Source organism: Hydractinia symbiolongicarpus, chromosome 1 (genome assembly GCF_029227915.1).
Source record: "Hydractinia symbiolongicarpus strain clone_291-10 chromosome 1, HSymV2.1, whole genome shotgun sequence".
Classification (NCBI taxonomy): domain Eukaryota; kingdom Metazoa; phylum Cnidaria; class Hydrozoa; order Anthoathecata; family Hydractiniidae; genus Hydractinia; species Hydractinia symbiolongicarpus.
Window position 1 is genome coordinate 17,267,066 of NC_079875.1, and position 144,179 is coordinate 17,411,244.

A 144,179-nucleotide genomic window follows, 5' to 3' on the forward strand; every position below is an offset into this window, starting at 1 on the left:
AGACCTCTCCCGAATTATCCTAATTATGCCAAACTGAAAGACATTATTGTTAAATGCCTCAAATTCGACCAGAAAGTTACGGTCAAACCCTTTATATAGCTGAGCTTTCTAAGAATAGCCTCGTTTTTAACATAGTTCTTTTATTCAAACCAAAGTAACATCCAGCCAGAAGATTACATTGCTCTACTAACTTCATTTTAGTCGTGATAATTTAATATTCTATCTGAATAGCCTAATTTAAAGAGCACAGAACTATTATAACCATTTACCAACCATATAACCATTATAACCATTTTTTTTTTATTTATATTAATGATCTTCCTGAAAACATTGTATCTGTATCCAAACTGTTTGCTGATGACATATCTATATTTTCTACTGTTTATGGCATTACAAAGTCTAGCATAGAACTAAATAATGATCTTTCTACTGTTAAAAAGTGGGCTTTTCAATGGAAGATGGCTTTCAACCCTGATCCTAGCAAACAAGCTACAGAGGTAATTTTTTCCCACAAAAAGAAGTTCATTAACCATCCTCCTTTATATTTCAATGACTCTACCGTATTATCTTTGCCAACACAGAAGCATCTTGGATTAATTCTTGATAATAAACTTAGTTTTGATCATCATTTGAATAAGAATATATGCAAGGCTAACAAAGGTGTATCGCTTATAAAGAGACTTTATAATTATCTTCCAAGGCAGTCATTATTGTGTATTTATAATTCATTTATTAGACCACATCTTGATTACGCAGATGTAATATATGACCAGCCACACAATGACAGTTTCTGCAATAAGATAGAATCTGTCCAATACAATGCTGCTCTTGCTATCACTAAAGCTATCAGAGGTACTTCTCGCAAGCGTCTCTATGAAGAACTTGGGTATCGCAGACTTGTTTTCTTTTTCAATATTGAATCGGATACCTCACCTGGCTATCTAGGTTCATTGCTTCCCTTGAAGCAAAGTTCTTATGACCAGGCTAGAAGTAATTTGTTTAGGAATTTCAAAACCAATACTAAATATTTTAAGAATTCTTTTTTTCCGTACACATTAAATGAGTGGAATAAACTTGGGCCCGATTTGAAAAATTTACTATCAATCTCGAAATTTAAAACAGGTCTTCTTAATTTTATTAGGCCAAAAATGCGTCTTGTGTATAAAATCCACGATCCTCGTGGACTCTATTAACCCGATTGCGCGTAAACTTTAGTCACCTTAGAGAGCATAAATTCAGACATAATTTTCGCGATACCCTAAATCCTCTTTGCAGTTGTTGTCTTGAAATCGAGTCTACTAATCACTATCTCTTGCGCTGTTCTTTTTACACGCATATAAGAAAAACACTCATTGACAATATTAAAAATACCATAGGTCAAATATCGGACTTCTCGGATGATAAACTAGTCAATTTACTTTTCTATGGCAATGATATTTATAATACAGAACAAAATTATTTATACTAAAAACCACTATTGTTTTTCTAAAGTCATCTGAAAGATTTGATGTTCCATTATTATAAAAAAATCCCCTTAACCTCGTCACCAGTATTTTTCTTTTAATTTTCTCACAGTTTTATTGTCTAATTTATGTGCAGTACCCCACAGATAGGTTTTTCTATCGTGGGGTATGAAGAGTTTTGTATTCGTCCTCTTTTAGTTTTGTAATTTTGTGTTTGAATATATATATATATATATATAAAAAAAATTTATAAAATTCTGGATGACGTCATAATTATTATAATTTATGGGATTCCGAAAAGGTGTATTCCGACACTTTTTGAAGGGTATTCCATTATCAGACAAAAAATGAAGGGTTGATAAATTTTCTGTCCGACGAATTATGTATTAGAATATTTATTTAAAAACTGGAGTTGTTTTTTGACCGAAGAAAGAACAAAAGTGACAAAATTCTCTCGAGGTGACAAATTTATTCTGCTTTGATTTTGTGCACCATTTTTATTTGTCCGACAAAGTATTTACAAAGTTCGGAAAAAGTTAAGAAGGAGGAAAATCAGCGATAGACAAAGACTTGGTAGTTTTTAGCAACAATTTAAATAAATAAATAACGGACTAGCTGTATGCCCGTCGAATTCACTGTATTTTTCATATAACGGATACCAATGTACAATATCTATCAAATATTATTTTATTTGCAAAGAACAAGTTTTTTCTGTAAAGGGATACCAAAGGTGTTGGAGAATAATCTTTTTTGTCGATCTGTATAACTAAAAAATACCATTAAAATTGATGATAGGGGAAGATAAATATATAAGAACACTCCAGACGAAAAAGTTGATTATGTTGCTGCAAATATTGTTGGTGCCATTATCACTAGTCCCAGTACTTCTTCATCCACCATACATGATGTCTCGTTCGATAGAATTCAGTAAGTCCTCTGTATCGTTGAACACGTTAAGACTAAAAGATCTGAGGAGAAAATGCCAAAGTTGAACCAAAAAAAGAAAAAAGTCATGAGAAAGTCAACTCAAAAGTCCAAAATTTAAACTGTTGCAAAAAACGTGAAGCAGCAAAAGCCTGATTCTGCCATAGATACTGAATGTCTATTATGCGGTGAGCTCTGATCGAATTCTAATCCTGGTGAAGAATGGGCTCAGCGCACGGAATGCAAGTTATGATTCCATAATGACTGTTGCACAGTATTCACAAAACCTGGAGTGATAATGTGACTTTTGCCTTGATGATTTATAACTTAGTATATAATTTTTTACACTTTGTGAATCTCTTGAAAGGTTTTGATTTTTTCTTCGATAAAAAGGTTTACCAATCGAATTCTCTACATGTTGTGTTATTCACATAACTTCCTGTATTGCTCCCCTGTAAGTTTTTAGTTTTAGGTATCTATTTCTGCCATGTCTTTTTTCTCTCAGGTTTTCATTGTCTCGGTTTGGCCCAACATGGTGGGGTTAAATGAGATATTGATCAATCGCAGTTTTTTTTAAATGACGTCATTATTTTTGAACACATCAAAAAGAAGTTGTACTAGGATATGCTATAAACATATAAAAAACATTTTAAGCAAAGAAAATGTTTGAGTACAGATGAACCATCAAGTTATTTAGATTCTTTCTCTTAAGCGTCTCGTTTTACCCGCATTACGCTAAGATGCCTTTAACAAGCATCAATTCTTTCAATGAGACACCGATCAATCGCAGCTCTTTTTAAATGCCGTCATTATTTTTGAACACATCAAAAAAAAGTTGTACTAGGATATGCTATAAACATATAAAAAACATTTTAAGTAAAGAAAATGTTTGAGTACAGATGAACCATCAAGTTATTTAGATTCTTCCTCTTAAGCGTCTCGTTTTCCCCCGCATTACGCTAAGATGTCTTTAATGAGCATCAATTCTTTCCAATCCTACAACTTCTTAACACCAACTGCAAATCTGATCATGTTCATCTTCGTTTTCTGTTACATATTCATGAAGAATTTTAAGGAAACAATCAGGGTAGAAGTTTCACCTCTGCAGAATACATATGAGAATAAGTTAAATTCGTACAGGCGTTGTTTAAAACTTTGTAAAAATTAATAATGTAGATGCACACGTCCATGTTTTCCAAATCCCTTTCCATCCCTCCCCTCTCATTAATCAAATTTTACGCATTCTTTACACATCTATTTTTAAGTTTTTCATATTTATTTTTGATTTTCACTTCACTCAGTTTTATTTTTGCACACCTGTACGTAAAAAAGCCCTACGAAAATAATAGCAATTTCCAACATAAAGTAAATCTTGGTGTTGGTATGAAAGAAAAATGAATATTGACACACGAATTTATGATTGCTTTAAAATTGTCGTTCTCTTGAACAAAAACACGTTTTATGTTTTCTTTAAATCATCTTGGGGTCGTTGTTTTACCATTTAACTTATTTTTCGAATAATGCAGCTTTTTAACTCACAATTTTGTGCACAGGAGCACAAAAGGGCAGAAAAAATAAGACAAAAATGAGATTGCAGACAATAGCTGGAAGAGTAATCATATTAAACACAGATCACAGACCGAGAGTTCAGTTGGACGGAAATAGTATATACGAAAATACTCACAATAACCATGCATCAACAAAATGTCTTATCAACTTCCAGAAATATGGCTATCCGCACTTTAGAAGAGAATATTTAGAAAAAGTGCAAAATGGTTCCGGAAAAAGATAGCGGAAAACGAACTTTTAGAAAAAAAAGGAAAGTTATCCAATCTATTGCTTTCATCCAGTCCTGTAAAGAAAAGTTAATTTACTTTAATTGCTGTGATAATTAGTTAATTCGATCTTATAATTATCTCCTCAACTAATCAATAGCAAAAAACGATTTCTATCATTGCCCGTAAAAGACAGCTGCTGCTGTCGAAACGTAGCCTAGAAAATAGTTGTTTGTTGATGATTTTATAATTATAATAAAAAGAAGAAATTCAAATTAATTGAGAACTAAAGGAAATTTAAAGTTTGGTAAAGAAGACTTGAACAGCTGTATAATTAGTTTGGAACTTATATGCAGCTGAACTTATATGCAGCTGACCAGGTGAATTTATTAATTAGTATACTGCATTGGTTACTGCATTGGCATGCCCCTACTAGCTACCTGTATTAATATTGACGTTTAGTCCAGCAAAATAAAAGTTTATGAAGAAAAGGATGCAAAAAAGAAGTAGCTATGTAATAAAATAAGAAAATTTAAAATTTTTTATGCAGTAAAGGAAGAGAAGAAATCAGGAATATATGGTGATTGGAAAAACTATGAGAAGCAAGTAACTAATATAAAAAAAGAAGAATTTAGTTTTAAGTTTAGGACGAGGAAGAAAGGAGAAGAATTTTTAGAACATGAAAAGGTAAAAACGGAAAGTAAAGAAGAAAAATACTGAAAAACGAGAAAAGCAAGAAGAAAAAGGAAATAGATAGGGAGAGAGTGACTTAGAAGGAGAAGAAAGTAGAGCAGTGAAAAGTAAAAAGTAGAAAGTAGAGAAGAAGAAAGAACACAAGTAAAAAACAGCAATGGAAAGAAAAAGTAATAGTAGGAAGAGAAAAGAGGAAGAAGAAGGAGACTTCATTCTGAGTCCTGTCGTAAGAACAACAAAGGAGAGAGCAGAAGACAGGTAGAAAAAACGAAACAAAGAAGTTAGACAAAATTCGAAAGCAGTGAGAGTGTGACGCATGCCATAGTTGGTCTCATTTGCATGAATGATGTGGAGCAGAAATCGAAAAAATATATAAATGGATGACAGAAATAGAAGAAAGTGATAAAGAACACAAATACTACTTCTTAAAAGGAGTATACAGAGAACACAGAGGAAAGAGCGTAGAAATAAGGGAGAAAATACCAAAAAAAAAAAACACAATGAAATGATATGAAAAGACAGATTGAAGAAAATGAAGATGAAAAACGAAATTAAAATATTAAAAAAGATGGAAAACAGATGAAAAAAGGTGAAAAAAAAACAGATGAAGGAGCTGATAGAGAAAAAAGACAAAAAGGCAAAGAAAAACATAGAAAAGGACTGAAGAAAATATTAAAGGAGATAGTGAAATGTTAAGCTACGATAAAAGAAAAAAGAGAGCAGCAGCAGATTAGAACGATATAAAATACAGATGGAAGAGAACTATAAAAAAGCACTTAACATTACGAAAGCACTGAAATGAAAAAGAACTGAAGAATACAAGCTAGGGAACAAAAAACTCAGATTGACAGAAGCACGAACAACAGAGATGGGATTTAAAATCAAAAAGAGTAAAGTCAAAAGTAGAAAGTTTAAAGGAAATAATAGAAGATTGAAGCCAGATATAATCGAAATATCTAAAACACACTTGAACAAGAGAACATCACAATAAAAGGATACACAGTAATAAGAAAAGATAGGGAGGAGGAGGAGTATTAATAACATCGAAAGAGAGGGATGGAAAGACATCCGTAAAAAATGGAAACTGGAGAGACTAAAAATCCTAAAAGTTTGTGGATCCAAATTTAAACAAAAACGAAATAGAAGATTGAAGTTTTATATTCACCGCAAAAAGACAAAGTAAAAACAGAATTAAAGATATATATATATATCGAAAATATTGAAAAAGAAATAAACAATAAATTGGACAATGGAGATTTCAATGTAAAGATAGGAGAAGAATTTATATGTGGAAACAAAGAAGTCAACAGAGGAGGGAAGAAAACTGATTGAAAAGATGAAAAGGAACAGCTTGACAATTGTAAACACACTGGAAGTGGCTGAAGGAGTATAAAAAAAATAAAAAAGATAAGGTATCGACGATTGATTATATACTAATACAAGGAAAAGAAAAAGAAAATGTAAAAGTGTAATACATAAAGGAAAAGAAAGAACATACACCATGACACATAGTAAGAAAAGGAGAACAAACAAGACAGGTTTAAATAAACACAATGTATTTGGCGAAACAATAGAATAAATGAAAAATAAAATAGTCAAAAATAAAGAGAGAAGGAAAAGTAATGTTTGATGGCAAGGAGAGCTACAAGCTACAAAGCTATGTCAGAACAAAATAACTGGAAAAAAAGGAAACTAAATCATCAAGAAAGTAATGAGAAATCTGAAGAAGAAGAAAAAGAAGAAGGAAACACACCGAAAGCAGATTAAAATTGAAAAAAACATCATATCTCAGGCGTGGATTTAGACTTTGTCAACTTTGTCACGCGATGTGGTAAAAAATGAGCCAAATATTACGCAATGGTGCACGAGAAATAATTTCCGAAATAAATCCCAGTGGTTTTAAATTATATCCGGAATTCCGGGGACGAAAATCTACTTCTTTGTTTGCTTTGACTTTTCCACTATATCACACAATGCGAATTCAATCATTCAATTTGTTTTTTATATCCAACGCTCTGACATAGTAAAAAAATGGCTAGATTCGCGCCATTATATATGAAGAGAAGCGAGAAAGAAATACCAGAAAAATTCATAAGGTGGTAGAAAATTTAAAAAGTTGGAACCATAAAGCAAGAACGTTTTTGGGAATTCAGAAGCAAAATTAAATGGGGGAAGGAAAGAAACAATAACAGACATGAAAAAGCTTGACGAAATCAAAGAAGTATATGGAAAATTCTACCAATAATTATTTACAATCCAACAAGACAAACAGCATAAATTAGAAATTGATGAAAAAGAGAAAAAGTAGTTAAGGACATGAAGGACAAGGCGGAAGAACAAAACAAAAACAAAATCAAAAAGGAAACTGTAGAAAAAGTTATCAATGCACCAAAAGCAAAGAAAAGTAGAAGATTGTGAAGGATGGTTTAACAAAATGATAAAATAAGGAGAGCAAAAATGGTAAGATCAACGCAGGTACTAAATAATAAAATTCTGGAACGCTGGAGATACCTCAACAGTGGCACAACATGAGAATAAAGTGCATAACGACAAGGGCCTAAAAAACAGTAGGGAAATTTTGTTGACAACTATCGTAGTATCAGTACTGTCCTAGAAGAAATACAGGACACAATGGAGATTATTAGAATAAAAATGGGGAAAGAAAAGATCCACAAAAGACAACTGGCTATTTAATAATGACAATAATGGACAAAAACAGATCGATTAAAAGTAACACATATTGTTTGCGGATGCAGAAAATGGCTTTGATAAACTTGGACTAGAGGACTGTATCGCAGACCTAACAAAGATGGATTGAGAGAAAGGGAGGCAGCATTAATGTATAAACAAAAAAGCAATGATGAAAGTTATACACCACTTGGAGACGCATGCAAAATAAAAAGTATAAACTTGGTGAAGCAAGAAACAATATTTGGAACACAGCTATGCTGCAGCAGTACCTTAAAAGTAAAAGAAGTAGAAGAAAAGTCACCAAAATCAATCATATAACCGAACATGGAATTGGGAACACTAGTTTTTTGTAGATGATATAGAAGCAGTTAGGACAAGAGAGACAATAAAGGAAGTGGGAAAAACCTTACCTTGTAGAAGTTAAAATAAATAAAAAAATTACTTGCAACATGGAAAAGACAAAATACATGGTAATAAGAACTGGTAGATAAGAAAAAAAAGCAGTAATATAGACATACTGACGAAAAAGGGGTAGACAAAACATAAATACCTGAGGAATTGGATTGGACAGGATGAAACGATCGAGGCACAGACAGATGAATTGGAAAAGCAAATTGAAGCAACTATAAATAAAGCAAGCAAGATTAGAAAAGAAGAACTAGTTGGGAAAATGGCCACAGAAACCAGACTGCTATTGTATAAAAAATTTGTAATAGGCTCCACAATATAGAATGTTAGACGGAAATAAAAAAAAGGCAAAGAAAGAGGCTGAAAGCAATGAAAGAAAAAATTGTGGAAAAAACTACTAAAACTTCCAATAACAAGACCATACACGGAACTAGTGAATGAAATGGGCTTATTAGCCACGGGGAGAAGAATTACCAATCAAAGATTGATGCTGTATCAAAATATGATGAAGTCTGAAGATAAAGGGCTTGAAAAGCAGATAATAGAAGACCAAAAGAAAAGTGGACAAAATGGATGATGTAAGGAGAATTAGAATGTAACTTGGCAATGTTAAAGCTATGACGAAATCAGAATGAAAGAAGCATATCCAGGAAAAGATTGAGGAAGAACTACCAAGGACATGCAAGAAACAATTAGACATAGAAGAAGCCTGGTAAAATGGATATCTTTCTCGATTTTCTAATTTTGTAGAAAATATCTTGGCCAATTCTTGTTGTTAAAAGCCTAGAATACACATTAAGCGATGTCTAAATTCGTTTTTCAAATGATTGGTAATCTGTTTTAAGCTAGCTAATACATTCGTAATTTTGCGTACCTTTGGAATACAGCTTCAAAGCTTTGCACTCACTGCAAGCGGTTTTGTTGATACTTGAGCATATACTATGTGAGACTCCGTTAAATTTCATATGTATTGTTTACGACAGTGTTAATTTACCAGATTTTAGTCAAATAATAATACAAGTAATTTCGTTGTCGAATCTTGCTGTATTGATTTCCCCTTTGGCCACTCTTTAAACCTTTCTTACAGAACAACTAACATGACTTTTAATATGAGGACCGCCATATTGGATTGATTTTGACTCAATAAAAAGTACTGGTCGTAGAAATTCTACACTGTCGAACACCATAATACATAAGTTGTGCAAAACAGTCCTCGCAATATACCTCGTCAATAGGCTGCCGATTAAATCTTGTTTGCCTCAGTAGTTTATGGCAGAGGTAGCAACACTCGTAGGCTTTTAAAACACATTGAACAAAACACAGCAAATCAGCAAAATAATATTTTCTTTTACTAAACATTTCAACATATTTTTAGTTTCATCAGGCGAGAGATATTTACAACGTTATTATAAGAAGCTATTTAACTTTATTCATAATGTGTCACTGACTGTAAATAATTGCACAGGAACATTTATAGTTTCTGTTAATGTAAGACATAACGATACAATTAAATGAAAGAAAAGTGTAACACTGAATCAATCCAACGACGCCGTGAGACACCGATTTCAATGATATATCAGATGATGAATGGACCTCCTTATCAGATCTTTTTGCTCAAAAGCTTGTTCACAATATGTTGGAAATCTTAAAAGGAAAAAAATGTTGTTGTTTTTTTATTTTAATAATGCTCTTAGCATCCTCTCGGCTATCAGAGACGCCTCGTTGACTGTTTTTTAACATAGAATAAACCAGCCAGGATAAAAAAACTACGCAACGACACGCGAAGATATTGTTACAAATAGTTCTGGCATGAAAATATTCCCTCATGATAAAGCCTTTGTTTGACTGGCAACAAAAAGACTAAAAAATAAGTCAGCAAGAAAAACTATTTGACAACAGCTACAGACAATATTGATTTGTGTCAGTATTTGTTTTATTTATTTTTTTGACGATACCCACGACGAAGGTGAATCTAAAATCACACACATTTGGATGTGTTACAAAACTTATTCTTAACATGCCTTAAAGTCTTCCTGGTGATCAAACAGGACGAGATTTTAGATACAATTTGCCTAGATTTTGGCCTTTGATATACAGTAAGTATAAATGTAGTTTACTGAACAATCTCTTCTTTACCATATCACCTAAAGAATTAAAGCACTACTGATTTTTGCACAAAAGCACAGCGGAGAATCCAATCATACGGAAACTAGCTTTCAAGGAAATAACAGCCAAACCGAGCCATTACACAGAAGAAATTAAAAACTTTCTTTGTTGTAGTTAAGGCGTTTTATTATTTACCATACTTTATACATACAAAAAGTTTGAAACATATAAAAAACAGTGAAAAGGTATTAATAACGAAGTGTACCAATCGGAACAGAACTTCTTTGTAACCTACTAACATCCAGTTGGACGTCTACCCGTTGCTTCGGTCTGTATGTATCACTATGGGTGCTTTTAAATTCGCGGATGTTTGAGATTGGTTCACTGATATGCGATTTGATCAACTATAAAGTCAAAATATTTGTGTGCATTAAGTTTGAACCGCTTTCGCTAGCTTTTTCTTCACAAAGAAGTATTTTCGCGAGTTTACTTTTTTCCTATTTCTAACGCCTTTTTTTTAGATCACGTAGCAGCCTTTAAATTTCGTTTTATCAATTTTTGACAATTACTCTTATTAGCCAAAAAAAACAAATTAGTCAATTATCAAAAGCTATAGAACTCGGTTCATAATTTTTATTTTAAAAGTAAAAACACAACAAAAAGAAGCAATGTTTTGTCTCCTTAACACACGTTCTATTCTTAAAAGACGGTCAGTTTACACGTTATGACTTAAAAACACAGTTAGTCCACACGTTTTATCCTTAAAACACGGTCACTTTACAAGCTATCGTATTTTCAGCAAGTTTACACTAGCTTGTAAAGACAGACAGTCTCCACAACCTGTCTTTGCAAAATACAACTGTCAACACTTACATTTTCTAAGCCGGCAGCACTTGGAACAAGTTTCTTTACACCTTTTTTTGGAAGATATTCTAATCTATATGACGAAGATGCAGGTGCATTATCTAAAAAAAAAAGAATAGTTTAAATAAGGTGTGTCAATATAATCATGGTGAACGCACCATCAAGAAATTGATTTTCTGCTTTATACATTCAAAACATTCTTGACTAGTAACACGATGGTGATTTACAAAGTGGCGAACTCGACCTGTCAAGTCAAGATTAGCCTTAGCTACATGTTTGCTTTCTCCACATCAATAACTTGAAGTGTTATTATGCAACAAAAATTGCGATCGTTGTAAAAAGCACTATGGATAATCACAACTGGTCTAGAGCCCATTCACCCATAAACAAATATATCAATTTTTTACATTAATTAAACAAAAGATTTACAGACAAAAGAAAATTTAAGCTTTCAAAGTACTAAAATACTATATATACTAACTGAAAATTACACACCATAAAACTTGAGAGGAATACTGCTATGGCTTCTATCTGCACAAACTTTTTTGTATTTACTAACTTTGAAAGGAAAACTTGTGTCCATAGTTGTTTTGTAAGAAGGTTTTAAAGAGTTGCCAAATGATATATCTGAAATAGTGTGAAGATTCGAGCCATCGACAATATGGCAGCGATAGTCACGAGGAGGCTAAAATATCAAATATTTAATTGCCTACTGACCCGAAATATACTAATACTTTATATGCTTTTAAATAAAATTCTTGTCTAGATAACTTAAGCAAAATGTTTCCCACAGAGTCAGAAATATGATGAACTGGATCAAACACTTAAGGCTGAAAACACTACGGAAAAGATACACAAAAACCATTAAAGGGGCGTTTGGACATCTCAGTAATCCATATGGTAAATAAGTCTAAGTATTTGTTTCAAAGTTATATTGCTTAAAGAATTCAAAACAACACAAAACTAGCTGTCCATATTACTGCCTGATTACTAATTTTTTGATTATTTGACTACTCTTTCTCACTACTTGTGCAGAGTTCAAAGTTTCAAATCAGCAGACAACGCTTTGCAAAGACTGTGTCCAAAGTGAGAATCGAAACAGCCTTTAAACCACATACAACTTTATAAATACCATAAAACACAAAGACTAAAAGCAAATTCTTGAGTAGAAGTGTACTTGTTTGCAAACATTTAGCTCCTTTTGCAGGAAGTGCAATGTTCTAACAAATATAATTGAATACATACTGCGGTATAATCAGTACGGTTAATGCTTGACATAGCTGCAAGCGAATCTGTACATACTTCAGGAACATTACTTTTTGATATAGTCGACTTTCTCATGGTTGAAGCATCACCTCCTTATAAAAAAAATTGAAATATAATGCTCTCGCGCAGTCCACAGTCTCTCTCTCTCTTTCTTTCGCTGTGAGTAGTACCAGGCAAATTCATGTGGATCGTTTTCCTGCCTAGCTAATAACACAAAGGCTTACTACAATAGCGAATTTGAGAAAAACCTTTTAGTTTGTGCACGTATCACTTCAGAAACACTGAAGTCTTAAACAGAATGAAGTACGCACTAAGAGACTTATATCTTATAATTTTGTTACTTACTATAAATGTGACTTAACCCATCTTTGAAGTAGTCATTAAAATATGAATATACAGTAAAATATTAGTAACAAACGTGAAGATGAAGTGCAATAAAGATAGGGGAGGATAAGGAAAGGATCCGTACTACATTTGGGACTGCCATTTATTTTTAGGCTGTCATTAATTTCTAGTCAGAAAACATTTTTTGGAGAAACTCTAAAGCACATTTCATTTTAAAATCTCCAGATTTGCTTGCTGTTGAAAAAATGCAACTTCTGTTATATCAACTTTGGAATTTAATAACTGGAGTTACATACAGTTATATTAAAAAGGGAAGTTACCCCCAAAATATTTTTTTATAATATCAATAGAACAAAAGTAAATAGCTTCAAAATTTTAGTTTTGTTTTATACTTCAAACAAGAAAAATTTTACCTCCTTTTAAAGTAAAATATAAAAAAGCTGAATCAAGTGCGGTTTATGATATAATGTGTTTGAAAAGTTGTTCCTATAAAGAGAACGTTCAGTCAGAATGAACACAAATTCAAAACTTCTTTCTGCAAACTTCTTCTGATGATTCTTCTAGGTGCTTTTTTTACCTTCTCTGTTTTTTTTTTTAATTTAAAAAAAAATACTTTATAAAGTGAGTTAGTTAATTCTTTATGTGTTGTGCATGTTGAATTTTTCCTCCCTGCAATCTTTTTGCGTTTGACTGACATTTTTAATATATGGCCAAATAATCTTCCCTTATTTTGTTTTCCAATGTATATACCACAGCCTGCTTACAAATATTTCTAGGTATGTATTCTGAAAGTGGGCTTCATAGTACGCTGAGACACAATACACAATACACAAACAAGTTTGTCTTGTTGTGGTAATAATACTAATATTTTTTCTCAAAAGTTCTAACAGAAATAATAAACATGACAGCTGAAGGCTTAATTCAGCCCTTAAGCCTTTCACCTATACACAATCTTTAAAATTTTAGCTAGTTTATAATGAGAAGTTAATTTTTTTGGTGATTTCGTGATATGGACTTGCTGAATTATTATAAAAAGAACATTTTTTGGTTAAATTTCCCTTTAAAACAAAAAAAGCTTTTACATTTCTTAAATACAAAACAAAAACAAAAAAAATCACACTGTATTATTTTTAGACATAGTGAATTGTCAATGAGTTGATCATCAACATAAAAAAGTTTAAGGCTATTCTGTAACAGCAGACATAAGATTTTCTATTACAAACAGGCAGTACAACAAACCATTATGTCTTTTTTTAAAGGTGTAACAATCATCTGTAGTTGTTTGAAAACAATCAAGTCTGTTATCACCAATTTTAAAAGTTGTTCTCTGTAGATTAGATAAGGCTTTGTCTCGATCAAAAATTGCTGCAGAGACTTCAAACTTGTCTTTAAATGCTTCTTGGTGTGTAGACACAAGTGGAAGTTTATCACCGCATGGAAGCATAGTCTGAGGATACTAAAGAGAAAGGAAAATGCAGGTTATGGTTTATTATCTATGTAGTGTGAATCCATTTCCTTTTCTCCTCCACCCCCAATTATTTTCTATCTGACACAAATTTGGTACTTGCAACATCGTGATAAACAATGAAAAAATCAGAAGCAGGTAGGTAGGATTTTCTAATAGTAAACAAAAAGAAACACCATGACAAAAATACATATAAATACAACTTGTATAATAATTCAATGACATATCAAAACAATTTTCACATCTATTTAACACTAAGTAAAAAATATTTAATTTGTTAAAAGAACATCATTAACATCAACATTAATATTCTGTAACAGTATCATTTGTTTAACTTTAAAATATCAAAAAATAAACCTTTGTGCTGTTTGGAACAATAATCTTTTCCTTTCTACTATGCACAGGAAAAAACAGCCGACTCGATGTATTAAACATCTCTTCACACCCATGACTTCTAGGATCCCCTTGGATTGGTTTTGCGTCAGCAAATGTGTTGTTGAAGGTCTCTAGTCTTCTTGACAAAGGTTTGCTTTGAAAGTCCTGACAATAACTGCTTTCAGGCCATTTTTCTTTCCATATATCACCTTTAAACAAGGTTAAACAATTATCCATAACAATATTTATGCTCCATATGTACATGTAATGTCAACTTCTCAATTACTGACTTCAACAGAAATGTACCCCTCCTTATAAAACATCTTATTTAAACTCTTGCAGACAAAGCTAACTGTTCTCAGTAATGCCAGAAAGAAAAATACAAACTCCAAAAAATACTTCTTGAGTTTCTTTTTGTTGGCTTACCATGGCATATATGGCTTTCCATCAAATTAAATAGTTCATCATTCTTTGACAGTGGTTTTGCAGGATAATACACACCATGTGTCGTTCGAAAAGCTTCAATTCGATCATCTCTATCCATTTTAAAATTTGTTTTTGTCAATGAATTTTTAAAGTAATTATCATCTGGCACAACTTTTGGAACAAATTGCTGTCGCGTAACAGAGCATTGATCTAATATCCTGTTATCCTTATGCATGATTTCAGATGGTGGAGGAATTTTAACTGGTTCATGCTTACGTATATCTTGAGTAGTGTAGTCATTTTTAAACGTACTTTTATAAGCTAGGGGGTCTTTCTTTAACCATCGATTCTCATTACCAATATGGAAATGAGAAGACGCTAAAAACTCAATTCCAGTTTTAATTGGTGGAATTTTTACAGATGTCATTATCCTTAACTCTAAAAAAGTATATATACAGTAAACATAGGCAGATATCTCCAAGGATTTTAATTTAAAGGGTGGGGAGGAGGCACATTTAAAAACAGAACCTTGAAACCCTAATGATAACATAAGTATATTTATATATTAAGAAAATATATCTCTTTCCACCTGATTCACGTGTTAAGGCTCGTTTCCATTTTTCCCAATTTTTGCTCAATAGCTTTTCTGTTTGCGTGTGCGCATACAGACAATGTCTCTAATTTTGTCAAAGTGAGCAAGCGTTTATCAAAACACGTCATCTTTTTGTGCTGATGAAAACAGTCAAATAACTTTAATATGAGGCTTAAGATTTAATACACAAGGTTAAACAATCAACTACGCAAATATATTCTTAAACAAGAAGTTGTGCTCAAAGCAGCAAACATCAAAGCAATTTTGATGTCATATATTTTCTTGTCGGAAAAGGCAGGAAATTCCATGATAAAAACTCGTTTTTAAAATATGAAGAAAAAAAATTAAAGGCCTCATAACACTCAAAATTTAACATAACTAAATTTAATTTAAAAAAGTTATATATTTCTTTCCATGAGTGAGATAAGCCCCATAAAAATATCTTTGTTTAGTGCATGTTTCTTTATGCATTATCTCGTTTAAAATTAAGTTACTGAAAACATAAATAAGATGTTTAATAGCGTCATAATTAATACTACGTTTACACTGATGCTACTTTCCCGCTTTCAACCAAGAATTCCGCTTTGATACAAAAACGCAAATATTAGAGATCAAAGATTACTGACTTATAGAAAATGTTTCGTTGTATCATGAGAAGCTTTTCCTTAAGAAGGAAGAAAAGTGAAAACATGCCTTAAGAAAAGAAAAAAAAAAGTGGACAAGAAAAAAAAAAACTCTGAAAACCTTGTTTGGACAGACGATGAGGTTCAACTATACTTCTTGAAACCGTGCTAGACTCTAAAAACATAAAAATATATACAATGGAATTGATTGGGAGATAATCAAGGAAAAGTATGACATCATGAAGAACAACTTTGTTTACTCTAATCCAGAGGAAGAAAAAAAAGAGGAGTTACCTCATGACAAAAGCGAATTTACAAAGGACAGAATGAGCATAAAAATAAAAGAATCTGTGTGATATACAGCAAAGCCCTCGATGGAGGCAGAAAAGTGACAAAGGGTGGTTGGGACATTTTTCGATATTATATGTCTTCAGCTACTGAGTCAATGGAGTCAGGGGTAGAAACTGTTGTTTCAAATCAAAGCGAGGAATCAATAGTTTGAGAAAGCTTATCTTTAATCAATTATAGATAGATTTGATGGACACAGGATTTTTGACTGATGAAGGAAGCAATGCTGATGAAAGTGAACCAACATCATCAACACCAGCAGTGGGCGTGGTTGCATCATCTCGTGAAAAAATGGAAGCAATGCTTAATGATAGGAGGAACAAAAAAATTACCAAGAAAATTCCACTCCAACAACAACTAACGATCGATATCTCAGGAAGAGCTTAACATAAAAGTTTGTCACATTCTTAATTTCCCTTTCCAATCAGAAGTTAGAACAGAACCGTTTATGAAATTTTCCCACTAAGCTGCTATTCGCCCTGCGTTTACCCAGCATCTACATTGTTTACTTTTTTTAACCATTGACATGACTCGTTTATTCTCCATCAAAGACAACAATCGTTTATTGGTTTTCATTTGTAGTTGTCTGTTCCTCATAATCAGACTCATTAACATAAATTTCAACAGGGCAGACGCACAAGCAGAAACAAAAATGTAAGAAAAATATTGTAATAATTTTCTAAACGAATTTATATATACTATTCCTAAGTTTTTTTTTACTGATAAATGTTCATTTTTTGCTTATAAACACCATTCATACGTAGTGATTTCTTAAAAATCCAGTTTTCATGTGTTTACACAATGTAAAAATAGTTAAAAATGAGAAACTGAATGCAAACGAAAAAAAAGTTTTCAGATTAGATTGCTTTTGCAAATTTATCTGCTTTCATTAAAATTGTACCTCAAAGCCATTACAATGCATTTAAAATTTAAGACCAGATAACTTGGAAATGAGGTGGTGATGATGTCAGTCATTTTCAAGGTGTGGGTAACACTAGAGGCCACCTTAAATTAGAAGGTGGGGAATGTTAATTCATCAAAGCAGTTTCAACCTGCCGAAAACCTGTAATATAGTTTGGTACTGTTCTCTAGGATTTAGTTTTAAAGAACACTACCGTAGTGTTTCTTAAACATTCTTTGAAGACAGCCATCATATACCATCATATAGTTAGCACTAGCCTAGTTAACTAAGCTTTCGTCTTCGAGTTGATAAAATGAGTTTCTGATTTCCCGGTGGTAAGAAAAATTACGCTGGGTCTCCTGGCTAAGTTGGCACTAGCTTTGTTGTGCTTTACTAAGAGCTAGCTTCGCGCTACTAGCTAAATAGGGCATCAAAAACTTAATTAGCTTACTATTAGAAGAGTTACTTATTCATTAACTTAAATAAATATAAAAAATTAATTGTTTTATGTCGGAAAAGACTGTCTAGAAGGCAACAAGAGGAGAGGAGATAAGCGAAACACAACTTTTCATTATTGAAGATATTATTTCAGTTTGTCTGTTTAGTATTCATATTACTGTGGAAAGTTTATCATTTCTTGAACATGATAGTTTAGTAGACGACGTTTCGACGTTCCTACTAAACTATCATGTTCAAGAAATGATAAACTTTCCACAGTAATGGATGGGAGAAGGATCTCCCGAAACGTCGCCTACTAAACTATCATGTTCAAGAAATGATAAACTTTCCACAGTAACAACTTTTCATAGTTTGCAATTGTTCTGCCATCTTTTCTTACTTCGGCGTTGCCGTGACGACACACGGGGATGTTCCATTCATAGCCGGGCAAAAAACGTATAACAAAGAGCTCATATGCCCCAAGTGAGAAAAAAATACCCAAGGAGAGGCGTCGTGTTTTCAACACGATATAATAATGGTGGCTTCATGGTTTCTTTTCTTGTGATATAACTTAGAAAATATATTAATGTTTCATTCGCGTTACTTCACAATTAAATATAAAACATACTTTTAATAACATAACATCAAATAATAATGTCTTAACTTAGAAATAACGTGGCATAAGAGATCATTGTAAAAAAATATTTTATGTATTTGAAGTAAGTAGCAGATGGAAACCGGGCACTAGAATTTTAACGTGGCTGACTCACTTTATTTCATGAAATAAGAGAACATCAGAGGGCGCCGACTTTCTTTTGCATGTGATTAAATTGTTTTTTCAAAACATAAGCGCTATAGTAGTTGTTGTGTATAATTGAAGAAATAAAAGTTTTAAAAATTAAGTTTAATAAAAAGAATGACTGCTCCTTTAAGTTTAAACGAAGAACAAATGCTGGCCGAGATTGTGAAAATGTATCCCGTCTTGTACGATAAACAAGTAAAAGGATACAAGGAAAAAGATGTTGTTACAAACGTATGGGAAGACGTTGCGAAAGCTTTGAATTTCGTAGAAAATGGTAAACACGTTTCTATGTTTTCTTGTCAGAATGTCTGATATTTTTTAAGGCTAGAGATGGGCTTATTTTGTTGCGGATTTGAGGCTGAATTTCTTCTTGTTCATATTCTTAACGGAGAATTCGCTTTGTAGTTTTTGTTTACCATTTCAATCAGTCAGAATGTCACGTGGTATCACTTTTTTGGTGGAGGGAAAACACAGACGTAGTGAATTTTAAAGTAAAATTAGCAAAAAAAACCTACACACACAATGCGTCCACTTTAAAGTTAGAAAATAAAGAGTTTTTGAAAAATTTACTCCATATTTATAAAGAGCTTTTCATTTAAACGGCGTGTTTATCCACAAACCATAATGGATACCCTAAAAATGCGGAACTTTAATTGGTTAAAAAGTATCACGTGTTATTTGCTGACCTGGAGAATTTTTATAAGGGAATAGTATACAATGCGATTAGCCATAACCCGCCAAAAAACAGTTTTATAAGTTCAATCTGGCATAAGTTTGGCTGTTTTTTATTGTTTTTTAGCGTGTTTTTTTTTTCTTTTTTTTTTTTTAACAAGCCACATAAACACAGATTTTGTGTATGAACCTCACAAAAAATGGAAAACCTGCAGCTAATGTGCGAAAATCTAAGGGTCAGATTTTTAAACTCGGGCCAAGTGTAGAGAAGAAGTGGCGAGAAGGAGTTTTTGAATCATCAAATAGAGAAATTCTTTTTAAAAAATAAGTGACCGATAGGGAGCAGCGTATTTTTCACTTTGTTCATTTTATGCGTTGTGCCCTCGATATAAAGAAAGCAAAAGGGGCCCTGATGACAACAAGGTTGGATAAGTTCCTTATCTCAAAAAACTACGAGCCTGAAATCAACGTCGGATCGTATTTAAGAATGTCTTGGTCAATGTTTACTTTGACTAAGACATCCTTAAAAATGCTTCGTTACGCCCGCAAAGAGATCTGAGGGAATTCGCCTGCCCTATTTGTCGCTTGGCTCACAAAAGTCGGCTACCTATAATCTAGGAGCTATAGTATAGATTTTATCTGTTATTCTTTTAGGTACTAAGGCACAATCACTCTTCATAAATCTGAAAAAAAAGTATCAGAGAAAAAAGCGAGAACTAAAGGAAAGCCAGTCAGGCCCGTCCGAAGCTGTCGCCAGGGCTGAAAAAGCTTTGCGCCCCTACGAATTTTTAAATTGGCTCGACGATTTTTTTCTCACACGGCAAGGTAGAAGAACTATGGATGCTGAAGAAAGTGACGGAGAAAGTTATGCATGCTGGGAGAATTGCAATGCAGCGTATATGCCACGTGAAATACACAAACAGGAACCAGACGATGTTTCATCCAGCGATGATTCTCACAAAATTAGCAAAACCTTTAAAAAAGTTCAAAAGAGAAAAAGAGCAGAAGTATTTCATACAGATGGCAATGAGGTTTTGATAATGAATGACTTTCATAAAAAGCGCGCGAAAAATTTTTTGGAAGAAAACAAGGAAGATTTATTTTGCAGGTCCTTAGCGGCTGATTTAAAAGATCTGCCGCCTTATGAAAGGTGTATTGCAAAGAACGAAATAAGCAATGTCGTTTTCAAATACCAAATGGCATTTATGAGCACACAACACTCGACGCGTAACGCGCGCTTTGAAGTTTCACATTTAAACACTAATCGATCAAGAAGCATGGTCTCATCTCCATTCAATTCCGATTCCGTGAACAATTGATATGTTCAGCCGTTCTTCGTCTTTCGGACAGTTCCATAAACTGTGGTTTACCAGTTCGTATGTTTTTAAAAAGGTATTATTTACAGTAACGCGACATCCTTTTTACCAGTAATTGTCTTTACAGCTAGTCTTCCGAAAGAAGGGTGCTTTAAAACCATATAAAGTTTTGATATTTCACAACTCTTCTGACCGACATAAAAGCGCTAGATTGCAATCACTTCTATTGATCAGATCTCATGCATAACAAGATCCTTGTCCCAGACGATTGCGAAACCCCAGTCCCAGACACTTGCGAGACCCTTGTCCCAAGTCCTGGCGAGAAAAGATGGCGAGAAAAATTTCTGTTACTGATGCACAAGTTTTGCATTCTGTTTGGCTACTACACGCTTAACAGTTTTTTCTCTCAAGGAGTCCGTTGTAAGTTTGAAAATGGCGCCAAAAGAGGTGTGCTAAATGGCACACATTTTTCTAAGAAGTTTAAATTGAAAATTCCTAAAACCTGGTCTCTGTTATTAGCCCTGCCAATTCATATCTAATTTTTGATAGATTTTTAATTTTTTTTTCGAGTTAGCAGTTGAATGAAAGTATCCATAATCACTGCCTCCACTTTCTTAAAAGTGTGTTTTGTATAAAAAAAGACGTGTGTACAACAACGTCCATCTACATATTTTCAGATTGGAACTCTTGATTTTATACAACACTTTTTACAAATTATAGGACAGGATAACAACAAAGTTTAAATTGTTTTGTGGATGACACATTTAATCGTGAATACATTCGAAATGGTATTTTTACAGATGGATTTTTTTACAGATTCCGTAAAAATTAATTATCAATACGGAATTTAAGACAATGAACACATGAAATGTATTGTCCATTTCTACCAGTATGCGACGTTATGCAACCTCTTGTTCAATTTCAGTTGTACTCAAAAACACGTAGAATGTATAAGAAAAGACGCAAAACATTTTACAGAATATGGGTTTTGCATCTTTTATGTTGACTGCGAGTATACTTGGTATATTTTCAACTAAGCGCATAGAGTTATTGTGGGCCATCGTTTTTGTTCCCGGAGAAAATAGACTTTTAATTATTCTAATAGAGGCGATTTTTGTGAAATTTTACATTTTTTTGCCCCGATTAGTTTTGCAAGAACAGACAGTTATTGCTTTTTTAAAAAGATTGGGGTTTTGTAACTTTCACGCATTTTTAAATTAATTGCTGCGTGACTGTATTACATGGACAGGGTAACGACAGGCTATTGTTGCCTGTGCATTTTATTTGAAACAAAACTGCGAAAATATATCTTTTATAAAGGACATTGCGCAGTCAAGAGAGTGCTCTTGTAAGCGCAAAACAGGATTTGCGACATGGTTCACCAATACTAACCGCTCCATCTGGTGTCGTTCACGGTAAATTTTTAGATTTTTACTCGAACTTATTGCGCGAAATAAAAAACGCCTTGCGAATGTGTGGTATGACGGGGTAATGACAGGATGTGGATAATATATTCATTATGAAAGAAATTCCGAAATTTCAAATCGTTATAGATGCTGCAATGAATGTTTGTCACGTCATACACCAGTACTAAAACAATTCGTTGTAGTTCGACGCAGGTTACCTGTAATTAGCGCTTAACACACCGTACGAATTTCCTTATCTCAGCTGGTCTGTTTATATTCTTCAATACGTATTTCAATACTAAAAAACTATGGATATTAAACATTTTATTTCCGAAGAGCACGATACCGTTTAATTAAAATCATGCCTTTTGTTTACGACCTTCATAACGCGAATTTGTAAAATAACGGTGGATGCTATGGATCCAAAATGTAATCCACAAGGTATTCCCTACCATGTTGCCTGTCTAATGCCATGCGCATTCTCGTGGAAGTTTCTGAGAGGTGTTGATTTTTCCACGGACTTACTACTAGTGGAAAGAAAGGTGACGGGGGTTTGCTGTTATTGTAGTTGTGAAGAAACAAACGCAACCAGTTGATTCACACAGAATTGTAGGAGAATTTACACCCTGTACTTTTTTTGTTATATGACATAATTCAGTGTCAGGTTGTTCTCACTATAAAAAACGATAATTTGAGTCTTAGGCTACGACGACATTATTTTCTTATAAAGCTAACTAATATGAACAAAGATATGTTGGTCACTTTATACGTCGAAATAAAAAAATGACGGAACAAATATCTTTCTTGGATATAATAAGCATTTGTTTTCCCTCAACTTTCGGCAAAACCCGAAGCTTGTGTTCTTATCAAATCAAAGTCGTGCAATTAGTTGGTGTGACCATTCGTACATGGTATAATATTCTTTTTTGGTTCGGTCTATTTTGTGATGTAAAAAAAAGGAAACCCGGGCTTGAAATTGTATAGATGCTGGAGTTAATTTAAAACATATAATAGAGAAAATCTTTATATTAAAACAGAACTGACATGTTGCTAATGACTACTTTTACGAATTAAGATAGAAATCTTATGAAACAAAAATCTGGTTATATTTCCTACTTTTGTAAACATAAAACGTTAGCAATAAGACAAGTTTGGATTCTGAGTTATTCTTCGTAAGTTGATTATTTTCTTTTTAAAGGGGTTTTTAGGGCAATTTTTCTCTCTGAAAGTAAAACGAGCCCCATGTCTTGGATAATGGATTTTTATACGTCATACCGCGTTTTTGCAACATAAAAAATAAATAAAATAAATAAGTAAATGTAGCAAAGAAGGGAATGATTATGCATTCTCACGCCCTTAAAACTTAATTTTCTCTATATAAAATTCTGTGCATGTGAGAGAGCCCTCCCTTCTTGTAACACTTTAAGGACAGAACGGTTTTTAAGACCTCTTTTTACAATCAACAAATATTCATTCCAAATTTGAGCTATGATTTGAACCTGAACACAAAATGGTTCACTTTGAGTAATGTTTTGGCGGTTCAACTATGGCACTGTTCTTTCTTGACTTTGCCCGGATATCCCCTAATCTCTTTTCGAACTAGCTCCTAAATTTCCTACACTAGGCTTATTATATTTGGGAAGAATATCGCTAGCCAGAAACTTTCCACGGATCGTGCGATTGTGGAACGTTTACGCAAAAGTTATTTTTTGAAAGTGCAGATAATTCTTGACTCGCAAAAAAAAGTTCCACTAATTTTTTTCTATTCTTTTTTTGTTGTGATCAAAAGGTTTCCCAAAAGACTCGTTTAGCTGCATTTGGATTTCCTTAATAAAAAATGCAAGCATGAGAACATAGAAATCATGGTCTCTCGCGATAGTTCATACCTTAATTTCGAAATGACGTTATGTTTTTAGAAAATGTGGGCGATATTGTTACTCATTGCTTCTCCAGAAGTATTGGCAAATTGCCCACAAAATTGTGTGTGTAATAACACAGAAGTTGTGTGTGAAAACTTGCAGAAACTTCCAGTAAGCCTACCAAAGAACATTAAAAGTTTTACGAGCCGTTCAAATCTTTTTACAACTGTTCCTGCTGGTTACTTTACGAGATCACAATACCCAGATCTACGAAGTATTTCATTCATCCAAGGTAAAATTAAGAAGATCGAAAAAAATGCATTTAAATCCTTGGTAACCAACATCACCATCAAACAAAATAATTTAACATCAATCGATTCTGAAGTATTTAACGCACTTTCTTTGTCGTACCTCGATTTAAGTTTTAACAGTATTTCAAGCATCGCGAAAGATGCATTCGTACGTTCAAGACAACTGAAGGAGTTAAATTTACAAGGTAATCAAATCAAATCAATTGATGCTCCCATATTCGCAAATGGAATCATACATCGCGTTGACTTAACAGACAATTTCCTTCCTTGCTCCTGTGTAGTATCCAGACAATTGCGGACAACATTTCAGAGCGTAAACAGTATCCTTGGAAACTGCAAACAGTATAATAACGAAGAGACATTGTCTCTTGAAGTAATTAGAAAGGAAACTGGACCGTGCCAAAACGGTACATGCTCCAACTTAGATCTATGTGATTGTAAGGATCGCTATATTGGCAGACTTTGCGAGAACGTGAAGCCCATTTGCTACGAAAACGGTCTGTGTGGTAATAATGGCCTATGCATGGAATTAGGACCGAATGATAAAGTATGCAAATGCTTTAATGGTTATTCTGGAAAGTTCTGTACTATAAAACCAACCAACTGTTCTTCAAAACTTTGCAATGACCATGGTGCGTGTGTATGGAACGGGGATGGAAATTTTAGTTGCAGTTGTTTTGAGAACTATTCTGGCGACACGTGTCTTTATAAAAATGTAGTGACAGAAGAGAAGAACGGTGCTGTAACTAGTGTCCTGATTGCTGGCGCTATTTTTTGTGTGATTTTACTTCTGTTGATTGGGATCTTTTTCGTGATGCAAAGGAAATATCAGGTAACAAAAGATTTTTAAAATTTTTTTCCCCGTCAGTTTTTATAAAAAAATTATCTCTTTAATAATAGCCGTATTCCATCTGTCTGTTTGTGCGCGAGAAGAATGTTGTCCTACGGAAACACGAAATATGCGATATACAAAGGACGGGTGGCTTCTCTTTAATAATAGCCGTATTCTTTTTGTTCAAAAGGGTTACCGCGTCCCGTAACGGAAACACGAAACGTAATATATAAAGGACGGGCGACCCCGTGGATTTTTCCATGGGTTATAGACTAGTCTCCTTAATAATAGCCGTATTCAGTCTGTCTGTTTGTGCGTCTGTTTGTCCTTCTGTTACAGAAACACGAAAAACGGTATATAAAAGACAGGCAACCGCGTGGATTTTTTTCACGGGTTAACGTCTAATCTACATTTTAATACTCGTATACGTCTGTCTGTCACGCAAAATGGCAGCGAGACACGAAAGGCGGTAAATAAAGGAAAGGTGAACTCGTAAATTTATCTCCAGGCCACCGACTAGTTTCCGTAAAAAGCTAACTGTTATGAGTACAAATGTGTTGGTCAGTTTATATGTAAAAATAAAATGTTTAGTCACAATGGGCAGGTGTAACTAACAGTATCCTAAGACACAATGGCCATTAGTTTAATCAATGAGAAATTAAATTATTACCTTATAGCTACCCCAGCGTGACTTTGGTAGATTTTCTGAGGAGCTTATCTGATCCCATTAAATGTAGTCCCACTAATCTTCCCGTTTTGGCTCTTATATAAACAGACCCTAAGGTTCGTGAAATAAAAGATGTTTGTAACTGTTCAGCGTGAATTCGATATTAGATAAGTTGAATCGTGTGGATTAGGTACTAGTTTTAATTTTTGAGACGTTGAAAAAAGTAAATCTAATTTACAAAAATGACACTCACATTTCAAATTAGTTAAAATTTTTCTCTATTTATTTAACGAAATTAGAATAACTAACGAAAAAGTAACAATGCACCGTAATCACGTGATCATATAACTACCTTTAGCTCTAACTAATCGAAACTAACATATGAGTAAAATATACTGTTGTTATTAAAAATTCTTGTCGAGAAAATGAAAAATTATCAAACAAAAATCTTTAAAACTTTGACTCTTGTAACCATAAGGAAACATTGAGGATTAGATATAATCTTTTTCATTTTACTTTTTATGTTTTAATTTTTCACTTAAATCTTTGTTTTTATAATAGAGAAACAACCCAACCGCATCGAAAGATTTTGTCATGAAGAATAAAGAAGCTGAAGCAACAGAAGAATATAGCACAGCGCGAGATTTGGGTCCATCGTCCAAGGTAGAACAAGAACAGTGATGTTAAATGTGGCTGATAGACAGAAGCTACAAAATCTCTTAACTACAACTTTTTTTATTGTTCACAACACGCTAAGTAAACTTGTAGCAAACTATATGTTTGCCTCTCTGAGAAAGCCTTTTGGTCAATTTAATAAATTGATTTTTACCCCTTTTAATTTTACCCCTTCTTTTAAAACCTTAACCTGTCCTAGCCTAGTCCTGTTAACTTTTCTTTTAAAAGGACGTTCGTTTGATACATAATGCAAATTTTGAATTCCATGCAGATTTAAGGAAAAATTTTAAATAACGAATTCCATGTGAAATCTATGTGAAATACCATAAGACAATATTGTTGATGATTGATCAGATTTTGTATAATCAACGATGAAGATATTGATGATGTTTTGTGAAAAAAATATTCCATTAGAAAAAGAGAAACAAAAAGATCACCAACCGTTTGTTAAAACCCACTTAAATAGGCGCACCCTGAGAAAAACGAAAAATTTAATGGACACCCTGTTTATTTGAAGCAAGTACGGTAATAATACAAAAAAAAATTTCTTATTTTTTTTAAAAAAAATTTTTTGCTCTTAAGATATTAAGCCTCAAAGATTTCCAACTGGCTATTGCATGGAGAGTCAACATAAATTTATTTTTTACGTAGCTTGCAAAGCTAAAAAAAATTAAAACTTTTTGAAGTGTAGACTTTTACTCTTGAAGACATCTTCAAATAAGCAAGGCCCAGAGACGTCACAGCTTGCCGGATTTCAAATACCTAAAAACAAAAGTAGAATTTCAAAGAATCCAAGAAACATTATAAGCAACTATCCTCTAGTGGTTAGTTGTTCTTAGATTTCACTAAATTAGAAAGAAGAAAACAAAATAAAATAAAAGAAACGATTATGGGAAGTCTACAAAGAGATTTTAACACGAAAAAATTTTTAATTTGTTATTTTATTTTATAGATACGCGAATATGTATTATAAACAAGTAAATTCACCAGATGCACAACGAATTCGTTATCCTTTTGAATGCACAATGCTGGATATTGATGAAAATCAAGTCGACACAGTAAAACAAACCTAGTTAAATGTATTTTTTAGGTGAATGATTTTTGACAGTTCTTCTTCCGAATTATCAATTTTCTAACCATTAAGTAGCCAGCTAAATGAGATTTTCACAACGGCACAAGCGTAATACCTCAGAAAAAGGATTGCTGCACTTTGATTGGTGCTCCTGATAATTATTCTTTTGTTTTGATCGTCTGTAATTTAGTAATAAAAAATCTCTCTATATCAGAAGCGCGAACTTGATTGTACCAGTGGACTTTGTTTCAGATAAATATTGTATCTAACTAAAAATAACAATCGAGTTGTTTCTATCCGTTTTGCAGGGATCTTTGCGCGTACCTTATCGGTGAACAATCCGTCGACTAAAAGTGCCTTTTTGGTGGGTGACACAAAATTTTTACCGATGAAATAAATGATTGACAAATATTTTCGGCAGTCGATTATTTCTATCCGACCAATTTTATCCCCAAGGAGGATTTCTTGATAAATTAATATTTTTTGGCCTTAAATACGTTAAAAGAGATGATTCAAAATGAATTATAGAATCTTCTACTGAGAAACCACCCCTAATGACAGCGAGTCAAAGTGTCTTCTAGCAAACCAAGAAGTTTCCGGGTTGTACCATAATTGATGATAATTCTTAATAATTTATGATGATTAATGATAATTGATGATAATTGATAATAATTTATGATGATTAATGATAATTGATGAAAATATAATGAAAGATAATATCAAAAAATTCTTTAATATACCCAGCCAAAATATTTCGTCGGTTAAAAATTAAGATCATTTAACGCCACAAAATGACCGACGGATTTTTCACCGATATAAGGTAGCTAAATTTATTTAAAATATGTAGTATAATGAATCATTTTTTACCTCTATTTTGAAACACATACATTGTTTTGTTCTCGTTTTCCCATTGAGTGTTTGATTGATTGATTAATTAGTTGATTGATTGATTGATTAATTGGTTAATTGATTGATTGATTGGAGTCCTAACTTTCTACCAAGAGGAGGGAGTGGGGGAGCGGGGTGGTGACTTCGACGCTTTTAATAAATTTTGGCTGTAGAAACATTTCTAGTCAATAGATCTTGCAAACAACTTTCCCGTCCTCCTTATGCCATAGCCGCTATCGCTTACCTAACGGCTAACAAACATTTGGCCTCGAACAGCAATAATATATTTGCCATGAAACTGCAAATTTAAAAGTACACGTGTCCCTGATGTTAAGCACAAGATTTTATCTCTACGATTTTGCGCGTTAAAATTACTACAACAAGACTGTTGATATCAACTTATATATTCGTGTTTATACCCATAACTTAAAATACAAATATAAGCTTACATAATGCCGTTATAATACGAATTTATAGTTTTCGCTCGTGTATTTGCTGATAAAATAAAAATCTAGCTTGATTAAACTTCAGATCATTAAAAGATTGACAAGGGATCGTAGTAGTTGGTATTGACGAAACCAACAGAACCTAAAATATTGATACAAAATAGTTTATTTGTACAAATAATACGTTTTTATAACAACATAGTCCTGTTCACAACATTGAACAACTAAATATTATCGTGTCGCTATACTAGGTTGGCACCGTTCAGTACTTCACTAGTCTCGGTAAAAGCGCAGAACAAAAACGAAATTTGGGTAAATCTCTTAAACAGCGGGGCGTTTTTTTATTTTTTGATTCAAAGAAAAAATGGATATAAGAGTGGTTATAACAACACTTCTAACAAATTTATATTTAAAATAGATTTTGGTTACTTATAAAAGACATAATTCTGTCGATTACACCCTAATAAAACCATAATATGTCTTTCTTTAATTATAAGAGAGACTTTTGTTAATCAGAAGTTACGCTAATCAAGATATAAATCTTTGATAAAGAAGCGTTCCTATATTTATATCACAAAGTTGTAGGATTCTAGCGAATCCTTTTGCCTCAGCAGCCCAGGGACTCCAACCCGGAATAATCGCATCAGATATACTCCGGGCTCTCATCCACTGGATCACGCCGACGCCAAAGGGGTTCGTGAAAATTCAGACAGCCTTAGCATTTCGACCTACAAGACTTTCGTTAGCGGATACCAGTATTGAGCACTGCAGGGACTTTGGGGCAAATCCAGCTCTCTCTATATGAGTGTTCCACTTTGGCTACTGTTATTCTTTATTTGCACTCCTTATTTAGTTCTTCTGACATATCTGTGTTTAGTATAGATTAATCATTGACGTCTGATATCGTACAAAAACTAAAGTATTTAATAAAAAAAATTAGATAAATTTAAAATATATTCTTAGAATGTTAAACCTCGCGTTCGTGAAATTGTGCAATTCTTTTAAAATTAACTGTTTTTCCAATTGTCTGCATCTTTCAAAATGGCTCTCCAATTGGAATAACTTCTTGCGGTTGCAATATTATATCATACCATACTCTCATGTTCTCGTTGCTACATTGTAGTACGAATCTTTCGTTTCATCGTCATTATTCATTTCCTGAGGAAAGCATACAATTGTATTCCTACTTTGGAGAAATTGATACTTGCTTTCTGCCTCTACTCGTTTGCAGACATTTACATGACTGGAAACAGTTAAACATGATAAAGGCAATATTTGTTTTAAAGGGCGTGACAAAAACATATAAACATTATAACGTTCATGGCACTCCGCTTTTTCTGCAAAAAATTGTTGTTTACCTACTCCGTATTTGTTTATTTAGCGTCACCGTAGTTGAGAATTTTCTTAAAAACTTGTTGACTGAGAGAAATGAATGAAAAGGTTTTTAAAAAGTTATTTTACCAAAAATGTTTTTAACTCTTGTTACTTGCCAAGCAACACTTAGTGTAAATTGTTAATAAAATTCTATAAGAAAAGAAATTTAGCACCTTCCCCAAGTGAGAAAGTATTATGAAAAAATAAAAGAATCTCATAGACTTGTTGCTAAAGATACTTTTAAATAAAACATAATAAACAACCATTTTGAGTTTTTTGGGTGCAAACGTTGGACAAAAAATATAAAAAATACAGAAATTTGCTTTACTGTTATACCAACCTCTTTCCCAGATTCTCCCTGCATTTCTAGATTCAACTCGTATTCATTAGCATCGGGGGATTCCGCTGTCTAAATTACACAAAATATTATTATTATTATTATTATTATTATTCCGAATATTTATACAGGATAGCCACTTCAGTGTTGGAAACACTGTTATCAATGTGGGTCCTGTGTTCTGAATGCATACATTAAGTATACACCGGCAATACCTACCCAATTTCCCTCACATGGCATGGGTTGACCCGTAGCTGTGGCAAAGGCACTTGCTATATGTACATTTTAATTTTGTATATATTGTAATTATTTCGTTGGTAGATATCATGGATACATTTTTTGTATGGAGCATGCAAAAAATGTTTTGACTAAAGATTAATCTATTTAACACTTAATTATATTTTATAACACTGGATGATCGAGCCATTCCCCTCTCTCTTTTCTCCCACATTTATCCCCCTCTCCCCCCTCCCCCTCGGCACCAGCAAAGTATTTAATTAATTTGTCTGTTAAATTTTGTCTTCAACTTAAAGTGTATATTTGAATGCAATTATGAAAGGATCAGAAATAATCCTACATTGCAGAAACACTTCACTTAAATGAACCAAAAAACCAAAAAACTGTTCCTTTAGTTGCGTTTTTCAAGTTATGTCCATACTCTTTTGATTTAATGTCAACTAGCGAACAATAATCAACACCCTGAAATGCTTACCGTACTCTCCATTTTACTCAACGGTTGATAGGTAGGGAAAGATTCAGGGAGGTACAGTGTATCAATCGAAGCATACTGATTTTCATCTGCAGGACTGGGCTTCTTGCTCAATGTCTAGAAGATACAAGTGAATCTAGTATTTGTTTAAGCAACCGCCTTATAGGCAAATGTACTAAGATCTAAAAGGAATAAAAAATACTGGGTATATCAACAAATTGTATTTAGGCTGTGATTTTAAAATCGCATTACGGGGGCTAAATTTGATTTTTAAATTACGTAACTTGCTTAACGCATGCGTAATACTTATGTTATGTAACAACTTCTTTTCTGCTGATTTTGAACTGGATATTTATTTTGCCTGATAAGAATATCAGTCATTTTTGGCGGGAATTGTGATAGTTCTGAAACTGTAGAGCGTTGAGAAACCATTGAGTTTTAGACATTTCTTTCACAACTTAAATTCAAAGGGGAAACTTTTACTGCTTATGTATGTTGCGCTTTCAATTTTTTGCAAAAAAAATAATTTTCAACTCACCCGGTATGTCTTTACTCTCTGAAACAAAAACACAACGGCAATAACGAACACGATGCAGACAATCGCTTCAATGACCAGCCCAGATATCATAATTGAAGTTATTTCCACGTTTGTCAAAGTTTTAACTGCGCAATTCTTTCCAGAAAATCCAGTATTACATAAACATGTATATTCCGTTGCCTTTTTTCCAATGCGTTGGCAAGTCCCATTATTATTACATAACTTTGGGTTACACTCTGAGCTTTTGAGTTTACACGTGCGACCATGGTAACCTCCGTTACATTTACAAATGTAAGAGTTTTCATTAAGTGCTATACATTCTGCATTATTTTTACATTTATGATCCTCGCATATCCTTTTCTTTGTGTTGCATTTACCTGAATCACTGGTGCCACATTGACACCCATTTTTCTCCACTAAATCAGTAAGGCTCATAGACGGACAACTACCACGAATGATAATAATAGAGATGGGACTCAACACACTCCAGATTTTGCAGTTGCATGGCAGCAAATTATTTTCAAAATTAATCAAAGAGTACTCGCAAAGAAGTTGACGACAAAATGTGTTTTCTTCCAGCGTGTCAATTCTGTTATGTTGTAAATAAAGGCTCCTCAAGCTGAACACATTTTGAAAAGTCGACTTCTTTAATGCACTGATGTTATTGTAACTTGCATCTAGAATCTCAATGTTTCGGCTGAACATTTCAGACGATAGATAATCCAGCTGATTATGTGAAATGTTGATTTTGACTGAATCAGGAAAAGATTCGACGAAATTTATTTTATTTCTCTGCAGATTTAAAAGTTCTAGTTTTGTATTTTGAAACATCGTTCCCTTGACACTGGTCATTCTGTTGTCAGATAGATAAAGCTTTTTCAAGTTTCTGATATCTTGAAAAGCTTTTGTTTTGATGTCTAGGTGATTGTAATTTAAGTAAAGCTCTTTGAAAGTTGCATGCGCAAAATCGTCTTCATCTATCTTGGTCAACTTATTATGTCGAAGATAAAGCTTTTCCAGTGATGGTAGTTTTATGAACGCCCCTCCGTATATATCACTGATGGTATTGTTATCCAAGTTAAGATACTTTAATTTCTCCAAGCCCTCGAACAATGTTTTGGTTATATGTTCAATTCTATTATCATTTAAATTTAATTGAACAAGACTCTTTGAATGCTGGAAAACTTTATTCATATTTTTCAGCAGATTGGATGTTAGATAAATGTGTTTAATTTGCTTTAATCCCCTAAAGCCATCAATATCTATTGATGTTAACTGGTTTCTTCTCAAATGTAACCATTCTAACTTCGATAAATGCAGAAAGGCATCTGTAGGGATTTCCTTCAATCTATTGTCATCCAAATACAGTGTTGTTAAATTTTGTAGACCAAAAAATGTGAAGTTTGTAATTTGGGTTATATTGTTACCTGACAGATACAATTCTCTTACATTTGATTGGTCAATAAAAAACGCCTTTGGTTTTATTACCAAGGGTAGACGATTTTCACGTAGGAAGATACTTTGAAGATCGCCCATATGTAAAAAATTATTTGCCTCAACAGAAGAGAATTGATTCCTTGATAAACCTAGTTTTTGGACATTTTTAAGCTTTTTTAAAGCTTCCCAAAATGCATTGTCCAGTTTATTGTCGGTTATATAAAGTTCCGTAAGATATCGTAGGCTCAAAAATATGTCTGAAGATAGGTTGGATAACTGGTTATTTGATAAATATAATTTTTTTAGACTGACCAGATTTCTAAACAAGTTGGAAGGTAACGACGTTAGCTTGTTGTTATTTAACTTGAGCATTTCAAGGTTGCGCAATTTCGAAAACACGTCTTTCCCTATGGAACTTATTTTGTTGCCAGAAAGATCAAGATGTGTTAAATTCTCCATAGGTAGGTGAAATATAGAGCTTAGCTCGTTGTTTTGTAAATCTAGTGATCTTAACTGTGAAAGAACAAAAAAGGTGAGATAGTGGATATCTCTAAGATTTGTTTCTGATATTTTTAAATGCATCACAGTTCTACTAATTCCATTAAAGTATTGTTGATATAGATCAGGAAACACTCCGCCTGTAATTTGAATACTTTTTAACCTGAAGTAGGATTGAAAATATGAAGGAGGAATATTTTGCAATGATTTTGATTCAAAAATGAATGTCTCCACATTCGATGGCAATTTTTCTGGAAATGACAGCAGGCTGTTATTTCGACAGGTAACAATAGTTTCATCCGCAGAACAAGAACAGAACTCAAGGCCACCTTTAGGATTTGAACATTTTTCTGTGACAATCACAGTTGTAAAATATAAAATACAAACGCTGTAAATAATCAACGATGCCATCTTTGTATTCTGCTTGCTGCTGAAGTCACCAACGTTTCCTCCTAAAAAACAAAAACATAGAATATGAATATTATAAAAGACATTTTCAATTACATCAGTGATCGCATTACATTTTGTACTGTAGGCTAGTTCAATTATTAATAAACAATAAATTATTATTATATTTAAATTATATATATATTAAATTCCGTTTTTTTTTTGTAAGGCAACATTTTTAGATAAAAAGATATTTGAATAAACATCCAAAAACTCCAAACATAAGGTTATCATTATTTAAGATCAACTGATTTTAATTTATTTGCCGTCGCTGTCTGCCTGTCCGTGAGCCAATTTTAAAAATGGGGGGTTTTGTAATCAAGGACGTTATTAGAGTTGCACCTAAAATTATAGTCATAAGCACCGTTTAAGCAAATTGCGTTACTTCATGTAAACAGGAGGCAATGATGCTCAAAATAGCGATGGGAGAAATATGTACGACAGGCGATTTACCGTGGAATTTTCCACGGGCGATCGACTAGTTATATTTTCATACAACGTTAATTTGTAATTTAGAGTTGAAGAAACACCATTTGAATGTACAGTTGCAGTATTATCTATAAGTCTTTAGACAAAAATATCGACGCCTATAAGTAAAATTATTCGTTAACAAAACTACTTTTGATCATAGCTATCTTCCTTGAACATTCAACATACATGTCCTTGTGTTAAATTATAGTTAAGACTGGCTTCATACACTTCATTATAATTACTACACCCCTTACAACTTTTTCCCATCAAGCAATTAAATATGACATACAAAGCCAAAAAATATGAAAGTTGTTATTATAATTTGTAACATGGTTGTACCGACAGACCTTTTATAACTAGCGAATAATACCAAGTTAGCTTCTCATAACATTTGAAAGTTTCTGGACTCAATTCGTAATCATATAACTATGCAAAGAGCTTTCAGCAAGCAATAAATGAACAAAATAAGGCAGGATTAAGATTCTATGGAAGTTTAATATTAAACTGGTTTACCTGTTGTTCTTTTTTCTTTCATTAGTTTCTATATTTATCAGATAAGTTAACAACATATTATTAAAATTCTTTTAAATGTTATATATGTGTAATAAACTTTCAGATTTTGATTAACGTTGATAAACTGTTGACATTTAATGCCAACCTTTCCATTTTTTATTGCAAAGACTGTTTTTGCCCAAAAATACACACAACGTCTTTCTTATTATCCATTTCACCCATGTTCGATTTGTTGTCGCTTTTGTCACCTAACGACCTGACATGATGTAACTTAAATTTTCTTGATTTTCTAGTAACATGTAGTTGCGCCATTACTGCAAACGAAAAGTAGGTAATGAATAACCGCACAGCTAACCGATTAATATTTGCATATCATCTTCTAAGATATCTAAAAGCCTAAATGTAAAAATAGATACATCACTGGTATAGAGATAAAAGAATAAGTGTAAGGGCTGTATCTTTAAGGCCCCCATATTGATGTAATTTCTGAGTTAAGCACACTAACTAAGTTCACTGAAAGACAGGATTGTATAAAATACCCAGCTCTAAAGGGATCTAGTGCGTTAAGTCATGGTTTCCACAATAAAAAGAGTTGACAGATGAAGGCTGAGCCGATATTCTATTATTTTTGTGTGTTCACTGAGTCATTTTGACAGCCAAGCCTGCTGCGTATTTATTTGTGTTGTGAATTGTTAAGCACGAATGGACATATAGTACACGTCCTGAATAGAGGTATACCATGTTCTTGTTTCAGGAACTAGCCGTATGTACATTCTTTACTTAAATCGAAAACTGAAAATATTTTAGATACTGAATTTTTTACCCTCTTGTTAGTGAATCGTCATAACTTGAAGAAAAGCTTTTTTAGTGGAATTTTATAATGAAAGGTTGTGGGTTAGGTTGTGGGTTTAATTTTCTGCTTTCTGTATGTATGGCTTTAGCGCGCGCAAGATAGAAAGAAACTTTGGCTGACATATGGGGAGAGAATAGTCGTATATTTAATCCGGATGCCGTCGTTTTAGGATCGCTTTCCTAGAAACATAATGGCGTCTGAAACAGTCAAATGATCATGAAAATTCTTTTGATTATTTTGCACGCAAAGAGAATGCAAATGCAATAATGCAATTACCCAAAAAACATATTTTTTCTTTAGCAAATTGGCTATAGAGTGTCCTGAGATATGTTGTTTTAAAGTGGCATTTAATGTGTTTTAAAGTGACATTATTCAATAATGTTGCATATTGTTGAGATTTTTAGCTGCTAACATCAGCCATACAATATTGTTTACCTTGCCACGATACTACTTAAGAAAAGTAATTTACAGGATGAAATAATTATGGAACTTACACTAAAAGCATATGTTGGCTTGCTATATAACTATAGAAAGCGACAAAATTCGTAAAAATTGGTTCCCTTTCGAAAATATGGCATTATCTTATCGTTTAATAATCATATCATATGAGAATGAAAAGGAGCAACTACAGAATATGTATAGCTATACCGAAAATTATATGTTTTAAATAAAATGTAAAATACAGATATAGCTTCCATATATATAGCTAATAAAGAAAGCAGATATTCTCCCGGCAAGTAAATGTGACACATTTTAAGGGTAGCCATTATGATTTGGGGGTAAGCTCTTCATAAATCAGGTGTAAATTTCTTATAAAATCTTTGTTTACTAACTTTAAACCTGTCATATTGTGTAATTTTGGGTGTGTTATGGCTAATTTAACTTTACATGGATTCAGATACTTGCAGTTTTTGTTTAGTGTATACATTCTTAATGACAAATTTTTTGTTCTTTAAATAGTTTTCTTATTCATTTAATATTTGTAGTTATTAAAAAACATTTATATAATGTTATACAATGTTTTTTTAAACTGATTTAATTCTAAAAACGAAGCTTTTGCTCAGATCCCTCTTAACTATCTAAAACCATTTTCAACTATTTTTCTGAGTAGCTGCGTAGCTGAGTATCTATGTTGCTGTATTGCTCCGTTGCTGAGTAGCTGTGTTGCTGAGTAGCAACATTGCTGCGTGGCTGAGCATCTACGTTGCTGTATTGCCGAGTAGCTGCGTTGCTGCGTAGCTGATTATCTATGTTGCTGTATTGCTGAGTAGCTGCGTTGCTGAGTTACGCAGTTTTAATTTTTTAACGGGGTATTCTAGTTGCTCCAAAGCTTCTTCTGTGAGAATTTGACAGTGAAAAGTCCGTGTTTTCCCTCAACCGAAACCAGTACCACGTGAATGACATTCCGAACGGGAGAATACACAGATGGAAAGTAGGCACATACATCTGTGTTGTAATTTTATTTTAAAATATGTATAGCTAAATTTATCTGTGCGTTTTTTAAACTTTAGCTGATGAACGATCATACATTTTTCTCACTCACGTATATATTTTTAATTCTGGTATGATAGTATTTCTTAACTGTTGTGTATGCTGCTAGCATATATACCGTCTGTCCATATTACATGATTTCACTTTTCTATCCATCTTTCTCTGTTCACTGGCACCACTGCATGGCTATGACACAATATTCTTAGCCTTAATCTAGAATCTACCATATCACCAATTTCACCAGTACCGAAACTTGTATTACTTTACAGAACTGACAGTCCAAACATTAGTGGGCTCACTGATAAAAAAAATTTGTGTGCAGCAAGTTTGACTTTTTAATCTACTGTTATATTTGTAATCATTCGTTGAAAAGAAAACAAACTTATATATGAATTATTATAAAACTAAACAGGCTGAAAAATATTTTTAAGAAAAAAATCATTGCCACATGTGCTCTCCTCCACAGATCCTCTTTGGTGATTTGATTTACCAAGTTTTCTTAATGCCGTGCCTGATTTTTTGATTAATAGAGAAAGATACATGGTGATGTTTGAAGCAGCCACTATAGCCGATCTGAGAAAAGCCATTAAGTATTCCAATATTTTTAAGCATATAATATACCTTGTTCACTGGCATTTTCGCAAAGTTGTATGGGATGACCTATAGACAGAAGCATAAGTTATTAGCTAGCAAGGTTGCCAGATCGTTGCTGTAGCGGTTTGTTTACAAAATCACGTAATACGAACAGTGTGACATCGGTAATGACTCATCGATGCACAAAGAAATTTTTTCCCAATTTTTTTAGCTGTTTTCTGTAAAATATTGCTGACATCAGCTAAGTCCTACCAATTCACCAATTTTTTTTTTAAATTTGTATAGGATGATGTTCATTAACCTGTCTGTTGCGAAACAGGTGGTTTAATCCAGCTTTATGAAATTAGTCTTAGTTATGGTCCCAGTTAGTCCCCAGTTACGCACGCTGGAGAAGACTTTAGTTATTTCCATCTATTTCCAAGTTATTTAGCCTTAAACTTAGACCAATATTATTTAACCATTGACATCACCGCCTATATGCATTGAGGTCGCCGTAATGTCAGAAAATTTACCATTTGAGACATAACGTTTTTGCCAACATCATTTGGCGGTCACAGATGGAGACAACTTTCGTATTATTATATAGATATAAAATCAATAAAAAGGCATTTTTTCTCTTCTTTTAATGTGCCTAAAGAGTAAAATTTCACAAGACTATATATTTCTTTACAGTGTGTATATATATATTGCATAGAATATATTAAAATAATGCGGAAACCTTCAAAGACGCCAACAAAAGGAAAAGCTGCAGTGGTAAGCAGTTATAATAATATATACTTCTTTTATCTTATCTATACTATGTAATAGTACTTCTTGTCTGTGTTTCTGCTATGGCAAAGAGCTGTTTTTACCTAAGCTGAAAATGTGTTGATGTTTCAGGCCCAATAGGAAAAAATATATACAGTATAAGCGATCTTCATGTAAATAAAAAAACCTGTTCAAATTTACTTCTGTGAGTGATCGAAAGTCAAAAATGTACAGCAATATTTTGCTTATTTAAATTATCTTCAATTCACAAGGAAACACAAAACAGGCTTGCTATATATATATGTTATAAACCTTGTGGAAAAAATTTCAAGTTAGGAAAGCCAAACACAAGGGACTGTGCAACAGAAAGTGCATTATCTTCCTTTATTTACTTTCAACTTCCAATAAAAAAAATGTTCTTTCAATAAACCTATTTTACATAATATCTTCTTGATGCAAAAACACTTGAGAAAATGTTGTGTGTAAACTAAATTATAGAAAGTTAAAGGGCGGCTAAGAATGGCAACACTTATGTTATTTCAAAGTTTTATTTTATACTTTACCTATTTTATTTTTCTCCAAATTATGACAGTGCTTAAAAATAATGCTTTCAAACCGGACAAACATAAAATTGTTATTCTTAAATTCATGCCAATCATACTTACAATCGTGCAATCATAATTTAGAAGTTAATTTTTTTCTTCTGTATCAAACTTGATCCTGTGTTTGTTGTGCCTAATAATACAAAATCATTGGTATTTGTAACTGAGAGGTCTAGTAACAAAGTTGTTACCTAGAATGATTAAATTAGAAGCCATAGCTTACTGTTTTTTATAGCATGGTGTAATAAGTAGTGCATAGTAAAATATTTTTTATCAACATAGAGGCGTAAGTTATCAATCCTATTTTCTTGCTGACCGTCGAGGAAAGAGGATCTATTTATATGTTTGAAATGAATTGACTGGGAACCCACAATCTTCAGCACTGTAGGTGAACGCTCTACCACAAGGCCACCAGTCAGTAGACCATGTATTCCTCTTTGCCTGTCACAGATATACATATTCTCAATTTCTATATCTCTTTAATAATAGCCGTATTCCGTCTGTCTGCCTCTGTGGGGACCCCCCGCTGAGTTAGAAAATGATGTTACGGAAACACGAATATCAAATGCAATATATTTTTATTCACTTTATTGCAACAGGTAAATTCAAAAGGATGGGCGAACCCGTGGATTTTTCCATGGGCTAACAACTAGTCTATATTATAATGTTTGTATACGTCTGTCTGTCACGCAAAATGATAGGTTAGCCGCGACGGGCGAACCCGTGGATTTTTCCAGGGGCTAACGACTAGTACTATATATATATTACTATATCAATTTATAAGTTAATGCAAATAATGTGTATAGAATATTAATTAGATAAAAAACACATTTTTTGAAACATTATATATTTCAGCTAACAAGCCTTCATCAGTTGTAAATTAATAATAATGAAAACAAGTTATATACATCTTCTATGTAAAATTGGACAAGTAATAATATACGCTTAAGCGATGAGCAGCAAAAGCATTGCTATAGAAATACATATAAAATAACAAAAAAAGGTTTTTAATCCTGTGGGTAGAAACAGCTATAAAAGAAAAGTATATGCATATGTATATACATAGTTAAAATTACCAGTATTTTAACATATAAACAATTAAAAATGATTATGTACAGATATTTTACAATAAAAAACCTATTGAAAATTAAAACTATGATTAACTAGCGAAAAACAACTAAAGCAATCAGTGCTCAAATTAAAGGCACTGCGACATAGCTGGAAGAAAGAAAATAAATAAATAAATGAATAAGAAATAGACATTTATGACGCAGTTACGATTACATAGAACAGTCCCTACATATTCCAGGGCAAAATGTGCAGAGTACACGTTGAAGTTTTAAAGTACAGCTGATATCCCAGGAATGGATGAGTGGGATATATACTATATTACTATATATTTTCTGTTTTTGTGACACTAGAAGGTTACTCATCCATCAAACACCAATTTAAAGTCGTCATCTAAAGCTGATGTTGCAAAAGGCAAAAAGAAGAAAGTAAGTGCAAGTTTCTGTGTGCTTTTTCAATTTAAAATTCAAGCTGAATCTCAGTTATTGCTCTCCTAGAAGTTTTTTATTAGAAACATTTTATCCCTAGGAAGATGACGATACTACTCAACCCGGTATAGATGAGCTGGATGACTGGATGCAGGTAATTTAGTGTTGTTAAAAATGTTTATACTTGTAATAATAAGAAATATATACGGCATAACAGGTAGCAGGTGTATACAATGTTATTCTGATTCAAACTACTTTGTCATCAGAATGATTTAAAATGATAAAAAAAACCTTCCCTTTGTAAAAAACTGATAGAACACAATTGTACAAGCAAAAAACATTGAGAGGGAACTTTAAGTTGAGAGTTTTATTTTTTTTTGGTTAATTTGTAACAAAAAGACAAACTTCTCCATGTTTTGTTAGCATATGGTGCATTGATAATGTGTCATCTGGAAGCACTGTATGAAAGCTTTTAAAAGCATTATATATTATAGAAACTGCAGTGCATACTGAAATTTGAAAAACAGCTTGAAAATATACATATATACCAAACTTATATAAACTTCAGTACTAATGACACTGAAATTTAGTATAAAATTTAATCAATCAGTCAATCATCACTTATCATTAATTAATCAATAATGAGCATTATTAAATAAAAAGTGCTATATGGAACCTTTTTTCTTTTGTTTTTTCTACAGCCAAAACAGTTAGTCAAACCAGAAGACCAGCTTCAATTAACAGAGGAGGAATTAAAAGAAGAATTTACAAGAATACTCACTGCTAATAATCCACATGCACCCAGCAACATTGTTCGTTTCAACTTCAAGGTTTGCGTGACTACCAGATTATTCTATAAAACTTGTAAACAAAAATCCTTTATCTAGTCTTTTTTTCTCCTTATTTTTGTTACAAGTTTTTTAATTACATTTCTTTTTTGTCAGAACGATATTGTCAACATGTTGGTACTGTATTAGTAAACATTTGCATTGATAATTTTAAGTACTGACATGAATTGATAAGATTCATGATCTGTGTATAGTAATTGATTCGGTAATTTCTTAGTACTGTTTATTTCCAACTGTGTAATTTTTACAGTTTTAAAGTTTGCTTGTTTTATGGCAAAAAAATGTAGATTTTTACTGATAGATTATATAGATAAAATTGTTTTTAAATTCATAGGAGGGGCAGTTTAAACAAATTCCTACAGTTGATCAACTGGCGATACATTTCTCCTTAGAAGGGTGAGTTGTTTTACTATTTTTTCTCTTAAAACAAATTTTTTTGCATACAGTATTTATTTTTGTTTGTTTTCACTGTTGTTTGTTTACAGCTCCAACAAATTACATTCCAGTAATTTATCAAACAGAATTTTCTCGTTGAAAAGAAAAATTTACAGAATTTATATAATAAGTAATTTAAAACGTACTTGTTATTATTTTGTAGAATTTAAGTGATCATACCCCATCTTAATCCTGCCTATACATTGTAATAAGGAATTTATAGCAAAAAAATTAAAGAAACTTTCTTTATTATACATAGGGTATATAGAATTCATATCAGTCAGTTATTTTTATAATTATATTTTTTTAATCACTCTTTACTAAATTACATGAAAAGTAAGGAAATATTGAACAACCCTAATAACCCTAACATTTTAAACGTATGTTTACATTTCAGTAATCTTCTTCATAAAGAATCTGACGAGGCGCGCAGACAACTTGCTAGCACAGAGGAAGAAGAAGAAGAAGGTAAAACATTGTTAAATTTGTAAAAGTAGCATTTTTTTAATTAAATAAATAATTCATACTACAAAGACATACGTTAGTGCATTTAATTTGACTAAGTTGTACTTCAGTGATGGAAATAACGTCCAAACATCAGATATGTTCAACCATTTTTAAGAAGGTCAGGCAAATATTTTTAGCAAACTTAAATTGTCTGAACATTTTTTCAAAAACTTTGACCTAATTTTTTTATTTGTCATTTTCAAATTATAAAATAATGTGAAAGAAGTCAAAGTGTTGTTATCATTCAGATATTAAAGAAAAGTAAACTAGTATTTAGCCCGTGGAAAAATCCACTAGAGATAACGAATAAAAAAACAGCGGGAATAAATAAAACCAATATGTTTTTCATATAAGAGTAGAAGATAGACACATGCTTAACGTCACTTTGTGTAATAAAGTTTACATTATTACACAAAGTTTTTTATGAGAACAATGAAATAAATTAACCGTGGCTTTTTTAAAGCAAAAATTTTAAATAAATTTGAAAATGCACACAAAAAACAAAATAAAAACAAAAGTTTAGCAAAAGTGACATGTTACCGCGGCTGTTTCTTTAGAAAAAACAAACACCCACTTTGTCTGTTACAGACACACGGAACTGGTGTATTATTATATAGATATTTTCAACATAAAATGAGTGCACTGGAGAGCTTGTGTTTTTTTGTGAAATCTTTTATGACAATAATTGATGTAATTATTTGTTTTTCTCTCAGCACCACCTATAGTGGGGACTCGTAGAGACAGATTTGATACCTTTGTCCAACCAGGCTATATTTCCTTATTTCTATTTTTGCAGATGATGAGGAAGAGGATGATGATGAAGAAAAGGATGAGGAGCGACCTTCAACAAAAAAGGTTTTTATTCCATTTTTGCCTTACTCTGTTAGCTCAAAAAACTATTTTAAATCAAGTATGTTGTAATAAGTTATTTATAACCTATTTAATCTCTAAAATTGATTAAAACCATTAAGAAGTCTAACACTAATCTTGTTATTTTTGTTTCCCTAGTGGTCAACATTTGTATTTATAAACAAAAGTAATCATCACTTGTCAAACAAAAAGTCAAAAATTAACACGTACAGCTAGTGCTATTTGTGAAGGGTATAAGCACATTAATACTTGCTGTAATAAATTTTTTTGTACTGAAGAGGAATGACAGGAAGAGTACAAGTTACACATTAAAATGGTGGCTTTTTGTCATGATACTAAATGTGATAATAGTAATAATCCCATTCAAGCAAATTTCATTACTTCATATAAATATACGATCAACCATGAAATTTTCCACAGACTATTTTAAAAAAGAAGTTTTGATGACGTGTTGATTTAATAAATAAAAAACATAACTGTATATTTTATGTATAAAACCACTTTGCTTTTCTTTCTAGAATGTAATAATGAGAGCTACAAATTATGACATTTTGAAATTTCTATTCTCATATTTAGTCTGAAAGAGATGATACCACTCCTTCTCCAGGTCTAAAAGCTCCAGCACAAAAGTTAACTAATCAATTTAACTTTTGTGAACGAGCATCGCAGAGCTATAACAACCCACACAGGGTACGTATAATGGCAATGCTGTTTTTGTTTCTTGTAATCATGTGGAAAATGCCAAAAAGTATGAAAATGGTCATTTTATGTTTAAAATGTAGCCATACACCACTATTTTAATTTGGATTGTTATTTAGGAAAGAGGTACAATGACCGAACCACCACCCAGAGTTAATTTTTCAGCCACAGCCAATCAAGTAACAATTTTATGAAATTAACTGACCTTTTTAAATCTTTGTTATTACACATTTTTTATGAACAACCAATCTGCTGAGATTAGGGTCAGGACCTAAACAACTGCTAAGTAACTTTTCTGACTGAAAATTCATTTAAAGTTAAACAAATGAATTTTAATTTGAATAACCTAACAAGAAACCTACAAAAATGTTTTTCAAAAGACCCAAAAGCATTTTTTAAGTTAAATTATTAAAATTCAAAAACATAGAACGTTGAACATAAGTGCTGTTAAGTACACCAAAGCCTTACAAAGTTTGAGATTACGCTTCACTATTTCTTTTATTAGCAAAGAAACAAGTTTGTCTTATCAGAAAAATAGAAATGAGTTTTAGAAAAACTGACCTTGTATCAGATTCATGTTAATGGTAACATCGAGATAGCATAGCCTTGTTGCATTTATTACTGTAGTACACAAATTTTTATTTAGTGGGAAATTTATGATGCTTATGTGGAAGACTTGCAAAGACAGGTAAGAATGTTTGTGTGTGTACAGGGTGTATAGGGTTCTGGCTACGTAATGAAATTGTTATTTCAAACTTTGCGTCGATATATTTAAAATCTCTGAATACACTGAAAATCTCTTTTTGATAAACTGATTGGCCATTAGTACCGTCATCATAGTTGTATCAATGATACACTTTTCTCGGGAGAGTTGAACAAAGGATTGTTAAGCTTCTTATTTAAACTAGTTAGTATCACATTTTTCAATAGAGTTATTAGTGATTGACGTGTGAAAGTCAGCCTGTACTGATGAATGCAGATGTGATTTAGTGGTATCATAGTAACTGAAGAAGAAAAACATTAATAACATTCAGATTTGAATTAATTTTGAATTTGGTGTTAATTAAAACATTGTAAATTGTCTTTGAAACTATTTGATTTTCATGAGTTTTTGTAATCACCATCACCATAGTAGTTGGAAAGATTAACATTCACTTTTTTCCCCATTAAATCTTTTATTTAAAATTTAGGAAAGAGAGAAAGAAAAGGAAACTAAAAAGTCATCTAAAAAAGATGAAGACAAGAAGAAAAAGAATAATGCTGTTGAAATTCTGGTGTGTCTCTCTTTTGTTGATTTTGGCACATCCTTCTTTCTGTCGGAAATGTAATTCCTGCTTTGTTTTACTTGGCTATAGTTCAGTGTATATCCATTTCCCAACACACTAAGCCATTTTGGCACCATTCTTCATTTTTTTTGGATACACCCTTGATTCTAGTCTTATGTTCTATTTCTGCATGTTCAACTTGAACCTGTTTTAGTAAAGTCCAGCAACAAACATTTTTGACAAGCATGAGCATCGCCAAAATCAGGTTTTGTTGATCAACAGTCCTGATAAATTATTTTGTAACTAGTTATTTTTTTTTTTAGAGTGATGACATAAATCGCGTAGGGAGAGCATCAAAGATTGTTGAGCGCATGGTGAATCAAAATACATTTGATGCGATCGCATATGGTATGATTGAAAGTTACTTCACATTTATAAACACAAACAAAAATTAAAAAAAAAACAACTTTGATTTTTCTTAATTCGTCCTTCTATGATTTCGTTGGGTGGATTTCTCTTTTAAGAATATTCATACTTGCTTTTGTTTTCTTTTCAATGATTCATAGGTGGGTTTTAAAAATAAAATCTTACTTTTTCTTAGACTTTAAATATTGGGAAGATGCATCTGATGAGTTCAGAGACAATGAAGGAACTGTCTTGCCATTATGGAAATTTTCGTATGAGCGTTCTAAACGGATGACAGTTACGGCTTTAAGTTGGTATGCTGTTTTCATTGTTTTCCTGTTTAATTAATACTTAATTAAAATAATTAAAATAAGTAAGTAAGAAGCTGAGTAACGGGTCGCTCTTCCTCCCCTCCAGCTGTAGGTTGCAGAGATACGTATGGCATTTTTCTAACTTACTTGCCTGTTCGCGTCAGTAGGGAACCTAGTACATTTATAGTGTGCCTGCTGAATGAGGGCTCGAACCTGAAGCCTTATAATGCCAAGCTCAGTGTACTACCGCTATGCCATCTGTACTAAACGAGGAACTATATTTCCATTTTTCACATTGTCAGCAATGAATACATTTTGGATAAATTTTGTTTTTTTAAAGGAATAAGAAAAGCTGTCAAAGCATTTGCATTAATTTTGAACACTCTGCTATCAATTTTGTGTATTCTAAAGTTCTGTTAACTAAAATTTTGGCCAAGCATAAGGGATTTTAGTCAACAAAAAATTTGACGAAAATGTCATGATAAAAGGAGTTAAAGTTTACCGTAACCATGTACAAGGATTTTCTAGAAGGTTTTTATTACAGGAATACTAAGATCTCTAGTGCTTTAGTTATTCAACTTGTTTTGGTTAAAAAATAACTGATAGATCTTAAACACTCAAAGTCAGGTTTAAATTAGTGATATATTAAGTAACAAATGAAATAAGATTGCCCTTACCTCTCTTTAGGTCTCCGCAATATCAAGATTTATTTGCTGTAGGCCATGGATCTTGTAAGTAATCTCAGTCAATTTGCTATGTTATGCATTGCAGTACTGTAAATGGAAACTACCACGAAATGTATTTAAAGTTTAGTATAAAAATGCATATGGTCAGACATTTTTTGTAGAAATAACTGTTTTTACTGTTATTGTTATTTTTTTATTTCAGATGATTTTTTGAAACAGTCTAGTGGAATGATATGCTTTTACTCCTTGAAAAATCCTTCTTTTCCAGAGTAAGTATCTATTTTTGTACTTGTGCATGAAGTATACCTTTAATGAAAAATTAAACACGATATAGTGTGATATCGACTTTGCTAAACTTCTTGCACGTGTTCACTATATACCTTGGGGTAGCCTGGAGAGATCTAGATAGCTGATATAAGAAGTCGTTACCTTTTTTGAAGAATATGTAAAAAATTGTACCAGTTCTAAGTTGATTGTTAATTGCCTGCCAAACTGCTCTTGCGAGCATAGCTGGGCCAATCCACGACCAGTCCCTTCCAAGTCCATGCATTATTTAAACTTCCAAAGAAACGTTTGTTAAACTCATCTATTGAATATCTTTATAAAAGAAAATTACCAGTCAGATAACCACTCAATATCGTTGGAAACCTCAATATATGGATTTTGTTAGAAAAATAACTGATACTATTTCTTAGTTGCATAATTTTTAACGATTTGTTTTGTCAAACTTATAGACACGTGTATACGACAGAGAGAGGCGTGATGTGTTTAGACATTCACCCAGAACATGCTTATCTTATTGTGGTTGGGTTTTATGATGGTGAGATATTCATCTTTGTGTGTCTTTCTCTAGCACTGCAAACAGAAAAAACACTACATGTCTCCTAAATTTGCTCATTCTGTGGTTTGCTATATAAACAGTGACTGTTTCATATTGTTTTGCTTTTTCTAAATATTATCAATAAGTAATATTGATTTTCGAGTTGCATTGCATCAGCGTTTCTAATAGTGTCCCACCTAGAATCTTGGACCAAATATGTTTAGTCTTTTCAATTTTTTCCTCCCACCCCTTCACTCCCCTAAACCTTTCCTGTCCCTACTTGCAGTATCCACTGACTTGTGTCCCATATTTTAGCAAGGGCTTGTTGTAAAAGGGCCCAAATCTGAAAGCCTTTAAGCCAGACCTTGTTTATGTTTTTAAAATTAGTCATTTTATTAAAGACCTGTGTGCATTGATTGGAATTGAAATTTATTTGCCTGAAATGTATTTCAGGGAAATCAATTAACATGGCTATTCTCCCTATAAGAAGCAGTAAAATTAGAAATTCTAAAAAGGAATATTAAAGAAAATTAAAAATATTTAAAAAAAGATGTAAATACGAATAAAAACAGACACATATATAAAACTCTTCTTTGATTAAAAACTAACGTAGTTGAAACAAGAAAAAGTACTGCGAAATAATCAAACCTTACCTCACATAAGCAGCTAAAGAAACACCTAGTAAATAAATATGTATAAATATGTAAAGTTATCTTTTAATAGCTATAATTTTCTGACAAGATTTCCTGTTTCATTTTTTTTTTTCAGGTTGTGTTAAAGTGTATAACTTGGAAGACAAGTCGACAAAACCAATACACATCTCTACCGCTTTATGTGGAAAACATACTGACCCTGTGTGGGAGGTTTAGTGCTTAAGTTGTTTGTTTTCATGTTGTGTCTGTTCAGTGCGATTTGAATCCTAGAAATTAGTATTGCTTCCTGTCATTGTTGTTTCTTCTTCGTCTTTTTGTTGTTATTGTGTGTGAGGAAAACACTTTTTTTTTGAGGTTTTGTAGCATTAATCCTGTGAAAATTTCTTTTTTTTTTAATTTTTTTGATTCTCATTCAGAATTAAAAGAGGAACAACGAAAGTACAAACTTTATTACTAATCTGAAATGCGCCATTATTGTTCTGTTGTTCTGATTGTTTTATATTATAGGTGCGATGGCAACCAGACAATCTTGATGGCAATTTGAATTTTTATTCTGTTTCGTCAGACGGAAGAGTTGTGTTATGGACGATTATAAAGGTAGTTTTCGTTACCGGTAATAAAGACAATATTTTTGATAACGGTGTATTTCCATTAAAAAATACCCACCCACCTGCTTGCCAGCACATATTTTTAAAGCTATTTGCCAGATTTGTCATCTCAACTAATATACAGTCTAAAAATTTCAAATTCATTTGTCATCTGTGCAATAAAATACATTTTGAACCAATTAAAATACTCCATTTTCATGGATGATTAAAGGTCAACCAAGTTGATTTAATAGAAATTTGCGTGATTACTTCCATTTATGTACTACAACGTTTTTTTTACAAGAAGAAATTATAAAAACAAATCTTCGACAGTAAAATTAAGAAGAACTTAAAACCTTTTAAGAATTTAAACTTCAACATCCCGAATTCCTGCAGCAAACATTTTATTTTTTATTTTTGTGGTAAAGCAAGATCATAAATTTATGATGAACTTTGAGGTGTTCAACGAAACAGGTGCTATTGTTTCTAATGACATTGGATAGTCTGCACCTACAGAGAAAAAACACCTGGGTTTTTACTATCAAAATTACTCTTTTGTAAATTTTAGAGCGAGCTTCATTATACCGATGTTATTCAACTACGTATTACCGACATCCAACCTGATGGACCAGAGGGTACACAACTTTCTGCGTTGGCGTGTGGAACAGCCATAGATTTCCATAAAACCATCGACTATCTGTTTATTGTTGGTACAGAAGAAGGAAAAATCCAAAAATGTTCAAAGGCGTATTCGAGCAAATATTTGTGTTCTTATGATGTTAGTAAAATTGATCTTTTTAAGTTGTTTAATCTTTGACCTTGCTGCTACAATCCTTGTCAAAAGTAGTTGGGAAAAATGTCAAAACTGACCGTAAAGTTCAGAGAAAACGATAAAAACAGAATTACATGATTTTAACCCCTTCCCCCGATTACACAATGTTAAAGGGTCATAGCAGCATACTTTTATCGTCAGAAATCAAATTATACTGGGGGTGTAGGCGTGGAGATCTGTGTTATTGTTATTTTGAATAGGGTCTCAACACTTTTGGCAAAGATTGTAGCTTTTCTTTTTAATCTTCAACCGTCACTAGGTAAGAAAAATTTAGAAAAGTAGGCAAAGTTGGTAAAAGTCATGAATAGTTGTGTATATCATATTACTCCCTGTAGTATGAGAAATTATATTGGTATTTAATATAGAAGCAGACCGCCGACTTTCTTTGAATGAAAATGTTTTAAACGAAAATATATATATGTGTAAATGTATGTACTGTCAATGTATTTTTTTACTTAAAAGACCTCTTTACCTCTGACCTGTTGGTTAATTTTAGTGTTTCTTTTTCTCTTCAGGCACATCACATGGCTGTCTATGCTGTGCGATGGAACCATTTCCATTCGAAAATATTTATATCATGCAGTGCTGATTGGACTGTCAAGATATGGGACCATACATGTCCGTATGTAGTTGACGTTGTAATAATTAATGCGTAGAGTTGCTGTTAATACCTTTCATCGTTCAGCTTTATGAATTTAACTTCTTAACATTTATTTTGTTGTATAGAATTCTGTTTCTGTAGAATTCGAATAAATGAATTAAATAACAAAGTGAAAAACACATTTTTTAATCAATTTTCTATTTGTATGTTTTTATTTCGCTTCTTTAACAGAGATGCTATTTTCACGTTTGATTTGGGAAGTGCTGTTAGTGATGTGGCGTGGGCACCATTTTCATCTACTGTATTTGCAGCCGTTACAACTGAAGGGAAGGTAAAAAAAGATTTTTATTTCATTATTTCTGTTACGAAGAAACGAAAATACTTACATATTGGTCTTAACGAAAATGATTTGATATCTGTATTTCAAAGCTATTTTTCTAGTCAATTATGTTTTCACAATGGGTACATGCAGCTTGATTCTAAAACCTAAACTGGACTGGAGAAAAAAAATGGAAGAAATTTGCGTCTAGCATGTTTGTCAATGTATAAGTTGCGAGAATGCATAGCGTACTATTGCTAGAAGTTTTATGAAAGAAAATAAGAAATTCTGATTGTAATTTTTTAAAGGAAATTTGGCAATTTAATATCAAATATTCTCTGTGTTTTAGATTGTGGTATATGATTTGAACGTAAACAAATACGAACCGATATGTGATCAAATGAGTATGGCATTCTATCTTTTTTATATTTTTTTGTTTTTATAGTTTGTAATTTTCTCGATTCTTAGTTTTATCTAGTACACGTTTCCCGAATTACATGTTTTTTAAGATTTTGGAATTTTGATGTTTTGACCTTAACTTCATATCCAGCTTCAATAAATTGGTGTGTGTATCAGTTTTCAACTTAATCCGACATTGGAAAGTGCTGTTTTGGTGGCATCATTGTTACGGTCAAAACCTTCTTAATTTTCGACTTGTACTAATAAGCCTCATATTCGAGTAAAGGTTAATTAGTACAAAATTAAAAAAACTGTTGTAGCAGGTAGTGAAATGAAAATTTCACGATTGATCAATTTTTATGTGAAGATTTCGAAAATTACATTCATTTTCTTTAAAAAAAGTTGAGAAAGAGCTGCGGCACATCAAAGAAAAAAATTCGGGAAAGGTGTATTCTTATTTATAAAAATGTGACCATTCTATTTGGACATTCCCTTTTTTCTTTACATCGGAAAGTATCATAGCCGCAAACTCAACAAAAACGTTAAATGTTTTATTTGTAGCTGTAGTGCTTGTACTTTGTCTAAAACCTAGAATTTTACTTTTTACCCTTGGTATTTATGTTTATATAAACTTGCGCCAAAATTATTACGCGCGAAAATTAGTAAAATTAAGGTATTTTAAACGTAAATTTGATTTTAAGTGAGATATGTAAATCTGTTTTTATTCCTTTACAGTATTAAATGTTACACTTTTAATAATGCTTCCCAAACAGGTTATATGACTCCATACCATAAATCAATCCTGATTTCTTGTATAGGAAGGAAATGAAAGTCGAAACTATCTGTCGAATTGATCTAGCGGAATTTCACCTTCCGAGGGAGTGATATTTACGCATTGTTACGAGATTAGCTTGCGAGACAAAAACAGAACTTGAAATAATTTCATGCACTTTTCATCATCTTGGGAGCGGCTCAATCAGCCATGGTTTATTTTCTCAGTTCAATCTGTACCCAGGAATTAAAATAACAATAGCGGTTAGGAATGTTTTGGTAGAAACAGGCTTTTAAATGAACTGTTCTTTTTCTTATAGTTGTACAGAAAGGCAAGACAAAACTCACACACATTTCTTTCAACCCGGTACATCCCATCGCCATTTTAGGTGACGACAGGTGAGAGGATAATCTTGTTTAATATACTCGAATTTTGTTACTGGAATATTTATTCTTTAAGTTAAGGAACGAGTCAGGAGTTTGTTTAAGAAAGTTGGGTAGCAATTAGCGTAAATATGTTCATAACCGTGCTTTACGCCTCTTAAGCGACAAGAAAAGAATATTCCTCTCTTTTTAAAAGCTGTTAAAATCGACATTCTCAGTCATCCAATGCGCAATTTTAATCGCACGATGCGTACAGTAATAAAACGGAAGACTCGCCGAATAATGCATAAATTTTGTTGTATTTTTAACCTTGTTTTGTGAAACCTTTCGCAGATCATTTTTCACTAAAGGTCCAGAATACGTTATGTACATTATGCGTTTTTTTTCCTGATTTTTGAGCCCAAAACAAGATTCACCTAAAAACTCCTGAAGTTTTTTAATTTTAAATCTGGGGCCACCCTGATTTAGACAAGTTGGTTAGTTTACAAAAATTATTAAGCTTAAACTATGTTACACATCCTTAGCTATTCAATGCGTAATCAACATAGTCTCATTACGGGAGTCATTGCATTGGTAGAACGGATTGACTCACCAAATAATACATCAATTCGTCTTTTAATTCAATCCTCACTTCATATGAAACTTCAACAGAGGTTTTTTCACGGTTGTGTTAGTTTCTACCTGATGATATATGTTCGATGCATTGTTGTTACACATATTCTTGTTGTTGTTGTGTCCAAGAAATTCTTTATTATCCAGCTTACCTTAAAATTACCCATCCTGATTTCTATGTTTCATGTTTCCCTTGTCCCATTTTTAGAGGCTACGTCACATCAGTGAAATTGTCGCCAAATCTAAGAAAAGCTTTACATCCGAAAGTGAGTATTTTTTTTCTTCAAAAAAGCCACGCCTTATCAGTAAAAGAATGCCGAAAAAGTGATGAAATTTTTAAAAGAATAACAAAAATTTTGTCTTACGAAGATTTTGTACGACATTTTTTGTACAAACGTGGCTTTTTGAGATCTATGTTTAAGCATTTCTAAGCAAAAAAATATTTCTTCTGTAACCATTTATGGCAATGGTAACTCAATAATTTTAGTTTTCAGATATTTAAGGATTACAGAGGTTTAGTTCATAATTCTACTTCTTATAATTTTAAGGAACGAGCGAAAGGTCCGGAGAACGAGATAGCGAAATTTGACAAGCTACTGAGTTTGGTACGTGAACCTACAGAGACAGAAAACTAAGATTCTATTTTTTTTCACCATATCTTAACTTCGTCGCATTTTTACTTGCAAATTTGCTTGGACATCTGTGTCGTCATATTTTCGGTTCTCTACAATTAATCAAATAAGCTATACGTCTACATTTGAAATCTTTTTCAGCACGACTTCAAATTCGATGTGTGTGATCTATTTTGTTTTAAACCTATATCATATTTAATAATGTTGTATATAAAATGGAAGACAGTTAATGTATTCTTATACTTATTTTTATTTACGCGAGTTTTTTATTCCCTTCTTCCCGTGATTTTGTGTTTGACTGTCAAATCTTGATTTCAGACAAGAATGAATGCATGTTAAGGTGGATTTACACGAGTTGACAAAAAAAGACTTAGATTTACAAATGTAGATTGTGAACACCTTTTTCGGAGACTTTATTTGAACTCATTTCATTGAGATTTCCACAAGAAAAGCGCGTATTAATTGACTGACTTTTACGAACAAATATTTTGTTACATAAAGGGTAAGAACTAAACTGTAACTGGAATAGAAACAACTAAAATTGCGCATGCACTGCCCGCCGAATTTCCCTCGTGGAAATCTACCTTTAGAAGGGAATGTCCTTTTGATATGTTTTCTGGTCAGCTAATTACCTTTTTTCCAGGAATCGCAGTCAATGAATAATTATAATAAAGAAAATTTGAATCTTTTTTAAAAATCTTCGTAAACTAACTTACAAATTATGCGATTATGCAGCCTCATTGAGTGAAAAATTTGCAGCTTATCTTTAAAAAAGAAAAAAAAAACATAAAGGTTATAAACTCGCAAGCGCCCATGTTCTTCGTTAAGGGGTGCACGTGTTAACAGAAGAAGTCCATTGGCAGAAAAGCATATTCGCACGAATTACCACGCACTAAAGAAAATCTCTGCACAATTTCAAACGATGAAAAGTGTTGCTTATAATCCACTAAGAAACAATGCTTTATTTATAATAAAAAGTCAGATATAAAAACAGTTCATGATAATAATTCAGTACAGTCAGTTATTTGACTCGTTTAACTTAAAGATGGGCTGAATGACGGGCCTTGTTGATAATACGGATCATTTAATCGAGGCAAATAGTTGCTGTCGTCATAACGGCCGTAGGGATCTAAACCACGACCGTAGGGATTTCCACCATAATGATTACCATAGTATCCGTTATCGTATGGGTAGTCACCGTATGGACCAACAGCGTTTAGGTCGTAGATATCTGCGTTAGCATCAAGATTGGTAGCTCTACGGCTCAGTGGCTTCTTAACTTTTGTCCCATCTTCAGAGCCCTTTGTTCTGCTATCCACACTGGAGTTCTCATAAGACCTAATAGCTCGTCGGTCATATAGACTGCCACCAGGGTAACCTTGATGCCTGCGGTAACGATCGTTCATATCCCACATACCATTATTGAGTTCGTTGTACCGGCTCAATCGCGTGCGCTCTGAGTTAATGGGATCGTAGTACTCGGAGCCTCTCATTGTAATTCCTCGTTGTGCTCTCGGATTGTTTTTTCGTTTTTCGTCAAACAAAACGACGTCGACTCCGCATCGAAAAGCAGGGTACGATAACTGCATAACATCTCGACTTATTTCGACGTAAACGTCATTATTGTTTGAGCGATTGCTTGCGCGACTTGATGTCCCTGATCTTTGGGTGTGTCTTCCCGTTTCCACCAACTTGGGCAAGTATCTCGCAGATAATCGTGGGTTTCGAAGCATTTCTCAGGATTTTCTTGTCGATATATTTATAACGTACTTTTATATTCAGAGAGAAACTTAAAATGAAGTTTTTTTTTCTAAAAAAAGCTCCTTGAATTGTGAAACTGTTGCTTTTAGCACCCACTGGGAAAGAAGCACTCCATCTTTTCAACACTTTTTGTATACATCTTCATATTTCATTAAATTATGTATATAAAAAGGAAGGAGAGTGGCTGATCTGTTGCTAGATACGAAAACAGCACTTGGTTTAATAAAATCGGGAGCTTGATTCATTGTATTAATTTTTTATGTCTAATTATCAGTGACTCTTAATTAACGATTTTATTTCATTTTTTATGACTTTTATATAAAAATATTAGTTTTATTGTTACCTTGACAATCATCGTTTTACATAAACTAAATAAAAAACTGCACAGAAAACCATAAATCGCGAAGAGAAGATTATACCTGATGTAAACTAGGCCCACCTCGTTCTCAGGGCATCTTGTATCTTTTCTGAATTCGTGACGCCGATATGTTTGTCTCGCCGTCCTGGTTATAGAAAAGAGACAACAGGCGCTTGGAACGAGGATAAACTAGGCGTAAACATTTAAATTAAGAGGATTATATAAGGACGTAAAAGTGACCAAAAGGGATCTTTTAGGTTTTTTACATCATGGCGGAAAAAGCTCCGGGGATAAGATTGAATAAAACCTCCATGATTCACAGATTATATTTCGAAACCTGCAATTATGTTATATGAACATCGATCGTGTAAAAAAAAAATGAAGTTGGGAATAGCTAAAAAATAAAAAATAAAAAATAAAATATAAAAAAAACAAAAACTCTTATATTTAAAATAAAATATGTTTCCCGAATTGATTAGTTTGAGTTTGCGAAATATAGGAAGTTTACGCAAGCTAACCAGTAGCACTTCCGTCGCAGTTGTAGACGGCCTAATTATTAAAGCAGTCATATTTTGCATTTTAATTACAATAGTTCTTTCCAAAATTCCTCTTTGTTATTCTCTGAAACACTGCATTTTAGCGTATATGTGTCTCCTTTTTATATTGAGACGACTCGCTGTTAGAGATAAGAAGAAACAAGTTAAATTCTATTTTCTTTTTTTTGTCCGTAAAATTATGGATCTCGGCGATGAAACTAATAAAAAGAAGGAAGGAAGATAAGACAACATACTCGTCCCCCAACGCCTTTTGTCCCTTTTTTTACTAGACGGAAAAAAGAGACAAAAGGCGCTGCGGACGAGTTTGAGATAAGAAAACATAAATTTTTTTGAACGTCAATCAAAAGTGCAAAAATAAAAATAGAAAAAAAAACTCGCCTCTCGTATGAACTCCCAGCCTCGTTCGCACGGCATTTTGCCTTTTTAATTAATTTGATTGTTGTTGGCCACTCCACCCAGGACTAAGGACGAGGTTAGTAAAGTCCTGGATAAGATTTTATACGAGAGTACACTTGGTTAATTAAAATTAACGATATAAATGTTAGGAATATAAAGTATATAAAAATGTGTTCACGCATTCTCGACCCAGAGCTCTTTGAGATAAACTCGACTTTCGAGGTTTTAATCTGAAAGAGCTCTGGGACGAGAATGATCTTCACGTACAATGATGGAATTCATAGTGGGCATTCTGATAAGCCTTTTTAGCCCGAAAAGTAACTTCGTCCCCACGGAATTTTGCCTTTTTGACATATCGAGGCCCATCAAGTAAGCACTATCGGCTTTGACATATATCCATCAAGGGTCGCAAACAAGTTTTCGTCTGGCGCAGTTACTTAAAAATTGGATTGTACTTGGATCAGAAAACATAATCACATCGATAAATCGATCTAAAAAAAAGCCATTGCTTGGAGTAGCAAATCTTGACTACCTTCGGTGGCCGTAAAAATTCGCATCGGATAAACACAAAGATGGCCGAACAGAGCAGTGAAAACCGAAAGCAACGTTCCCGTTCAGATTGTCTTAGTGAATTTTCAATATATTTGACTGAAGCTTTTATGCTTATGAAAGAATTCAAATGGCTATCCAATTCTTATGTAGCAGTAAGTGTTTTATTTTTTAACAGTGTTTGTAGTTTTGTTTTAATAAATCTTAGCTATAGCTCGCAATTATCCTAAGAACCAAGAAGGACCAAGCCTTTTTTGAGATCTTTGATTCCAAGATCCAGAACTTGCTTAATCTTAATGCACCTAGTGTTAGAGTCACTAAACGACAACTTGAAACAGGCCTTAAACCTTGGATATCTAAGGGCATTGTGAAATCGATATCCAAGCGTAGTAACTTCACAAGGGTGTCGATAAGAAGCTGCATACACCTTCAGTACGGGATCTTTCCCCGATAGTGTGACTGTCCCCCGATCGGGGTAAATCACCCAAACAAGTGAGTGCGCAACCACCTGATCGGGAGAGACTTATCTGACTTGGGGGAGTATTTTTCTTGCTTAAAATTGCTTTTTAAAAGGGCAAGCTGCTGGCCAAAAGGGCAATATAAATAATTTTTGTTTACATTAAATCATAAACTTATTTGGCGCCGATTCACTGATTAAAAAAAAATCACTGTGCCGTTTCGATGCTATTCATGAATTCTTGAGTTGGATTGACTACATGGTGCATATTTTCAGTCTAGATTGCACATGTTGAGGCTCTGAAGCTCATTTTAGTTGTCTTATAAACATGTGCTTGAAGTTAGTTTAGTACGAAGCCAGTATAGCAAGCTATATAGAGAAAAATGTGCATATTTTTTATCATATCTGACACAAAGTATAGTAGAGAAATATTGATATCTTGAACATAATTAGCTCGCTGTCTCTAGAGCTTAAGCTGACAAGGTGCTTAGCAAGAAAGTCTCTCCCAAGCACCTTTGGTTTGTTTATGTATTTAGCTAGCTAAAAATTTACTGCCAGTTATGACTCACTCAATCGGGTGGTTGTAAAAAATTGCTGCTGGTGCCGAATCACTCGATCGAGTGGTTTACTCAATCTGGGGACACTCACCCGATTGGGGAAAGATCCCGTACTCACCTTAAAAAGTGGGGAAGTTTTCGGGCGAGTTCAGCGTTTTGAAAAATATTTCAAGTATATATTAGCCCGAATAAACCCGCATAGACCGAAAATGCCCAAAAAATAAAAGAATAACAGACACTAATGATTCAAACAACTATAACAATTAAAATAAACTAGCTAACTATGATGGTAGCGAAGTTCTTAAAATAACTGTTTTTGATAGTTTGTAATAAGATTTATATACTTGATAAATAACTTATATCCATATAAACTTATTAACTCCTTTAAGCTCCTTCCTCCAACTATCGTCTGCATGGTATGTTACACAAGGAATTGCATTTCGGAAAAGTTCCGGGCGAGCCCGGAAAAGTGCGAGCGATTTTGGACGACAACCACCAATTCAATTCTAAAAGTTGCCTGAATTGCCCTTATATATGCAGGTGTTTGCGGCTTAGTGGCACCCTCTTATAACTTCTTTTTAAGGAAGTTTTTTAATGCCAGAAACACAAGGGTGCTGGCTAGCCAAAATTGCTGTATATGTGAGGGCAGCAACAGGCGTTTCTTTTCAGGTTTTTTTTCAAAGTTTTCGTCTTTAACCGTCTGAAAAAGCCTGGGCCTGTCTGAAACCTCCAGAATTACACCCAAAATGTAATGCGCACAAGCTCATTGCTATTTTGTCCTTGTATTTCAGTTTATTATTTGTGGGATTTTAGTACAGCGTATCTATGGAATTAATGATATAAAAAATGTTTGAAAAATGTTATTTCTAGCTGATTCAGGTTTCTCCGGAAGAAATTTTGGATTTTTTTAAAACCCAGAGGTCGCCCCACAGGCCCTGTGGTTTTTGCGGCGTTTCCGCTGAGTCGTCACCCTCCACCAAAAAACCTGGTCCAATAGGCTCAATACCATCAATCTTTTAAAGCGCATAGGAATTCAATTGTTAACCTGATTCGCAAAAGTAAAGCGAACTAGGGGTGGGTCATCAGGCAACTTTTATTCTATTTGACCTGGTTGAACCTCATTAAATGTTAAAAGAAGAAACAATTCTTTTCTAAGGAAAATGAGTGGCATATTTGGTTTTATCAGCAAATTTAAAAATAAGTATAAAATATAAATATATATATATATATATAAATATAAATATATATATAAGTTTTTAAATTTTATTTTGACCGTAATATACAAATGTAGTAAAACATTTTTACTGTGTCATCATTTCTAATGTAAAAATGCTTTAGGCCAATAATGCTCTAACCCCCTTGGAAAACAAAAACAAACTCTTACCTGCTAAAATCATCTTGGTACTAAGGATCAACACATATTTGAAGATTACATCTGACCATCTGACTTGACAATTTAAATTGCCAATTCCACAAGCAAAAACAAGTGTTGCAACGTTTTGCTGAAAACATTTTTATAATTACTACCACAGTCAGAGTACATCATAGCTGTAAAAATGGAATGATGCTATTTGGTACTAGTATTTTTATTCTTTAATCTTTACATGATGTTCTGTAACTTGCTTTTAAAGGACATAAGGGTTGTGTCTATTTAAATAGCTGTCTAAGACCTAAAATTTAGTGGCCAGTTATAAATGTGGATGGTAAGGTCTAAAAATTTAATACTTCTGTTGTGAATAATGCAGAACCTAATATAAACTAACTAAACAGTGTAGAGCCCTATATGAAAGAGAATTAAATTCCCAATCCAGCAGTGCCCAAGTTCACCATCGATATGGTAGCAGGTGACAAAAAATCGGGTTTAAATTCAAAAATTTGTCAACAAAGAAAATTAAATTTCTGAATTTTTTTAAAGGCTAAAGAAATATATAAATTACATCTGCACTTAAATTGTTTTTGCCAAATTGAGTGCTCACACGTGCTGTTTTTTTTCCAGGAATTCTTCACTCAAGGTTTATGGCAAAAGCTACCACACAGTTGGAGAGAATGCTTGAAAAAAGTGACTTTAGAAGAAGTTGCAGACAATATTTTGCATGACAACAACAATGCAGTGTTTAGGTATACTTTTTTTTTCAATTAGTAAAAATGTAATAATAATATTCTTTTAAAATATAGGCACAACTGTAAAAAAATAATAGCAAAAAAATGTCTGTTTGTCAAGTTCTATATGTAGATTTTTTCTAAATGGTTCTAAATGTTTGATGATTTTTATTAGAGTGGTACATTCTGATGCCTTGTTGTGCCATCCAATATTTTGTGAGAATAACAGTTTGTGTATGTCTATGTTGCAGCATATCCCTTCTGATTTGTTGTAGATTTAGAACAAGTATCAAAAATAATTTTATTGCTTTTCATGATTACCTTCACTCTCATCATTGAGATTCTGATTGTTATTGTTAGGTTTCTGCTTGGTTCATCTGCTATTGGCTTGCCCTTAACTTGCAAATAATTAGAATTAAAAGCTGGAAGTTTCTTACCTTCTGAAGCCCACAACAGAAAATACTCTGCCCCAGCATTATTCATGCTGCCTGTGAAATAATATTTTTTTAAATGTTTTTTTTAGATTTGTCTGGCCTCTTTCGTTACTCTCTTTTATTGCTGCCTGTCATGCTCTGGCACTGAATAGAAATCAAAAAAAGTTTATTGGTAAAAGCGGTGACTACAAACCAGACGAAGATCTTTCCATGATGTTTAAAAAACATATCAAACCAAAAAAGAGGCATGAATTGTCTGTTTTACCTCAGGTATTAGTGTAAATTAAGTGTAAATTATAATATATATATACCATTCTAATAGAAAAAAGAGTAAGAGTATAGATTCTTCCTGCAAATCAGTAACTAAATGAAATATAAAGACGGTGCAGCTTGTATGATCAGAGTAAAGGTGTTATGAATTCTCAATGTTATATTTACAAAGCGAAGTATTTATATACTTCATGTTTTGTCTATAGCCTTTCCTACAATATACTCTTTTTAACTGTTTAGGTTATAAATACTGTTTGCAAAGAAACAAAAACAACCAATGTCGTGGTAGGAATCTCTGTATTAGTAGCGCTTGTCTATCTTGTGCGAAATGGTGCAATTTCATTACTGCATGCTAACTTGTTAACAAGGATGTTGAATTGCTATTGTAGGAAGTATTTAGAGCAATTTTATGTGAATTATTCCAGGGGCTAATAAATAGTGATTTTCACATAATCCTTGGGGTTTTTTTATTTTGATTTTTGTCATGGCTGTGCTAGATCAGCATACCCTACTGGACTTGAGCAAACAATAACTTTTAGCATGTAAAAATGCAAGCAGATTTTCAAGGGAAGTGCTACAAACAATTTTTTTTACACAACATTTAAAAAATAGTTACATTAGAAAATGACTGTGCTTGACATTTAAGAAATTATGTATTTAAAATAAACACTTTTATGCATATCCTATGCTTCGTATAGCGTGAAAGCGAAGAATTGTTTTCTTAAGTAATATTGTTTTAATTTATAAAGAATAATATATTTTACTATACTATTACTTTGCTTTATATTTGTGGAAAATTTATCTCCTTGTTTTGCTTTACGTGAACAGGATGTTGGTTCAGGTTTAGGTCATTTATCACGAATGCTGGCTTACAAATATGGCTTGAACGTCGTTGCTGTAGAGATGGCTGGTCAAAGACTACCGGTTGCTGAAAAATTTGACAAGTAGGTTTATCTAAAATATAAAAGTCTCACTTGCTTTTTTCTCATTAGCTTCCTCCTACTTACTTACGCATGGTCTTCCCCGATTGTTTAAATTTGGCATTGTTTTTTAGAGAAAGTGTAATTTAATATCAGCTTCGTTTTTAGCGTCTCATTACTTTCACCTTGACTTTTTATTGAAACTATTTTTTTTTTCTCTAATTACTTAAGAAATATTTTTAGCGCACCATACACGTTTTTATATTTAGAGAAATTGAAGAAGAGTTAAAAAGACTGAATAAAAAGGTATAGAATGGTTAGTTAACCAATGTACATTTTTATGATAAAAAAAGAAATCCTGCAAAGTTCTAGTGTGTCCTTGACCAAGACCAATAATAAATTTCCTCTTACAATTTTTTTTGACTCAGGATGGAGTGACAAATGGATATGGTGATGTCACACACATTGCAAGATGGGTAAAATAGCTTCTCTGTACATTTTGTAATGGTAATGTTCACAGTCAATCGTTTTTAAATATTATTTGTCACAAACTCAATCCTTGAATTATTTGTATTGTCAAAAAATATTTACTGATAAATTTAAGCAAAAAAATAAAATAAATTGGAATCGTGTTCACGTCTATAGTTTATTCACAAATGTTAATTTTGTATAGATAGAACCAGACATATCAACAGAGGAGTTTGTTAAACTAGTCTATGGTAATAATGGTGGTGCACAAATTAGTCTTAATAACTTCACAGATACGAAAGAAGAAGTTATAGACACACCGGCTCATCTCGAAAACATGGATGGAAGTAGACACTGCGTTCTAGTTGGGCTGCACACTTGTGGTGATTTAGCCTCCACCATGTTGAAAGTGTTTAAAAACACTCCATTGATACGTGGGATTGTATCTGTGTCATGTTGTTACTTTCGAATGTCTTTAAAGGAGGATTCGAATAATTCAACCTGTGGTTGTAGGGCTTCGTTTACATTGAGCTCTTTTTATCAGAATATTAAAAATGTACAAAATAGGAATGATGAGGAGACTAATTCAGTATTCAGTATTGTCAATCCCACTATATCAGAAAATGTATTGAATTCACATTTCAAGAACAATCTTTCATCAAATTACTTAAAAAATTATTTTAACAAAGATGGCGTCACTCAAGGCTGTAATCAATGTAATTGCCATTTCAAATGTGGCAGGACAGAAGGTGAAACAGATTGTGGATTTCCATTGTCAAAATTCCTAAAGAGATTGCCATACCAACCATTGCAATACAAAAGTTTTGAAACTGCTTGTCATTTTGTGGAGGATTATGCAAAGAAACTTCTTAGTAAGAACGCTTTTGCAGAAGATTTTATCGGAAATTAGTTTTTTTTCTTATTATTATTGTTAAATTGTTCTGTTTCTGTGTGGGTTAAGTTATTTTAGAAGATTATTCCAAACACTGCGAAGGTAATTTTGAATTAAAACATCTGGAAAGTATCTATTTTTACATTACTGTTAAAAAGTGTTTAAAAATTTTAATGATGATCGTCAACACCACGTCTGTTATGTATGGTTAATGTTGGTGTCATTTCATAGTTTTTTTCTCTTCCCAAACATTAATTTTAAGAAAGTAGGGAACCTTCCTCGTTTTAAATCATCGTTTGGACATCGTCTGATTTCTTCGTTTGAGTGAAGAGTCGAGATAACTTTAAGAATAGAAAAAAATTTAAACTGTTAGAAAACAATATGTTTTTACATTATCCCTGCTCGATTTATTTTACTTTTATACTTCAACAGAATAAACAATATATATATTTTTACTTATTTTACTAACAAAATCACTACTTTGCAAAAAAAAATATGTTTGATCTTTTCAATGATTTTTAAGCACTACTATTTTTTCTGGCATGTTTGTTAATTAATTTTAATCACTATATATTTAGATCACAGTCCCAACCTGAAATTACACTGTTATCGAGCAGTCATGGAAGTTTTTATCCGCCATGTTGATCCTAGTCTAGTACTGGCACCTGTACGATGTAAAAAGATAAAAAATGCAGCCTCCATGACTTTTGTTGAGTATGTGTCATATAATTTTATTCTTTACAGCATCGTGATCTGTTATACATCTATTGTACATGTAAGATTCAACATGATAGTCAATTCTAATATTCTGCATTTAGTTCTTGTAACTATTTCCTAAAGAAAATAGATTGTTCACTTTTAGGCAGTATGTACACGAATCTTCAATATTCGGGGCGAAATAGAAGTTTCATTTCAGTCTCCATCCTTGATATTTGTTTACATGTTTTTGGCCAAAATCAAACTCAATTCGGTGTTGATTTTATTTCGCCCTTCAAATACTCATGCGAACATGATTAAAGGCGAAATTCCACTTCATTTTTTTATCACGTCAGTTTAAGGTTCACGCATTAAAGTACTTAATATTGCGCAATATTTAAGAGCGCTTTTGCACGTGCTGATCGTTTTAAAAGTCAACATTATTCGTTGCAGTGTATAATAACGTAATTTCATGATTTCAACCAATGAATTTGCTTAAATCGCCGTCATTTTAAGTTTATGCATTTGTGTTCTTAGTGGACGCACCGATCTATCAAAGTGCAATTTCGGCTTTAGCCTAAGTGAAACTATTGATTGTTAATTGATGCGCTTGTTGGATGCAACTGCCTCACTTTTCACCTTGATGCTTGACAAGAGTTGTTAAAAAATTCAGGTCTACCGTGACTGCTCTTATTAAATTTAGATATGCAGAGAAAGTGTTCGAGCGATTGGATAAAGTTTTTGATCCTAATTTACTAAAAGGTATATTTTTGTTCTGTTTTTTTGATATTTCTGGACTTCCTCAAAAAAATCTTTGAAGGAAATAGTTAAAAAGAAAAACCCTAATATTTCAATAAAACCTTTTTTTTTTGAAAGTGTATAAGAAGAATGTTACGATCAAACAAGTGTTACAAAATTTGCCACCTGTCATGTCGGTCGCCATCTTTGTTTAAATGAGAATAAACGAATGACTGGACATTTATTTAGGTAAAGATTAAGCTTGTTGGATAATATGCGCAAACGGTGAATCGGTTTGCGCCTACATTTAAGGTTAAACAAAATACATTTTGTCAAGATTAATTTACACGAATTCGTCATGGTGAGATATTTTGCCAAGATTTCTTATCAAAAATGAATCATTTAAGGTTTGCTGCGAATAATGTTTTAGGAATCTGGTAATTTTTTTTTTTTTTGCAATTTTAATTTATTTCAGGGCCTTTTATTGAGATAGGGTAACCTTTCATTAATGCTCATACAACAGAGGCTGGCGATTGTGTTTATAACAACAACAACAACAACAACAACAACAACAACAACAAAATAATTTGTAGAGGAAAAGTAGAGAAGAAAAAAAAATCCTTTCTTGATTTTTAAAAGTTACGCGAAGTTAATTTTAGCCAAAAAAGTCATTTCTAATAATTTTGACGTTTTTGGGGATTTTCGCAAATATTTATAAAATTCGCTGAATTTGCGAAAATAAATCTTAGCGAAAATCTTTGCAACGCATTCAAGGTTGATCACTCTGTTTGGCACAGAAGTGTATATTGTTATTTATTTATGACAGCGTCAATCAAAAATTGGTCAGCCTGATTATTGAACGCGTCATTTACGCCATGGACAACATACTTGATTTTTTTTCGCTCGCGTTCTCTATATTTTTAGTAGGTTTTAACTTTAAGGATTTGAGTTCATACCTTCATGAAGTGTGCCTAATAACAATTTGGTAAAAACCACATTAAAACTAGACTGCGGAACGCGGTTTACCTTCTGCGTTTGAAAAAATAGTATCATATTGCATGGCTATGTTATTTGCAATGAACTATTATCTTTGAGATAAGAAGTTTGTTAATATCCGCAAATTTAATTTAAAAAATTTCAAAACCGTGCACCCGTTAAATAAAAATAGCAGTGTTGTTTTTGTTTGTTTGTTTGTTTATTTTATCAATTTTGTAAGGAGCACAGCAAACACGGCCTATGAAAACTTCTAGATGTGGTGCAGGAAGGTGTGAAATTACGCATTTCTGCAACATTACGTTTAACTGGCGAAAGCTTTTTGCAAAAGAAATATTTCACTTCATCTAAATTAACAATCCACTGAAAATAGAGAAACATGAGAGGCACGACCGAGCATTTTCCCCACGATATAAGTGTCGCTTCCCATTGTGTGTCTTTATGAGAGGGAGTATGACAGACCTCTCCCACTCCATCGTTTTTAGTCAGAATCAGTATTTTAGTGGCCAGATCATCCAAGGGATGATATTTAGAAAATATAAGCTGTGTTTATGTAGATTAGTATTTCAGGTCATTTTTAGCATATGACATCATCAAACCCAATTGTAGGAGGTGATCTACTTCCCACAATTTTTGTCAGTTTAAATTTATCGTCTACTTATTAAAAGAAACACATGAGGAAAAATCAAGTATGTCTTCCATGTGACAATGACACGTGGGAGTTCGTGGGACGTTTCGACACAAGTTCCTCAAAGGGTGATCAGGCTGGCTTTTTCAATTGTTTTGGTAACATTACATACAGCCCAAGTTCAAAGTGCTCATATCCGTGAGGTCATATCCGTGCAGCATGATTAAATTAGAAAATCTTTAAATGCAATTATCTTGAGAAGAGGCTTGTTGACCAAACATGACGTTATTTTTGACATTAAGATTGACTTTAAAAAGACTACAAAACAGGCTGTTAATTTTTAAGCTACTTACACGAAACTCAAGCGAATACACGTGGCAAAAATTATGAGAACACAAGAACCACATCTTAAAATATGTTAAATATTGTAATTCTAGATCAATGTGTGAATAATCCTTCCATTTTTATTCGTATTCCTTTGGTATAAGCACTTACAGTTGCTTCTAAATTAACCCCGAAAATAATTTAGTAACACTTAAGTATAGACAGCCTCTTTACTTTTTTATCTCTAACTCTCTATGAACCGGACAAAAGGTTCGAGATTGTTAAGAAAGTGCGAGTTCGAAAATGCAGGAAAAATGTACGATAGGTGAAAATGTCTAAATTTTTAAGTTTGACATATAAAAGCATGACTTTTCCATGTTAAGCCAGTCATTGATCGACTTATAGCTAGTAATTATAGGATTTTGTATTTGTATTATTAAAAAATAGCAATAAAAAATTGCGAAAAAGTAAATTATTCATAAAAAGGGATATCTGTACAAATTTAAAGTCCGTGTATTTGTGGTACCTTTTGATTTGTCTGTTGATTACACATTACCGTTGTGCATCGATTATGCGCCCTGCAGCTTCTTGAATATCTGACGTTTTTGTAATCTAATGACGTTCACTGTATATGGTATATGCGAAAGTTAAAACTATTAACAAGCATGAATTGCTGGAATGCTCACATTTACTTGTTATGACGTTCTCATTACAGATATCAACTATGAAGCGTTGTTGTCACAGTGGAAAAACGTCACCATTTATCATTCTCTTGTTCTTTTGCTTGGTCCGGTGATTGAAAGTATAGCGCTGGTTGACAAAGTCATGTATCTGCTTGAAGAAGGTACTTATTGTTTGTGAAGGATTGTTAGCAAAGCTAAACTTTAAAAAGGGAAATTTTAGGAGATCTACAAGATTAAGAGGGAAAATTGAGGGGAAAAATTTTGTTTTGTGATAGGGTTTACAATCTTATACCATAACCATAGTTGCTCCTGTAATATTTAGTGTTTTTACTTTTTTGTCACTATATTTACTAGTATTATTTCTTTCACTGTTTTTGTTTAACAAATCAAATAGATTTAATTTAAGCATCAGTTTAAGATAATCAGCCGCAATACATGTTTCTTCTCTTCTTAAGCAATCTATAGTTAGTTCGGAAGGTGCTTGTCATTGGACCAAAAGTTAAGTAACTGATCTAGCAACCTTTACGCCTCACATCCTTTACCCTGAACACTATTTCTGCGCTTAGCAATCTTTCCAGTTTGACTGTGGCAATATCACTGGCTAATCCGAACCCTGATGTGCTTTAACTGACGAACACCATTTAAAGTCTCACACTCAGTGATTACGTGTTAGGCAACCTGCTCTCTATCGTATGATTCCGTGGATTTTTATCGGATGCAGACATGGATGTGGACATGCTTATCTGTTCTTTGTTAGGTATGGATGCAACTCTCACTCCAGTTTTCGACCCGGATATATCTCCAAGAAATTTCGCTTTGGTAGCTACACGTGAAACATAATGCTGAAATATATTTCGCATGGAATTTTATTTTATGTCGTTTTTCTGTGGTGGTTGAAACAGTAAGAATATTCATGTTCCCCATGTTTAGAAGAAATTAGTTTATAGGTACGTTAAGACTGCGATTATGACAAAAAATATATTCTGTATATCTTCAAATATCTTCAAACATTACCAAGAACAAAACAATTTTGAAGTCTTGCTAGATCTTCTAAATGTTTCTTTAAACTAATAAGGTTTTTTAAATAATATCTATATTATAATACCCGTATATACGTCTGCCTGTCTGTCTGTCTATCTGTCACGCAAAATGGTAGCTTTATTGCGCTATACGAGAAGCACGCAATGCGGTATAAAAAGTGTTTCTTTCACGCCATTGTGTCTCATTGCACTGTAACATTTAATATCAATTAATTTTTTTTGTGGTACCTACATAACATTATCGGATTTCATATGGTAAATTTGCATTCGCAATTCTGCCTTGTTTTCCAATTATACCGTTTTTTGTCTTCATAGATAATTTAACTCGCCTTTTAGTTCATGATCAAATACTTTTTTGAAATTGCATTATTCAATATGCATTCAGCATTTATGTAGATTTTAACCACATCCCATCACCCGCGACGTAACTCTGTACAATTTATTGATGTCACTAAATTTTTTTATGTCAAAACACTAATATGTGAAAGGTATCTTTGTTCACATTGTATAAAATCAAAAAAGTTGTTTTATTTTTTATTTTTTTAACATCGGTATAATTTCTACTGTCAATAACATGTTATGAAGTATTAAATTTTCTTAAAAATTTAAGACATACTTCTTCATATTTCTCACCACGAGTAGAAATTGCTCCAAATAATAATCTACAAGAACTATTGCAGGAGCATTTTATATATTTGAAAAGAAAGAACATTTCTACGGTCAACATCGACGCTGGTCTGTAAATATACTTTATTGGATATGTAGCTATTTTAAAAATATCGACATATCTAAATTTAACTGTGGAGTCAACGATTCACTTTGCATAATATTTCGTTAAACTGTCAATTCCTTTTAATTTATCGAGGACAACTCTTTGTCAAAGATTTGTGTTCTCTTATTAATTCTGTATGAAGCATGTACCTAGATAACATTGCGAACACATTCCCAACATCGCTCCATTAAAATACATCACATATTTTCTTTTTAATTCAACGGTTTCATTAATGTCGCTCCTTTACCGGTGATTTGAGCAAATATGGACCACGTTCTATGCGATCGCTAACTTCGTAAATAACCGATTCGTTTTCTACGATACGAATCCTGTCTAAATCACCCAAAATTGGCTAATTCGTTAGACAGTTTTATCTTGATTCAGCTCATATTGGAATTTCATAAGATGTGATGTAGCGTGACTGTCCTTTCAGCTCCAATTGGACCATCTATTAACCATTCCAACATTGAATTTATGGTAATTAAACCACTATTATCCATTTTAATGTTACCACTAACAATTTTCATGCACACACCACCTCCAAACTATATCTCAATTCCAGCACCAGCGTTTCTTTCACCATAGGTGAGATTGAAATTATAAAAAACGTCCTGCTCCTGTTATAGGAGAACTGCATTTTTTATATTATATTCTGTACTAATGAAAAAATACAAGGTCAAACCACGTTTTTCTCATGCTAAGTTTAGATCACTGGTGCGAAAAATAACTACTAGGCATGCGTGAAAAAAACAACATTACGTAACCGATAACTTTTGACAGGTCTAGAATTATTAACTTATTTTAGAACAATTTTCAGGTATTTATAGTTTTGTTACAAGACTTTAACGCCATCTATTTAAAAAATAAATCAAGTTTCACAACTTTTTCAAAAAAACACATAAGTACACCCAGTCTGTCTCAAATTTAGCCGTCCTTATAAATCTTAAAGTTTACTTAAAAAACTTAGTATTTTATTGCCGCTATATTTTGTTTTTATTTAAAGTAAAATTTTATCATTGCGAATAAAAAAAATACACAGCTATATAGTACTAATCTATGTATATATAAGATTCATAGAAAAATTATGATCACTAAACAACTACCGATGTCCCCTTTGTTTCTCAATGGTATCGATCCCTACAACACAGCCAACAAAGCCAACACAGCTATCTATATGTTTGTTAGTTCCACTAACAGCTGTTGAGAAAAGTGCCAAAAAGGGTTACATATGCGGTAAAAACAAAAATAAAGAAATGGTGTCACGAACTTGATAGATTTCATGATACGTACCTAACAACTCGAGAGTATAAAGTTAAAGTTGCTTGGTTTTTGGTTTTGTTTTTTGTTTTTTTTAAATTGTTAAAAACTTAGAAAATCGCGTTTCCGAAGCAAGTTCTTTAATATTAAGAGGACACAAGAAGAGTCTTTCTAATAAACACGAGTATTTTACGGGCGCAGACGAACAGGTAAAACACTGGAGAGTTTAGAGAAGCAAATTTCATATAAACTGGTATTTCCTGATGTGTTATTTTAGTCCCTGTTTTGTTGAGAAACCTGAACTAAATAATTACCGAGTAAGAAAGGTTGGCAAAAATTAACCCTATTCGGTCCGGGGGGGGGGGGGGGCGGATTCAGCCCTCCTCCCCCCCCCCCCTTACGGATTGCTTTTTAAAGTGCAATCATACAGAACATATATTTGCTAATAGATTCCAACATCACAAATATAAATTTTGCGCAAGAAATTTCCGTAAAAGTTTCTTCCCTTTAGGTATTGATGTGAAAGGTTAATTATTAAACTGGTGTTTTTACTGCTCTTTCAGTACTTTAGTAGATTTTTGCATTTTTGGGGAAAAATACTGCCGCTGTTTCGCAAAATTAAAAAATTTTTCCGGGGAAAATCAGTTGCATCTTGCAGAATTTCTGTTAGCTAATCCTGATTAGTTTTATGAATTTTGTGTTGTCCAGTGAAATTCTCAGCGACAATTTCTAATTTGAAAATTTTGCGGAAATGAAACAACTTGAAATTGACTATACTTTTTGCGGGAACAAAACTTTTACGAATTTACCCGAAAACCACAAACATTTTCTTCTCGTACAGACACTCTTTCCATCATGTGAGTTTACTGCATGCATGGATCAACTTTTACATTTTACATGTACGTATATTTAGCCTTTTTACGAATTAATGGAGGTGCTGTATTGGGGCTGTAATATTCTTTGTATTTCTTCTCTATCCGCATGGCTTCCCATAACTCTGCAGATTACATCACATGGTAAACATCCATTGTGATCAGAAATCGTTTGATCTGCATCAAAACTCACCAAGATTCGCACTGTTTCAGTATGCCCCATTTCCGAAGCCCAGTGTAAAGCTGTTTTGCCCCAAGTGTCCACATTGTTCACTGTTAAGTCTGTGTCCAATAGCAACAAATATCGAAGTAGGTCATTTTTTTCTCTTCTTGCAGTGTAGTGGAAGAGTGTTTGATCATGTTTGTCTCTTTCTTTGAGCTTCTCTCTTGACTGCCTCACTGTTTTTTGTATCAAATCGGTATTTCCACGATAAGTGACATCGAACGAATCTACAAACAGAAAATTGTCTAACATAACATTTTCGGAAGATTTTTGTACAGTAAGTTTAGTTTTTGTGCTTTTAAATTTTTCGCATACATTGAATTTACTACCTTTTTCGCACCTCGTTTGTGACGAAAAAAATGTAAGATTATTGTAAATAGAAAACTGTGTTATTAAAGTCTCATTCTAATCGCGATATTATCGCACAATACAAGCACAAAGGAAAAGGTGGTGAGTTTTTTACCTAATGAAAAGCAAGGTGACAGGACAGCTGTTCTTGCCGGTGAGAAAAAGTTATCCAATTTATTTAAAATTAAATGATATTGAACATAAAACTTCGAAGTTGTTTTCATATCACTTCTTTGTATGAACGATTTCTCACGTCAACTTTTCAGTGTTTAATTATTCTACTACAAATAGAGTATATCAATCTGAATTTTTAAAAAGAATAAAAAAAATACAAGTTTCCAAACGACAAGGTGAAAAATCCCAAAACAAATCCCAATTGAGTAAAATTTATACTCGAATATCCTCTTTTTGGGTTGGAGTATTAACAGTCGGCTCACCAGGGGAATAACCGTATCAATTTTAGTCAGGATTGTTTTGTGGCGTCGTAGTTTAGCGGCTCTCGCACCTTGTGGAAATAATGGACAAGGCATATCCCTCGAAATTTGGGAGGCCAGCCATGTAAAATATGCACATCTATCTATCTATTTGACGTTACTATCTCAAATAATAGACCAAATGTTAAATAGTTTTCCTTTAATATCTTTCGTAATCAATAATATTCAGAAGTGTCTATACTTCATGTACACCCAATATGTCAGCGAAATTTTACAAGAGGTATGGAACAACCATAAACTTTGTTTTAAAAAAATGCTTGATTCAGTGGGACATAATGACTAACTTAAGTGGATTAATTTTCACAAGGATTAATTTTCGCGAATTTCGGCGAAATAGACCTTTCGCGAATTTCCTAATTATCCCAAACTAAGTTAAAGAGGTCGGAACTAAAATAATTCTTATCCCTAAGTTCCTTAGCAAAGGGTGGAACAAATTACCTAATTTCGTAAATATTTGCTGTTCGTTAATTGCCTCAATTGCGAACTGAAAGTTTTGGTCAAACCCTTCATATAACTGAGCTTTCTAATTAGCCTCGTGTTCAAAATATTTATTTTCTTCAAATCTAAATAAAATTCAACCAGAATATTATATTGCTCTAAAAACTTCAGTTTCGTCATGATACATTGATATTCTATCTGAATATTTTTATAATTTATGAAATTTGAGAAAGGTGTATTCGCAAAAATAAGTACTCGCGAAAAGTTTGAAAAAGCCCAATTAGCGAAAATTATCCTCGTGAAAATTTTGTAAAGAGCTTATTCGACAAGATAAAGCCTCGCAAAAATTTGAGAACAACATTTTTTGATGATGTTGTTGATGTTGGAAAAGGATTGTGATGCATCGACCATTGATTCTTCTAAGATTCTTATTTAAAGAGTATAGAACAATTACAAAATTATTATAATTTTCTACAATATGGCTTACACGCATTATACTCGCCCGTCATGATCAGAGGTTTGATCGGGGTGATGCATTCTCTGTTAGAATGTAATACGGATATGCTATGGTAAATATTCACCTATGTATACACACCATCCGGATTAACTATCTGAGTTCATCACTTACGTATTGCCGCACGTAGTATAGTGGGTTCGTCTGCGGCTCCAAGTTCTGGGGACCGCGGATCGAATCCCACTCACTGCCAAGGAATATGTTAGTGAAAAACATAGTAGTTCTTCTACAATATGACAAAATGACTAGTTGACTAAGTAGGACAAACTGATAAGTAGATATAAAGGCACCCGGAAAAGAAGCTGGGATTCTTTAAACGAGTTACACGAGCAGGGGAAGCAGAGGTTGTTATTAAATATAACAAGATAAGTAGAAACATCATGAATGCTTTCTAATAAAATGCAAATTTTTCACTTACCTGCTATTGGTTTTCTCATATTGATGTAACTCTGCTGGCTTGGCGTTACTAAGAATTAAGTAATCAAGAACAACGAAAGTTGTAATGTTACTGTGAGATAAAAAAAACAATGAAAGTTGTAATGTTACTATCAGATGAAAAACAATGATAATTGTCATGATATTATGAGGGTAAAAACGATGAAAGTTGCAATCTATGAGATTAAAACAATGAACGTTATGTTTCTACGAGGTTAAAAACAATGAAAGTTGTAATGTTACTATGCTTTCCAGTGCTTCTTTTTTGCTTTCCAGCATGTGACTAAAAAGCTAATTTAAAATCTAGAGACGACATTGGCTTTGCACCTCCACCCACTCCACCCAGTAAAAATTTAGCCAGCGTTCATAACAATTTTTTTCTTAAAAAAAATTACAATGTTTGACAAAATTTTGCTAGTGTGAAATCGGAGAAATAAGGAATAATTCCCAATCGAAACAGTTGGCCTCGTAAACGAAAACAGAAGCAGCTGACTTATAGAATGTTAAAAAAAATTGTTAAAGATATACTACTTACGTGAGGGCTCCGGTAGGAATCTTCGATGAACAGGATCTGTGCAATGATAAGAAAATAACAAAACAATAATAACAAAAACCAAGGAGGTTAAAGGAATTTTTAAGCCTCTTTGCAAATACATAGCAAATCAGATTCATTAAATTAAAATAGTTAGTCTCTGTGTTCGTAACGTAAAGTGGTGTTAATAGCGCACGATATACGACCCACTAGCACAGGGACAAACAACCCAAACGAAGGATATTTTCAGGTACAAGAAACGATTGGATTCCATTGTCACGTTTTTTTGACTCTTCTGCTGAAGACAAGACAACGCGAACGAAGGTCATTTTGGTTCTTTCATTTTTTTTTTTCTTTTTATAAAGGCTTTTTTTGTAATATTTTCATTGCAATGTTAAAATAAATATTCTTTCACGTTTTCTTGTCATATATAAATTTTAAACAAACTGATTTTGATGGAAGATTATATAAAGCCAGCTAGGTAGCTAGCTAGCCTTATTGATTAATGTTTTTAATAATTTTAGTATAAGGTTTTTTTTTATCATAGCTAACATTATTTTTTCTTGTGCTGGGGTTATAGCTAAAAAGTGAAAGTAGCCAAATGCATTTTAAAAATATTATCACTTATCTGTTCAGTTTATGTCATTGAATAATATAAATATTATCATGTCATGAAGTAGAGAGTTTTTTTGAGTCTATGACATGATAATATCTATATTATATCATAGCCAATAATTCCGTTCAATAATTTCTGTTTATTGATGTAATTAGACAACAGGGTTTATTTTTTTGCCTACGAATAATTTTGTAAAGATAATTTTACAAAACTTTTTCCGCAAAATAAAATTAGTAAGTGATTATTTTAGCTGAACTGGGTAATGAAGGACTTTTAACTGTGTTTTTGTTTACACCGACATCGCAAAAATTGTGTCATTGTGTCTTGGTTTACCTGTACTAAACACCCACCTTGATGTAAGTTACAATTGTTTTTTGAACTTTTATCAGAGCTTTAGCACCAGCAAAGACGCATATGGAGTTATAAAACATTTACGTGAACACGTACCTGAGTTTGGCACAGGTATGGCACAACTCCTGCTACCTAAGTGTGGCACCTATAAAGAAGGATATTTACACGTTGAAAGTAATATTATGTTGTAATTTGTTAATGAAAGCAGCGTAATACGATATCTTAAAGGATTAAATTTGGTCGGAAAGTAATTTCCTGCGAAAATTATTTTAAAACTTGATATTTGCCAAGTTTGCCAATTAATTTCTGCGAATGTTTATTTTTTCGCCAATTTCGAACGACAATTCACGCTATTTTTTCTTCTGATTCATCTAGAACAATGTTTATATGAAAATTTCAGATTTGCAATCAGTGACAAAATATATTGGCAAAACTCAGAGAAATTCAGTTAAGTATAGCAACTGAAGTTTACTCCCCCCCCTTCCCCCTATATCAAGGCTTTTTTTACAAACAAAAACACTGTCAGAGCACTGATACAGGGGGAAGGGGGGGGGGATTCACAGCTGTCATCACTGTTTTGCCATTTATTTTGTCCAGGATTGTGATGATGCCTCCTGCATAAAAGGCTTTAAAAATCCCCGCATAAAATAAGAAACAAAATGTCATCAAATTCTTTTTTCGGAAAATTCGCGAAATTTTAGTTTCAAAAGATTTTTCAAGAAAGTAAATTCCCCCTAATTCCCTTAATATGATGAGTTAGTAAATTTTATTAAGAATTTTGTTATTGCCTTTCCAAAGACCTCAAATGAAAATGGTTTAGATGTTAACTCTAGGTCCGATAATGAAAGCTTCGAGGGCATTTTCCGCAAAGCGGGTGAAGGTGTAAGCAATTTCCCTATGTCTAAGCAATTTCGCAAAATATATTTTTATCGGATAAAGGTTAACAAGCACGCATTTTTACAACAGTATAGTCCTTTAAATTAAACCATTTTGTTTATAAATTTTTCAAGTAACTTGTCACACGTTACGGATATTTTACAATAGGAAGGAGATGCAGGCAGTCCTGCCTTCGCGAAAAAATTCTGCGAAGCGTGGATTTGCGAACGTTTGTGATGTGTTAAAGAAAGGGGTACAAACAATCTTTTGAATTTTTCGCAACGTATAAGTATCCAAGTCTAGCATTCTGTGTGCGCATGCAAATTATACATATTGGTCCCAGGGGCGGATCTAGGATTTTTTTATGGTTAGGCAAAATTTGACATATTTTTTGGCAAAGTAATCAAGGGTTGTGGCGTTGTACGAGGTAAAGCGGACGTTTTGTGTTTTTATTAAAAAAGAAGCTAAAATCGTTCCAAAAGTGAGGTTTAAGTCAGAAAAGAGTTAGAAATCAGAAAAATAACATCAGAACATTTAACATGTCTGCATATTATTTGCCCTCACATGCCCCTGTCAACTATGTTTAAAAGTACTTTGAAATCTTTAAGAAAGTTTTAGTAAGTAGGTCAATTCTGAAGATTCTCATATAAAAAGCAACATATATACACATTCTACATATAAGCATAAGTTAACATGACATTTTCATTGGTTTGCAGTATGAAGCAGAACGTTCTTTAACATGCAATTCTTGTTTCGATCTGTATCATTTTACGTGAAAATCATTCCTATCAGTACAAGTTATTTTGATATCATACCCATCCATTTGATATATAGATATATCCATTGTTTACAGTTTTCCAATATTATAAGGTTTTATAATGAATATCCTGTGTTCTTTAATTGATGGTGATTTTCATTGTCAGAAGAATATTCATCATGGCTGACATCAATATATCTATTCCTAAAACAAAATTATATATGTTGTATTGCTCAACAAAAAAGAAGAAATATTATACAACAAACTTGTACTATTCTTAGATTAGGTATCGTTTCCTTCTTTTGTTTTTAGCAATTTTATCATCATTAAAAGCAGCATGGGAAAGTTAAGGATCTCCTTGTGCTCTTAAAAGTTTTTAAAATGAGCAGTGGGATGTTGTATATAAAATCTACTGTTTAAAAGTTCCAACAAAGTCAAAGTTCTTAGGGACACTCACAATTGAAAAGTATATGCTAAATGTAAATTTGCATTGGGGCGAGGTAGAATCCTTTGACGTTTAAAATTCCCAGGGAAAGGGGATTTACAGACCTATTTACATTTATCTTACACCTTTGCGTTTATGAAAGAGCTGACCCTTAGCTATCTTACAAGAATTATTCCTTTTCCACACAGACACAAAGATACAAAGTTGCATAAACGGCTACACAAAGCCTGTGACCTTAAGACAATAAACAAAAAACTAACAAAATTTCAACTAATACACATGCAGCTTAGCAATACTCTATACCAAACTTAACATACACCTCCAAACATTTTTTGACGGCCAAGACAGTGTTTACATAAATTGCCTCAGTTACCTCGTTTAGCATTGGGCTTTAGTAAACGAACAATCCATTTGATCGAGGTTAAGTTAAAACCTTTTGTTTTGATAAGAAAGAGATTTTTTAAATCACACGTTTTGTAAGAACATCTGGTGCTTTACCACTTTTAAGAATAGTTCTTGACACAAAAGTGCCTTAAATGCAGCAGCAGTAAAAACTAAAATATATGAAGTATTACTTACTTTAAAGCAATGTATTTATTGTCTTTTGCAGAGGCAGGATGGTTTGGTTTAAGACAACAACACGGTGCACGTGGCAACAATACTTCCCTCCAGCATTTCCAATCCTTTTAATATCTAAAAGGGTTTCCAAACTCAAAACTTCTTCATCTAACTTAGCTAGAATACAATTGCTTTGATTTATTCTAGCCACTTGTGGTGCTTCTGACCCAGCTAAACCATGTTGAATAAGATGCACTCCATTGTCGTCCATGTAACCGTGGTCGTTTTAGGCGTTTAAACTTAAAAACCCACGGACGTTTCAGGCGTTTTTTCTTCCCATTTCAAAATTTCATTCATTGGAACTTGAAAACCCGCGGGCTTTTTATGCGTTTTTTCTTCCATCTGTGATTTTCATTCATTCGAAACCTTATAACCCGCGGTCGTTTTAGGCGAATCGACATTTTTGCCTAAGATAGTCCCGGGTTTGCTTTTGAGTAAAATATCATTGATAAAAAAACTGAAAAAAACGCCGCATCGTCATACCAAAATAATTCTGTTTTTTATGGATTATTCTATCTATAGAATGTTTTTTCTACGGCCACAAAATTAGGCTTAGGCAATTGCCTAGGCTGCCTAACCCTAGATCCGCCCCTGGGTCCGGCATTTCCAAAGTAGATACAAAGCACTTCTTGTTCTATTTTCTTGAAGAGCATACAAACTAAATACGTACAAAGCATTTATCCTGTTCAAGTATTTCTAAAGAAGAAGCAAATTACATATCTTGGTCCGGTACTTCGGACGAAGATACAAGAAGGATATCTTCCTCTGGTGTTTCTGGTGGACATGAACGGCTGAGCTCTTGAGCATTAACTAGTTACCTTTATTTTTGAGTTTAGTTTATTTTCTCTTAACATGGAGATAAAGTCGTACTTACCTCAATACCAATGCTTTTGGCATCAACCGAACCAAAATTTTCGCCTGTATATGGTAACCATGTGTTGTTATAACCATCCAATGCCCGCATCTGTGAAATAAGTAGACAGACATTAACCTTTAGCAACAAGTTTTAAGGTACTGTGAAATTTCATGTTCAAAAGGGAATTTCATTTAACAAAACTTTTGTTTGTTTGGATAATTCATATGTTTGTTTAGCCTACAGAGTGTCATAGTGTATCAATTAAGCTCCAGTCATTTGAACGTAAACTTGTTTTTGCTAAGTTGGCGGTTGAAGATATTCGTGCAAGGACACTATTCGCATAGTTTTCTCCTTTTAAACAAATAAAAATAGCATTTTTTTAGGGTAATTTTTTTTTGCGAATGCCTGTAGCAACTGCGCATTACATTCTCTAATTACATTCTCCTTTGCACGAGATACTTGTTTTCATAAAATCTTTAAATTAAAAAATAAGCTCTTACTTGATTATAAATAAAATAACCAGAAGCTTAATCATTGTGGAAATCAGAGGGATTTAAGACGATTTTCTTAAAAAACTATAATTCGTCTACACATTCTAGTAGACATCATCAGAGTGTAATTTTTTACAAATTAAAAGTTAGTAAGCGTTTCTATGGATACATATATATTATATAAAAACAGTAATAAAAAATAATGACCTAATTCAACAATTTCAATGGTACTGATTGTTCTTGAACATTCAAGGTTGGTTTAACGTGCTTAATATGTAATGTTTCCGCCAACTTTCTTTTGAATTTGTTGTTTCTATAGCCACCAGATAGAATTACAAAATCGTCTATGGTGACACTTTGGTGGCCAGATTTCTGTGCATGTTCAACCAAATGTGACTTTTTATCACGTCCTTGGTGGTCCGCGATACGTTCTGCAAATCTTCTACCTACTTCTCCTATATACGTAAATTCACAATTTCGATCAGGACATGTGGCCCTACATATCATGTCATGTTTGTGTTTTTTTCTCAATCTTATCTTTAACATTGAATTTCGAACTTAGTTTTGTTCCTGTGTAGATAATTTTGCACGTATTGTTTGCAGATATAACATTTTTTAAAGTGTTACGTAATGACTTCATAGTCGTTTCTCCCAATTTTCCTTTATATGGTAACTTCAAAAAATGCTCTTCTATATCAGTATTTGATACTGTGTGTTGAGTTGGCTGTACTGCTGTGTTCAAATGTTTAGCCTTTTCAAATGTTTGTTCAATAACCCATTTTGGATAGCCATTTATGTCTCTAAACACTTTCTTAAGGTGTAGAACTTCTTTTTGTAAATGCTTTTCGTTGGAACATTCTTTGAAGGCTCTAGACACTAAGGTTTGTAATGTACCTCTTTTCCATGTGGTTGGTGCAAACGACTGCTAATGAAGATATATATTGTTATTAGTACTTTTACGATATACTGTGGTTTGGATTCCAAATTCTTTCCTTATTACAAGTACACCCAAGAAAGCAATAGTACCATTCTGCTCTGTTTCATATGTGAATTTAATGTTGTTATGGAAATTGTTCAATTTCGACATAACAAAATCTATTGAACCTACTTTTATGTACGCAATAGTGTCGTCAACATACCTTCTCCATGGGCTCATTTGATCTTTTAAGGATGGTAGAATTGTTCTTTCTAACTGAACCATGAATATACCTGCAAGGACTGGGCCTAACGGCGATCCCATTGCAACATCATCAGTTTGTATATAAATTTCGCTATTATAGCTAAAATGAATATTTTTTGTGGAAAGTATGAGAAGTTCTTTCATTTGTTGTTTAGGTATATTCGTCTTAATTTCCTTGTTGGTGTAAATTCGTTTAAGAATAATGTCAATTGTGAAGTCTAAAGAAACGTTAGTAAATAATGACGGACCACCATGGACGTGATAAAAAGTCACATTTGGTTGAACATGCACAGAAATCTGGCCACCAAAGTGTCACCATAGACGATTTTGAAATTCTATCTGGTGGCTATAGAAACAATAAATTCAAAAGAAATTTGGCAGAAGCATTACATAGTAAGCACGTTAAACCAACCTTGAATGTTCAAGAACAAGCAGTGCCATTGAAATTGTTGAATTAGGTCGTTATTTTTTATTACTGTTTTTATATATTATATATGTATCCATAGAAACGCTTACTTACTGTAACACTTTAATTTTTAATTTGTGAAAAATATACACTCTGGTGATGTCTACTGGAATGTGTAGACGATGTATAGTTTTTAAAAAAAATCGTTTTACATCCCTCTAATTTTCACAATGATTAAGCTTTTAGTTATTTTATTTATAATCAAGTTGTATGCCCGAAATGATATTTTCCAAGCTCTTACTTATCTCAGGATGTCGCTTTTTAAAAAGAGATTTATTTTGGAATAGCGTTTACTTGTGAAGGACGCTTCTTAGCTGAGTAGTAGCCTTGTGGTAAAGAGTTCGCTCCTGATACGGAAGGTCTTGGGTTCAATCCTCGGCCGAGTCATGCCAGACACTATAAAATTGTAAATCTATCCTTTCTGCTTAACGCTCAGCGTGAGAATAGGTTTAATATCTTAGGCGGTTGTCTAGTTGACCGATTGCTGTGCTTGCATTACTTTCACAGCTCAAAGGGAAGCTTTAAATGCACTAGGACCCCCTTCGCAGCACCCTCGTTGATAGCAGTACCAGTAGGGACTGAGAGGCTATCCTGTGTAAATAATTTTAATAATAATAATGAAGTTGGGTAATTATTTAAGGAAAGTGTGTCTTTTAAAGGTGAATAATTGATTTATCAAACTGTTGCTAACTTAAAGTCGTTATTTTACAGATAGGGAACTTTACCTCTTGGTCTCGATAAAATCGTGGTCTAGGCAGCTGCTGTGGAAATCGGGATGGAGAATCTTCACTACAAAATAGCAGTTCGTCGACCTTTAGGAAAACAATATGTTTTAACAATTAATCAATATAATTTGGGTTACAACAGTTTTGTTTTCTTTACCTCCTCAATCTGGGACACGACTGCCCGTTGCATAACTCGGATCTCGTCAAAACTACGTGATGGCCGCATTTTTCGTCCGGGAAACCTTGAAGCAGTAGCTTTTTTCTGTTTGATATCATTTTCTCCTAAATTCAATTTTTATGAAGTATGTTAGAGTTCGAGTTAATTTAGGTTTAAAGTTTTAACTTAAATGTGTTGATTAAAAAATTTGGATTTTGAGCGTTGGATTAAATTCGGCGAATTTAATTTAAGACTTCGCTAAATTAGCATGATGTTTAAGCTAGGGCGACACAAGGGGCTTTTTTCATGCGCATGTAACGGGAAGTGTTTCATTCAATGCGCCTGAAAATGTTACGTGTGTAGCCACTACAAAAACCAGCAAAAAAGATGAATCTGGAAACGTGATAGAAGGCCCCTGGCGGAAGAATGTACCATCAAAAGTTGGTATCATCAAATAAGGGCAAGCGCTCAACTTTTTTTGAGTCTCTTTACAACGAATGAAAGAATCGCATACTGAAGGTAAAGATTTTATGGGTAATTTTATTTGGTTAATAGAAAATATGTTGAAACAAACTTCAAAGGCGGGCGACACAATGAAACATTTCAAAAAATTGTTGGCAGCACAAAACTTCTCTCTGCAACAAAATTGTCCCTGCAACAAATGAAAATAAATCTATTTTGTCCCTGTGTTGCTCAGCAACAATATTTGTGTCCACAGGGACTATTTTTATGTGTTGTTAAAATTTATTTTTGTAATGGGACACGATGGGACTTTTACATGCGCGATAAAAAGATTTATAAGCTAAACATATTAAAAAAGTCTCTATATTAAATACACAATCCAAAAAAGAGCAAATGCGATATATTTTTATCCACTTTGTTGTGACGAACGATTTTAAATTCCGGATGAGCACGTGGAGATTTCCACAGTTGGACGACTCGTAAAACAAGTATTAAAGAAATTTGTTTACTTACTGACTTGTGCAATTAAATTTTCCATTTGTTTTTGTTTCTACAAATAGAATTGGCAAATTACACAGAAACATATATGCTAAAAACTTTAAACACCAGGAATTATGTTTTATGCAGAAATTAAGCTTGAAACAACTAGCGAAGCATTGAATGCCACATTGTAAAGAAAAAGTACGTATATTCATCTTTTTTACATAAAGCTTATAATGTGGTTTTAACCATAGTTATGTGGAAAGGTAAAAGCGCTGAAGAAAAATACATCAATATGATATACAATACCTTTTTGGCTACATTAAGCTCATTCTTTAATTTTTGATTCTCTTCTCTAAGTTTGGCATTGTCCTAAAAAACATTAGATACGATCAATTTTTTTTAATAAACATTCTAACCAGCTGTTTTTATGTCCCCTTTTTTACCGATACAATACTTTAAAATCCCTCGAATTTTCGCATCTCTAAGAGCACTTTGTATGTTGTGAGGAATTCGCGGAAATTAGATCTTTTAGGGGTAGCAGTATGTGGATACAAAGCCCACCCAGTTAAATCACTGGAATTTGTTATAGCCGTTAATCAGTTTTGAGTATAACAGAGTGAAAAATAGTATTACCTTCTTTAGTCTCCTTCCAAAGAAGTTTACCATACTTGTAGTTGTAGTGGTAAATCTTACTTTACTTATTTAAACCTATGATAAATCAAGACATCTTCTTTATAAGAAGCCTAGAATACCTAGAATACCCAGAATACCCTAGTCCAATTAACTAAGCTTTCTTCGAGGATATCAACATTTGGTTTCTCTTAAACGAAAGCTTAGAGGCAAATGTGTCAAAGCAAATCCCTAAAATTCTAAATTCTAGGAGCAAACCCCAAATTAAATAAACACAAACCAGCACCGTTTTATAATGTACTAGTATATTTGCTCGGGTTAGTGATCCATTCGTGCTCAAACAAAGGATTTTCTGATAATGATCACGTGAGTAAAGGACAAAAGAATTAACCAATCAAAACTCTCGGTCATATTCTGACTGCAGAAAATTCATTTACGACCCATAGTAACTCTTGAGTAACTATTCCGGTTTCTTAGCGGTAAAACAAATTATGCTGTGTGTCTCAACTAATAATGCTCAGAATACCTATTATACCTTAGACCATCAACTACTAATCTCTTATTTTATAAATCACATTAGCATGTAAAAGGGGGTTGTGATACTAACCATATAGCGTGTAGTGGTTTTAATGATTCCTGACTAAACACAAACTGAAAAGTTGAAATATTGCAAAGATACAGAGTATGACCTAAACTGGATAAAAATAGTGCACAAAATTTTGGGTGGCGTGAAGTATGACTACAATGTTAAGGGTAATATGCGGTTATATATGGGCTAAGCAAAGAATTACACTGCTGTTTTTCCAAGGAATATTCACAAGGTTTATTGTAAGACAATACGTGTTACCACAACAACAACAATCACACAGAAGTTATTGGGAATTCCCCTTTAGAAAAAACAAAGTGATAGTAGGCACGAATGGGCTACTAAGTGGCAAGTTAGCCTTGTTTACTTATAAGTAATATAAGTAAGCAAAGGCTGCTCAGAGGCTGCTTAAATTTCTGTATCAATAGGTAACTTATCGTGTCATTTAACGCTTGCAAGCATGTGTATACAACCATCTGACTACCTAAAAAGATATTTCCAAACTTTAAAGATAGCAAATATATTCTATATGCAAAGTTATAACTACATTAAAAATGCGATAAAACTCTGTGTCGATAATCCTCTCCGTTCTGATTTGTTGTTTGTTTACCACATGCTGCCATTTTTAAATTTTGGAACTCTCGCCATCAAATTATATTAGTTTGTAAAGTTATAAATTTAAAATCTACAACAACAATAATGTCAAATAATTTTGAATATAATAAGTTGCGTAGCCAACATTCATAACAAAAGTTTACATACATCTACACGTCGAGCACGTCTTTTTTCCAAAATGAATATTGTTGTAAAAGTGTCACTATTTTGTAATCATTATTAAATAAATATTACAACCTCGTTCCCAGGGCTTATTGTCTCTCATCGGCGCTGCGCTTATTGATAGGTCTGACGAAAATAGGTCTCGCCGTCCGATATGCAAAAAGAGACAACGTGTCCTGGGATCGAGGTTGTAAATATTAGTATAAATTAAAATAATTATGTCAATCAAAAGAGAAAGGGAAATTCCAGTTTTTTTCACGTGGCCTCTCTTGGTAAAAGAACATCAATTGCCGCGTGGTCTACATTGCTCCACCGCCGACTACAAGGCACCTTTTCGACTTTTAAAATCGGGGACAAAAATAAGCGATAAAAGGTCCTAGGGCCGGGGCTAATTCCGCTCTTTGTCTGTTGATAACCTCGAATAGCGCAAATGCCCTAAGAGCAAATTACGAATATTCTTAAGGATACTATGCGATGATATTTAGCGATGGAAGTCTCAGTATGCTAATGTCAGCAGCGGGAGATCACTCAATAAAACAAAAAATACAGTCACGTGATCAGAGGCGAACATTATAAATTTGAAAATATCAGCATAAGAAAAAAATTAATTACATAGCTTTATTTAATTAGCAATAACTTAAACTTAATATAACTTGTCATATGAAATACATATATAATAAACGAAGTTTAAATATTTTAGCTTTTTATTATTCTGAATATTTATACAGGTTAAAGCCACTTCAGTGTTGGAAACACTGCTAATAATGTGGGCTCTGTGTTCTGAATGTTTACATCAGGTATACACCGACTAGCCTACTCAATTTCCTTCACATGGCATGGGTTGACCCGTAGCGGTGGTAAAGGCACTTGCTAAACATGACCGCGCTGTGGACCGAACCACGGACCTTGTGATTACGAAGCAAACACCATAACCACAAGGCCACCTATTAACACGTATTTAGCAGCTAATAAGGTTATGGTGAATCAACTTTGTACTCACGGTTTTTCTAGGGCTATATTAGTATTTGTCATAACTCGTCTCCTAAGTGCTTTCGATTGAGCATGAATTTTTAATGATGTAGTTAGCTATAGCTAGTCACAAAACCTGTGGCACAAACAAGTTTAAGGACAAGTTGAGGACACTATCTCGCAGATATACCAAGGGAGAACATTTTTTTAAAAAATTTGATAAACCTTGTAAAGGAACAATATATGTAACACCGTGTATGACTGAACAAGCTCCATTTTATGATAAGCATCATCTGAGAATATATTCCATTCCAATAAATAAGCCCCCAGTCTCACATAATCTGTTTATAAGTTAATTATACGTTTTAAATTTGGAATTAGAATGCCTCTAATTAATTAAGTTATTTTTGTTACCTTGGATCAATGTATATTTCATTTTATTGTATTATCTCCAAATCAAAGTATGTCTTATGACTCGAATAAATAAGCCCTCACTCTTAAATTAGACTCTAAGTGTCTTCCCTACTATTTTTATTGGCACCTCGTTGTTAAGGTGTTACTGAATTTGAAAGTTTGCAGATGTAAATACCATTTATCGTCTTAGAACAATCGGTAATCCCGATGGCCATTTTAGTTTTGGCGGTCTCAAACTGTCCCTTTCTGTAATAGTTAAAAACCTGCAATCCTGGAGTCTTAAATAATGACTTGAAACTTGGTATGGTATGTTTAAGACCGATTTGATAAAATGTAGATATGGTTTACTTATAATCATTGTTCCTGAGTTCCTAAATTTAGGCGCTCTTAGAGGCGCTGATAACCATTTTTGACAGCATGCCAATTTTAATAAATGTAATGTGCAGAAAACATCAAAAGCGAGTTTTTCGTTGGAACAAGTCAGGTTTTGTCTAAATCAAACAACAACACCTTCAGATATGCGGGTGTAAATAGGATTAAGTACGCCTTAAATTAATTTAGTTATGTACAAAAAGTAAAAAAACTCAATTTTTTAGTTAAATTTTCGTTAATCGAAAAATTAGAAAGTCTGTACTTTTGTCAGTGGTCGTTTTTAAAATATTGTTTTCTTCAAAATGGCCAAAAATCACAAAACTGTTTTCTCTTATAATTTTTCTGATTAAAGTATTGTATTTAGTCTTGAAAAAGTGTGTTTTGTTTTGGATATTCTGACTTAACATCCCAGCTCTCAATTTCCATGTTTTTTGATTGACTGTCCCTACTCTCCAGTGAAGGATTCGAAGTATCGTATGTAGAGAAAGGATGTTGTGTGGGTAAAGGGATGACCTAAGAAACGAGGGCTTCATCAGACACACAGGCCTTTCATATACCGCTTTCTGCTCGGGTGTGAGGGAGGACCATATGCTAGCTAGCTATACACTAAAAGAACTAATTTTTAGAAGAAGAATCTTTTGAAAATCTAAAAGTAAACCAAAACAAGTGAGTTATTTGTTATCCTATTTTCCCATGTCAATGTGCGGTTCTAAAATCTTTGTAATATGTGGCGATGTTGATGCTGATTATGAATGTAATTTTGCTACGAGTGGAATAAAAAAGGGTATACAGACAGTGTATACATTTGTCTTATAAACAGAGCTACCGTGCCTCGTGGTTTGTTCACCTGTGTCTACCATTTTGCTTTTTCATGTGGGAAATCGTTGTTGCTATGGGTAACGCGCGTACTCTTTGTTATAAAAAGCTGAGTCATTTTTTGCTTTGCTCGATATAATCGCATATTACATTTAAACAGAAATTAATTAGCTATACAAAGTCCGCGTAAGGTAACCTGATTTTAAGTTAGAATTCGCATTTTAGAATTTTGCTTTAAGCGAAAGGTTAGTAATCAAAAAATAAATAACAAGAGAGATCGATAAATAACAAACAAAGTAAACATTAACGAGAAATATTGTAAATGCGGTAATCACGAAATACCGGGCTTCCCACACCTGAGAATTGGACGGGACGAAGAAAAATTGTATATGGGGAAATTACTTCCTTATGTTATTAACTCTGGGAGGCATTACAATGGCTTTCGCAATTGGATAGATTTCGCAAGTCTGTAAGTGGCTTTCCAGCCTTCTATGCTTGGTTTTTGCCTAGTTCTTGGACAAAATTGGACTTTAAAGTGAGCAAAGAAGTGAAAAAGGCAGTGCACCCCTTTAATACCCCAATCTGGGAACCAAGGTGTGACATCTTTTAGTTTGTTTACAACCTTATTTTTCTATTTCCATCATAACACAGATTCGCAGTTCCTTTAAAAGACGGGCGCAATTGATTATCATGGGCGTAGAAAATCCTTGATAATAAAGCAGAGAAAAAATTCAGATCGGCTTAAGAGGATATCACGCTTTTAACAGAGGAAAAAGTGGACTAGTGAATATCGTAATATACCGTGTTGCGCACAGCTCTTCGTTTCACCAAATATGGAACAGATTTTAGGAAAATTAATAGCTTGTTATCATTCCCAAAATGAATTCACACCACAAATCTTGTAAACTTTTAAGTCATTCAATTTAACCACGCCGAAAAATCTTTTAATTAAATCCACGCCAAATTATCTTCAGAAATTTCATTTGACAAGCATGTAATAAATATTACCAAGATTGATCATCTGCTTTGAAATAAAAACAAAATGTGTTACTCATCACTTAGGCTCACTACGCTTTCTCTTAAATCTTGTTTTTTCTTCAAATATGCATACCATTTGCAACTCACACTAACTAGATGTTTTCAGTACTGGTTGTCAATCCAAGGTTAAAAAAAAAAATGCAGGAGAAAAACCGTGTGTTCTATTAAAAGTATTCTTGAAGTGTTGTTGTTGATGTTGTTGAGCAACTGCAAAGCGTTTTGTATTCACCAAATATGGAACAGATTTTAGGAAAATTAATAGCTTGTTATCATTCCCAAAATGAATTCACACCACAAATCTTGTAAACTTTTAAGTCATTCAATTTAACCACGCCGAAAAATCTTTTAATTAAATCCACGCCAAATTATCTTCAGAAATTTCATTTGACAAGCATGTAATAAATATTACCAAGATTGATCATCTGCTTTGAAATAAAAACAAAATGTGTTACTCATCACTTAGGCTCACTACGCTTTCTCTTAAATCTTGTTTTTTCTTCAAATATGCATACCATTTGCAACTCACACTAACTAGATGTTTTCAGTACTGGTTGTCAATCCAAGGTTAAAAAAAAAAATGCAGGAGAAAAACCGTGTGTTCTATTAAAAGTATTCTTGAAGTGTTGTTGTTGATGTTGTTGAGCAACTGCAAAGCGTTTTGTATTGTTATTGGTCTTTATTACTTTCGAATTTTCTGGATCATATTGCAAAACAAACACAAAAAACGTTCTGAGAAGGCTGCAAATCTTCGGAGAAGGTTGTTGGGATTGGATATATATAACATAAACATAGTATCGCTCCTAGTTGCGTCTAAAAGTTACATTTAACTCTTATTACGTGCGGAACCTTCAGACAATACCAAGGACTAATTTGTTTAGCATCAAGCTGACTCGTCAGAAATCCAGGTTTAGCTATCAAGTCAGGCAGGTCCTTCACTAAGCCGTGCCGTGACGCACGCTCCGACTAACAAAAAATCAATAGCCAACGAATCTTCTATGTTCACGATTGTTGCTTATCGGAAAGTTTGGTCATAGTCACGTGTTTATTAAAAGAATATTGAAAAATTCCTTACCGTATCGTCAAATTCGTTCCAAATTTCGATGTTTCTTTCCACAAGTAGTCACAAAGGTTATTTCTATACTAGATTCACCCAACTTGAACTTGTTAATGCTAACAGCAGACTTAATACTTACGGTCTTAGGTTATTTGGTTACATATCGACTCTTAAATGCTAATTGTTATTACGGTCATTATGGTCATGTTTCTCAATTTTCAGGCACCTTATGGACCATAACATGGATTATTCAGTAACGCGGTTGTGTTAAAATGTGCGACTTGCTTCTTTTGAACGCTAATCACCTAACCTAGGCATCTTTAAAAGTAGCACTTACGCAGCCTACCGACTGCGGCGAATTGGCGGGTTAATGCTGTTTGCCAACCTGGCAGAAAATATGCCATTTTTTCCTGCAAGACATTCACTTCAGCGTCAGAAAATATTCTAATTTTTCACATGATCAACTAGACATTTTGGACCGTGTTTAGGTAATGAAAAAATCGCCTTTGTTTTATTAATTTTGTGCACGATTGTAGATCCCAGGCACAACTTGACATCAACCAGGAACTGTTTTTCTTTATTTTTTATGTTTGTCTTGCAATAAAGGAGAGGTAATCAGTTAAATTTCTTTTATAGAAATAGCGTATTGCTATGTGTGAAGATAATTGAGAAATGCATATTCACAAAAGTGGTAGCTAACACCAAAATTTGGGAAATTATGTTTGAAAGGGGGAGTGATTTTGGGATGTCAGCATTATAGAATGAGTAAAAACAATGTGTTTTGTTTATATTTCTAGATATAGGAAAAGTAAAAATAACGCCAAAATGTTTTTCAAGCCACAGATTCTTGATGCTCCTATTGTTGTCAGTAACTGAAGAAGTTAGTGCAGGTTTCGTGCTGAAATGTAAATACCTATTGAAAAATATTATGAGTGATTATACAGGTGCTTTCTCTTGGTAAAATGTACTAAAATGTGTTGTATTGAGCCAGTGTAACATTTCTTTTCATTTTTATCACCGTACATTGAAGTATTTTTATTGAAGTACAGTTTAAGCTGCCTGAGGATCACTTATCATTGGGGCCCGCGAAACCTGTAGCAAATAAATTCCTATGCACTGACCATTTCAGAAAATATAATGAAGAAGAACATTAGAGTATTTTGAAAATTCATATTTGCATCCCTATTGTCAATTGTTGTTTAAATTTGTACATATATTTCTTAGCACTATTCGGCTCATTACTATCTATTTTGCGGTTAATTCAATCTACGCAACTCCTTTCCCAGAACCTCATTTCGCCTTTTTGATATCAGGGGTGACACGATAAAAAGGCCATATTCCGACCGCTTAGTACATCTAGAAATCTTAGCGTAGACCTCTGCGACATGTCGACAGTTTTTGTATATTTACTATCCATATAAAACTTCTAGTTTTACAAAATAAACTACAATATTGGTTACATATTTTAGCTAACTAAATTAGTTTCTTATAATCCACCTAGTAGCTATCTACAACTCTGCTCAAAACTGTTTTAGAGTCACTCTCCTTTCCTTACTAGTTGTTGCTTGAAAAACTTTTCACAGCCGGTTGGTGTGGGTTAAATATGTTCTTCCTTAATCCTTCCTCTATTACTGTACCGTAATATACACCATCTGTCAATCATGTACAAGATAGGTAAGTGTTTTCCATGGTGGGTAAATATTCATTTACTCTGAAGGGTATTTTGATAGTAAGGAAGTTTTTCTTTTCAGGATTCTGGCTAGGTTACCGCGCATGACTACTTGCACGGATGGTGTAGAAAGTTATTCCATCGCGTTCTAAGTTGATATAGCTTTTCAGCACTAGAAATATTATCTGCATACGCAAAGTGTGCTTTCCATCGTTATTGTCTCATATGAAACCCAGTAGTAACGTAATCCCGATTGAGTATGCGGACATAAGTGAAAGGACCACCTTGTGTTTTTCCTCAGAAAAATAACTCTTATTTTTACCAAACTACTAGAACTGAACCCAGGAATTTGATGTGATGGGACATAACTTTTCTGTATAACGAATTAAAAGTGTTCGAGAAGTCGACACGTAACAGGGCGTTCTTATGAAAATGTTCACTGAATAATGTATATAACCTAAATGCTGAAAGATTAAAAGGGCCTCGCCTATTTTTAAAAGTGGCAATAAAACAGTGTTGATTTCGGCAGCTCTTTTTCATGAAAACTGCAGCAGTCGATCTCTCCAGCCTCGTTTTCAAGGCTCTTCCACGTCTATATTATTCTGACAGGAAGCCTCCCTCTCTTAGAATGTCAAAGGCGTGAAACGTAAATGAAACGTAAATGAAACGTATAAAACGTAACCAACAAATTTTTTTGTACTATGCTCTTTGACTTTAAAGAAGTTTTTTATATTCTAAATCATAAAAAAGGTTATGGCATTACAGCTGACACGTTTGACTTGCTCAAGTACGAAAGAGTCAAATATAGTTGAAACTTTAACGACACAGTATTATATCTGCTTCATGAAGATGCTTTCGTGCTACCACAGGGTTGTTTCCTGTTCCCGCCTTCTTTTTTTTTATATTAGCCGCTCGAAATTGTCATCAATTCAAATTATCAACACTTATTTGCAAAAAATAAATAAATAAATATTTTAACTCAAATAAACTTGAATACCCTTGTCTCGCAGGTCGAGTCGGAAATTTTAGAAGCCGGCATTTGGCTTAATAATAACAAAGTGATTGTTAATACGGACAAACTGAAACTTTCTTTTGGCCTGTAAAAACCGTTTAGAACAAAAAACAGTAGTTTTTTGCATCCGTATTCCTCTGAAGAGGAAAGTAAAAGTTTAAAGTTTGATCAAATACACATTAGGAGGAGCACATAAGTGACATAAAACAAAAAAATCCTCATTAAATAGTCGAAGAATTTGTGCACTACTACTACATCTTGCTTAACACCTCACACCAAAAATCTATTAATTATTGCACTTGTCATGCTATATTTGACTCCTGCAAGGGCTTGTTGTACCCAATGTCGATTGGAAAAATATGAAAAACGATGAAAATGTGCCTGTTCCCTTTTTTGGGGAGGAAGAGGGTATTATTTGAGCGGTTTACTAATTAAAAACGATTCTGTGTTAGTTTTAAAGCCATAGTTTTTTAAAGCCAGGAATCACATTGCTTCTGTTTACATGCAGTCAAAATTTCTCTACCAACAAATTACCACAGCCACCAAACTGGAAAGGCTCCTTAAAAAAGTAGGTTCACATTTCCCTTGGTCGCACGGAGTTAAGCAAAATATTTAGGGCTGCGAAGATGTAGAATATTAATCTTCAAGACCATTGTGGAAGTCTGCTTCCTTTTTTTAAGACTTCCATCTCTAATTTATTTGACAAATTCTGAGGAAGATCCCTTTCTAACTTTTGTTTTTGAATTTTTACAAATCTTAAAAAGTTTAATTAAGTTAAAAAGTTTAATTAAGCTGAAGCAGTCTAAGATTTAACATTTTTTGTTCCTTTTTTGTTATAATATGTTACGCAGACTTTTAATTTCCCTAGAATAAAAATGCCTTACATTGTGTTTGAACTAAAACTTCAAAACGACAAGTACTAATGGTACTGCTTTTAAATCCTGACTTTTTTTATAAAATGAACTAGACTACACTTTTCTACATTGTTAAAGGTACCTAAAAGGAATATTTTTGAAAGTACGAGAATTTGATATTTTATAATTTAGAACCACCTTAATCAAGAAACTTCCCATGTGTTTCTGTTTGTTTATCGTCACCGTAAATAATTTATTTATTTCTTAAAAGTAACGACCTTAAGAATGCCCACTTTGTTTTAGACGGCGCGATGGTATTTATCTACCTACGCAGGACGCACGGCAAAAATTCTGGAACGGAATGGAATAACGGAAGCCGGACAATTTTGCTTGACTTTGTGTGGGACACTCTTCCCTACTCATTTCTAACTTTGTACGAAATAGCCCTACGTTGTATGTTTTAACCGAATAGATTTAGTTAACACGAGATAGTTTTCAACATCGCTTGGAGTAGGTCATGAGAGCGAAGCAATGTGATTTGATTTTCTCTCTTCCCACTTCCTGAAGCTGTTTGATTTACGATTGCCCTTTCCTTTTTTCCCTATAACCTTACCTTGTTGGAGCTTTTATTCGCCATCTTGTAATTTTGTAGCTTATCAGTCAGCTAGCTAAGCACTTTTTTATCGGAGCTGACAGCTGACACCTGAGTCACAAAACAAACATAAAGAGCGACAGACTGGCGTCTAAGTAGTAAGGTTGAAATGCTGAAAGTTTGTTGTAGCTACACATTGAACAGTCCAACATTGAACAAAACCAGTAGGTATATACCTCAGTAGAGAGCTACCTAGCTGGGTAGCTAGAACTGTTCTAATTCACTGTTCAGAGACATTTTTAGCTACATGTTTTTGTCTTTATTCCATTGTGTAAGTTTTCGTAGTAAAATATATATTACTAGTCAGTGGCCCTTGGAAAAAGGTTCGCCCGTTCTTTTTATACAACATCGTGCGCGTCTCGGCTACTGGCGGTACTATTTTGCATGGGTATTATAAAATAGATTATCTTCTACTTCACCAGCTATTATTAGCATTACTATGTGGTACAATATTTTGTCATCCTAGCTATAGTTTTACAATTTCACCTTACCTTTGATACATTTGATAATATTTCAGCTCATATAAGTTTTGTCTTCTTCGAGGACGCAGTAAAGGTTTATCAGAAACATGAATTAAGAACTTGTCAAGATGATTTTGAAAACATAAACTGCTACTTCAGAGGGGTCCTGCTGTCTCGGAAAAGCACTGTATAACCTTTACCAATATGACTTAAACTCCCACACATTTTAGTTTTGAGGGATGTGGGTATATATGTGTGTTAAGACTGAAGTTAACCCAACAAAAATAAGTCCCATTCAGTCATTATGCATGGGGGTGCTAAAATGATTAGGGCGAACTCAGGTGACGTTTTCAGCAAAATTCCCTTTTTCGTGCTGATAATTCCCAATTAATGTATGTACTTTGCCTGAATCTATTTAGCGTGGTCTAAATTTTATTTCAGGCAATGATATATTAATGATATATATGTTTGTGGGAAGATTTTAATTCGTCACAATAATGAAAATGTGGTTAGATTTTGCTGAGTGCCTGAAGGACTCTCCAAAATTTAGGTCAGTATTTAGGCTTTTTTGTAAAAGTTTGTCTTTATTAGAAATCCTTAAAGTATGTTCATTGTGCTTATATTAGAGCATGCCTAAATTTGCATGTACACAGGTTTTTAAAAAATTATATATTTCATAAAGAGTAACCTTTCTCGAGAAGAGACTTTTGTGGTAATTTCAGGCCATTTCGTGAGAGGCGTGCAATCGCACGCGCACGCCCCCACACACATGCAGATTTGTTTAGCGTTGCTGTAATTAAAAATTATTGTACTTATAACAAAGAAAATTTATTAAATAAACCTTAAAAATAAACGATCATTCTTTCACTGAACCCTAAAAATAAACGATCATTCTTTTACTGAACTCACAATAGATCGCATGTGAGCAGTCTTTACCAAATGTTGATAATGTGAATTTAATTGCTACCATTTACCAGCTACCAGGCTATATTAAGGCTTTGCGAGTTTCATTTTAATGATTTTATAAAAAAATGCAACAATATTTTAATCTTTGTAAGGTCGCCTTTTGGAGAATTTAAAAGAAATTCAGCATTATTTAAGTTGAAATAACTAAAAGATAATATAATTACTAAGAAAAAAAACTTCTTTAATAACGAAATATTCTTTTAGATAATAATTTTTATGATTTATTAAATTGTTATGGTTTATTATATATTATTATTAGCGGCCGTTCGACTTTCCGTAATTTAATTTAATTTAAATATCTGTTTGCCCCACAAGTAATAACAAAGTTTAATTACCGAGTCTGCTTACGACTTCTTCGTATTTGGGTTGAAATTCCTTGCCGTACATTGTTGGAACTTGCACTTTGTATGTTCCTTACGCCAAAACAGCAGCCCCTGTGCGGTGTACAGGGGTAAAGGAAATGTTTTTGTAAAAAAAATTTTTTGATCGCACGCGCAGAATTTTTGAGGCGTGTGATCTACCGCAGGCCTGCCTAAAATCTTACGAAATGGCCTGTAATTTAATCTTAATTTCTATATAATTATTTTGCAAAAATTTGAGTATTTTCTTTAGTAGTTTCTCAACTGTGAAAATCCTTCCTTTAAAGTAAGAAATAAGCATGTGAAAATTTAAAAGAAAAAATTACAACATATTGTAAATTTTAGTCAAAATATTAGGCTAATAATTTACTATTAAACCTCGTCAAATCCACAAAAGTTTATTCTAAGGAAAATTTCTCAAAATTGATTTTGATGTCGGAAAGGTTTCTTCCTGCAAAAGTTTTAATGCTTTTGGAATGATCCCTTTTGTGGTTGTTGTGTTTTAGAAGCACATTAGAAGACCATGAACACTCCATTACAGAACTGGAAAACCATCTTGAAAAGGTATATTATTTATTGAAATGTGAGATTATTACAACAGTCTTAAAAGCTTGTGGGCAAATCCATTGTGACGGACGTACAACTCAGAGAACTAAAAAGGCTGTAAGGATCAACTAACATAAACTTGTGATATGTTCTACCGTTTTCTAATAAGTACTAAGTGGATAGATGTTCAAGAGGAACATAGTTATTTTTTTAGCTCCCATGTGGTTTCAATTTTTGACTAAATTGCTCTGACAGACCTATTTAGAAAATCTAAAAAATAACAACCAGCGTTGATGGTCTATTTTTAAAGAATAGGAATAATTTTTGAGAATTTAGGATTGCATAGCCAAAAAAGAGTTAGGTTTACTTAAAGTGACAATTGCATGCTGAGGTTGACTTTTTCTTGGAATCACCCTTGTGTCGTTCTAGGGTAGCTAAACCTTGAAAATGCTTTTCAGGAATATTCACTAGTTTTACACCCTTGTTTATTTGTATGTATTTATTAATTCACCTCCCCCTCAAGTCAGCATTTTAGGCATTTAAGCATTAAAAACAAAGAAAAGGCCTTTTTAATTTTAAATAAAATACCAGAATTGTTTTGCATCCCTCTAATTTTCACAATGATTAAGCTTCTGGTTATTTTATTTATAATCAAGTTGTATGCCCGAAATGATATTTTCTTTTTTAATTATGTACCTCGTGCTTGGGAAAGGAACTTAATTTACAGTTGGATTGGTCAACCCACTCACTATTTAAGTTCAAAATTGGAGAAGACATAAATGAAAAAAATACTTTGTAAAAAATAATTTGCTTCATAAATTTTTCTTGTTTGCAGTCTTGTTTGTCAAATACATGTCAAAATAGTTTAAACCAACTTGAACAATTTTGGATTTTTTAAATCACATTTTATCAGCTAATTGTTTGCATGTCTTTCTATTTTCTTTCTACATTTAGCTTGTAAAGATCTCTACGCAAGTGGTGGATGCAGGAAAGCACTACAGTCATGCTATGGGGTAAATTTCCTGTATATATTATGTGTCATAAAGTCTATTATTTTCACTTCCTAATCTTAGAAGTAAAGGGAGCTTTTACTAGATAGAGGGAACATCAGGAAAGCAAGATTGTTTTTAAAACACACCAAAAAAAAGGATTTCCACCTAATGTATACACTTATTGTTCCATTCTTTATTTCATTTACTTTTAAGATTTTTGTTTTGTATATATATACATAAATATCACATAGTTGAGACATTAAGGATGTCACACAGGATAATTTTATAATCAATAATTGGCCCTCTAAATGAGGATAATTATTAGTATCCCGTGACACCGCATTCTAGCATCTGTTTTATTATATTTCTTAGATTAGAATGCCTATACTGACTTTGTAACAACAGACTTTTATAGAGTTAAATAGTATTTTATTTTGTGTATTTTTGTGTAAGTTTTTTTGGTAGGTTGAAACAGTTGCATTATTTTTGTGTTAAAATCATTAAATTGAATATTAACTCATTAAGTATATATTTTGTTTTAATTTAAAAATTGCATGGATTTGTAAAAAGTACCTCATTGCTTTCATAATTTAGAATTCTGCAATAAAAAGCAATCCATTTTTTCATTGTTCATCTATCTAAGCATTATGATGTATTTATTGTCATTTGTTATCATGGAATGCAGGGATTATCCAAAAAGACGAAAAATGTTGCATGTTTTTATTTACTGATTGCAACACTTGATAATAAACTATTTTTAAAATGACCATGATTACAAAAAATATATTGGTGATAGAAAACCATTGCAAAATTTTTATATAGAACAAGTTATCGTACATTTCTGCCTGTGTTGAGCTTTTATGTTTTTCTATTCAACGTAATAATTTTAGCACTTTTGATCTTATTTTTTTAGGTCACTTATTAACAGTTTTGATAGCTTGGCGACATTGTTTTACGAGGATACATTTGTGTCTACAGCTTTGAAAAAATTAAATACTGTACTTGGCGAATTGCAGACATTTTTAATAGTATGTGCTTGTTTATTTATACTTGTGGCAAAAGAAAGTATGAGTAACTGAATTTTTTGTAAATAATTCTGTTATATATATGTAAAAAAAATTGCGATTACTTACTACAGATATAGGGACTTTATTTGCAGGTAATAATTTAGAGATTTGCTCTAAATTAATTTTACCTATTTTTTATCGTTTTCCTTTTATGCTGACATTTTTATTTTACTAAACTACAGGAGTTCAACTTCCGGTGCATTGTTTTTGATTAAATGCTAGACATGAATTTGAAAGGTTACGTATATGTAGACCTGAGTGATTTTGCCATTGCAGTTTCCGTCTCAGGTTATATTTCTGTATACTTTGAATATAAATTTGTTTAATCAATGTTTATTTGAACTAAAAAATCGGCCTAAAATTTGTAATTTTTGAAGGCCTGCACTATTTTTATTTTATGTTTGTATGTTATAATTCTGTTTTAGGTCTTCTTGGAACAAACCCAAAAATCCATTACTATTAGTTTAAATCATTTTATTAAGGAGTAAGAACATTTATTTTTTATTGAACTGAACCGTGTGCTAATAGTCTAAATCTTATTAAAAACTTTTTATTTTATATTTTAAGGGATATAAAGAAAGTTCGAGAAACAAAAAAGGTTTTCGACAAAATTAGTGACGATTTGGATAGGTTAGTAAATATCAGTTGAAATTCAGTTGTTTTTTAGAAACTACAATTTTTACATACAATTGCAATGAGATCTTTTATGCTTATGTTGACAATCCAACAAATTGTGCTTCATGAAATTGGGACTCGACAGCAAAAAAATTAAAAAATGTTTATACATCTATAATGAGAGTTGGGAACAAAGTTAGTAATTGTAAAAAGAAGTTTGAAAACGAATACTAAAAACAAGTGCTTTAAAAAGATTTTGCAGGCAAAATATTTATAATTTTGTAGGTCAACTAAATAACAGACTATATAGAAAATTATGTACTTATGACCAATATGTATTACTCAGTATTATTTTCATGTTTGATGACAATACCTTAACTGTAATTGTCACTTGTAGTTTTTGTCATTTTCTATTTTTAGTGCATGTATTCGAAACAGCCAGTTATTGAAGACATGCAAAGCATCTGATGCTGAAGAGGCAAGCCTTTTTTTCTCGTTAAACAAAAAATTGCAGTCTAAAATGATTGCTAGTATGTCTTCTTTGGTTTTAAAAAACTAGATAGTAGTGCCAGGCTAAAATTATACTTAAAAGAACAGAACCGTAAGAAACTTTGTAGTAAAATACTTGATTCTCCTTCTGCTCCCTTCATTTTCTGTACTATTTTATTTGTTTTTTAGTTTTTTAACCCTTTATGCATTATTTTGTCTTATTGTCTCTATAGGCGGAAAATGTTTTGACGGCTACTCAGTCATGCTTTCATCATACAGCATTAGATTATACATATTTAGTAAGTTTCTTTCATGCTTTCACAATGTTTTTGTTTATGAAATATATATTTTTTTCGATTTAATAGGTTTTACCTGGACATTTAAAGGTTGTTTATTATATTATTATTGTATGTTTTGAATTTGGGTTTGACAAGCAAGTTGAGATTTATGTATTTTGTAGGACAACACAATAGGTTTTTCTTCCAGTGTAGTATTATATAAATCCCCCTTAAACGTTTAGCTTTAAACAAGCTTCCAAAGGAGATAATAATAAATAATGTTTCTATCTGGCAAACCAACATGCTTGTATTCCTGTGCAATATATTATTGTTTAAAAATGTTTACGTTATAACATTTGAACTATATTGACACCTGGGTGAACTTCACATGGAAAGTAGTAGTGTTTTATACTTTACTGTTTTATTCAGATAAATAGCTTACAGTCAAAGAGAAGATTTCACATATTAAGTCAGGTAAACAAAACTATATATTCACGTAATCAGCTGTTGCTCACAGACAGAGGAATAAACTTGTTTAGAATAAACGTATATGCTATGTAAAAATATGTATGTAGCCACTAATTTACCCATCTTATGTATGAAATAATTCTTCTTTGGTTCTCTTTTAGACCGTAATGTTTGTAAATGGTCACTTTACATACCATAAACAAGGATATGAGGCACTTACAAAATTTGAAACATACCAAAAACAACTTTCTACACAGGTGTGTAGCTTAGAAAAATTTTCATGTGTCTTGCGTTCATGGTTATTTAAGTGCAGGCATGGGCAGAATATATATAACAGACTGTCATCATCCAGGAAAACCAGTGAAACACGAAACGTACACTGTAATTCTTGCAACTTAATTTTGAATAGTGAAGAGATTAGCTGCAAAATATATTTTAATTCCTGTCATATTTATTATTCCTGAAAAAAAACTAGAAATTAAGTTAATTGGCCAATAATTTCCTATATGTGGTGGGATTTTTTTTGTTGCCAAACAGGTCTTTTAAAATGCTATCTAGTTGCAAGAGTGACTTTCATTTGAATTTGGCTGGAGACTTCTACTGAATTTACATCATTTAGAGCTTTTTGAAAAAGCTTACTTCTGCTATAACAATTGTCACCTTAATAACACCGATTGCTTAATGCAATGTTGTTGTTATTATTTCTACTAACTTTAGTTAGAAGAATTGCAAGCTGAATATTTATCAGATCATAAAGAGATGGATGAAAGACACACGTTAGTCCATACAAAAGTAGGTTCTGTACCGTGTAAAGACACACGTTAGTCCATACAAAAGTAGGTTCTGTACCGTGTAAAGACACAGGTTAGTTCATACAAAAGTAGGTTCTGTACCGTGTAAAGACACACGTTATTCCATACAAAGGAAGGTTCTGTACCGTGTATTTTGCGAAATGTAGAAAAGTCCATAAATTTATAAAGAGCAAACTTTAAAATCTGATGGAATGGTTTTTTTATTCCATTTGTAAAAAATGGCTGTTACAAGTAAATCCAATAAATTTCTTCATGAAATGGTAATACTCTTGGCTAAAGAAAAATTGTTCACGCTATTTAAAAGTTAGGGTAAAGACGAGATAAATGACATTTGTTACCCCAAAATTTTGTGGCCTGTGTTAGAAGCTGCTTTCTTTCGGGTTGTCAGTTCTAAATTCAAAGAGCTTTTCTCATTTCATTGTTAGACTCAAGAAAGTAATGTGTAAATATTAATTTTCATTGCATAAAATTCAAGTAATAACTCTTTTTTTCTTAGAATTTAGAATTTGAAAATATTTTAAACCAAAGCCTTCCCACAAAAAGAAAGTAAGTTTAATTTTTATTTGTTCCTTGTGTGATTTCTGCCTTGTTCTACCATTAAAAATCTTACCTTTTTCTAGCATTATAATTATGGAAGGATATTTATTCAAGCGAGCTAGTAACGCATTTAAAACATGGAACAGGTATGTATCAACCTGCAGATCATAAATCTTTTTGTTTAGAAAATGTTGGAGAACAATTTTACAGAACTTATTTTTTCAATTTTAAACGAAAATCCAAAAACACACTTGAGGCTAGCCATTCGCAAAATTAAATCCTGCAAAAGTAAAAGCTAGTTGCATTTTTTAAAATTATATCTATTCCAAATTCCAACTGGGGAAAAGATTAGTAAAAAAAGGAAGAAGTAGGAGAATTCAAAGGGGAGCCATTAACATATCATGCTTTTGATATTTTTAATGATGATCTGTAACCTTTTGTATAAAGAATTACAAAATATTGAAATAGCAAAAATTAGTTCTGCCCCTATGAAGACTGATTCACAAAAATTAATTCTGGAATTTAGGCGTCAATGACAAAAAAAATTTTTGCATTATTTTCTGATCTGATTAAGGTATGCAATGTGTTATGAAATTTATTTTACCTTTATTTTGTGTGTATCGTGCAAGTCCGTATGATAACCATGTTGTGTGAAAATGCCACAGCATGTACTGATACCTAAATTTTTAGGCGATGGTTTGTGATACAAAACAACAAATTATATTACACTAGAAGGTCAAAATCAGTAGGTCGATTATTTATTATTTGTTTTTACTGATTGCAACCAAAATGCTGGCATAATTGCTATGACTTGCGTATTTTTCACTTGTACTTGTGTATCATTGATCTATAATAACAGTGTAAAACTTGTTGTATTTTCCTGCAAATGCTTAGTTTTTATCAATATTGTAACATTTGTGAATTCAACTGTAGGAAGGTATAACAGAAATGGTTGATCTGAGATTATCTACTGTCAAACATGCCCAGGATATGGATAGACGATTTACATTTTCTGTGGTTTGTCCAACAAAGTACGTATTATTTTGATGCACCAGAAGCGTGAAGATTTTTCAGACATCTGTGTGTATCCAACACATTTTGTTTTTTGTGATGCAACCTATGACTTGATTTAGATGCTGGTATTTGCAAGCTGATAATGAATGTTTAAAAGAAAAATGGATGTCTGTCATGCAGGTTAGAATTATGTGATTTCTTTTTACAAAACGAATAAAAGTATTTTATACAGACATTGCAGTTAAAGTTAGGTATGAAAGCTTGTGTCACTAAATTTTGTGCGAATTCACTTTTTACACACCAAAAGGTGTGCTTTAAAAATTGTTTCACTTATTACACTTAAACCTGTGTGTATGGGTGAAATTTTTTAATTTTTGTAAGCCTTGTAGATCAAATTGTGTGATGCTAATAAATTCTCATATTTTTTTTCATGTTGAATAATAATACTTGGTACTTTCCATCTTGTGGCCCTTTCTTGAATTTTATTTAAGTGATTGTATCCCATATTAAACATTGCTTTTCCAAACCTTTTTGTGATGGCGAAATTAACTTTTTCGAAAAGTATTTGTGTGTAAAATCTTAATCAACAAGGACGTATGAAGATTAAAAAAAATGCAATGTGAATTCGAACATAAAAGTGTTACCAGTTCTTTTAAGCTATGTTGACAAACAACAATTACGTATATTAACAAAGCAGACAGACCAATAACATACCACATTGCAAATTTTTTGCCAATGTAATAAAATTTGAATTAGATGAAAAGCCTGCTTTAGCCTGATGATGTGATAGAGGGGAATGTTAGACGAACAATAATTATTAAAAAGTTTAACTTTTGTTTGTCCCACTACTGTTTTTCTGCTGTGTAATTTCTATAGCAGCGCCTTCTTTACTCTACACCATGACTCTGATGTACACTCTTCCTATTAACTTTTTTCTTTGTAGATGGCTATTGCAAGAGCTTTAAACGATCCCGATCAAGGTGTAAGTGAAATCTATTCCATATTATTTGTTATTACTATTGTTTTGCTTTTGCTCTAGTAATCAATTTCACCATTTTTGTCATTTTTGTATTAGGGCGATTTTTCTTCAGAGGACACATTAGAAAAACTTCATCCACAATAGTAAGTATCTTAAACTTTCCTCTTTGGGATTGAAAATTAATTTTTTTTGTGGATTTATACCTTCTCTTTGCTGTTGCATAAAGCTTGCTTAGTATGACTTGGTATGCCACACCAGAGAAAGTAATGGAAATTAATGTAATTCACAATCTTAAAGAAAAAAAACAGGAAAAAGTCAGGAAAAGTTGCTAAATTTCCGAAAAATCGGGTAAAAGTTTACAATACTAATACAAAGAAAGTCATCTTTAAGTTGTTTAGTCATTTCTCGTTTCTTGCTGCAGGGTTGATTAAAAAAATTGATGAGCACCATGGTGCAGGTAAATACTTGGGAAATTCACTGCCAGATTCCCAGACGGTGAAGTTTGTCTTGCAGCTTCTGCCCCATCTTTATTAATTTGCTGTAATTTTTATCTGAAGCGTGCTTTTATCAATGTCTGTTGCTGCAAGCTACAATTTTTCTTTGAATTGCTCTCTCTTTCATTTAACTAAACTTGCAACTTTTTTTGAAGTGACTTCAGTGGTGTGCTTTCCACATCGAAGTAATTGCAAAATATGTTGTTGGTTTAACTATTCTTTTGTTTAGCCTTTTAACACAGATTCGTGATTTGTCAGGAAATGATACATGTGCTGATTGTTCTCTTCCAAGTAAGTACAGCTAATAGCTGGTTTTCGCATATGTGACAAATTAGACAATTATTTTGCAGTGTTAGGCTGACTTGCAAATCATGTTACAACATGTCATAGGCTTGTATTAATTTTATTTTTGCTTTAGATCCAAAATGGGCAAGCATCAATTTAGGGATAGTTGTCTGTATTGAATGTTCTGGAATTCATAGGTAAAAACGTCTTTATATTTTTCACAAGGGGGTAAGTGAAGGTAACGTACGCAATAGAAACTTGCTATTTTCTGCCACTTGTTAGTCACTCAATAACGGCAACAGTAAAAATTTAATTCTTAATATTTATTGTACATGTAAATGCCCTTTTAAGTTTGGCTGCTTTGGCTTGCATGAACAATTGCTTCACTGTGAACCCTCCATATTTCGGCTTGTCTGCTAAGTGTTTTCTCTAAAGTATGAGTACAAAAATAAGTATTAATGGGAAAGGTGTATTAATCCTTTTCTTCTTTTTGTTACACAATACATAGGTCTCTTGGTGTTCATATTTCAAAAGTGAGATCAATAACGCTTGATGATTGGGATCCAGAATCAATAAAAGTAAGAAATTTGTTACAGACATTTTTTTAATAATATGGCGAAAGGACTACAATTATGGATAAATATATTAAAAAAGCAAGGCTAATTTTAAATTGAGCCGCCACCAGTGATCACATTGGCTGTTTCTATATCAATGTTCACAGTAAACTTAGGACTTTGGATCTTAGGTTATTTAGTTAAATCTATGCTCCTGAAACATGCTAATTGTTGCTAACGTTCGCACGAACGATTACCCCCAAATTTTGTAGGCCGCGACGTAGATTATTTCTTGGTCAGGGCGTGCTAACAAATGCTACTAGTAAATTTGACACGCTCTCTACTTAGCCTATGGGTGCGCAGAAGTAACGACTTTGCAGCCTACTATCTGCGAGTAGCAACTATTTCACGATTTGTTTGTGTTTAAAAAACGAGGAAAATACGCCTGAAAAAACTTCAGAATGTCATTAAGTTTAGCCATGATTGTATTTCCGAAGTCATGTGACGTTCACAGCAATGTCAGTTCGAAATGTTTCGTAATGGGTGTCAATTAGGCTTGTTTAAGAAAAATAATCTGTCTAATTAGGTGTGTGTTTTAAATCCAGGATAAGTCTGCATGTTTTGCTAGCAATTTTCTTTACCTTAAATAGATATTATTGTCTGATAGTTATTAACAGCTAACAGTTATCATTAAACTCTGTAAGGTTTCCATTATATTCTATTCTGATAGATCTGATTTTTCACAGTCCAGTTCTTTATTTATCATTTTCTGCTGATGTCAATCCAAAAACATTATTTGGTCACTGCATGCGTGCACGTCTGCTTTTAATAATTTATGCAAGCGTATGCAAATTTCGAATAACTGATTTGGCCAAAGTTTTTGCTATGTTATGTCAATAAAGTAGATCTTTACGTATTTTACATATGGAAATGAAGCAAACAAATGTGTTAAAAGCATTTTAAATTCTTACTTTCTTTTATCTGCTTCGCTTTCAAAGAGAGGTTAAAAGCAACAATATTAACCAACGGTCGCAACAAGCTATTTAATCCTAGTTGCTTCCAATTTTTTTAGACATTATCATTTTCAAGTGAGGATTGTAAACATTCTATTCATTATGTCAAAATTAAGCAGTTACACTTGCAATCCTCATCAATTTGACAAAGCTTTAAAAATTACCCAAATTTATGCTATGCACTAAGATGCAAAAAAAAACATTCGAATTTTTTTTTAGCTTTTAGTTGAACTTGGAAATGATGTTGTTAATAATGTGTACGAAGCAGAAGTAGACGCATCTTTGAAAAAACCAACTCCTTCTAGTTCAAGGTTTGTGGCTTTGTAATTATAAGAAGTATATTCTCCTACAGTAGCGAAAATCAACTTTCAAATTAGAAACACTACGTAGTTTTATTTACAAAAATCAACCAAACATCAGTCCTATAAAAAAAGACACTTAGATAAATACTGTGTGCACCGAATTTTGGTATGTGAAGTCTGGACTTGTATATACTTAAAGAGAGCCCGAAATCCCAAGTTATAGAGTCGTCAGCAAAAAATTAAGAGGCCTAGGCCGAGCAAACAAATTTTATTTTAGCAAAAAAGTTTATGTTAATCGATTTAATTTTAAAATATCTATGCATCTAAAATTACTGATGACAGGAAATGTTAAAATTTACTCTTACTTAAATATGAAATCATAATTTATGCGCCATAATTAAAAGTTGGTAGAGCAGTTTTTTTCTATATTAAGAAAGAAATCGACAAAACCTAAGATATATCGAAAATATATTCCTTTCCCAAATTTTTCCCTCGTAATGTTTTCCTGAAATCTGAAATTCTTTAAAATGTGAATATGTTAATATGCCTTTATGATTCTCCTGAAAACAATTGATTGGGTATATTGCTCGAAATTACCACATAAAATATGACTACTTCACTTCCGCCACTTTTATTTTGCAAGGTTAATAAATTACAGTTTCGCGTTTGTAAACGAAATGACGTGCTGTGTTTAGACAAGAAAAGGAGGCTTGGATTCAAGCAAAGTATGTTGACAAAAAATTTGTTACCAAAGTCAAATCAACCAATGGTAACCTGAAAAGTCGATTGAAACGAGGAAATATCATCAAACGCGGTAGCGATGGTCGATTAAGAGCGTACACGATCGATAAAATTAACGTGTTAGAAGGTAGTCCTAAAAACGAAAGGAGAGTGGATGATAGCCCTAAAGTGGACAGATCCGCATCTCTGAAAGAACTTCTGCATAATACATCCTCTGGTGATTCCTTTTGTACTGGGACAGATTCAGAAGATGATCATGACGTCACAAGTCTACATCCTAATATGGTAATAGATTTGTTTATCGCGCCTGCGTTTTAAGATAGTGCTGAGGTGCTGTGTTCCCATTATTTGTATGACTTATTTTTTTGAGATTTATTGCAAAGAACATTCGTTGCAAAAAAGCCAATGACAACTTTAAAAATTGGAAAATGACAACCAAGAATCTCCTGCACAGCTCCTCAACGGGGAGGACTACAGGCATAAAATTTTGCATGCACATAGCCCTTAAATAAAATTAATGCTAAAAATTTTGATGACGTCGTCATTGCCTTTTTAGTTTGTTCGTTTGTCCACCTATTCTAACCTCAACAATTTATAGGTCGTTTGAAGACAAAAATGGTAATAAAATAATAATCAACATAGAATTAATGCAAAAATCATAATATTTATATAAGAAAAAATTGAATTAAGAATCTTGATCTTTCTGGACCATTATAACCCCGAAAAATTCCCTGTTGCCATAACAACTATAAGAAAACCCTTTCAGAATTTTATTTTTTTGCAAGATATTCTGTGGTAGGTGTGTACAAAAAGTGACCAAGTTGCAAAACCACCTTTTTGTTTAAACTTAGTAGGTGTGGCTACATGGAAGGCATAAAATTTTAGTGGGTGCGGCTACATGGAAGGTGGTGTGGCTTCCAGAACTAATCTAGACAGCTTCTGTCTTTATGTTTGTGTAACCTGCGTTTTGAAATATTTTTAGTTACTGTATCAAGCATCAAGAAGTAAGAACATTTCCATGATGTTACTTGCAGTTGCCAATGGTAAGTGTCTACAATCGTAGCGAATATTAGCGAAACCAAGGACAGTTTTTTTTTAAAAGGGTGAAATGGTCAAAATTTTGTCAGATCGTAGTTGCGTTCTGCAGCAATCTGCACGACGAAATAATCCACATCGGAGCCATGAAGGTCTCGAAATTCGCGGGGAAAATGGTTGTGCTGACGTCAGCAACAATTAGCACATTTCAAGTGTTGCAGATTTAACCAAGTAACGTAAGATGTGAAGTCCTAGGTCTGCTGTGAATATTGACCAGTGAACTTTTCGATTTCGAAATGCGCGACTTTAATAAAGAAACAATTAACGCAATCACTTGTGACGTCATTATATCTTGGCCATGATAGATTTTAATACCTGCAGTTCCGAGTGGCTAGATTTTACTAGACTAACCGTATATATTATTGGCATATAATATATGACATATTCTGGCATCAGCAAAAAAGCTTTTAAGATAATTGCAAACGTGTTTTTTTATTTTTGAATTTATAGTAAATCGGACTTTTATTTCGGTAAATAATCATCAAACTAAATCTTTCTGTTAGCTACGTTCTTATCTATATAGATAAAAACTAGGTTCAATTTCTTTAGCTCTGAAATTTTATTTCCTAGCCCAAGGAGAAAGAAGGAATTCTATATTCTTGTTGAATAGCCACTAATTTTATTTTCTTGTTTCACAGTGGTTTGATATTTTTTTTAGGTGCTGATGTGAATTGGAGAAATTATGAGAGTGAGGAAAGAACTGCTCTCCACGAAACTGTCATTTCGGTGAGTATGAACTGACTGTTTAGTTTAATTTCGGTGAGTATAAACTGACCTTTAATGTAAATTCGGTGCGTATAAACTGACCTTTAGTGTAATTTCGGTACGTATAAACTGACCTTTAGTGTAATTTCGATGCATATAAACTGACCTTTAGTGTAATTTCGATGCGTATAAACTGACCTTTAGTGTAATTTCGATGCGTATAAACTGACCTTTAGTGTAATTTCGATGCGTATAAACTGACCTTTAGTGTAATTTCGGTGCGTATAAACTGACCTTTAGTGTAATTTCGGTACGTATAAACTGACCTTTAGTGTAATTTCGATGCATATAAACTGACCTTTAGTGTAATTTCGATGCGTATAAACTGAGCTTTGGTGTAATTTCGATGCGTATAAACTGAGCTTTAGTGTAATTTCGATGCGTATAAACTGACCTTTAGTGTAATTTCGATGCGCATAAACTGACCTTTAGTGTAATTTCGGTGCGTATAAACTGAGCTTTGGTGTAATTTCGGTACGTATAAACTGACCTTTAGTGTAATTTCGATGCATATAAACTGACCTTTAGTGTAATTTCGATGCGTATAAACTGACCTTTAGTGTAATTTCGATGCGTATAAACTGACCTTTAGTGTAATTTCGATGCGTATAAACTGACCTTTAGTGTAATTTCGGTGCGTATAAACTGACCTTTAGTGTAATTTCGGTACGTATAAACTGACCTTTAGTGTAATTTCGATGCATATAAACTGACCTTTAGTGTAATTTCGATGCGTATAAACTGAGCTTTGGTGTAATTTCGATGCGTATAAACTGAGCTTTAGTGTAATTTCGATGCGTATAAACTGACCTTTAGTGTAATTTCGATGCGCATAAACTGACCTTTAGTGTAATTTCGGTGCGTATAAACTGAGCTTTGGTGTAATTTCGATGCGTATAAACTGACCTTTAGTGTAATTTCGATGCGTATAAACTGACCTTTAGTGTAATTTCGATGCGTATAAACTGACCTTTAGTGTAATTTCGATACGTATAAACTGACCTTTAGTGTAATTTCGATGCGTATAAAGTGACCTTTAGTGTAATTTCGATGCGTATAAACTGACCTTTAGTGTAATTTCGGTGAGCATAAACTGACCTTTAATGTAATTTCGATGCGTATAAACTGACCTTTAGTGTAATTTCGATGCTATAAAGTGACCTTTAGTGTAATTTCGATGCGTATAAACTGACCTTTAGTGTAATTTCGGTGCGTATAAACTGACCTTTAGTGTAATTTCGGTGAGCATAAACTGACCTTTAATGTAATTTCGATGCGTATAAACTGACCTTTAGTGTAATTTCGATGCTATAAAGTGACCTTTAGTGTAATTTCGATGCGTATAAACTGACCTTTAGTGTAATTTCGGTGCGTATAAACTGACCTTTAGTGTAATTTCGGTGAGCATAAACTGACCTTTAATGTAAATTCGGTGCGTATAAACTGACCTTTAATGTAATTTCGGTGCGCATAAACTGACCTTTAGCCCATTATATCTTCACGAATTTGCAATGATAATCTCACAAATTAGTATTAAAAGCAAATGTTTTCAACAATCGTTATTCACCAAAAGACCTTCAATACCGGATTTTTGCGAAATTAAGTATCTCAACTTTTGAGATGTTGACACTGTGTTGCTAGCTTCATCAGCCTTCGTTTGCTGATTAAAGTTGACCACCGATTAAGTAACAGTCGGTATACCAGGAAGTTCTTGGTGACTAATCACAAATAAAGAACTGTATTAATCCATACTGGCAGATATTTTTCGTAACAATCTTGCCGGCAAAAGTTAAATCTGAAATTTATTGTCATAGGGTTCAGTGACGGCTAGCGAGTTTCTGTTGCAAAATGCTGCGCAGGTCAACATCACAGACAAGCAAGGTCGAAGTGGGCTGCATTACGCTGCCATGCATGGTAGCACTGGGTAAGACAGTTTCGACATAATGTATTTAATTTATGGAGATAATATCTTTTAATTTGCGGAGATAATGAATTCAACTTTATAGAGATAATATATTTGGCTCTTAAAGTCATTTAACTCAGGGGTCTCATAAAAAATAAGCAAATTTTTCTTAAAAATCATAAAATCAGCATAAAATTGATTTGTTGGCATAAAAAATCATATTTTTTTGTAAATGTGTTCTCCCAAATTTTGTTTGCACAGTTATTTTAAATTTTGTTTGCTCTTAACTCAGCATTTATTATTCTTATGACATTTCCCAGAGTTTTATTACAATAGTGATTAATTAAACACCGTCCAGAGTGGGGAACAAGCTATCCTTGGCTCAGTTGTGTTAAAAATGATAAATTTTCAGCTAATTGTAAAATTTGTGTTAAAGCATTTAAAATTACCAACACTGGGCTATCTCAAGTAAAATCAATTGAAAAGTGTCATGCATCTGGGTCAAGAAAAGATCATATCAACTAGTGGGGATTTACAAGTAGTTGATAAAAACCAGAAACAAATTTTAGAGGCAAACTCGTAGACTTGATTGATTTAGCCCATTGTTTGAACCTTGGTGGTAACAGTATAAACTGTCAAAGCAAATTCAAAGCACTTTTTATGTGTTTACCCAGTTTTCCAAGGGTTATCCAGTTTTTGTAGGAGATTCGTCAAATCTGTGAGAAATAAGAAGGACCATTGAACCATATGGTTATCAAAATTAGGCATTGGTATAGAATTGGCATGAAATCAGCTAAATTTTTATAACAAGCTAGTCGTTAGCTCGTGGAAAATCCACGGGTTCGCCCGTTCTTTTTATACCGCATTGCGTGCTTCTCGCAATTGCGCAGCTAAGCTACAATTTTGCGTGACAGACAGACAGACGTATACGGGTATTATAATATAGATGGCATGAAATTGAAGTAAAGGATAAAAGCATAAAAGTCGGGTGTAGATTGGCAATAAATCAAAAATATAATCTGTGTTTTTGTCCTGGGACCTCTGTTAACTATTCAGAGATAATGTATTTAACTTCATGGAAAAATTTTATTTGACTTCGTAAAGGTGATACATTTGACATTGCAGATATAATGACTTTGACTTTGTAAAGATAATAAGCTTAACTTGACGGAGATATGAGTGTAACTTTGTAGAGATATAAGTTTAACCTTTTTGAGATGCATTTATCTTTGTAATCTTTGTAAGAGATAATCTATTAAATATTGCGGTGGAGATACTTTCTCATATCCTAACTTTCATTCATTTTCAATGGTTGAAATGACTTTTTTTGATTTGTTTGTTGTTTTCTTTAGTCACACTTGCCTATTTTTAAAACGCGATGCCGATCAAAAGGCTTTAGACAAAAATGAACAAGTAAGAATATTTTAAAATTTAGAAGATTGTTAATAATATTTTCATGACTTTATGCTTTCATTTTTCTCTGTTTTGATCTACTTAACACCCATGTTCATAATTTGCTTAACTCTGTGCATTGTGTAATTTATGCTTATACTCTCATAATTAACCCAAAGTTGTTGATAAGTTGATTAGTTCAGGATAACTCGAGATCTTCTTCTGTTCTAGGACCCGCTGATGATTGCGTTAAAAAACGAGAACGCAGACATAGTAACATTGTAAGATTATGTTTTTACTTCGCCTTTTGTTTGTGGTAAAATTTTAAAAAATATTTAGAACAACATGATTTACTTTATTTCTTCTTTCTCCTGTATACACTTTTTAAAGGTAATGAAGTTAGATAGAGCTGAGGCCTGAGATTTGGGTAAACTCTAAACAACTGGTCAGGCTAAAAATTGAAGGTAAAAGTATGTGAGAAAATTTAGAAAACAATGAAGAGTAGATATTGGTGTGTACGCTGGATAAATGATCGTACTTTTCATTCTAATAAATAAGAACATTATTTATCAAGCTGGAATTTTATGAAATTTCACTTTTGCTTGCCAACTTTTTAGCAACTTGAGACTAAAATCAAAATTTTGACATCACTAACTTATACCTTAGGAAATTAATTATTTAGGCTTAATTTTCGCGAGTCAAAAAATGTACTTTGCGGTAATTATTTTTGACAAATTTCAGAAATTTTGACATTTCGGTTGCCGAACCTTAATGAAATTATTGCGAAGCATTAAATGCACTACGAGCATCACCCCTTGAAATCTCTAAATTTTCGCAAATTGTGACTGTCAAAGAGAAATTTCTGAAAGTTCTTTAATTGATTGCTTGGGCATTAAGTTTCGAAAAATAGACAAGAAAAATGCTAAATTTCCGTAAAAGTTCAGCTTTTGATATATTTACACAACTTTTTCTTCAGACTACTGTTTTTTTAAGACTACTATTTTCCTTTAGACTTCGTTTGGCTCGTCTTCATGAGGAAATAAAAGAAACTGATATCACAATGGGAGGTGAGTTACAAATTTTAAGATAACATGAAAATATAGAGTTCGTTTAGATGTTTACAACACTCCGGGCTTTTGTACTAACACTGCTATGCACCAAAGGAGATGAAATTCATAAATGTAGAGTGCATAGTAAAGTATCATTTGTTTATAAGGGGGGATTTTCACGAAGCGAATTGAACGGTGAATTCGACGGCGAATTGTATCTGAGCATGCGCAGTTTTGTTTATTTTGATTTTGCATCAAAATATTCGCTTCGCTGAAAAGTAGAAACATTTCCTACTTTTTCGCGGCTAAAGGTTTCGCTGCCACTTTTTGACCAATCAGAACGCGGTTAACTAATGTAAACAATGACTTTGGCGCCTAATTTATTTTGTCGTGAAAATTAAAAAGCGAATTCGCCGTTCAATTCGCTTCGTGAAAACCCCCCTTAAAAATCTATTGACACTTTTTGTTAGTTTCTTTGTTTGTTAATTCGAAATTATGTGTTTATCTACAATTCTGAACGTCATATCTTGCAGAAGAGCGGCGAATTTCGAAGTTTGTACCAATTGCAAAAGCTAATATAATCGTCCCAAGTTCTGCTGTTGTTGTCAAACGGACTTAGGACTTAGGTTATTCGGCTAGGTGCAATATCTTAACAAGCGATGCTCAGTTTTAGCTGACGTCAGCGTGCCTTGATTTCTATTTAGATATTAAGTTGCTGTCATGTAACTTGCACAAACCGTATTTTCAGCGTTATTTAACCATTTTCAAAAATATAGCCATTTAAAAAAATGTGTCCAGAATAATAAGGCATCTTCTGTTATTTAAGACTTTTCGTACGTACTTTTTTTTAACACGCAAGAAAACAAAAATCCACTTTTTATTTACACTAAACAAAAAGTCCACCCCTCCCCTTCACTACCCATAAACTGGATCTTATAATAAGTTTCTTTTAAAATGTAGCGTACTGGAAAATCTTTTGCCGATGTATACGTTCTGTTTCATTTTTTGTGCGATTTATTTATAGGAGATGAAACTGTGACAAACGTGTTTCGTGACTTTTCTAACATGGCATCACAGCAACCAGAACGATTAACACGTGACCGGCATACGAACGTATGATAGTTTTTTTTTAAAAAAAAGAAATTTCTGAAAAAGGTTTAATTAGGAACTTTTTCTAACCTGCAGTTGATACTAACGTGTAGTATACTATAGTGGTTGATTTCGCCTTATACACAAAGATTTGTTTAATCTGTTTTTTATTTGCAATTCTTGATCCTCTTACCAAGCAACGAATTCTATCCCGCTTTTTTTCTCTTTTAAATCAATTCCCAAAGTCTCTAAATCCATTTTTTTCTTTTTTTTGATTTGTCAATCCATGACAATTTATTATACAGAATTGTCGGTCTTCTGAGCGAATTTTTCTTTTTGATTATAGAGATGCATCCATCCTTCAGTGCTAAGTAACCTTTCTTTTAGATGATACGTTCGTTCTTTGTCAAAATTTTTACTTAGACTAAGTACAAATGCTTAATGCTTTATTCTTCAAATTTTTATATACCATACTCAACACGCGTAGCCAACGCCAGGTTTATACAGCATTTGTATAATTTTGTCTTAATGTCGACGCTTGTTTTATATATTTCATTTTTACCTTGGAAATTTCCAAAAATATGATTTCCACAGTGATTTTTATTTTCTTTCATGGAAATCTGCTTTAACAACGAATTCTCCGTGATATATATCAGTAGCATATACCAAGCTCCATGATTATATACTAGTAGTGTATATCAGTATCTCCGTGATATATATCATTAGTATATACGACTAATATATAGCACTTTCCATTATATATACCAAGACCCATGATATATACCAGTAGTATATAAAATTATATTTGTGAAATATTACAGTAGTATATACCAGTAGCTCCGTGATATATGCCCTTGTGTATACCATTCTCCGTAACATATACTACAGACCCATGATATATGCCAGTAGTATATATCGGTATGTTTTGAAAATCATGTATATATTAAAAATGGAGAATTAACTTAGAAAAAAAAAGAGACAAACTTTCTTATGTTCAGCTGAAGTATAAACAAAGACCTACATAAGTTGTTTTTTTTAAATATATGTTATAAAAGAGTAGTTATAATCGAAGGTTGATCATCTGGGACATGATAGTAGGCGACATTACCTTGCACGATGATAGAGGAAGAATCTGGCAAAACGTCGCCTACTAAACTATCATGTTCAAATAATGATACACCTTGAACAATAATATGAAAACTAAACAGACAAACCAAAATAATATCTTTAATAAGGAGAAGTTATTCGACGAAGTCTTTATCGATCTGTTAAAGGCTGGTAAAGTTAAAAAAGTAAGATTTTTATATATCCATGATAAATATGTATTTGATATGATCAGGTAATCTGGGATTATGTCGAATTATACCGGTAGTTGTCATAAAACCGGACATCAAAATTGGGTGTTGTTGCGGAGACATTATTTGGAAGAGATTTTTAAAAAAGGGTTTGAGCAATTTGTGGATCAGTTTTAGTTATTAACATAACATTGCAGCGGATAAACATTTGCTGTTTTTATCAAAAATTTTTATTATATACTTCTTTCGTTGATTTATATTTCTTCTTTTTTTATTTTTTATTTACGGAAAATAAGAACTATATTTTGGTGAATATTCTCTGTTAGAAGACTGATTTTGTACTAAGTAACATAAATATTGTTTTTTAAAACGTATATATTATAATATCGCATTGAAGTTTATTATGGAAAAAATATAATTTGAAATACTTTGTTGATTTTATTAACTTGTCATTAACTACTCGACATATCCTGTGATAGCGAAGAGCCTGTTGACGAAAAGCTTACTTTTCATGAAATATTCAATGACCGATCTCTACTTCGACTAAAGCTTCGCTTGAACATTTATCCAGTCAGTTTTATTCAGCCTCCATAAAACTTGAGGTACTGACGTTAAAAAAATCACAGAACTAGCATTTCCAACAGATCTTGAAATCACGAAGTGGGAGAATATTTTTATGAATAAAAACAACATTTTAAGCAATAAATAAAAAATAAAAAACTAGTGGTTATAAATACCGTCTGAGATAAGTATTATATGCTAATTGTAATAATTATACAAAATTATAATGTTAAAGATGAGGAAAATAACGCACAAAAATTCGAACTTATAAAAATGCTCATTAAAGTAGGAAAATTTAAAGGAAAAATATTGGGTAGAAGCTGGGATTCTGAGAAAATCTTTGACTTAGGATTAGATTTTATGGACCATGTAGCAGATTGTAAGACCCCTTTTGCTAGGCTCAGAGTACGACACTGAGATATGTTGAAACTTGCATTTTTACCTCCCACTCCCAAATAAGTTTTACCCTCAAAAATGTTTATAACATACTAGTTAGCCTGTTGAAGTCGACGAATTCGCCTGTCCGACAAATTCTGGTTTTCAGGTTAGCCTGTTGTATAAGTATATATATGGCTTAGTAATTACCCCTTCATATAATTTTTTTTTACTATATGATTATGTGCTTTTTACAAACTTTTAAGGAGATACAAGGGGTTTAAAACTTTTGCTGACATCAGCAAAAAACAGGCAATGTACACAAAACTTTATCCGAAAACTTGTTTACCCATTCCATCTGTGTATAGCGTGAAACTCTGATCAAGATCTTGGAGCATGTGCTTTTGACAAATGGTTAAGGAAATATACAGGTTTAAAAATTTTGATGACATCCGAAATAACAAATTTTTTGTATAACCATTGCCTTAATCGTACAAATCTGGAAACACTGATCAAGAAAATGTATAGGACTTTTGATAACGCCATCAAAGTAGTAATTACAAAACAGATTCAAGGATCTTACCCAATTTGGTCCCAGGTTGTCATTAGTTAGCTGATGTCACCACCTCGTTTTTAAATTATTTGTTCTCAAGACTATGATTGTGTTGTAATAGCTTTAATAATTTAAAATAATTTAAAAACCCAATAAAAATGAGTTTTTCAAAACGTATTAACCATAAGTTCAAAGCATTTTTGATTTCTCTTTATTTGGTATTACATCACAAGAAAAATCGTTCGAAAGCTGTATTGAGGCACAGAACACCTAACCTCTTCCATGTTCTGGTTATATTTGACTTGCATGGGTGCGCACTCTTCTCTCAGTATTCTCTGTAACGATGAAGGTCGAACTGACTTATGGCATGGTTCCAAATGGTCTTCCGTCTTTTGTTCGAGTCTCAGTGTAATGCACCAGCCGAGCATAAAAGCGTCAGCATGAAGGAAAGGGGCCGACTGTAATGTTCTCTATACCTTACATTCTTCGTAATAACAGACTGTTTTTGATCGCAGGCTTCATAAGCTTTGTGTTTTGATGGCTTTTATTGGTACATTCTTTCAAAATTTAAGAAAAATATATCGTAGATAGACTTTGAAAATAAATAAAAATAAAATAAAATCCCGAACAACTGACCGGGTCAGTGCTAAAACCCTCAGCCAGGTGACGGCAAACATATATATTTTCAAGTCCAGCCTTAACATTTGAGACAGTTTTTTGGTGACTTTAATAAAAATATTTACTTTACAAAGCACAGACAGACACAACTTTTGTATTATTATATAGATTACATTGTCTTTAAAAACTTATTCGTTTGCCATTTTCTGAACAAATTTCTTGCAGACTACAAAAAGTTTAAGGCAATATTTTTCAACTTTTTATTTTTTCAGTATTTCACTGGTTTACGACCCAAAGAGTTAAACTGTACTGACTCAAATTATACCAGTCGCCCAAGGTTATTATTCTCATTGATCTAGAAATATTTCCCATTAAAGCTTGGTTTCCATCTCGCGCTAATTCACGATTAGCTTGTGCGCCAATTGGAGCGAATTTTTTAACACCTAATAAAAACATCTAAATATCAATTTATTTTGATATTTTCATGTCAGCCAGCGCAATAGTCTCATTGCACATGCCTCAAAGCTACAAAAATTAGATCAACAAAAATGCAGTTAGTCAGGCTCATGAGAAGACGAGACTTGATGATACATTTATGTTGTTTTTTTTCTGACGAAAAGGCAAAAAGAAAAGCTGCAACAAATTTTGGGTCAGAAAACGGCAAACACTCGAAGATTGTACTTTTCTCCATTTGTGTCACTATTTCTATTTAAATTGTTTGTTAATCACTTAAAAATATTTCAAATTTAACCTGGTTTTGATATTATGACATTGCTCATGTCGTACCAAAGGACTGGGTAACAAGAGTCACAGCCATTGTGGTGTTTTTAGCAACTTTATTTCTGACTTCACCCACATTGACATGACAAGATGTCATTTGGATTTGCGTAGAAATAGCTTGTATAGCTTAACTTAGACAAATAACAGTAATGTTATACAAGTGATATTAAGCTAGCTAGTTGTTTTGAAGTGGGAGGAAAGCTTAAAAAAGATAGTTAATAGTTACAGCAGTTAATAGGTCCTTTTCCATCCAAAATTAGTAAAGCTAGAAGCTAATTTGCCTTACAAATTCCATAACGGTGTAAACATTGTGTCCTATTGTGTTCTATTAAGTGCAAAAAATACTGTAGCTAGCTACAGTAGCTAGCTACAGGGAAGCTTTAAGTTAAAATATTTATTACCTAAGCTAGTTCACCTCAATCAAATTTTCAAAGATGTATGACTATCCCTTGAGTCAGATAGCTCCAAGTCCAACTTTCGGTAAATAATTTTGGAACGTTTTTCAAAAAGCAACGCCAATATATTTAAATTTATCTTTGTGCAGCTAGCTACAACAGCAATTTTTAGTCTTTTCAGGAGCTTATAGCATTCACAAGCAGGAAAACAGCATCCTTCAAAAATGTTTACTGAACACGAGGTAATATTTCTGTTAGCCTGCAAACCATGCACTGCGATAAACTAAAAGTACACAGTATCACCACTAACTCTGCAGCGTCCAGGCTCTGTGCTGTCTCTATCTATATATATATCTATCTTCCATCTAGCGATTATAAAGATTCCGCCCCGCGTGGCGCTGGCCGAAATTAATAATATTTTTGTTATTTTGGCGCCTCTAAAGAGCTTGAATTAGGGAATAACAGTTAAAATGCTGTTTTAATTTAAAAGAAAATTAATTTTTCAATAATTCTTAAAAGAGAAGCAAAAATCTTTAAGCAAGCTAAACCAAGCGAAATATTCGAAATAACTCAGACGTCAGCAAAATTATTAGTTACTAGTCGTTAGCCCGTGGAACAATCCACGGGTTCGCCCTTTTTATACCGCATCACGTGCGTCTCGCTACTTGCGCAGCTAAGCTACCATTTTGCGTGATAGACAGAAAGACGTATACAGGTATTATAATATAGACTAGCCGAAATCCCGTGGAAGAATCCACTGAATGTCTCCATGAAATGCATGTAGAGGATACCAAACAAAAACATACAGCATGGTAATGTGAATTTTTAAAACTTTGAATCCAACCTCAGTCCTTTGTCTCTTTTTTTATAACGGGACGGGAAAAAGAGAGAAACAGTCCTGGGATCGAGATTGCTCACAGCCTGCATTAACTTATATTTATACCCGTTGAAACCAAAACGTTGAAAATATAAGCAGGTGCAACAGAAAATAAAATAAAATAAGAATGCAAAATGTCTAACAAAATCTAAGGTGTCTAACGCAATCTGCTAAAATTTATACTTGCATTGCCATGCCAGAAGTACACCAGGGAAACTAGTATATCAGACATTAGAAAAAATCGTTAAGTCACACAAAAAGGTTATTGCAAAATTTCCACAACGTACAGTTTCTAATGCATCATACCAAATGTGCCGTGCATGATAACAATGTAGTGTTTCCGAATTTAAGAATCGAATAATTTTTCAAACCATCAAAACGTAACAGATGTAAACATTGATTTAACTTTGTTTACATTAAGGTTTATTATAACGACATCAACCACTTCGTAGCGTTAAAAACAGTAACAACGGAAAAATTACTTTTTACATTTTATATAAATTCTTTTCTACGACTAGCCGAAGTCCCGTGGAAGAATCCACTGAATCTCTCATCGAGTCCATAGAACACAGTAATTTGAATTTTTAAAAGTCACAATTTGCATTATTCTATCTATAACCGCTGAAACAAAACGTCCAAGAAAATTAGCATGTGCAGCAATAAAAAAAGTAAAAATAAAAGAGAAAAAAGCCCTGGGATTGAGGTTGCTCACAATCTGCATTATACAGAATGTTTAAAAATATAAGCAGGTCCAACAACAAGATAAAGATAAATTAAAATAAAAATGCAAAGGTCTAACATAATCGAAGGTGTCTAACAATGGTTATGTAGAAAGTTAAATCTGCTAAAACTATATACTTGCTTTGCCGTGCCAGAGATACACCAGGGAAACTAGTATACCAGACATTAGAAAAAATCGTTAAGTCACACAAAAAAGATTATTGCAAAATTTACAGTCTCTCCCAATGCGTAAACGTGCCGTGCACGATAACAATGCAGTATTTTCGAATTAAGAATCGAATATATTTCAAACGGTAACGTAACAGATGTAAACATTGATTTAATTTTGTTAACATTAAGGTTTATTATAACGACATCAACCACTTCGTAGCGTTAAAAACAGTAACAATAAAAAAATTTAATTTACATTTTATATAAATTCTTCTCTACGATATACACGGTATATTTTATAAGAATAGTGTTTTTTTCGTTTCAGCCTTCATGTTCTTAACTTTACCTGGTGTACTTGCCCATTGCGTTGGAGAGATAAAGATTCAGTTTGTGAGATATATACGCAATAAACAAGCAAACTTCTAATTAAATTTGTGCATCATACAAATTTTTAAAACAAACAATCAAGCTTAGACATATTCTTAGGATATTCTGACCCATTGTTTAAATATATATATATATATATATATATATATATATATATATATATATATATATATATATATATATATATATATATATATATATATATATATATATATATATATATATATATATATATATATATATATATATATATATATATATATATATATATATATATATATATATATATATATATATATATATATATATATATATATATATATATATATATATATGCGTATGAACAGTAGAGTATGACACTGAGTATATAGAGTATATTCTTACAAAAAAAAGTTCTTACCTTTCTTGACAAATACTATCCTCGTGGCCTAAAAATATATAATGCCTCAATAAAATAAGGTTGCTATAAGTTGCTATAGCTATTGGCAAATTCTTTTTATATTTATTTAGAACAAACATGTGTTTATTTAGAACAAAAATATGTTCAGGCTGAAGACAAAACATATTTAACTTCATATTTAAGGGAAAGTTTTGCTCTGATTGTGTAAACGGCTTAAAAACGCTATTCACCTAAATTTATTTCTTTACCAGATAATCTAAAGAACACACCTGCTTTACTTTCGCTTTCTCAGTAGTAGCTAACGTTCTTTGGATAAAAGTCCAATCAGTTTTTTACTTCGATTACTAAACTTCGTTTCATCCCAAAGAAAACAAATTGAAAATGTATAGCTAGCTACAATTTTCTGACACATTTCCAATCAGTTCTCTTTTTGGCGTTATATCATCGTACGTTCGTCTTCTTTATAACAAATATTTCTGACAACAACATAAACTTTTTATACTCGCTCGACAACAAAAGCCGCTCTACAACAACAGTTTTGTTTTTTACATTTTAGATTCGAATTTATCATTCGAATTCGATAGTTTTTTTGAAAAAGAAAGCGACACATAAAACACATTCGAAAGAGGGAATGAAGCTTTCTAAAGCTGTTTCTTACCGTATAATAATTCTTTCCTAAATGTCCCTCTGCTGTTCAAAATATTCAATTTAGGTGATTATATACAAGACCTTGTGTTAAAAAAATCGTTAAAACGTTGAAAAACTATGACCACCTTTACACTCTTTGGTTCGCTTACATACCTGTAATCATACCTTCTACAGTTGAATATTCTGAAGCTGTACTCAGTAGTAAAGATATGCTGGGGAAGTCCACTTTTTATTGGCATTTATTGACTTGGCTAGCTTGGAACTGGATTGCTGTCAAGTAGGTTTATTTGCAAAATTTATGTTAGAATGTGACACTGGAAAAGCAATTGATGTTCAACTTCCAATCAGTCCAGCTATATAAAATATTATGTGTGAAACTGCAATGAGTGTAAACACTCATGCTAACGTACGGAATACATGGGTTTGGCCTAAGTTTATTTATCAGTATATCGTATGGAAAATCGAATCTAGAAAGGCAGAAAATATAGTGAACGATGATGTGATGCACAAAGTTTCTTCTCTGAAAATGGTACTCGACTTATACGACAAGGGAGAGATAGATGTTATAAGTATTCAAAAAGTAGTGGATACATTTATGTTTAGGATTGAGTTGGATAATCTATCTACTTGGAATGTATCGCTAGGTTCAGGAAATGCTGCATCAGAAAATTGACAAAAAACTAATGGATGTTGGATAGATCAAATTAAGGAATGCAAGTATTTGGAGTGTGATAAAAATAAATGGTCACATTGTACCTAAAATTGGAGTCTTTGTTAAAGCCTTGCATTTAAATCCAAAATATTGGAATGAGCCTGAAAATTTAACCAAGATCTATTTTACGAGGACAGTTCTTTGAAAAGAAATCCGTACATTTACGTTCCATTTTCAGCTGGATCTCGAAATTGCATCGGTCAAAAATTTGCCATGCTGGAAGAAAAAATATTTCTGTATCACATCATGTCTAAATTTCGTTTGGAGTCTGTGCAAAACGTATGCGAAGTAGAAGAATCTTTCGAACTGACTCATAGATTATATCCCAAATAAATACATTTAAAAGGTTACTTATGCAAGTATATATTGTTAGAGTTATAACTGTTGTTCTTTTGTAGACTTTTTAGGAATGTATGTAGTAAATTTGGCCAAAATAGACTATTATAGTAAGGTTTCAACCGTGCCTTTTGTGGTTATTTTCTTTCTAGAATTAAGTCGGCAAAAAGTAGATTAAATCAAAGTCGGCAAAAGGTGAATAATTTCAAAAATTTGTAGGCAAAATTGGACCTATGTGGAAGTGACTAAATTTTTTGCAGACTTTTATGTTTTGCCGATTTTTGTTATTACCGACATATTTTTTTACCCTTAAGAATTTTGCTACTTTTTATTTCGTTATTTCTTTCAGAAATTTGGAAAATGCCGAAGTGTTGGCATGACAATCAATTTTTCAAATTTGTTTACAAAGCGATTATACAAATATTTTAAAAATCTTAAAATTCAAGCTAATTTTTAACGAATTGAACGAATTTAAGGATGACATTAGAAAGAATACCGAGATTAGCAAAAATGACCAAGTTGTTTCTTAAGGTGGCAGTAACCCCTTCTTTTAGCTGTCCAAATAGCTAAATTATTTACTCACTGTTTTATGTATACCCTTTTTTCACTATTTCCTAAATATATAGACCTTTATACATAATAAAATGATTTGAACTTAACACAAAAATTGCTGAGTGAGCAGAAACTTTTATTTAAAACTGTTTTCTAAATGAACCTTGGGTTAACCCTGTTAAAACGGTGTGCGGAGTTTTTTTGTTCATTCATATATTTTAACAATAGACATTTGTTTTTTTTTTAAAGTGCATCGAACTCTGTTACAAGAAAAATATTCCAAATAAGATATCCGCACATCATAATAATTCAGCCTGGGAATTTCTTAACTTTTAAGGAGGTTTCAAAAAAACTTATAGAGCATGGACCCTGTTTTATAATATTTCAGCAAGTGCCCTGGTAATTTATCAACTTACTATTTAAATTTTCTTTATAATTCGCGATTTAAAAATTGACAGTAAAACGCGTTTCCTGTAAAAAAAACATCTGGAACATATATGAATTTAACATATACTCCCGCCTTAAAAAACAGGTTATCAAGTAAAGCTATAATAAAAAAAACATAGAAAAAAAACAACAATAAAGCATACACAACAACCTAACAAGTAATCCCCAACAATACCGCCAAATGATAAATAAATTTTTAAATCAAGTTTGTGCAAACTTGTACATTTCAAATTCCCGCCAATTAAATTAAACAGTATACGAAAAAAAGCACTGCTCTCCATCTTAGGTGATATAAAAGGTGCTTAAAAAAATAACTTGCTTACCATGATATGAATGAACAGTGACTGTGACGGTCAGCGATGTCTTTAAACACTCTTACAAAGAAGAATTTTTCGAATAAATTTATTACTTACGCAATCTTCAAACTTGTGTTACAGGAATACCATTTGACAGCACAGAAAATATAGATATGTTTATTAAAACTACATTAGTGTTCATATAATTTACACCTAGTGAAAATTACAACAACTTCGGATTAAATTCTATAATCTAAAGTCTCTTTCCGAGTTTATTAAATCTGCATCGCAGCGACGTCGACGCAATGTTGTGCTGCGGTATAAATCTGACGTCGGAAATTGCGACGTCTGCCGACGTCTGTTGAAAACCGAAATCTGACGGCAGAAATTGCGACGTCAGACAGACGTGGTTTAAGGGCAAAATAATATTATTTACGTGCGGATCATGGAAACATCAATTTACGCAAAACAACAAAGGAAAGGTCAATAAGAAATAGTTATGGAAATATTACAGCTTTTATGATGACGTAATCTTACCTATCAAAGTGGGTTAGTTTTTATGAGACTTAAGAAAATTGAGCTTTTTTTTGTTCTGAGTGACTCTTAGCCTCCTAGTTACCCCTTGTGGCCCCTGAGCCTTCGTTACGAAGTGGCTAATAATTTTGCTGCTATTAACTTCATCAAAAAAGCAAAATGCACTGGGAACGAGGTTGACGTTTGACATTAATAATGTAATACAATATTAAGCTGTCTTTTAATGAGGCTATTTGTGGGATAATATTCGTGTATGCTCTTCGTCGCGTCGTAATTGTTTTCTTCGCGTCGTATTATTCTTGTAGTAGTATGGTTTTTATTGCGTCTTTGTGCTTCTCGTCGTGTAGTGTTTTTCATCACAGCGTGTTCTTCAATGCGTGGTTTTACGTTTCGTCGTGTCGTATAATTGTTCGTATTGTGTTCGTTACAGGCGTACTTAACTTCATGCTCTTTTACATGAAATAAATAATTCCATGAACTAATTTCATATCACCACATGAGCCCCATAAGTGTGGGTCGTGCGTTTTGAGTTAGCTAGCTGGCTAAAATGTTAAAAACTGCAAACTTTAAAAGAAAAAAATTAAAGAAGGTTCAGAGATATTAGAAAAAATATTACTTAATGGGTTTAAAAGTTTTATTTAATGAAAACAATAAACAGAAAAAGCCGAATTGAAATGTTCAACCTATTTTATGCTAAAAAAATAGCTTTTAAATGTGTTTCAAACATTATGTATTTTGCAAATAACTCAGCATAAAAAAATACAATTACTCTGACTTACCTAGCTACCACAAACAATAAATAATATAAATTATTTACTCTTGCTTTGCTCTGGTTTCTGATACTGCTCAGGTCAATATACAGTGAACAGCAACCTGAAAGCTAACTAATCAATTTAAAGATTATGACTCTTCCAGTTTCCCTTCGTTTCATGAAACTTCATAAGGCAGCCAGCACGAATAGTGATTTCATATAAAATTTACACCATTATGATACACCATAACCTAAACTACGCAACAAAGAATGAAATACTTCGAAGAAGAGTAAACTCCACGACGAAGAGTAAGTAAAATAACACGCCATAAAGAAATCTGCGCCGCGATGAAGGGTACCACGACGAAACGTAAAACCACACAACAAACAGCATTACGACACAATGAAAACTAAACATGGATTTTGTCCCACAAGTAACTTCATAGTTTTTTGCTTATATTCCATATAGGATGCGAGCAAAATTTCTAGATAAGCACTATTTTAGGATATTTTTAACTTGATGTCAAATTTTGCTCTTATAGAGTATAAAAAAAGCGTATAAATTAAAAGAGAAGCGTTTTTACTTCTTTTAAAGATAATAGAAACCAGGTTAATTTTATTTACTTTAATTTATAACTAAGATTAAAAGTATGCTTCACGATTCATGTTTTGCTACGCATATTATTGTTCTCGCACGGGATCTTATTAACTGACAAAACTGATAACACAAGTTGGATAACAAGAATGTTGTCAATCCTGATTTTGCGATCATACCATTAGGATAGCTTTGAATTTTTTTAAAGGGGTTCATTGGAAACAAGAATACTGTAGAGACATGAATAAACTTGTTCATATTTGTCTGAGTGTATTATTATTTTTTTTTGAGATTTTGTCTTAAGGTTTAAATCTTATATTTATTATTGATAATTATTAATACTATATAGTTATTAGAGCTGTTTATTTAGAAGTCGAGCCAGCCCAGTTGCAGGACCAGCCCATCTACTGTGGTCTCGCCTAAATGCAATTTTCAGAGGAAGTTAAAATTTCATTTATATGGAGAGACAAACTGACCCGCTTGACGAGATCTCGCTTTTTTTACCTAAGATCTTGGCAAGCGGGCTGGATGAAACTCCATATAAACGATAACAAAGCGGGCTAGCTCGCCTAGGCTAGTTGGTTTATCTCAAATAATTTAATTCTTTTGTTATAAAAATTATTTTCTGAGAAAATTTTATACTTCTTTAGGTAACGCTACAATTCATTTCAAGCAGCTTCAAGCATTTTTCAAAACACTGCCAATGTGGACATCAATTATGCTTCAACTTATAATCACATTCATTGTGATTATTTTCACCACATGTTTACTTCTTAATCTTTTTTGGAAATACCATATTTCAAAGTTATCCTTCATCCCAAGTGCACCCCATTTTCCATGGCTTGGAACAGCACCATACCTACATAAGAAGCCACATTTAATGTTTCAACAAATACTGCAGTATTCAAAAAAATATGGCAACCTCTATATCGTTTGGTTCGCCCATATACCAGCAATATTTTCTTCTACAGTTGAATATTCCGAAGCTGTACTCGGTAGCAAAGATATGCTAAAAAAGTCCACTTTGTATTGGCCTTTGTTGGAGTGGCTTGGAACTGGATTGTTGACAAGTTATGGAAGCAAGTGGAAACAGAGAAGGAGAGCAATTACACCAACATTTCATTTCACCATACTGAATGATTTTGTGGAGATATTTACACGCCAGGCGGAATCGTTAGTTTCCAGATTTGACTTAAAATGTAACACTGGAAAAGCAATTGATATCCAGTTTCCTGTCAGTCTGGCTGTCCTAGACGTTATCTGTGAGACTGCAATGGGTGTTAAAACCAACGCCCAAGAAAGCTCCAATTCAGATTACGCCAAAGCAGTGTTCTCCCTAAACGGACATCTACAGAAGCGGCAATGGAATCCATGGCTTTGGCCCAAGTTTATTTATCAACTTACACAGTCTGGAAAGAACTATTACAAGGATTTAAAAATTCTGCATGACTATACCGTAAGCGTCATTAACAAACGCATCGAATCCAGAAAAGCAGCAGATGCCACAACTGGTGATGTGCCGCAAAAAAAGGCTTTCCTGGACATGCTACTCGACTTGTACGACAAGGGAGAGATTGATGTTGAAGGAATTCGAGAAGAAGTGGATACATTCATGTTTGAAGGACATGATACTACTGCTGCAGGATTGAGTTGGATTATCTATCTACTTGGAAGGTATCCCAAGGTTCAGGAAAAACTGCATCAGGAAATTGACAAAATAGAGGAAAAGAGTGGATGTCTTATTGATAAATTAAAGGAATGCAAGTATTTAGATTATGTGATAAAGGAGGGGTTGAGGTTGCATCCACCTGTTGCTCTTTTTGCCCGAGTGCTTGAGCAAGACACAAAGATCGACGGTCACATTGTACCTAAAGGCACTGAAATTGGAGTCTTTGTTAAAGCCTTGCATTTGAATCCAAAATATTGGAATGAGCCAGAAAAATTTAACCCAGATCGTTTTGGCGAGGATAGTTTCTCAAAAAGAAATCCGTACATTTACGTTCCATTTTCAGCTGGATCTCGAAATTGCATCGGTCAAAAATTTGCCATGTTGGAAGAAAAAATATTTCTGTATCACATCATGTCTAAGTTTCGTGTGGAGTCTGTGCAAAAGGAATGCGAAGTGGAAGAATCTTTTGAAATTATTCACAGATCTACAAATGGACTCTGGATAAAGTTTTTTTCTAGATAAACATGTCAAAACAGGCGAAAAAAAATATCTAACCTAATTTAGATGAATTGTAAGTGTTGATATTAGCGATACAAAGAAAATTTATTTTGTAATGGATTTAAAAACAGTTTAATTAGTTACATTAGACTGTTGACCCGATTTATATGAGTTCAATTCTTTGGGAATTGTCGAAGGGCATGATTTAATTAAACAAAGGACAAAATTGTGATGCCTAGCAATCTTGTCACCACTTTAGTTAATTGTTGCATAAAATAAATAGGTCATGGCTGCATATTTAGCATATTGTAATACCCTTTTATATAATGCAATATGATAACAATATACGAAAGGCTTGGATTTTATTACTTTATTACACAGACCAGTCATTACAACGATTTTATCCTAGAATTTCCTACAGGTACACGTTTTACGGTAATCAAGTGCAGTTGGAAAGGGGTAAGCTGACATTTCAGCCCCAATAATTCATTACATCATGGAACAAGTGTTTTTTTAATCGGTAAAAGGAATTTTAAAGTTTTTTTTAAATATTTCATCAACTTGAATCGAATTAATATGATATTTTGATGTTGTATCTTACAGTCTCGATTTTATTACCTGATTCCATCTCATCTGAAACTTTTATATTTTCTTGTTTACTATGAAAGTTATTTTGTTTTTTTTATGGTGCCATTTTAAAAATGGCTTCCCAAACCAATTAGTAAAGCTCCATATAAAGCCCTGTCAAAATAAGCTGTAAACCCCGGTTATTTTTCGTTACTAGTATCAGTCAGGTAATAATTTGTGATATTAAGTATTTTCTGGGTTTTTTTCACACGTGGTGTAAAATTTCTTTTATTCTTTAAAAAAAGACATTTAAAAGAATTATACATGCACCTTTCTTGTAAATTCTTATACAAGTTTTCACATTAGTGTGTTTTTCCTAACGTAGTGTGTGGTCACATGGTACGTCCACTACGTAAAACAAATTTTTCTCGATATTTTTATATGTGTCAAAAGCTAAAGACTTCACTTAAATTTAAGTTTTACCTAAAGTAAGGTCCTTGTTTGGCCGCATATAGGTACCACTCCCCTAGAGAAACTGTACTACTATGTATAAAAATACGTGCGCGCTGGAAATTAGAGGAAAGCCAATTACGCTAATTTAGCTGTCAAAAATGACCTATGTTGGTTAATTAGAGGATGATTAGAAACGTGCATTAAAACCGTTATTTCTATTCCCCTTTTGTTTTTTATTTACCTTTTCTTTCTACTGTTCCGATTCTATCATATGCAGTCATCTACCAACGACACCTAATGGCATTTTAAAAGAAGGAATTATTTTCAGAGTATTGCAATTAAACAAAAAAGGATCTATTTAAACATTCCTTTGATCATATTTTATTGTTGCTTTCATTATGGCTATATAGTTTGTAATTATCAAGTACACATTCATAGTTCTAGTACATCTCATTTGAGATACAAAAGCTGTGAAAGTAGATTAATTGACCAACTAGACAGCTGCTACAGATTCAAACTTTTATAGTCTCTGGCATGAGTCGGCTGGCATTTAATCCCAAAACTTTCCGCACTAGAAGTAAACGTTTTATACTTAGATGCTAATATTTTTTGTACCATCTACCGCGTGTTTAAAGCATTTTCCAAACTATCCTGAATATCTCAAATGATTTCGATTGGTGAAGAAACAGATTATTTTTGTGAAAGTGTACGAATATCTAAGAAGAAAACTGAGATGATGTAAGACAATACATGTTTCCCATGATTTTAATGATTTGACTTTAAGATCATATTCAGCGTCATTAATTTGGTGTGTGTATAAATTTTCAACTTCCGGCATGCTGTTTTGGTGGTATCAATGTTACGTCAAGTATTCCTAATTTTCGAAACCAACTTTTACTACAAAAGCCTCAGTTTCAACCAGAGGTCAATTATCAATTATCACCTAATTTAAAAAAACTGTTTTAAAGCAGCCAATCAAAACTCTTATTTCGCATTTCTAATTTTTTGTCTAGGTGTTGACCAAATAAAAAATACCCCATTCAACAGGCTGTTTGTTTGCTCTTTGAATCTGAATTCACATATTATCAAGTTTCAGGTAAGAATTTCAAAAATCACATTCATCTTGTTTGTCAAAGTCGAGAAATAGCAGCGCCACATCGAAGAAAACTAATCCAGGAAGGGTGTATTACGTAACTATGAAAAACAACAAATGAGTAAAACGAAATGATAGACAATTTCTAAAGGTCTTTCGGAAAGAGTCAACTTGTTCTTTTACGGGCGGTAAGCTTCAAGTAAGTGTTAGAGAAAGTGGCAAACATTTAAGTCATTTTGAAGTCATTACGTTGCTGATTGTCTAAATAATCAAATTGTTACGTAGGAGATCATATCAAAATGGCTTTGCGCCATTAATTGATCTACTGACACGTAGCTAAACACATGGTTCTCACCATGAGTCAACAACAAGTACATGCAGTGTCCAAAAAGCTAGAATGACAAAAAAATTATACATCTTATACGTTATAGCTAACCCGTCCGAAAGCTTTTGATGACGTCACAGAAAATGTGCTCCATGTTGTCTCCTATTAACCTTTTGACGTAAAATGTTTGCTACTATTTCCAAGTTATTTAGATTAAACCATTTAAACACACTGCAGTAGTTACAAAAGTCACAGACACAAAGTTCTGTTCCGGCTGTCCATCCCTTAACGCATTTGTGTTTCCGTAACACGACGTTTTTCTTGCGAGCAAACAGACAGAATACGGCTTATATTGATATAGAAAGGCACGAAGGTGCCTTAATTATTAAAGAGTTAATTATGAGCGCTGGATTTTTGTATAGTAGGAACAATACTCATTAGCTAAAAGTCACAAAGCAATTAAAGTAGTTAATAATCTATTGAAACATAGTAGAAACTCAAAACAAAAACATACGCGAGCACGCGCAGGCGCATAATTTATGAGAGTGAGAAATGTTTGAACGTTTTTGGCACGTAATCGACTTATGTTTATGTTGGCAAAGGAGTGTAATTTGTGTCTTTTTTTGTGTTTTTTTTTCTATTACTTCTTAAACAGGTAGGATGACGCTTTTGTTTTGATTTTAATTTTTTTATGCACAAGAACAAATTGCTGATAAGGATTTATATGCTTTTACTCACAGATTTATGTATATTGAATATTTCGTTTAATCAGAACTCAATTTAAATAAATATCAATATATTACGATGGGAACTATCGATAATTTTAATTTTATTGAAGGTCAGACTATTAAAGGGGCTACGGAACGGCTGTTGGTTTTCGACTTTAGTGACTTACACGAAAGTCGAGCTCATAGCGGTGGAAAACAAAAATGGCTATTTTTCCGGCATGTATGTAATTTACAGACTCGAACATTTAGATATATATAGAATTTTTATCTTCTCCAGCCTTGGTCATGTTTTCATCCAGAATGAGTCTTGCTGAAATATTTCTTTGTAATGTAATTTTTCGAAAAAAAATATTGAACTAAGGAGTAAAGTGCGCCGGTCGGTTTTTTGCGCAAAACGCGTTTGCCGGATTTTAATATGTGTGGGGGATATACGGAATGTGACATTTTTAACCGGTTCTATTATTCCGCAGTTGGAGGAATATTCAGAGTCATCTTGTTTCAGTTATTTCTCATGTGAAGTCTCATATGAAAATTTTACAGGTAATATCTGCACAGAGTTTACGATTCCATATCTTAATTCAATAAGTTTCCTCACTCTTTAGTTATAGGTTTTTTAAACGTAATTGATGTTAACGTTATTTCATATAACCAAGAAGTTTTAAACCTACCTCTGTCTCTCTCTTTAAATCTCCTTGATATAAAATAACTTATATTTAAAGGGATCAGTTCAAAGTAGATTTAATTGCTGTCGTAGTCGACGCGGATTTAGCTACTTTGTTTCAACTTAGAGGTTTCTTCCTCCAAGATTTCATGTACGGAGGCTTTTTGAAGCCGATAGATAAGTCTTTAAGTCACGCGACTTTACATTGTAGCCTCTTATTAAAAATCATTCTTGAAATTAATTCTCTGCGGTAGAAAGTTCTGGCTCTTTCAGGACCTTTATACAAAAATACAAGTTTTCTTTCCTAAAGATTTGAATAGCCAATTAAAAATAGCAGTAGTTTTTTCTGTAGACAATTAAAAATAAAAAATATTTCGCGTAGTTTAGTCAATCTAAGTGCATGAAAAACTCTGCCTTATGTTATGATGGAAAGAAGACTTGATTTTGTGTGACAAAAATTAAAACTGTGCCCAGATACAGTCGGCTATACACACAATTTGAAGAACAAATTTACCGTCGCTAGAGTGTTATTTTGACGTATTTTCTTGCTCATTGGTTCGTTGTTGATTTAATCAACGACTTACTTTTTTTCGAATCACATTTAATGCTTTAACTACTAGTTTCTATAACATTTCCTCTTTACATGGTCCGGCAAAAAGAATCTTTGATTAAAGCCTTTAAATAAACAATTATTTTAATTTGTCGCAAGGGAGTTTGAATTTGTTTTTTAACATCTTAATACTAAATAAAATTCCTTTTCACTTATTCCCAACAATGGGTGATTAAGAATAATTAACAACTCACTGTGGTGATAATTGGTATTCTCGCCTCATAGGTTCGGCAAAGCACGTATACAATACACGTATTTTCGCCTCGTGGGCTTGACAATGCAACATAAAACATAAACCGGCTAATTAAGCGTGATAAACACGCTTGAAAAACATAAATACAGCACAATAAGCATCAATTTCCGACTAACTTCACAACTATAAGGAACGGCATGATGATCAGCGACTGGATAAGAAAACTTCACCAGTCCATGGAGCCAAACGTGAGAGCTTTATAGCCTTTTTTCGGAGAAGAAAAACCGTGGAGATGACCATTTGTCATGCCATGCATCTTACAATATATATCTTCGTACTCTGTTTTTTCGCAATTTTTATCATAAACTTGAAGTTTGGTGGTACATGAAAAATAAAAGATATGAAGAACATCAAACATTTTTAGCAAAAGTTTGCGATGCCAAGACCAACTGACGATCGAGGAAGAACCCTTAAATACTAACTCACTGCGCATGCGCAGTCAGACCCGCAAAACATTACCGTACAGAATCTGAAAAGAAACTTAGTTTCCAACAATCTGCAATAGTGAAAACCTCGCATCTAGCGAGTTTGTTTTGATTTCTCCCTTCGTTGCCATATTTTTTTTATTTTTATTTCTCTTTAGATGCCTGATTTCTTTTAGAATTCTTTAACAACATCTTCTCATAAACTTATTCGGTCAGGGGTTTTTCAATTATATTATGACAATAACTTTTGATAGGCTAGTTCAAATAGAATCAAACTTATGAGATTTATAGTACGTCACAAAAAGAACAAAATTGCGGCAATAAATTTTTGGTTGCGTCAGCACATTTTCTGTTACATCATCCAAAGCTTGAAATTTTTTCAAAATGCCACCGTCTGCTTAAAATTGAATGTTTGCAATCTGTTTGCAAAGTTTCTGAGAGCTTAATAAAATTATTTAGCATATTTTGTTTTTTACATAGATCGCCCGAAAAATTGCCAAAAATCGCCCGAAAATCCGTTTTTCCCCGATTTTTGGGTGAAATCCAAATAAATCAGGAAATCGGATTAATCAAGTGTTCAAAACATAGAAAATGATTCTTCTTGATGAAATAAAATTGTGTTGTAGTTTCAAGTTCTAAGGACAATCCTAACAAATGTTATTACATCTTCCCAGTTATGAAGGTTTCATAGAGATTTTTAGGGGTAGTGCTAAGTAATAGCCAATATCAAAGCCTCCGACAGGCATGGGACTTAAAAATACTGAAACTCAGTAAGTATCATAGCCATGTAACGTAGCGTTAAAGAGATATTAAAAGAAATCCGTCGGGGAAACCGCACATTACCAGAACAGACATTACCAAACATAATCACAAGGAACGCAAAATTTGTAACTGAGAAAATTAAAAAATTACTAAAACAAGTTAGCAGTTTTAAAGACAGAATGAAAGAAATTGGAAATAAGGAAGTTAATGACAAACTAAAGGACCTGGATAAGGAAGTGAAAAAGTACATTAAACAGACATACATCACGAGATGACAACAGGCTATGAACAATAATATTTAAATTGTTGAACTGAAAACACAAACTTTTAATACTAAAAAATGCTGACAGATTAAAAGATACGAACATTTATGTTATCAAGGATTTTTCAGGTGTAACAAACAAAACCAAAAAGGAACTGTAATTTTGATAATTCCAACGTTTTTCATGAATATTGTACTTGTATTACTCATACAAATTTCTTAACAAGTAGTAGATATAACTAATTACTTTGATGAGTATTGTAATTAATTTAAATCTTTTTTAGCAGAAAAAATCTATTAAAGTGATAAGTCACCTAAATGAATTTGCTGACAAGCATATTTCTTAATTATAAAGGCCACACAGGGCAACACGTTTTCTGATCAGCAGTGAGATATCTATATGTTCAGACACCCTAACTTTAATATGTCGTTGGGTTTTGCCAACATAAGTAGCATTGCAGCTACTACACAAAAATATACAAACGACACTGGAAGCGGGAGTGTTAGGTATTTGGTCAAAAACACACTTTTTAATTGTTAATTGGAAATATGTAGCCGACACTAATATATGGATAAAACAAAAACAATCTGAAAAAAAAGTTTTCTTACGTTTTTTTAGTCCAAATTTTTATCCCTAAAAAACTTAAATGTAACTAAATCAAAGCAGTTCGTTTATTACATTATATGTATATTATGGAAAATACATTACCTTCTTTTCAGCAGTTAGGATAAATATTAAAACGATTCAAAGTTAAGAACCAGAAATACAGTTCCAACCAATAAACACATATCTGGAACGCTAAGGAAAATATGTTGTTTCTAGTGCAGATGAAAATTACCTCTTTACGACGTTACGGCCGTTCGACAGCCACTTTGTAGTACAAGTTTTATTTTCAAAATCAGGTTTGTGTATCTACATCATAACGCCACACACTAAATAATTTAAGTTATTTCTAGTGCATTCAAAACTGGAAAAGACCTCATGTTACGATTTGATTACATTGCAATTTTACAATTTCCAATTTTATGCAAAATTAATGGTATGTTGGTGCTAAGAAATCTCAAGAATTTAATACTTTAAATTGCGCCTGATTTGTTTCCAAGGTTCTGCTTTGTATCCTCTTATATTAAGGCGGCAATCATCATACTCAACTAGACAAACCGTACCTACACTTATTTGGACACCATATTCCCAATCTACTGTTGCTATATCTCTCCATTAATGAATTAATCACAATCTTACATTTTAACCATTTTGCTATTTTTTTTTACTATATTGTCATTCCAGAAATTTGAAATGTTTTCTAAAAACGTATTACAAGGATAGGGTTTCAGAGTTGCATGAAATGAATTGATTGGTTTTAGCAGTAAATTTAAATAATGTTTTATTTCCATGTTTGGCGTGCAGAAATGTCCTTTTATGAATTATTATTTGCTTTTTAGATTACATGAGAAAACTTTGCACAAAACACCATAGTCGTGATGAAAGAAGCAGTACGTTACTTTAGAAACTTTTTTACCGCTGTTGCGATTTCTGTGATTATTCTATCACCATATTGGTTGTACAAACGGTCACAAGTTTCCATTGAGTTAGTAATCAAGTCTGAAAATGTCTTTCTACAAAAGAACAATGATCCACCATCTTTAAAAACAGCAGAAGGCACCACACGTAAGCCAAGTCCGGTGAACCTTTGTTCAAATGATATGAAGGACGAACCAGGCTCGTGGATTCTGTCTTATTCTTTGAACGCTCGAAGAACAAAGAATGCAACCAAACGAATTTCTGTCCTTGCAACTGAAGCTGCTAATTCAGCTACCTACCATGACTGGATGCTGCGTGTGTACCATGATGGAAGTTTACCAAACAAAACGCAGCATGTTTTGACAAAGATACACAAAAATTTACGTTTTTGTGATGTTAGGAAGATCTTGTTACTTGGCAATATATCACATTTGAAACGCAATTTTTGGAGATTGTTACCAATAGGCGATAGTACTGTTGACGTGACATGCGTGCGAGATGTTGACAGTCCTTTACTAAATCGTGAATTCGACGCTGTAGAGCAATGGCTGGAAAGCGAAAAGTTATTTCACTGTATGCGAGATTCTCCGCAAGAGTCGAAGAGGATAACGAGTCACGGATTTTGCTTTCGTAATTACAAAAATAACACTGTCACGGAAATAGTCTTTCAAGAATTAATATCGAATCACGAGAAAATTGATGAAGATTTACTTGACGAGCATGTTTGGCCTTTGGTAAAAACAGACGCAATACAGCACGACTCCTATCAATGCACGAAATTTCCACAATCTCATGCTTTTCCCAGCAGGAGGCTGACAAGAACAAGCGGGTTTGTTGGATGTAAACGACCATGTTCCAACAGCGTTCCGCCATGCCCTGAAGAATGCAGACCAAAAAAACATCAAGACTGGTCCTATTGCTAGATTATTCTTCCACTATACCAACAACTCTATATCAGGCTGCATTTTGTTATTTATAAATCACTTAATTATTTGTAAATTTCACATTAGGTAAGTTTTTTTGTCTATGTTAAGGAAACTGATTAGGAGTGAGTTTATTTTAAAGAATACTGTAAGCACTATTAACCCTCGTTAGGCCGTCCCTTTCTTTGCCAAATTTTAATTTTTTATTATTCTTTTTTTGCTATGTTGTATGATAGTTTTCATATTCTTTTGTTAGGAACAACTCGCTAAACCTCTTAGCTTCATACATTCTATGACCACAGATATTGAGTATTACTCGAAAATACCCACTAGTGTCTATAAAGATCAGTAAAATATAATGAATTCATGCAGGATTAAGATTAAAAGTAAAAATTGCACCTTAATTTTATGCAAATGATAATTGCAAACTTTCGCAGCTGGTCAAAACGTTTCTTTGTCTGATTCGTAGAGGTAAATTCTGGGAGAAATAACCGTGCGGGACTTTGAAGGACTGCCCGTTTTAGGAGGTTTTTGGGCTTTAGACTGTCCGTTTTGGAGAGGTTTATTGCAAGGGTTTATTAGTAAATCGTCCGGGAGGAAATTTTTTGTCCGTCTTAAGGATGTGCCCTCTTTAGAGGATGTCTGTTTTAAGGAGGTTCCACGGTACTTATAGCAAGGTTCTACGTATTAATACTAACAAAGTACGTATCAATTGAAATAGATGGAATTATACATCATAAGAATTTCTATAAAAACCTTTTTTGCAACACGCCCTCACGCAAACATCGATGATGAAGAAGTGACTATCGTTAGCGCAATGTCCGAGCTAAGCCAGATGTTTACATTCACCGGTATGCATATGGTTTGTAAAAAATACACAGCGATCATTCTCAGGACCAGTGCATGTTCCACAGGTCCTTGAGCATTGTTGGCGATAGTAAGGATCTTGACAATCTAGGCTAACGTTGCTAAGGAAGGTACATGTGTTGTTAAGATCAGCGCATACTGAAAGGAAAAGAAATATGAATTTATATTGCCATTATTTTGTGTAACCTTGACTCTGACTTCAGTAAAATTCTTTTAGAGAAAGTAAATGCATTTAATCTGAAATGGGAATAGGAGATGAAAGTAAAAACGATAAATATATTAACATCTTAAATATTTCTTTTTTTGTTTTTGACGGGCTTTAAATCACCACATGTATTACTTCTCATGGCTTGTAACAACAAAACAATAATAATATTTTTATCTTTCAAATTTTGGTTTGATAAAACTTAATAAAGTTAAGGTATGCTCGCATTTTTCAAAGCAATTAAGTTCCTAAAAAAATTAAACTAGACTCAAACTTTCATTCTGCAAAGTAACTCCAACCAAAGATACAATATATATTTACCGTTGTTTGGTTTTTTTGCAATAAGTGGAGGGCAACCTTTTTTGCGTACACACACACAGATAGAAAACAGGTATTATTATTATAGAAATTGAGGTCCTAATATACGAATAAAATGTTCCGTCTTAAAGTAGAATAGAGTCTTCCTCATTGCTACTATTTTATTGTAAAAAACTATTTGTTTCAAAGTAGATACTTGCAATATTATAACGCACTATCAAAACAAAATTACAGAAGGTGGGTTCTCTTCATTGTTTTTATTTTTTATTTATTTCTAATAGCAAGATAGGATATAACCAGATGGCAACCTAAGAACTTATCAATGACAAAAGTATAGGTATTGGTATTTATGATGCCATTTCTACAGTGCCAATATTCGTATTCCTTAACCTTTTTGCAAGATTTTGACTTACTTGTATATCTGCGATTCACGGTAGCGTTTAAACAATAAAATGATGCTGTTTGGTAAGACGCTGGAAATTCCCACTGGTTATTCCCGCTGGATATTTTCTGAGAAGCATAAAGTATTCTGCGTACAGCTACTGCATTTCTAACGCTCGGCCGAGTTAAGTACTGACCCTACGCAGTTGAATTCCGTCAGATATTTGTCGAACGCTATGAGGGCAATCAGTCGTGTTTAACGAACGGCTGAATTCAATTGTCCATGGTTGAATTAGTGTAGAAAAAGTTATAATAAATTTTAATCCGACATTGACGGCAAATAATGGCGTGTTTGCCGTTTTTCAAGATTTCGTTTCATAGAATTTTTGCCGGCGTCGAGACATTTCCCAACTTATCATAACCTTTTCCGCACTATGTGGGGTATTTCTCGTTCGAATCAAGTTTTTCCCCGTCGTTAGCACTAGTCGTCATAGTGAGGACAAGCTTTTCCGACATTTTCCCAAAAAAGCGACATTTCAAAAAATTGGAGTTGGCGTTTCCGCGGGACGAGTTCTTAGAAAATTATCGGTGCCGGTAAACTTCCCGTAATATCATAATGGCGCAGTAAAGGGGAGAAGGGTAAACAAAAAGCGATTTGGTTGTTATCCGGGTTTCAATCTTTAAAAAAACTAGAGTATGAAGGCCAATCATTCCACCAGGTAATTCCTGTGGGGCATATTGAACAACCATTGTTCTACAAGACAAAAAAAGAATTGGTAAATAAAACTTTAAGGTAAAAGTGTAAAGGTAAAACAAGTAGAAAATAGCCAGCTAGCCTTATCATTGGCTGACTATAATTAGTTTTTATTATATAATATAGAAACATTACTTTATAGCTAGCTCATAAATTAAATTTTGTGGTGCTGTTCTGCCCAATCGTTGAACGCGCCCCGTCTTAAGACTGGCCAGGCCAATCTTCCGACAGTGACAAATGGGTGGCCAGTCTTAAGACTGGACTGCCCAATCTATGGACGTACGTGCCGAATCTTAGAACAATTGTGGAAGACAAACAGAACAATAATTTTTTTAAAATTCAGGCGCGGATTAGGGGTTAGTGAGATAAGTCGCGTGACTAAGTGTAAATTTGACGAAAAATGTTAGCCAAGCGAATGATGTCGACGATCCAGGTGTTGCAGACAGAGCACGTTAAAAATCAGATTGTAATTTATTTACGGTGAAAAGCCACGGTTCACAGCCCTCTCCATTTCGCCTATGGCGATGTTGACGTCAAAGTTGTGACGTCACTACCATATAGACTGAGAGGGTTGCAAATTATAGCTTTCAGATTTTGACTGATTCATTTTAACTAATAGTCGTTAGCCCGTGGAAATATCCACGGGTTCGCCCGTCGCAGCTAAGCTACCATTTTGCGTGACAGACAGACGGACGGACGAACGGACGGACAGACGTATACGGGTATTATAATATAGATATATATTTTCTGGTTCGTAGAAATTTTCGGATATGTCTACACTATTTCAATGTGGGTTTGTAAGAACTTGTATACTGATTTGACTTAAGAAACAGCACTTTAAGAATTACTTGTATTTTCAGGACTTCCAGACACGGTTTGCAAATTTGAGCAATATATTTATCTTAAAAGTAAAGACCTGATTAATATGTTTTTGTATAACCTTGCCACCTAATACACACCAAATTGACATTGGTAGAAAAAACATACATACAGACATATGGGAAGACCCATGGACCAATTTTTTAAGATTTTTCTTTGAATTAAGCTATAGAACAACGCCTCGAGATTCCGATAAATCAGAATCCAGCAACAGTTTTTCAGTTTAGCACAACTCCAATCATAAATGTAACCATAAAGTCTGTAACACAAGAAAAAATGAATTCAACAGCTTGTGACTTCACTATTCAATCATCATCTGAATTCATTTCAAAATCAGATAAAAACAAGAAAATGTCATGGACCTCAACACCGACTTGTTCCAGCAAATCACAATTTACAGACAACAAAATTAGTACGTTCTCGGTTTACATATTGACAATCATATCACACACAACAAAAATATTTAATAAATAAATAAACAAACAAACAAACAAACAAACAAACAAACAAACAAACAAACAAACAAACAAACAAACAAACAAACAAACAAACAAACAAACAAACAAACAAACAAACAAAACAAACAAACAAACAAACAAACAAACAAACAAACAAACAAACAAACAAACAAACAAACAAACAAACAAATAAATAAATAAATATGGAATTGAACATCTGAAACATTTTCCGCCTAAATAATATATATTATACTTTTATCAAAGATACATCACAGCCATCACAACAAAAACAACATAGTCCATCCTTCAAAAATCCAATTTGATAATATCGGACTACTTCACCATGTAAAGGTGGTTTATTTGTCAACTATCACATTTGTCCACGAACCCAGTGTTCTGCTTTTGTTACTACAAGTAAAACTTTATTGCCACTTTTATACAGCTCAATCTCTCAGAGTTAACCAGAACATTTGGAATATCACAGCCATATGACAACATGGTTGTAAAAGAATGTTTCTAATCTGAAGGGGTTGAGCTGTCTGAATACAACATCAACATCAGTTGAGCCAAAAACACGATGAGCATACGAGAAGTCTCCAGGTAGGCATTATCCTAAAAAGTTATATACAAGATACATACAATTTTTCATAGCTGTAAAAAAATTAATCCTCATGAGAATATAGTGTTCCAAATTTATATGTGAAAAATTTTGAAAATGCTTAATTGCGAAGTTTTTACGCTTTATTTTGTAATTTTCTCGACTTTCAAAGACTTCCTTCTATATTTGATATCTACACTAGTTTTACTTGCTTTTGTAGGAAGCAGTGTGCCATTTCCCAATTCAAGACAGTAAAAAAAGCTTCACAAAGAAGTGGTATCAAATCTGAAAAATATTTAAATAATAAACTAAATTAATAAACTAAAAAATATAAGAAAATAATTCTGGACGATACGAACAACGTTAAAGAAGAAGAATATGTTGTCCATGGGCAGAAAATATATACCGTATTTCCTCTAATAAGCGCCGCGGCGCTTATTTAATTTTTGTGATTTTAGGTGCGGCGCTTATTAGAGGGCGGCGCTTAATAGAGGGCGGCGCTTATTTCGAAATTTCAGATTTCAAGTTTCTGAAGTTTTTGCCTATTCTTCAAATTCAATCCGTTGGTTGAATGCTATCCTTAGTAAAAGTTTTTTTGATAGATTTGGGGTTCTATAGAGGGGTAAGTAACGTACGAGAAAGAAATAACGGGTGAATTATCGTGTCTTTTCCTGTTCTCTTTCTATCAAATATAACAAAGATAATTTCAAACATCAATTTCTTCGTCGCTTTCTTGATCAGAGTCAATCAAATGAAACGGCCCGCATGCATCCTCAACATCCGAATCTGTTATGTTCTCAAAAGGATTTATTTGACTCTCTTCCTCTTGCAAGATATTCAGGGATTCTCTTAGCCGTGATGCCCCATCAGGACAAGCTCCCTCCTTTTTAAAACAGTGGATCTTGTCATCTTCACTACCATCGACTGGAAGGCTTAAACCGCATGTTTTAAAAGATTTCACGATGAGCTCACTTGACAGCTTTTTCCAACCTTCTAAGATCCACTCGATTACTTTCCTTCGCGGAGGTGGCTTCATATTACCTGCTTTTGTATATTCGTGGATCCCTTCACTAAGCCATGTATCGTAAGCTTCGGTAACATGAGCTTTGAATGGCTTATTCCACGAAACATCGGGGGCTTGAATATACGGAGTACAACCACCGGGGACGATAACTGAATCAACATTGAAACTTTTCAAACGTTGCTTGATTGTTTGCATCATGTGGCATTCAAAGGAATCCCAAGCTAACAATCGCTTTTGAAAAGAAAATTTACCAATAACTGTTTTAATGTATTCTAATGTCAATTCCTCATTCATCCAAGCATTTGAAGATGAAGCGATAATACATTTAGATTTGTATTCTTCGTTTAGAGCATTACATTCCCGCTTTGCACCCCCAAAAACGATGAATGGTTTGAGCCGTGTTCCATCAGCCTTTGCTGTAAGGCACACAGAAACTCTGACTTTCTCATGGCCAGTGGTCTTTAAAGGAATGTCTTTCTTTCCTTTGCTTTCTACAGTTGTCCCTGAGAGCATGTCAGACCAAATTGCAGTTTCATCCATCGCAATGATTGAACCAGCGGAGTATTTAAATTTTCTTTGTAATCGTCGGCACTGTAAAACATACATGACAAGTTTGTCGACCATACAACTAGGATTCTTTTGAGCGGTAGTTGTTCTTCTCCTTAAAGAAAGTCCGTTTCTTTTCATAAATTTTTCCAACCATCCACGACTGGCTACAAAGCTCTCTTTTACAGCAGGGTCATCGGTGCTTTTGTCATGGATAATCTTTGCTTTCTTCATTATTAATTTTCGAGAAACTCTAAGCATTGCTGATCTACGATCCATTATCCAGATGAGTACTTCTTCTTCTAAGTCGTCGTTCGTGAGCTTTCTTCCCCCACCATCAAGTCTTCTTCTTTTCAGTCCACCTTTATCAGCAACCCTGGCTTTGATGTCTTCCATTTTTGCTCTCCATTCACGAACTCTCCTCTCGTCAACATTGTATCGCCTTCCTGCTTGGCGATTTGAATAATTGATTGCATATTCCACGACTTCCTTCTTCAGATCCAAGGAATAGGATTTGATTTTTTCTCCTTTGTGTGAATTCTCGGTTGGAGCCATGTTATTTTGCACACACACACACCTCGCTCGCTAGAAATATTTTGTTTATTATACACTAGAACGACTTCATTTTTCGTACCAAAATCAAGCATTACAATAGCTTCCCGCATTCCATTTTTTCAAAAGGTAAACAAACAATGCAATGACTTCGCTGTACATTCAAGAGAGGGCGAAACATGGCTAGAACTATTCCAAGAAACTTTTCATTTGCCTTTATTGTGAAGTTTGAAACAAACATACGAGGCCACCATGTCTACAAAGATGTTTGGACTCCAACTCTGGGAGAGAAACTTAACTGCAAACCAGACGAAAGAGAAGAGGCCAAAGAATATGATCAAAACGCCATAGGTGTATACAAACTAAAGCCACAGGTTACAGTAAAAGGTGAAGATGAATCCGACAAAAAACCTACAGAAGAAAATAAAAAGACAGAATCAGAATCAAGTACTACACCAGCGGTTGAAAACGAGAAAAGTGAACCAAGCGAAACAAACAAAACGAACAAAGTAACCAAAGCCAAAGGAAGAAAATCAACCAAAGGAAGTAAAGCAGCAAAGGAAACTGAAGCAGTCAAAGAAACTGAGGTCGCGATCGAACCAGTATCTAAAGAGGTCAATAAAGAAGTTGTCGAAATAGATTCAGACGATCTGGGAGAAAAGGATGATGAGTTTTTAGTCGGACATTTACCCATTGAACTATCCAAACTAACGAAACAATTTTTGAAATCTGATAAAAACAACACGATGATCGCAAAAGTAACGGGAAAAAGGAAACGAGAGCTTGGCTTGGTCGTCCCTGCCAAGTTTCTTTGCTGTTCAACCAACAGTAAAATTGCAAACATTCTTTATGAGGAACTTAATAAGAAGAAATGTAAATTTAGCTATTTAGAACTTAATGTAAATGAATATTGCAATAAGAAGACTATAGAGTTCGAATAAAAGCATTGAAATCTCATTTTCTCTTTCGAATTTTCGAATTTTAGGTGCGGCGCTTATTAGAGGGCGGCGCTTAATAGAGGGCGGCGCTTATTGGAGGAAATACGGTACCATTAAATGTAATTCGCCGAAATATTTATAAAAAAAATAAAAAAATTAGGTATATAATAAGAGATAGCGTTGTAAAGATGAAGTGACATTTCTTGCTAAGAGCAG

General features: G+C 33.0%; 10 protein-coding genes and 1 long non-coding RNA gene across 15 annotated transcripts; 7 read left to right on the forward strand and 4 right to left on the reverse strand.

The window, feature by feature from the left end:
* Positions 1-10,220: 10,220 nt before the first annotated feature.
* On the reverse strand, positions 10,221-16,756 carry LOC130656857 (uncharacterized). Its single transcript, XM_057459832.1, has 7 exons — positions 14,802-16,756; positions 14,358-14,584; positions 13,775-13,991; positions 12,170-12,282; positions 11,420-11,609; positions 10,934-11,025; positions 10,221-10,464 (listed from the first exon to the last, which is right to left on the reverse strand). The coding sequence occupies exons 1-7, from the start codon at positions 15,349-15,351 to the stop codon at positions 10,309-10,311; spliced, it is 1,545 nt and encodes a 514-aa protein (XP_057315815.1). The 5' UTR covers positions 15,352-16,756; the 3' UTR covers positions 10,221-10,308.
* Positions 16,757-18,514: 1,758 nt separating this feature from the next.
* Positions 18,515-20,650, forward strand: LOC130644078 (uncharacterized). The gene is made up of 2 exons (XM_057449642.1): positions 18,515-18,779; positions 19,832-20,650. The coding sequence occupies exons 1-2, from the start codon at positions 18,620-18,622 to the stop codon at positions 20,494-20,496; spliced, it is 825 nt and encodes a 274-aa protein (XP_057305625.1). The 5' UTR covers positions 18,515-18,619; the 3' UTR covers positions 20,497-20,650.
* A 2,267-nt stretch (positions 20,651-22,917) lies between these two features.
* Positions 22,918-28,437, forward strand: LOC130644120 (slit homolog 1 protein-like). Its single transcript, XM_057449645.1, has 4 exons — positions 22,918-23,071; positions 23,816-24,901; positions 26,130-26,231; positions 27,196-28,437. Exons 2-4 carry the CDS (start codon positions 23,819-23,821, stop codon positions 27,214-27,216), a joined length of 1,206 nt encoding a protein of 401 aa, XP_057305628.1. The 5' UTR covers positions 22,918-23,071; positions 23,816-23,818; the 3' UTR covers positions 27,217-28,437.
* Positions 28,438-28,589: 152 nt separating this feature from the next.
* On the reverse strand, positions 28,590-35,449 carry LOC130644094 (protein slit-like). 2 transcript variants are annotated; one of them, XM_057449643.1, is made up of 5 exons: positions 34,974-35,449; positions 31,608-33,994; positions 31,073-31,186; positions 30,364-30,432; positions 28,590-29,807 (listed from the first exon to the last, which is right to left on the reverse strand). In XM_057449643.1, the coding sequence occupies exons 1-5, from the start codon at positions 34,993-34,995 to the stop codon at positions 29,748-29,750; spliced, it is 2,652 nt and encodes an 883-aa protein (XP_057305626.1). In that variant the 5' UTR covers positions 34,996-35,449; the 3' UTR covers positions 28,590-29,747. The 2 variants fall into 2 exon arrangements, with proteins under 2 accessions (XP_057305626.1, XP_057305627.1); XM_057449644.1 differs by lacking the exon at positions 34,974-35,449 and adding an exon at positions 34,808-34,903.
* Positions 35,450-38,583: 3,134 nt separating this feature from the next.
* Positions 38,584-53,581, forward strand: LOC130644136 (dynein intermediate chain 2, ciliary-like). Its single transcript, XM_057449646.1, has 25 exons — positions 38,584-38,664; positions 40,682-40,756; positions 40,857-40,910; positions 41,458-41,586; positions 41,939-42,000; positions 42,437-42,507; positions 43,343-43,401; positions 43,993-44,106; positions 44,235-44,294; positions 44,762-44,803; positions 45,306-45,389; positions 45,704-45,788; positions 45,982-46,099; positions 46,784-46,827; positions 46,985-47,051; positions 47,517-47,602; positions 48,371-48,465; positions 48,763-48,852; positions 49,411-49,620; positions 50,190-50,296; positions 50,507-50,606; positions 50,944-50,998; positions 52,085-52,163; positions 52,969-53,026; positions 53,309-53,581. The coding sequence occupies exons 1-25, from the start codon at positions 38,620-38,622 to the stop codon at positions 53,393-53,395; spliced, it is 2,076 nt and encodes a 691-aa protein (XP_057305629.1). The 5' UTR covers positions 38,584-38,619; the 3' UTR covers positions 53,396-53,581.
* A 3,444-nt stretch (positions 53,582-57,025) lies between these two features.
* Positions 57,026-80,872, forward strand: LOC130644152 (methyltransferase-like protein 25B). Of its 3 annotated transcripts, none has more exons than XM_057449656.1 (12): positions 57,026-57,168; positions 60,024-60,145; positions 60,651-60,831; positions 61,072-61,116; positions 61,660-61,775; positions 62,021-62,057; positions 62,180-62,227; positions 62,425-63,091; positions 63,690-63,825; positions 64,511-64,569; positions 67,206-67,334; positions 80,444-80,872. In XM_057449656.1, exons 1-12 carry the CDS (start codon positions 57,037-57,039, stop codon positions 80,473-80,475), a joined length of 1,704 nt encoding a protein of 567 aa, XP_057305639.1. In that variant the 5' UTR covers positions 57,026-57,036; the 3' UTR covers positions 80,476-80,872. The 3 variants fall into 3 exon arrangements, with proteins under 3 accessions (XP_057305639.1, XP_057305632.1, XP_057305647.1); XM_057449649.1 differs by lacking the exon at positions 80,444-80,872 and adding an exon at positions 67,931-68,042; XM_057449664.1 differs by lacking the exon at positions 80,444-80,872 and adding an exon at positions 67,740-67,917.
* On the reverse strand, positions 70,657-83,452 carry LOC130644173 (uncharacterized). Its single transcript, XM_057449676.1, has 10 exons — positions 83,215-83,452; positions 82,888-82,950; positions 82,612-82,648; positions 81,637-81,761; positions 81,480-81,566; positions 78,636-78,725; positions 75,162-75,210; positions 74,102-74,137; positions 73,550-73,597; positions 70,657-71,564 (listed from the first exon to the last, which is right to left on the reverse strand). Exons 1-10 carry the CDS (start codon positions 83,245-83,247, stop codon positions 71,161-71,163), a joined length of 972 nt encoding a protein of 323 aa, XP_057305659.1. The 5' UTR covers positions 83,248-83,452; the 3' UTR covers positions 70,657-71,160.
* A 10,868-nt stretch (positions 83,453-94,320) lies between these two features.
* On the forward strand, positions 94,321-115,411 carry LOC130644182 (arf-GAP with coiled-coil, ANK repeat and PH domain-containing protein 2-like). The gene is made up of 30 exons (XM_057449688.1): positions 94,321-94,435; positions 95,717-95,774; positions 96,711-96,769; positions 97,662-97,776; positions 98,241-98,299; positions 98,383-98,445; positions 98,851-98,908; positions 99,153-99,218; positions 99,627-99,671; positions 99,827-99,922; positions 100,383-100,457; positions 100,974-101,023; positions 101,098-101,160; positions 101,705-101,759; positions 101,948-102,045; positions 102,148-102,208; positions 102,972-103,010; positions 103,104-103,150; positions 103,731-103,792; positions 103,920-103,983; positions 104,295-104,364; positions 105,573-105,664; positions 106,351-106,681; positions 107,379-107,439; positions 108,150-108,217; positions 110,071-110,180; positions 111,512-111,572; positions 111,783-111,832; positions 112,563-112,618; positions 113,625-115,411. Exons 1-30 carry the CDS (start codon positions 94,383-94,385, stop codon positions 113,717-113,719), a joined length of 2,280 nt encoding a protein of 759 aa, XP_057305671.1. The 5' UTR covers positions 94,321-94,382; the 3' UTR covers positions 113,720-115,411.
* Positions 115,412-124,723: 9,312 nt separating this feature from the next.
* LOC130634718 (uncharacterized) lies at positions 124,724-125,782 on the reverse strand. The gene is made up of 2 exons (XR_008982143.1): positions 125,126-125,782; positions 124,724-124,888 (listed from the first exon to the last, which is right to left on the reverse strand). It is a non-coding gene; the product is annotated as an uncharacterized LOC130634718 (long non-coding RNA).
* Positions 125,783-126,088: 306 nt separating this feature from the next.
* Positions 126,089-128,951, forward strand: LOC130644192 (cytochrome P450 4V2-like). The gene has a single exon (XM_057449700.1). It carries the CDS (start codon positions 126,396-126,398, stop codon positions 127,881-127,883), a length of 1,488 nt encoding a protein of 495 aa, XP_057305683.1. The 5' UTR covers positions 126,089-126,395; the 3' UTR covers positions 127,884-128,951.
* A 1,847-nt stretch (positions 128,952-130,798) lies between these two features.
* On the forward strand, positions 130,799-136,721 carry LOC130644200 (uncharacterized). Of its 2 annotated transcripts, none has more exons than XM_057449712.1 (2): positions 130,799-130,952; positions 135,442-136,721. In XM_057449712.1, the coding sequence occupies exon 2, from the start codon at positions 135,481-135,483 to the stop codon at positions 136,441-136,443; it is 963 nt and encodes a 320-aa protein (XP_057305695.1). In that variant the 5' UTR covers positions 130,799-130,952; positions 135,442-135,480; the 3' UTR covers positions 136,444-136,721. The 2 variants fall into 2 exon arrangements, with proteins under 2 accessions (XP_057305695.1, XP_057305703.1); XM_057449720.1 differs by lacking the exon at positions 130,799-130,952 and adding an exon at positions 131,466-131,565.
* Positions 136,722-144,179: the final 7,458 nt, after the last annotated feature.

Coding starts and splice junctions, on each gene's coding strand:
- LOC130644078 (XM_057449642.1), top strand. CDS start 18,620: ATGACTGCTCCTTTAAGTTTAAACGAAGAACAAATGCTGGCCGAGATT. Junction 18,780..19,831: donor TTTGAATTTCGTAGAAAATG/GTAAACACGTTT, acceptor TTATTCTTTTAG/GTACTAAGGCACAATCACTC.
- LOC130644136 (XM_057449646.1), top strand. CDS start 38,620: ATGCGGAAACCTTCAAAGACGCCAACAAAAGGAAAAGCTGCAGTG. Junction 38,665..40,681: donor CAAAAGGAAAAGCTGCAGTG/GTAAGCAGTTAT, acceptor TTGTGACACTAG/AAGGTTACTCATCCATCAAA. Junction 47,603..48,370: donor TGTGGTTGGGTTTTATGATG/GTGAGATATTCA, acceptor TTTTTTTTTCAG/GTTGTGTTAAAGTGTATAAC.
- LOC130644094 (XM_057449643.1), bottom strand. CDS start 34,995: ATGAAAGAAAAAAGAACAACAG. Junction 30,433..31,072: donor TGAGTAAAATGGAGAGTACG/GTAAGCATTTCA, acceptor TGTGTAATTTAG/ACAGCGGAATCCCCCGATGC. Junction 29,808..30,363: donor AGGGAGAATCTGGGAAAGAG/GTTGGTATAACA, acceptor TGCTTTCCTCAG/GAAATGAATAATGACGATGA.
- LOC130644200 (XM_057449712.1), top strand. CDS start 135,481: ATGAAAGAAGCAGTACGTTACTTTAGAAACTTTTTTACCGCTGTTGCG.
- LOC130644120 (XM_057449645.1), top strand. CDS start 23,819: ATGTGGGCGATATTGTTACTCATTGCTTCTCCAGAAGTATTGGCAAAT. Junction 24,902..26,129: donor TGATGCAAAGGAAATATCAG/GTAACAAAAGAT, acceptor TTTTTATAATAG/AGAAACAACCCAACCGCATC. Junction 26,232..27,195: donor ATTTGGGTCCATCGTCCAAG/GTAGAACAAGAA, acceptor TTTATTTTATAG/ATACGCGAATATGTATTATA.
- LOC130644192 (XM_057449700.1), top strand. CDS start 126,396: ATGTGGACATCAATTATGCTTCAACTTATAATCACATTCATTGTGATT.
- LOC130656857 (XM_057459832.1), bottom strand. CDS start 15,351: ATGTTATCATTAGGGTTTCAAGGTTCTGTTTTTAAATGTGCCTCCTCC. Junction 14,585..14,801: donor GGAAAGCCATATATGCCATG/GTAAGCCAACAA, acceptor CCTTGTTTAAAG/GTGATATATGGAAAGAAAAA. Junction 11,610..12,169: donor ACCGTACTGATTATACCGCA/GTATGTATTCAA, acceptor TTGATATTTTAG/CCTCCTCGTGACTATCGCTG.
- LOC130644152 (XM_057449649.1), top strand. CDS start 57,037: ATGGCCGAACAGAGCAGTGAAAACCGAAAGCAACGTTCCCGTTCAGAT. Junction 61,776..62,020: donor GTTGCTGAAAAATTTGACAA/GTAGGTTTATCT, acceptor TTTTATATTTAG/AGAAATTGAAGAAGAGTTAA. Junction 67,335..67,930: donor CATGTATCTGCTTGAAGAAG/GTACTTATTGTT, acceptor GTTCTTTGTTAG/GTATGGATGCAACTCTCACT.
- LOC130644182 (XM_057449688.1), top strand. CDS start 94,383: ATGAAAATGTGGTTAGATTTTGCTGAGTGCCTGAAGGACTCTCCAAAA. Junction 94,436..95,716: donor AAGGACTCTCCAAAATTTAG/GTCAGTATTTAG, acceptor GTTGTGTTTTAG/AAGCACATTAGAAGACCATG. Junction 108,218..110,070: donor TCCACGAAACTGTCATTTCG/GTGAGTATGAAC, acceptor TTATTGTCATAG/GGTTCAGTGACGGCTAGCGA.
- LOC130644173 (XM_057449676.1), bottom strand. CDS start 83,247: ATGGTAAACTTCTTTGGAAGGAGACTAAAGAAG. Junction 75,211..78,635: donor CCAAAAGCATTGGTATTGAG/GTAAGTACGACT, acceptor CCTTCTTTATAG/GTGCCACACTTAGGTAGCAG. Junction 74,138..75,161: donor CATACCTGTGCCAAACTCAG/GTACGTGTTCAC, acceptor ATCATTGCACAG/ATCCTGTTCATCGAAGATTC.